We start from the raw sequence: 127,728 nt of genomic DNA, 5'->3' as shown, positions 1-127,728 counted from the left end.
ACATAATATTATTGTAACTATAACTACCTATATATGTAGGAGTTTTTCTGGCAAAAACAGTGCCAAAATGATAGATCGACATGTCTTATGTTATCGATGTTACCTTCTTAGAGAGTACCGTAAAATGGGGTGAGTAGGGTTTTGCGGGGAGAGTTGAGGTATGAATGGGGAGAGAAGGTTTGAAAGTGGGGTGAGATGGGTTTTTAGGGATACTGCTAGAAAAATAATGTATTCCAATTTAAAATGGAGCTATAGACTCATAATAAAAAAAAATCGATCCAACAATGTTCCAGATCACCTTTGTATGAAAACCCATCTCACCCCAATTACGAGGCACTACGGGGTGAGGTGGTTTTTCCTGTTTATCGTCAAAGTTATGAAATGGAACTACCCAAAATAAAATAAAACCTAAAATACAAACGTCCGCAACACTTATTATATACACTATTCAGTTTGCATATGTAAAAATAAAATGTTATCGAGGTTTGAATGTCAGTTTTGCTCCTTCTTACCCCATTTTACGGTACCTACCTACATACGTAACTTCTCGGTAAGTTACAGCCCGTCATAATAATATGTGAGACCCTATAATTGGCTCTGTATCACTATTTGTGTCATTATAACTGTTGGTTCTCCATGTAAAATAAATAAATAAATATTATTTATTAATGAATCTCGACGCTTATCGATAATATATTTTATCTTATCAATGTTTCGTTTCGTCAAGCATTCGTTTTTGTCAAAAAAAGTTCTAGGTTTAATTACAACCGATTCATATTGGTTCACTTGAGTGTTGGACTTGCGTGACGTCACTGTTTCGTTATACAAATAAATAAATTACATAATATAAAATTTGATAACATGCTCACTAAGCCGAGCCATAGAGAAATAAGTTAGCTTAGAGTTCTCACTCCATACATAGATAAAAACCCACTTTTATATAGGGTTTTAACACCTATTATAATAGGTGTTAGAGCGTTTTCACATTGTCCGATCCGATATCGGAGGAAGTAAAATGTCAGATATATGTGCTTTTCTGTATTTATTAAATCATTATTACTAAAAAACTATAAATAACGCAAAAAATGCGGACGTAATGCCAATGGCACTCTCCTGTAGCTGTTTTCGTCATAGGCGCCTTCCGACATCCGATATCGGAAAGGCGCATCCGATAAATTCAGTCACGTCGGAGCCCCCCGTGACTCCCGTCAGCTGTCGGATCGATAATATGTATTTGTTTGTGTGCGTATGTGTAGGCATAAATCATTATGCTTGTTGTAGTGTGCGTAACCGCTAAAGACTGCGCCCGGGCGCGCCCCCACTGCCTAACTTCGCGGATGTAGGATCCTACATCCGATATCAGATCGGACAATGTGAAAACGCTTTTAAGCGAACTTTGCCAAAACTATTTTTTATTACGGTTAAAGCGAGTTTTAATCTAATCAATAATACGTTTGACCAATTTGACCATACCTCTCGATAGAACTTATTATTTATCAAGTAAGGAAATTGATGTATAGAGTGAACACTGAATACTCTAAGCTTACTTATTCCTCTATGGCCGAGCCGAGTGAATCCACGATCACGATGACTGGCGTATTTATCTTAAGATCTTAAGTAACCGTTATTGGCATGAATCAGCAATTCCATGTATTTGTACAAACATGTACCTACGTTGCATAAAGGAATAGTATAAAGTGCAAAGGGCACCTATACAAATACGATTGGCCTTATGAAATAAAATGAAATGAAAAACTTTATTTCAGGCAACTAGTGGCCCCTAGATACCTTAAATGGCATTTTATTATACAATCGTGATATAACAGAGAGCTTTTCAGTCGAGTACCGTGTTTAAGCAACGAAGCTTACTGAGTTGCCTAAGTGAGGTACGAGATTGAAAAGCTTGATTATATCACTATTGTATACAACACTTTTTCTACGAGTCATCTAATATAATACTTTTTTTAACTATAAAACCTAAATAATTAATTAAAATTGGTAAGTATCTCTATAGACGAAAATAGTCGCGCGTTCATGTATTTTCTATGGGAGCGCGGAGGCACATGATTGGTCAAATTCTTTTATAGTTGACTACAGCGTATTGAAATGAATATATCAGTTGGGAGTCCATACACGAAAAGTACGCAATTATAGTTTGGTATACGAAATCTTAATTCAACCATTACAGTCGACGAGTAGAAAACTTATAAGTCCCCGGCAAGCTCGGCCGAATTTCACCTTCCCATACAAATGGAGTTTCATTCTCATTTTAAAACTACGTGTTGGATTGTAATGAAACTTTGCACATACAATGTGACATGAGGTATATCTAGGTCTGTAATTAGGTTATATAGCTCTAGTATATAAAACAAACGAAATAGAGTATTAGTTTATGTAGCTTCAGATAGCATAGTTAAAAAAATACAGCAAATTTAAGTTTTTCATGCAAAACTTGTTTTTGCTCTATTTAGTTTGTTTTATACACTAGAGCTATATAAACTAATTACAGACCTAGATATAGTTTCAGATATCTATTTTATATTAACAACAATAAGTATCCCATTTTTAAAATCACATAACATATTATTGTTTTTATTCATAAATTCATCTAATGAGTAGAACACCTTATCTTTTAAATATTATTTAAGCTTAATATACCTCATGTCATTGTACGTGCAAAGTTTCATTACAATCCAGCACGTAGTTTTAAAATGAGAACGAAACTCCGTTTGTATGGGAAGGTGAAATTCGGCCTAGCTTGCCGGGGACTCTAATATACCTACCTATAAATAAAAAAGAATTAAATAACTAACTTATAAAACTTAAAAAATCTAAAAATAAATAAAACTAATCTTATAATAAATAACTAAAAACTATTCCCCTGCGGCATGGTGTTGTAGATGCTGGCAGCATTTCCTCGCTGTATCGCAATAATTATTCTTTGTGCGAGGAAGCTGCCAGATCACCGGTGGCGTCTGCCTATTATTTTAGGTGTAGACGCGTTCGGACCCCACGGGCCAAGGGTCTCGACGCAAAATGTACGAAATCGTATTCGGGGCTGAGACCCCTATATTTGGTCTTTTTTGTGCTTACCGTCCTTAGATTATACCGCTCTGGGTGTAGGGAGATCGTGAGGAGACATAATAAGACAACCCAGGAGCACCCGCGAGCAAAGTGTGCCGCATCCGCATGTATTATATATCGTAACGTGAGGACGCCAACCCCTATATAATTATAGGACGCAATTTGAAACAACGCCATGCTCTGTGATTTACTTACCGAGAGATTTTATAGCCTATTAGTACACGTGACTACGTATGCTTGTAATTTTATCTTGGTTGTTATGCGACATTTTTTAGTTTTTTTTTTTAGTTATCTATAGGAAGCATCACGTGATCACCGTCCTCTTAGTAGACGCGATATTGCATTGGTGATGAGTCTGCGTACCTACTGGTCGTATCTCATTGAATCGATTCGCTTATTTGATGAAGAAAGTTCCTTCTCTATGTGTCCGGAATTAATCTGCTCGGATACAACTGGCTTATTCAAGCCAATCCAAAAACACTATGTTTGATATCGGGGGCTGCAATAGCGTTCTGGCTGCTCACTCGGTCGGACGCAGCCATGGATGGCGCTACTCCTGGCTATTGTTATTGTTAATAGAATAAGTTAATTGTAAGAAAATTGTTTTGTTGTTTTCTATGGAGCGACGTCTTCACCTCGGTGACAAGCTCTTAAATAAAGAGAAATAAAATCACGTGATCACCGAGGCTTGGAAATGACTTTCTATAGAAAAAGCTCTTAAATAAAGAGAAATAAAATCACGTAATCACCGAGGCTTGGAAGTGACTTTCTATAGAAAAAGCTCTTAAATAAAGAGAAATAAAATCACGTGATCACCGAGGCTTGGAAGTGACTTTCTATAGAAAACGAAGTGTCGGACGCCTCGGCCCGGACCCCGACCGTTCTAACGTGAGTCATCACATTTCATCATTAACCCTGTTTTAAGTTTAACTGCTATAAGAAAAATATTCAAAAAACGTAATAAAAAGAACATTTTCTTGCTTACTTATAAATGTGAAAAATCGACATAGGTAGTATGTACTTGTAGTTTACGACAATTCAACAAGTGAAGAACGTAATATTTAGTAGTCTTCATTTTTAGGGTTCCGTACCGCAAAAGGAAAAAACGGAACCCTTATAGGATCACTCGTGCGTCTGTCTGTCCGTCTGTCACAGCCTATTTTCTCCGAAACTACTGGACCAATTATGTTGAAATTTGGTATACATATGTAAGTTTGTGACCCAAAGACGGACATGTAACGTAAACAAATGAATTATACACACGGGGCCACTTTCGGGGGGTAAATGAGAAAATTAAAAAATAAAGTTTTTCAAACTATATCGTGTTACATATCAAATAAAAGAGCTTATTGTGAGAATCTCAAATATATTTCTTTTATAATTTTATGATAAATAGTTTAGAAGTTATTCAATAAAATAGGCTTAAAATGACCATTCCCCTCCTTTATCTCCGAAACTACTGGGTCTAAAATTTTGAAAAAAATACCCAAACTAGAACTTTACCTATAGATTACAGGAAAACCTATTAGAAATGTGCAGTCAAGCGTAAGTCGGACTTAATTACTTAGTTTTTGATCCGACATTTTCGATCCATTAAAGACATTTCACTCACGTTTCACATAAAAATACATTGTTTAAATTGTGTAATGTACGGAACCCTTGGAACTCGAGTCCGACTCGCACTTGGCCGGTTTTTATAATAATAGTACATTACGATACAAGTGCGAAAAATAGGAATCGACACGAGTTGCGAATTACCTATTTGCACATGTATCGTACAACGTTTTACAGTAAGTACATATGGCCCTTTAAATTTTTGACAGTTGCGTATCTATATTATCGCACTAGTGCTGTAAAGTAGCACCATATGTACTGTAAATAAAGTTTTAGACCCTTTTAAGGTAAGCAATGGACTTGAATGGAGTAATAGCGATACCACGCTAGACCGATTTTTCTTTTCCCCGCCCGTTCAAAAGATTTTAAGACATTTTCTGGCATCAACCCCCATGTTTCTAAAAAACTTGGTTGACCCATAGAAAACTTATAGGTACTTATTCGTGGTACAGCATTAGTACCTAGTTTATTGAACTCTGGGATCTAATTAAGTTTTCGATACAGGTAAGTTAGATTTCGATCTCGATGATATTTCCCAGATTCCGAGTTACCGGTGCATTGACCCAATTTGGCAATTTGGGTCAAAATTCTTTTAGTTGTCTTGTTTTTTGTCCCCAAAAAATGTGACGGAGTGGAGCTTTTTATATGGGGTAAAATTTAGTTTTTAATTTTTTTTTTCAAGAGAATTATAATCTACATCTAGAACATGCTATAGCACTCAACTTTTTTTATTTATTTAATAAAAGACAAAAAAATAAGCGTAAGAGTGCTTAGAAAAAAGACAATGAAAAGAATTTTGACCCAGATATTGCCTGGGTTCTATTTTTAGAGCTATAAACACAAGTTAGGTACAATTTTGCTCGTCCAAACCAAAAATCGAGAGAAAAGTCCTCTTCATTATTCGAGAGCGTGCCATCGGATTTTGCTGGTAAAAGCTTGTGGTTATATAAAACAGGGCATAGTTATATAAACAGTTTATAATAAAATCTATACTATACATTATAGATAATACAATTATGTACTAGGTACTTGTACGAACACAATACAATCATAAAAAATACACAATTTACACAAACATAAACATACATATACCTATATGCAAATAACAGTAATACAAATACATATACTTACACTACGCTCCTTATACGAAGGTGGCACAATGCAGGGTGGTCCATGAGAAGGAGCTTGGAGCTCCGATAAGTGAGAGAAGAACACGAACTTAAGGATTCCTTTTTTTAAAGCAAACCTGTTCGGACACTAATTTTTACAGGGAGACTACTCAAAAGACGAGCTGCCTGAATAGAAAAAGAATTGGACATGTAATCAGTTCTGTGAGATGGTATAGACAAATATTGCCAGAAGAGCGAAGCTGACGGACACGAGAGACACCATAGTAGTGGAAGAAAGATTTTAGATATTCGGGAAACTGAGGATTTACTGGATAAATCACATACATAATACTCACTAACAATGAAGTATTTTCGCTGAAAGCAACCGGTCGAAGGTTAAACTTCCTTTTCATTGTATAATCGAGCCATTCTTATTTAGACCAAAAACAGATTCAACAAGAAGTATTTTCGCTAAAAGCAACTAGGTCAAAGGTTGAACTGCCCTTCCATTGTATAACCGAACCATCCTTTTAGACCAAAAACCGATTACCAGGAAGCTTAGCAACTCATTACAAACCAGTCTTGAGTTTACTTTTAAAACGGATTTCCAACTCAAAAATGAGTCTGGCAGTTTGATAGACGCTTAATTGCAGTCGCGGTAATTAAAGCGTCGTAATGTCTTAAGTATAGATAGAAATTCTGTAGATTCTGTTTTAACATTTTGATAAGGTTTTCATCTTGTTTTGATACGACCTTTAGTCGATGTATTTCGCGAGCACCAATCAGCGTGAGGTGCGAACACGTAACGCTCCTTGGTGCTCGTAAAATGCAATCGGGGGTCGCACGCTCGCTCGCACTTATTGAAATTAAATGATAATGAAAAATATTTCTTTCGGGCAACTAATGGCCCATAGATCAATACTAGAATTAGACCAAGAAAAGTGTGCAACGATTTTGATAGCACACGCAGTGCAGGTGTTATTTTAAACGTTAAACTTCTATGAAATTATGACGTATAAATAACACATGCACTGCGTATGCTATTAAAATCGTTGCAGACCTCTCTTGGTCTAACTGTAACAACATATATAGGTACTTTAAAACTAGATAAAATAACGCGAAAACTATTTAGAACACTAAACACTATCACTAGACTTATATTGACCGGGATATAGACCGTGATTATGATTACCTTTAAACAGTTTAAACCGCCCACCCGCTATCTTCAGTCACCCGTGAAAAAGATGCATGTAACTGCGTCGAAATATCGGGAGCTCATAAATAATACAAAAGGTAATCACGGTCTATATCCCGGTCAATATAGGACTACTAATAATATTTATTTAGGTACCTAATGCTGCGCATGAGATGCCTAATGACACGACACAAGGTTGTAGTAGTAGTAGTAGTAGTAAATCACTTTATTGTACAAAACAAAAATTGATAACATGAAATTCATATAAATTTAGGTACAAAGGCGAGGCGTTGTATCAAAATAAAGAAAAATATTCAGAATTGTCCAAGTAGGCTACAAAATGCTCTTACGAACGTCAAATATAGCTACGCCGGGTCTCATCTAACCCTACACCACTGCTCGAAAATAAGATGAAAACCTTATCAAATCGTAAAATACGCATCTGTTTCAAGGTAGAGAGACCGAGAGAACTTGTTTATTTAATGCAAGTTGATGAAGCTATCCAATAATATTCGCATATTAGGCAAACTAGTTTATCTACATCTACACACATATTATAAACCCTCTATGATGGGTTTAAAAACAACAAATTACGCCCAGCATAAAAACAAGTAGAGTTGGACCAAGACGTCTGCCACGATCTTGATAGCACACGCAGTGCAAGTGTTATTTTAAACGTCAAACATCTATAAAATTATGACGTATAAATAATAATTGCATATGCTATCAAAATCGTTGCAGACTTTTCCTGGTCTAACTTCTAAACTATTCTGTTAGAACAAAATATTTCTTATCTGTGAAAATACTAATACTTAGATTTATTTATCTAAGATTTATTTATTTCAGGATAAAAATTCCAAGCGGCTGAACGGCGTCGGATCGCACAGGAGAGGAACGAATGGCGAAATCTAGTATCGGAGGCCAAGATCCACTTCGGGTCGCTGAGCCAGCGAAGTATACTATAAAAGTAGGATAAAAATTACACTATACATTTGCATCAATGTCAAAATTATGCTTAAATTATGCTTAATAGCGTGCTGGATATCGGATTTAAAAATGACATTCAAAGGCCATGCCAGGATAAGCTAAGTGAATCTGTCCCCAGCGAGTTTTGGCTTGTAATTTGTTTTGATTATGTGGCTTTCTATATTAGTAACAAGTATGCAAAATTTCAGACCCCCAAACTCTATACCTATATATTGTTTTTTGTAAATAAACCGAAATACAGTGATAAATTCTCTTTTCGTATTGACGTCTTTCGTTAAAATGCATTTATCATTGGCCCACCCTGTATGATCTTTCTTCGATACCTATATGTTTTTCTAGCCAGCCGATTTTGACGTGCGTTACGTATGTTGTGCATATAGCAATGACAATATGACATCAATTACTGCTATATATTGCTTTACAAAAAAATAAAAATAAAATACAAAAAAGAATTTTCAAAATCGGTCTAGAAATGACGGAGTTATGGAGTAACAAACATTTAAATAAAAAAAATAAAAAAAAATAAAAAAAATAAAAAATAAAACCAACCGAATTGAGAACCTCCTCCTTTGAAATCTTGAAGTCGGTTAAAAATATTTTTTTTTTAAAGTACTTTCAGGTCAGAGACCGCTCCAAGTTTTTCAATAAAGCTATAGCCTCTTTAATGAGCTACAAATTAATGTATTTGGTCTCCCACGAGCTATCTCGCTTGTCACGTTTTTTGGGGGCGAGTTTGCTAAGAACAGTGATCTTACCCAATCAATGGATTTTTGCTATAATACGAAAACTAATTACTCGATCGAGACAATACATTTTTAAGACATGGCACAAAATGTCTAAAAAAATTTTGACAAAGGGGAAGAACCAAAAATGCCGCATGCTCATCTGAATCTGAGCCTTTGAGGCATAAGCAGAATGGGCTGTATTGTTAATTTTCAACCGTCGCCACAACTCATAAACTATCGAGGCGAATAAAAGCCAAACAAGGAGTTAGGCCATAAAGCCGAAATGGGGCGTTATTCCTGTAATTTATCACACCGGTCTTCGCCGCATCCGACAATAAAAAGAAACAAAACCACACAAAACATACATTATCATCACTCACGGCTTGATTTTGAATCAATGGAGCTTACGCACAATATAGGTACGAGTATGTAGATAATTTAAGAGGCCGGTGTCGATTTTAGTCCCAAAAATGAAAAATTGATAGATTTAGTCCGTGAAATTTTACACCTTTTGTTACCTAATTGAAATAACAAGTACTGGTTTCTATTAGCACGTCTTCTTATCTTACCTTTTATCAGATCAGTTTTTGAAAACAGACTCACTAAATTAGTAATGTTTGCTTTTCTGATGGACGTTTAGGTAAACGCGCGTAAAGCACTGATTTTGTCGCTCTTATTTGTAAATTTCGTAAAGTTTGGACTGCTAAACATGGTAATTTTATATTACACATATCGTGTACTTGACGTTTATTAGACTACATTTTTATTATTATGACTTTGAAGTAGTGTAAATGAAAGTTAGACGAAATCAATTTTCTCCAGAAATTACTTCAAAACAAGTGACAATTTCTCTGAAAATCGACTTAATTTCGACGTAATTTTGATACTTAAACAATCTACAACATTTGCTGAAACTATTCTTATACATCAATTTGTACAATTTACCATCATGATTTTTTGATGAATTTTTAAAAACTGCCCCTTCTCTTCATGCATTACCGGTGACGCACGCTCGCGACCTCATTATTAAAAGGCAAGATAAGAAGACATGCTAATAGAAATCAATACTTGTTATTTAGATATTACGTAACAAAACGGGTATGATTTCAACGACTAAATCTATCAATTTTACATTTTTGCTCCAAAATCGACTACGGCCTCTTAACATTCTTAGAATAAACAATAAATATTTGAAGATCTCTTTCTGCTGCACGCTTCGTTTCTTAAATAGCGTCATCTTAAACCTCATGTCACTTATCGATCATATAGTGGTTTATTACTAGTCGAATAGAGTTCTTCTGCGGAAAAACTGTTATTTTCCAGTCTTTTACAAAACATAAGACCCCTTTTGTACCTTTTTTGGTACGGAACCCTAAAAATAGCCTTTTGTTGGTCGTGTCGTCTCTATGTGATTGCTGTTAGTTATTCCTTTATCGAAAACATTTCCATCTACAGTGCTTGCTCAGCCGTGAACTACTGATCGCATCATAAAAACTCAATGCACTTGCAAAACCTAAATCAAAATCTTGCTGATAATTTATGCTGTGTTACTTCATTCATAACGTAGTGATATTTCGGCGCTTACGAATATATCTTCACGAACTTGTATTAATCTCGTGTCTTCGCGCAGACTGAACTAACGTACCTACCAACATATATATAGGACCTCTTAATGAATGTACCTGGACCTTCAATCAATATGCGACTAAACTTACGAAGATGCCGCGAAAAAAACTTTTTATATACCATCCTAATACTTCTGTGTATGCTACTATGTGGTGTTTTTATAAAGAACAGAATAAAAAAGAGCAAAAATAATATACCGAATTACGAAGTTCTACTAACCAACCCTGTCATTGGAAAAAATGAAAAGGTATTAGTATTACCCACGTTAGTGATGGCGTGCAACGTCCGGTTTTTAAAACGATCTTTGGAAAGTCTTCAGAGTTTCAGACCAAATACAAATGCCTTTCCTATTATAGTAACCTCCAAGTCCTCCGACTGCTATTCCAAAGAAATTCGTGATTTGATTATTAAATCATTCTACCAGGAGGAATTCACCACCACTTTTTTGGAAATACCGAAGCAAGTTTTTGGTCATCACTATAAGTATGCCCTTAACTATGTCTTTAAGACACTAAAGCACAACGCAGTTATCGTCCTTGAAGACAACTTAGATATTTCTCCTGACTTCTTTGAGTATTTTCTCGGAACTTACCCACTTTTGAAAAAAGATTCCAGCATATGGTGTGTGTCGGCATGGAACGACAACGGCAAACGAGGATTAGTGGAGGCAAACCAACATATTTTGTTGCACCGGACGGACTTCTTCCCAGGCAAAGGTTGGATGCTCTTATCTGAAACATGGAATGAGATAGAGTCGAGTTTGCCAGGGGATTTTATAGATGACTTTCTGCGCAATCCAGCTGTTACACGGGGTCGTGTTTGTATTAGGCCGGAAATATCAAGGACTTATAAATTTGGGGTATATGAATCAAACAATGTAAAAGATCTGCCTTATCGTCATTTTGACGACGAGCAAAGATTATTGAACACAGAATTTATACCATTCAGCCGGCAAAATCTTTCTTATTTGTTTAAAGAAAACCAGCATTTATGGTTAAATTTCATATACTCTTGTCCGGAAACGACGGTGGAAGATGTTAAAACCGGAAAAGTAAATAGTAGTTCAAAATTTGTCCGGATACCTTATTCCAACGCTACAATGTTTAAAAGAGCGGCGAAGACGATTGGTCTTATGGACGACTTCAACCATGGTGTGCCTCGTACGGGGCTATATGGAATAGTGCAGTACTTCACCAAAAACCGCCGGGTTTTCTTAGCACCTGTTCGTAAACAATTAAATCCTATAACAGACAATTAAGCAATAAATAAATTATTTTATACTTATCTTTCCAATTCACCTATTTTTGTTTTTTTTTTTCTCTTTATTTTGCTAGCTATGTTCAAGTTCAGTACATATGATACGAATATTTTTCAGATTTTTTTTAACAACAGCAACATACTTTAAGACAACACTTGGTCTAGTTTCTGGTTTACACAAAAAATATTGAAATACATACCATCGCAATTTGCACCCTTCTTTCAAACAAAACCTTATGCGTTTTTCTAACTTATCACTTATGTACAAATAGGTATTATTGGGCCAACATAGGTCAATCTAAAGCCTCCATTCACACTCCTACCTTGCAGTCCGCCTCATTATGCAGGATTGTGAATGTTGTCGCGGACTGCATGGCGTCCTGCAACACCCATAAGCAGGATGCCTCTTGGGTCCTGCAAAGCCTGCAAGCCCCGCCGCCCCGCCCACCGCTTGTAGTCCGGATTGTGTCTGTCTGTCTGTCTGTCCGTCTGTCTGTCTGTCATCTCATGAACCGTGATAGCTAGACAGTTGAAATTTTCACAGATGATGTTTTTCGGTTGCCGAAATAACAACAAATACTAAAAATAAAATGATATAACGTGATTTTTTTGCTGTTTCTTGGGTAATGGTACGAAACCCTTCGTGCGCGAGTCCGACTCACACGGCCGGTTTTTTGTAAATTATAATACTTATTTCTTATGTCGCATTTCATTTTACAAACCCTTATATTAATTTGTTCACTCACCTCAGCAACTTGGAACAGCTGTATCTAAAGAACTATCAGGTCCTAATAGATTGAATTGGTCTCGTTCTGTTGCGAATAGTGTGTACTTTAATAACGTATGTGGAGTTGTGACATAAAATGGGTCCATAGTTGACCACATTGACGAAACTTAAAAAAAAGTAAAAAAAAAATTTTTTGAACAGCTATATCTTACAAACTTCGGTGTATTGCCTTCTCACTTTAACATACTTTGTTGATAATTTAGTCTTCTTTAAAGAATTCTTTAAAGTGTTTATAGTGACATTTGCCGTAAAATAGGTCCTTGTTGGTAAAAAACGGCAAAAACTAAAAAAAATGAAAATTTATGGTTTTTTCAAAAAATTTACAATAACCGGAGGGTTTCCCAGGTGATGGCAGTGATAACCTTTCTTATATCAAAAAACTTGGATTTGCCATAACCACTTCATCACATAGAACATACAAAAAATTCTGAACTACCCGATTGATGCAAGGCAAAATGTACAACCTTTCTATTATTTTGTTTACTCACCTCAGCAACTTGGAACAGCTGTATCTAAAGAACTATCAGGTCTTAATAGACCAAATTGGTCACGTTTTGTTGATAATTTAGTCTTCTTTTAAGTGTTTATAGTGACATTTGCCGTAAAATAAGTGCTTGTTGGTAAAAATTGGCAAAAACTAAAAAAAGACCCTCTTTTCACTTTCTCTTTCTCATCTACTCAAAGGTTAACTGAAAGAGATCCCTCAAAGGGATAAGTTCGCCTTTGTACAACTTATTATTTGTGCCATGTAATTTTTAATATGTATTTTTGTACAATACAGTGTTTACTACTACTACTACTAAAAGTGTAAAAAAAAATATATTGGAAATTTTTCTACTTTTTGAACAACTGTATCTTACAAACTATTCGGTTTATCGCGTTCTCACTTTAACATACTTTGTTAAGAATTTAGTCCTCTTTAAAGAGTTCATAGTGACATTTGCCGTAAAGTAAGTCCTTGTTGGTAAAAATTGGCAGAAACTAAAAAAAAACAGAAAATTTAGAAGTTTTTCAAAAATTTGACAATGATCCGCTGGGTTTCCGAGGTCGAAAACTCGGATTTGCCATAATAACTTCATCACATAGAACATAAAAAAAAACAGAACTGCCCGATTCCATGCAAGGCAAAATGTACCATTTCAATGGATTAGTTGGTCCCATAGTAAAAGTTGCTCAGTATAATCCAAAAACCTCCCTGGCAACGGGAATGCACATATTCTTTAGCCACCCTGTATACATAATCGCTATATTTCACCGACAATATCGCAATTTTCTTGTTTTCCTACCTAAATCTAAAAACAAACCTAAAACCTTTAATAAAAAAAAATGTCATCTAGCCTATAATCTTTAAATGAAATTCCATCCATTTTTTTGACTTTTTGACGTCACAGCACTTACCCCCACCACTTTTGCGCTTGTCATCTCATATATTTGTGTTCGACATCACACTGAAAGCACTGAAATGAAATATATCAATGTCTGCGACGACATGAGCGAAAATCGATTTCTAGAAGACTTCTAGACCAAAAACCGTCCCTCTTGATTTTATTGCATATTTTTAGACACCATATTATTTTTATAGTTTACAAAGGACTGTCTCATTTCAAACATAGAGAGAGAATATCATACTATCTTTGTCTTCCACTAGTACTAGCACCCAAAAGAAAAGGATGAGTATAGTTTTATTTATACTTATTTACTGACAATTTGGTTTTACCAACCTGACAACAAAATATGCCTTTTTCAGGTGAAATTGTAGCATTTTTTTAGCATATTTCAAAAAACTTTAGCATATTATATTTTTGACATATTCTAGAAATTAGTCTACCATTTTTTCAAAATCCGAGTTGGCAACACTGAAACTGTCACAAGTGACAGAAAGACCGAAGAAGTCACAAAAGTTAGAAACTGTTCGAAGTCATAAGTTAATAAACTAACTAAACCAAAAAGCGATTGAAAGTTTTTGAATTAAGTGGTGTTATATTAATAAAGGATAGTTATTTATTTAAATTTCATTATAATAACCCTGGTGTAAACGTTTGTTTTGTGTTAAAAATGGAAGAAAATCATGTCAACTCATTCGCTGTATCTTTTGAAAACACACGGGTGAGTGGTAAACATTACCTGCAAAATAAAGAGAATATTTTATGTAATGAATGGACTGTGTCATAGAATTTATCGTAAAGTAAGTATGTTAATACATAAGTGAATTGAAAGATGGTGCTTTTATATAAATTGTGCCTTGTACTGCAAGTATATATACCATTATGGCAGTGATAACCTTTGTTATATCAATTACTATAATAATGAGTAAATAAAGTGTATATGTACTAACTTAATTCAGATTCTATATGTTGCTGGAAGTTCAGCAAGCCAATAATTTAGTATATAGAAGACTGAGTTTTTTTCTGATACTTCTTAAATTAAAATATTTACAGTAGGTACCTAGCTATTGGGACCGTGCACGATGTCAGCGCCACACAGCGGTTGCAACTATAGGCTTGTATTTTGTCAAAACTATTAAGCGAGAGTAAGTAAATCGTAATAATTTCAGTGAAAACTACTGAACGGATTTTTATGCGGTTTTCACCTATGTAGAGTGATTCTTGAGGAAGCTTATTATTATTATATACGAATGCACAGGCAGCTTAAAATAGCTGATACGTGCATATCAGCCGTAGCTTAAGGCATATAATTTGTTAAGGTTTTGTGTAAATTGGTTGAAATATGATGATATTTGGTAATGAAGTCAGAAAAAAATCACGCTGGCTAAGAGCTTTAATCGAAAACGCTGCCCAACCCGTTTGAGATATAACAAAACAATGTATGGTGAAAAGATTTCTCTTTCATTGCTCTACAAAAAAGTCTGCGATGGTGTATGTCTATCTTTTAAGGATAACTTACTATACCCATTCTCATCTTCTACAAAAAGATTTCATAGTATGTGGTTTTTGCAAAGTCCGTGTAAATGGATACAGTGTTAATAATTATCAAATTAAATACATTAGTTATATTAAGCATTTCATACAAATTACAATGGCCCCTTACACCATAAAATTAAAATGAATATCTCAGGAGTAATCATAAATTAAAGTTCCATTTCGACCCATATAACTGGTATGAAAATGTTAAAGACGCTAATCCGTAGTTGTCAATTTTTACCACCTTATGCGCTGCGATCGTTTTCCTTACCCCTACCATGTACTTTGCACAGTGCCAATATTATAATAGGGGGTGTTGAGAACCTTTGATATTCCTTATTCACTATGTAAAGAGCAGTATAATATATGCAATTTTTAGTGCAACCTGCCTAGATTTCATTCCCATCAAACTTATCTGTCTAAGTTTACACCCTCGCGGTTCTTAGCTATGTTTGATAAAAATAAATCCAGCAGATTGAAGAGTATTAGATCTTTTTGACATTTTAAATTCTTTTTTCATCTCTCCTATTCGGAATGTTCACCTTTCATAGGCTGATAGCAGGGTGGAAAACTGCATTTCCCAACCGAGGGTGGAAAGTATTTTTTTTATATATGTACTTTGAGCAACGGCTTACAGCCATAGTCAGTTAAAAGCTCTCATACATGTATAATCGAAATTAAATGTCAATTAAATAAATAAATAAATAATAAATATTATTAATATTATATTGTATTCATTATTTAAATTTATTGGATTTTGATTTTATTGTTGAAAGTTTTGTTTTTATTTTTAATGTATTTACTAACACATAGCTATAACGATGGTACTAACAATATTGTATGGAATTTTGAATGTTCTGAAATAAAGTTTTTTTTTATAGGACATTATTACACAAATTGACTAAGCCCCACAGTAAGCTCAAGAAGGCTTGTGTTGTGGGTACTCAGACAACTTAAATAATTCATCATACGACAACCAAGTACCTACGATTGTTCACGTTTCTTGTTTATGATATGTATGTATTCATGTTTAAGAATGTGCCGGTTACACAATAGTTCATTTAATATGTATCTTACTTAATTGTAGGTAATGCCACTACTTAGCTAATTGAGTCCTACGTCTCCTCCGATTGCTATCATTAAATCCTAGTCGCGACTGAGAGCTAACTGCTCTACCGACACAGGTGCTTATTAAGTTACAGTATTACGCTTCAATAGGATCACAGAGAGCCTACTGCGAACTCTGAAGTTCGCAAATTGCGGGCATCTTTCTCTGTCGCTCTAATTATGCCTTAATTGGAGTAAAAGAGAAATATGCCCGCAATTTACGAACTTCTGTGTTCGCGGTAGGCCCTTAGAGTAGTAGCAGTGCCGCGTCACAGCACAGTGCACAACGATTGTTAGTGCCTATCCAAATTCGTGACAATAGATGAAATTTTTGCTCAAATATAAATCGCGTGTTTGGAATCATCTTTGTTGAGGCGATTTCTGTAGAAATAGACACTATTTGGAAAGTGAGAAGCGTAACTTTATGTACTTTTTGAGTCGCTAATTTGTAAATTTTCAACTATTACTTACGTGTTAATTATACCTATACATGTAGTAATTTTTTTACAAAGTGGCGCGGCCTAAACATAAACATTGTAAAAACTCCATCTGAAATAATAATAACTTTATGTCGTAAAATTTCATTCGCGCAAAATGTAGAGTAAAAACTCTAGTGTAAACAACAAAATCATGTAGGGCAAAAACTGGTGGCTTTATTAAACGTCGCGCACGTGTCTTGAAGTTTGAAGGAACCATCGCACGAGCTGTTATACGTGTTTAAACGGTTCAAGTGAAACATAAAATTGCAATATGCCACAAGCAACTACTTTAACGAACTTCTTATCTGGACACTTCTATACGATCCTAAACATAGGCATCGTCGTGTGTACGTTCGTAGAATCTTATATGTTCCCGTTCGCTATAATCAAATGGATGATAATTCTCGCCAAATATAGAGGCGTTGGGAGTTTGTTAAAAGGGTGTATTGCGAGTTTGGTTACGTCTTCACGGTCACGATATAATTACACACTGAAACTGATGACTATGTGCAATAGTCAGAGAAGTGAGGCACAAACCGTGACGAAAAACGAATCTTATGTGAGCGTTGTTATGGAAAGCGATAGAGGAGAAGCTTATGATAATATCCAGGTAAATTTGTAGAAACAATCTCTTTATTTCCTCGAATCCCATATTCCTAATCGTGTAATACGTTAAGAGGAAAGGGGACGGCCGCTTCTCCATAGAAACGTAGTCCCCATTTTCCTCTCTGTAAAATTATTGAGTCTATATTTTTTGTTTGGTATTTTTTTAAATATGTTAGGTATCAATATTAAAACGTTTTTTTAATATCAATGCTATGACGTTTCGCTTTCTATTCTTTATAATCTCTTGTTATTTCAGATCACGCTTCAATTATAATGGATACTTATATTTGTACCTATCTCTCCGCCAATACTTCGTCACACTTACATATATATTACGAAAAAGTCTGTTCTCCAACACATTCCAACATTTCCAACCCTTCCAAGAATCCGTTACTCCGTCACACTCCGTGACTTCACTACTTATAGGTACTTTTCTTGAAATTGGATTTGTATAAGCGTGAGGAGACAAGTCTCGCCAAGTTGTCAAGTATGACCTAGAATGCGAATGCTAGTTTTTTCTGTCTCAACCATGAACATTTACGTATGTAACTACTACCAAAAAATGTGTCCGTACAACAACAACAACAATTGCATATGGTTTTGATTACTGAAGTAACAACGTCATTTGATAATAATTATGTCGATTTGACGACCGCTCTGGCCTAGTGGGTAGTGACCCTGCCTATGAAGCCGATGGTCCCGGGTTCGTATCCCGAAATTGTATTGAAATAACCGTCTAGTTTGTGGGTGATGACCAAGTTTAATGTAATAAGTTATAAAACCCATCACAGGAATTCTAGTTTTTTAGAGCCCCGGCAAGCTCGGCCGAATTTCACCTTCCCATACAAACGGAGTCTCGTTCTCATTTTAATACTACGTGTTGTATTGTAATGAAACTTTGCACATATTACAATGACATTAGGTAGGGGAGAGCGGGGACAAACGTAACTCCGGGTGGAAAGCAACTATTGCTCTGTAGGTTTATGTAATAGTCAAAACACCACTCCGCTGCTATTAGGTGATAGCCGGTGGCGCCCCCTTCACTTGCATTCAGTGAATACGGGCGCCACGTGATATTAGGTTGTGTGAGATTTTTTTTTGACCTGCAGTCAAAAATTTTGTTTTGACCTTACATTATTTTTGTAAAAAAGTCCATCCTCTTAGCCGTCCATGCACAGCAATCACAGCATGCAAATCTTACAAACTTGCCTAAATATAAAATATTTGATTAAGTAATAATTTTATTTACAATTATAGACAAAAAAACATAATTACAGAATATAAAATTTAGTTTAAATATAATGTCATATATAAATAATTATCAATTAATGACCAGAAATAATAATTTGATGTAAATTTTTTATTAGATTTACTTTAATGTATGTTGTCTAAAAGAAACGTGCCTACTTTATAATACTGTTTTTTCCGCAACACTTCTGCTACACTTTTTCGAAAGCTGTTAAAAGGTAGCCGTTGAATTTCCGGCGGCAACTTGTTAACCCTTAAATGCATAATGATGTATATATGCATCGTATATTTGATGGTCCGTGGCTCAATATGCAGCTATCCAAAATCACATTTATTACTTTTATACAGCATGACACATCTATTTCAATTTATTAAAAAGTTATACAAAAAATCATGCATTTAAGGGTTAAAAAAAATTATACACATTATACTTATAGCACTGCTTTGAAAAGTCGTAGCGGTTTTTTAGATCACAATACGGCTACCATAAATTTATTTAGCAATCTCTAGGCCTTTCTCGAGGGCCTGTATCGATACGAATCCTGAGTTTTTGACTTTACCTGGATAAAAAAAACACGATCATAAGTCGAAAAATACTTAAAAAATTCGAAACAAATTATGCACAAAAGCTAAAAATATCAAAATTGCTTCTAAAAGTAGGCATAATCATGTTTGAGGGAACGTATCGATTAGTTTTTTGGGTTCCGTACCCAAAGGGTAAAAACGGGACCCTATTACTAAGACTCCACTGTCTGCCACCAGGCTGTATATCATGAACCGTGATACTATCTATCACGGTACAGTTGAAATTTTCACAGATTATGTATTTCTGTCGCCGCTATTATAACAACAAATACTGGAACCCTCGGTGGGCGAGTCCGACTCACACTTGTCCGGTTTATTTATTTTTTAAACGCACAAAGAATTAAAATAAAATAAAAATATATTCGCGCTCCCGGGCACGCACTTCCAATCTATCTCGCTCACGCTTACCTACGCTCAGTGAGGTGAGAGAAGAACACGTGACACAATTGGTTTTCAGAGTTTGTACACTCGATCTTTTACTGTTCATTTTATTATAAATGAATTTGTATTAAATAACGTTTTATTTGATGTCGCAATCCAACTCGAGTACCTTAAAATTAATTAACGACGTGCTTATTTTAAGATTCTTAGAAAATATCATTATTTATTTGTGTTAAGTATCTTGTTCATGCGATATTGAATTACGGCTTGTATTGTCTTATTTGTTTTAAATTAAATCTGTTAAGTTGTTTTAGAACGCAGCCATAGGTAGTTTTTTTTTATATTCCTCCACCACCACGCCACCTCTGGCGCCTTTTTGATTGTCATCTGTCAAATGCTGTTAAATATAGTTAAATAAAAAGTACAAGTTTTCTTTCCTAAAATCACTAATTAAAACCACAAAATCCTTCAAAATCCATCGAGTATGAATAAAACGATTTATTAAACAGGTGCGAGAATTGATGCAGGAAAATTACCAATTTCGGTGGGGTTCAAGTAACGATAGCCTTGTAATTCACATAATTAATTAAATCTACTAGCTCTTTATGTCCGTTTATTGTTATCCGCTCTACTAGTACTGAATGTATTTTAATCGCAATCACATTAAGAGCTCAGAGCGTTAATTTATCCCTTTGGATGAACATAGGCTTTTTATTTATTGATTTTATGCGATAAAAACAAATGCCACGGTCCGAATCTTAAGGGGCCCACCCACTATCAGTCCGCCGGACGATATCGGCCTGTCAGTTGTTCGGAACTGTCAAATTTTTGTCCTAACTGACAGGCTCATATCGTCCGGCGGACTGATAATGGGCCCTTTAAGCAAACGGAGCCACGGGCATAGCAGTATCTGTGTGATTACATTATACGTACTAGCTAATAGACACGTGTTGCTTCGATTCTGATAACTTATTAGTAGTACGTGTTTTGACACAGTCACGTGTCGCGTGAGCAATTTGAAATTGTGAGAACCCCCGACGAAAAGGAGACGATATATACATTTATGGTGCATATTTTATTATGTATCTATATGTATATCGCCGCTTTGCTTAGTTTGGGTTAGCGACTTAAGATATTTATTTACCTATCCTTCCCAAATGTTTGTTTTATTTACCTCTCCTTCTGTAAAAAAACACAGAAAGATAAACACTTAGTTCTTATCAAACCAAATCCATGTTTTCTTGGAATTGTAAACCCAGCCCACACAAACTTCTTAACTAAACTATTCAATATCCGAAACCCTTATCGATCGTAATTGGGAGCTAGCTGATGTGTATCGCTTCTCCCTAATATAATTACAATTAATCCAGTAAATGTTCAATTTCCCGTGTCTGCCGTCGCGCGTCGCTCGTGCTTAAAATGTAATCACTCACCTGGAGGCGTATTCTGATTGTAATAATTACGAATTTGATATTATGGATATATCAAGTGACGTTTCTGGTTCGTTTCATTCAGTTCAGTTTTTTTAATGGCCTCCATCAAATTTATATTATTATGATGATTTCGCCAATATCAAAAGTGTGCACGTAGATCATTACGTTGTTCGGTAGTTAAAAGAGTTAAGGGGCCCACTGATTACCAGTCCGCCGGACGATATCGGCCTGTCAGTTGTTCGGAACTGTCAAATTTTTGTTCTAACTGACAGGCTGATATTGTCCGGCGGACTGATAATCAGTGGACCCCTTTAGCTGGACTTTATTAATAGCCACTATGGATTGCCGGGAGACGCCTCGCGCCTTTGCCAGTTTCAAATTTAACCGGAAACCCGACGTTTTTGGTTGCAGAAGTGTCACTTTTGACACTAACAGATATCCATAACAAATCCAGATCACATTGATAACCTGTTATTACGATCGGAATACGCCTCGTGGCTTGTGGCTATAAATAAAAGAACCTTTTAAATGAAACTTTTTATAATATATATGTTCTCACAGGTGAAAAGTCGTGTGCACACGAGATCAAAGTTTCAACATCTCGTGCTTTTGCAGATTCCCTTGCTATGCTGAAGATTCTCTATAATATTATTGAGTATTTCGCTTGCTCGGGACTCACAATAACCACTAAATGAAATATCAAACTTTGCTCTCTTGCTGTACAAATAACTATTATCAAGCGCCCTCTCCAATATGTCAACTAAAAATAAAAGAAGAAAATGTGAATTGGGACTGGCATTTGCATACTTTCCAGCAGCTAAGTATTATCATTGAAGGGTGAGATGCTCCAGATTGCTCCTTTTTTGTCACTTGCGACATACCTATAAATACAAGTTGAAATTACTGTACACGCCGCTACACATACATGCGAAATTGCGAACGGCATTAACGATTATTACCTACTTTTCACCTCACTGGTAGATGCTCTCTTGATTGTTCAAAAACTGATGAGAAAGTTGTATTTTATGCACATGTAGGGCAAAGTAATCAGATGCAAATTTTGAATTGTTAGCTGATAGAATTGACTTTTAAATGATGATTTTGAATAATAAATATTCAATGACGTTCATTTGGGTTTGATTTTGTTTGATATCTTACAGCTTACAGCTAATATTATGTTCTTCGGGTTGGTGTGGTGAAAAAAATTGTTTGTTTAACCCTCGAGCTTTGAAACCCTTGCAACGCTCAAGATTCCACTTTTCGAACCACTCGCTACGCTGGTGGTTCAATTTGGGGATCTTTCGCTTACTTGGGTATCAATATTAGCACAAGCGGTTAAACAACAACTTTGCCCCCTTGTAAAACAAATAACTATTCAAAATTAGTTTTTACAAAAGTGGCGTACTTATCTGATATTATTTCATAGTATGCATTTTGTATTTCTTAGCCAATTATACGGTTCTCTTGCGAAGGAATTACATTAAGCAAACTTACGAATGGGTTGCTTGGGATTTAAGATATGCGCTCATTTAACATTCTCTAGCTTCTACGAGCTACGAGCATTGTAGTAAACTAACAAGCTAGATTCTGCCAGAGAACTACCAGGGACGAACTACTAACAACTTCCATCTAGTAGAGAAGTGTTCGGATAAACATTCTATATTTGGTAGTGTAACGTACGGTTTGCAGAGGAGACCATCGATTTTAGGCCCGCATATAACTAATCGCGTACACAATAGGCAAATTATAATTATTATGAATAAGAAACGGAAATTGTAAATACAAAAGTACTAATACATGCAAGAGGCCCTTACCTTAAGTTTTTTTACCCAAACAAGTAAAGAAATTACTGTACCTACTACTTAGTAGGTACAGTAATTTCGTAAACGTTTTGTATTTCTTTTAAGTATTTTAAAGTCAGCAGCAGATAAAAGTGTATAATCATAAGCACTGTGTTGTGTTGTCATGTCATTACGATGTTATTTATATTTTAATACCGAGTTGGTTTATTTCTGTGCCTTACTGTGTACTACTCTAAATTGATGATGATGACCAATTGAAAAGAAACAATTGGGTAGGTAAAGTTTTTTGAAGATAGACAAATTATATTTTTATCCGATAGTATTCGTCATAGCGATCACGGAAATGCAGCTCTTTTATTTTTATTTCGTATTATTTATTAAATATATATTTTTAAGTGACCGAGATGACGTTTGTGAAATTTAACAGCAGATCGCACTAATGCCTATGCACGTGATTTAATTGATGAGATAGAAAAAAAAACGATGACAAATGTCAGTGTCAGTGTCACTTAGCCTTAGCTGTCATTGCCGAAAAAATAAAAATAACGGCCCAACCTTTCTGTTACCTTGCGTTTTGCGATTTACTGTTATCATTGAGATTTTTGACGACCTCAGCACGACCCAAGGACTTCTGATTCACCACGACATCTGCGAGTATTTGGACAAAGATTGAATCTACTTTCGACAACTTGGCACTGCTTATTGGACAACGTTTTCTTCCTTACGACGACCCGACCCCTGCGCTGACGCTTGGACTGATAAATTAGTAAATTAAGATCACAGACACCATGGAACCAGAATCTGAAAACGCACGAATGGATCTACAATAATATTACAGGGATGAACTTCAGTGTTTTGTGCCGTCGTGTAAGAAGCGCAGACGAGACTTTACCACGTCGGCTTATTTAAGCATACCAGTCATTACAAGCGATTTGGTGCCAAGCATTGGAGATATATTGCCCAAAACGCAACTTATATGTATGTGAGGACCATATCAATGTAAGTATTGTTTATAATAATCTACATATGTGGTATTTTCTATAAAAAGGGACCTTGTTATCGATGGCGCTTACGCCATTATAAACGATGCTCCGATATAAATACAATGCCGCGCGACGCTGTACGGCGTAAGCGCCGTCGACAATAAGGTCCCTTTTCATAGAAAATGTCCCATATTAAGATTGTAGTCTTTAATGTAGGTCCTTTTTGGCTACAAAGTTGCCGTGTTCTTTCGTTAACATCATTATTCTTCATTTGTCAAATATTACATATTTTTTACACATTGCTACTGTAGGTATTACTGTCTAAAATCATAACCCTCTAGCTGCAGTTTAAGGAATGCTGTTTAAAAACTTAAAATCACTTTAAACAAGTTCTTTAAGGCTTGTGTAATTAATTTACTCACAACCACCTTGGATCATTTTGTGTTAGTGACAGTACTGATCTTAAGGCAAACAAACAAACATTTAAAGTAAACATTTTTAAATGTTATTGAACAAAAGTTTTATCGTTTCAGGAAACTGCTTGCAACTGTTTCTTCGAAAGAGACACCTTCCAAAGCCGAGGTTAATACAAACCAAAGTGATCGCCAGCTTGCGGGTACACATGGAACATGTCATACGGCGGTTGAGGGAATCCACATTCTTGGAACCTCACTCGACTGTAAATCATAAACATGTCAAGTATGTAGATGAAGCCGTTTTGATAGCATGTGCTCTAGTAAACTTGCAAGCAGTATAATAAAAATCAAATAATTTTTGTCTCGTTTTATTATATAAATCCACAAATGAATATCCTTTTATCATAAACAAACACTTATCAAATAAATCATTATTAAGTATTAGGGGACATCCTACACAAAGATCGACCTAGCCCCAAACTAAGAAAAGTTTGTAAGTACAGTTGCCATCAGATATATCAGACCGGCTAAAGTTCTCACAAATATCTGAGCACATCTTTATTGTCAAGGAGTGAGTGTATGTGTTCAGATATTTTTGAGCACATCGGCCGCTCCGATATATCTGATGGCGACTGTACTAAGGGTACTAGGAGACGATATACAACATACCAATATAAATAAGTACATACTCATATACATAGAAAACACCCATGAGTCAGGAACAATATCTCTCTTGATTATTCAAAAACTGATGAGAAAGTTGTATTTTATCCACATGTGGGGCAAAGTAATCAGATGCAAATTTTGAGTTGTTTCCTTAGGTTAGCTGGTGGAATGGACTTTTAAATGATGATTTTGAATGATCATTTGGATTTGGTCTTGTTTGATAGTTAATATTTTCTTCGGGTTGGTGTGGTGAAAATTTTTGTGTTTCACTCGGGGGCAAAATTTGTTTAATCCTCATGCTTTGAAACCCTTGCAACGCTCAAAATTCCACTTTAAACAACAACTTTGCCCCCTTGTAAAACAAATAACGATTGCTCAACACACAAATACCAGGGGCCCATTTCTCGAACGGTAAGGTACATACCTGCATCAAACAAGGGCCATTTTAATACAAATCTAAATATTTTGTAGAAATGAAGAACAAGAATAAAACGTAGGTTATTATAGTACTTAATATTCACTTTATTGACCGTCTGAAAAAGTAATTCACTGTGACCCATTCTCCCCTAATTTGAGATTTAGGTATCACTACACTACAATGATTTGAAGTTTGAAAAAAAAAAATACATTCTGAGATTCAGGCATTTAGGCACTAGGTATTCCGTTATAAGATCTAGGAATTTTGGTAAATGAGTAAAATTAAATAAACATTTATAGCGCCCCGGCTTCGCACGGGTTACACAAAACCTTAATGTGGGCTGTACACACTCGTTCTCGGCCTGTCTCGGGGTGTCTCGATAACCGATTCTGTGTGCCGTTGGGCACTTATTATAAGACTTTATTTACCAGCTGATGCAGGGCAATCCTCACTATCACATGATGCATCATTGACATTATTATTTTTTCGTCTAAGTGAACGGTCACAATATATTTTTTTTTTTTCTTAATTTTGTCTCCGGTACAACTTTAGCCCGAAGAATACATTCTGTGTTGCTTCTTTTTATTTCGACATAGCCTACATTATTTTCCACATATCCGTTCCTTGATGCCCTAAAACAATAAAAAATGAATGAAGTTAAGGTTTAAGGTGTATATGTAGACTAAACATTGCAGGTAAAATATAAATAACAAAATGTTTAATGTATAGGTATGTATTGCATATATGCAGGCCCTCCTGTACTTACGTATCAGTGGATACGTAAGTACAGGAGGGCCTTCGCTCCTCTAATTTCGGCGGCATTGTGCTTATCACTGTTATGATAATAATTTAAAATCATAACTAGGTCGATGTGGGGCAAGTTTGTACAATCTGCTCGCATAAACTCGCTCATCCTTCTTGCAAAACTCAGCCCAGGGTCTGCGCAAGGGTCGGGTCGTCGTGAAGGCAAGAAAACGTCCAATATGCAGTGCCAAGTTGTCGAAAGTAGATTTAATCTTTGTCCAAATACTCGCAGATGTCGTGGGGAATCAGAAGTCCGTGGCTCGTGCTGAGGTCGTCGAAAATCTCAATGATAACCATATGATAACACTAAATCGCATCAGAATATGCTTTAGTTATTATTCTGAGGTTATTTTTCGGCAATGACAGCTAAGTGACACTGACAGTTGACTTGACATCGTTTTTTTTTCTATCTCATCAATTAAATCACGTGCACAGGCATTGCAGTGCCTGATCTGCTATTAAACTTCACAAACGTCATCTCGGTCACTTAAAAAAATATATTTAATAAATAATACGAAATAAAAATGAAAGAGCTGCATTTCCGTGATCGTTATGACGAATACTATCGGATAAAAATATAATTTGCCTATCTTCAAAAAACTTTACCTACCCAATTGAACGCCAATAACCAAGAATCCTTTGGTCGTTAGGTATTTATGTACAGGAACTCTCAGTGCTAGTTCCTATACATAAATACCTACTTAATACATGTTATGACGTAATACGCTGTTATATTAGCTTTCATGTTTTCAAGTCATATTTATTTTGTAGGTAATAAGTAGCCATTTTCCGCGACTTGACGGCTGAGCGAGTTGTTGTTGAAATATATTTGGTTTTTTTTTTTGTCGCCAGTAAATAATAAGAAAACCTATTAAGCTTTACTGAAATCAGATATTCTTATACAAATAAACATTATTACCTTGCCCGAACTCAAATTACTCGTAACGTTTGAGGAAAACTGCGTTTCAAATGTCATTTGGAGCGCAATAAATACTTTAATATGACACTAATAAAGTGACCCGTAGTAAAGATAAGGCTCAAATAAGAACAATATGACGACACATAAAAAGTCCTACTACAGTTACCTTTTACGTCCTATCAAATGCCGTCTGGGTTGAAGTTACGACTACAATTGTTTATGCCAGTATTAAGGTGACTGTCCATTTGTGACTGCCGCTGCACTGCAGTTGCGACGTTACGCGGTCCAGCACTACTGTAGCAGCACGACTGCTGCTGTTGCGGCGTGCAGTCGCGACAGCGTTAGTTGATGGCTTGTCAATGTCAAGTCATATAATGTCAGACGTACAAATAAAATACTTATTTTAGTTTTGTATTTTTTACGAGAAGAAGCGAGTGACGATAATGCTACATGTTACATGAAAAAGAAGACCAGTTTGCCTTTCTACAATAGTACAATAGTCAGAGTCCGACGAAGGCAGCTACGCAATATTAATATAAAATCTGATATTTAATGGTGATCGTTTATTCAGGGAATATTGCCGATTAAATGAAAAGCAATTCAACATTGAATGAGACTTAATAATTGACGAAATACAACCAAATTCCTCAAATGAAATTAATGCAGAAGAAAAATATTATTCTTAACATTAAGGTAAGATCACATTGTGAAATTTTCTTCCCCATCCTCTTGCCTGAATGCGTGACCACCGCACACAGCAAGCCGACGCAAACGGGACTCATGTAGTTCGTGATATATACTACTTAATCCACCTGCATCAAGTATAGGTACCTACTCGGCCGTCAGAAACGTGCGGCTGGATTTAGAAGTCTGTGATAAACGTCCCCTCAAAACCATGCCAGGTAGGCTCTTTATCAGGTCTTTCATTGATTTCTGCAGTGATTCGTGGGTTCCGGAGATGGCGATGCGACACGTAACAATAAATTATCCAATGGTGGGCAGACAGTCGTTCCGTATTAGCAAAGTATTACAGATTTATCTTTCTAAGTATTCATATTAAGCCAATTTTACTTTCTTTAGGTACCTAACAATGAAGTATGATGAATAAAATAATTTGTAAGAGCTATAAGTAATTGCGCAATTTACACTTCATATTGTCCAGTTTCGTATTTCAAACTGAAACACAAATTTAAATCTTATAATTCCTCTCGTGTTGCAGGTGTCCCACTCTTCATGATATGACCGCACCATCCATATAAAACTTGACGGGCGAGACAAGAAATCCTTAAGCTATTTCCCTCACCTTGGCCGATAGAAAGAACTTTTAATAAATTAATTTGAATAATAAATGGTTTCCTCGTGTTGGTGTAATGAAAAATTACGTGTTGCACTGTAACAAAGTTTGTTTAACCCTCATGCCTTGAGATCCCCGCAACTGTCAATATTCTAAATTTTAAAGCATTCGCTTCTCTCGTAGTTCAATTTTGTATCCTTTCGTACGTTTGGGTATCAATACCATGAGATATTAAACAACATCTTTGCCCCTTGTAATAAAAATTAATGATTGCTTCTTTTATTTAGCTCAGGAATGGCTTTGCAATGACAAAATGAGAAAGTGTCACCATAAACGACATTATATAATTATAGTTTGTCAAAGGACTGTCTCATTTCAAACATTAGATGACCAACTATACTATGATATTACGACTAGAGTTGCCAGGAATATTCGCAACTATTCGGTATTCGGCCTATTCGGCCACTTTGCCGAATATTCGGTATTCTATTTGCCTCTCTATCGCTCGTGCCCTGTCGAGCTTATAGGCCTTATGGCTATCTTCGCAAAACTACGAAAAAATATAAGAACAGTTTATATAATGAATTTATCATGAAATGTTAAAAAAATCACATAGGAAAATATAGGGACTGTCTCAATTGAAACAGACAGAGAGAATCATATACTATCTTTGTCTTGGGCTAGTATACTATAGCACCCAAAGGAAATGGATGAGTAGATTTTTGGTTGTTCTTATTTACTGACAGATTTGGTTTGCCCTTCGAGCAACACGGAAGGGAGTCGGCATTCGCACTATTTCCCCTCTGTCGAGGTACAAGATCAATTGTGCATGCATACAACTAGCGCGGTACGTACAACACACACCTCGTGTTGCACACAATAATTGTGTAATGCGCTCTTTATTATAAAGAGATCGAGGTGTGCAAGACTTGTCTTTGACGTGTGTCATTTTCTATGTATTTGTGTCATCATTAGAGATTGGATTTTGTAAGTAGTGAGTGAGACTGTGTGCACGTTTTCCTCCGTAAAAAATGGCAGAACGATTTGTACGGTAAGATATCGCTTGGGCTCCTCCCTTCCGACGTGTCGGAAGCCGGTGTTGCTCGAAGTGTTTGCCAGACTATAGTTAACTTCCGAATTTGACGCTCTCTTTTCGGACCTATCATTATAGTTTCCTGACTGGCTCTGTGACATGGCTCAATCTAGGACTTGACTTACTTTTTGACTTATGGTCCTATATCCCCTAGATGGGGCAGAGGGCATCCACAGTGCTCCGCCATCCCGTTCGGTCTTGAGCTTCGCGCTTCATTTCGCTCCACGTCTTGCCAATGGTCGCCGCCTCTGCGATGATCGTCCGCCGCCAGGATTGCTTAGGGCGACCACGTTTCCGCTTTCCTTGGGGATTCCAGTCTAGGGCTTGCCTCGGGATGTGATCCGGGTCCCTTCGGAGCGTGTGGCCGATCCAGTTCCACTTGCGGCGTTTGATCTGCTGGTCGATCGGAGTCTCACCGCAACGTTCTCTCGGGCCAGTATACACCGAGGATACGGCGAAGACAGCGGTTGATGAAGACTTGGAGCTGACGCGAGATGTTGTTAGTGACCTTCCACGTCTCACATCCGTACAGCAATACGGTTCTCACGTTGGACCGGAATATCTTGAGCTTAACTCTCCTAGTCAGTTTCCGCGATTGCCATACCGGACGGAGCTGTGCGAAGGTTGCTTTCCCCTTGGCGATTCTCGAAGCGATGTCCTCTTCGGTCCCTCCTGTTTCCGACACTACACTACCGAGGTACGTAAACTTGTGGACCTTCTCCACTCCCTCTGTGCCGATGAGCAACGGCAACGAGCTCGTCGCTCCGCACCTCATTTCCTGGGTCTTCCGGATGTTAATCTTTAGTCCCACCTCCAAAGCGTCTCGCCGTAGGTCGTCCAGTTTGGCTTGCATGTCGGCGCGCGTGTGGCTCAATAGGCATAGGTCATCGGCATAGTCCAAATCTTCCAAGACGTTGGACAGTCCCCACTCTATGCCGCGGCGCTTGCTGTTGGTGGTGTTATTCATGATGCCATCGAGGACGACAAGGAATAGGAGAGGTGAAAGGAGACACCCCTGACGAACACCCGCATGGACCGGTATGTCCTCCGAGACGAGGCCGTCGTGAGTCACCCTACAAGAATACTTCCTGTAGATGGCCTTAATCATGTTCGTGATCTTCTCGGGGACTCCAATTTCACGCAGCCGGTCCCAGATACAGCTCCATCGCAGCGTGTCGAAGGCTTTTTCGAAATCGACAAAGGTCAAGTACATTTCCCTCTGCCATTCTGATGCTTGTTCGAGTATTATGCGCAAGGTGTTGATCTGGTCCGTACACGATCGGTTGGGTCGGAATCCAGCCTGCTCTTTGCGAAGAAGAGGTTCGACGGCCCTCGACAACCTGTCCAGGATGATCTTGCAGAGCACCTTAGAAGGAATCGAGAGCAAAGTGATGCCTCTCCAATTGCCACATTCACTGAGGTCTCCCTTTTTGGGCACGGTGATAAGAAGCCCTTTGTTCCAGTCGTCGGGTAACTCCTCGGCTGACCAGATGTTCCGTCAGCGCGTTCGCAGCGGTAGAGACGTCAGCTTTCAGCATTTCCGCTGTGATGAAGTCGACTCCTGGGGCTTTCCCGTTCTTCAGTGATCGGATGGCCTTCACTACTTCCTCTCCTGTAGGGGGAGACACATCAATGTCCAGCCTTTGTGCGGGCGAGCTGGCGGCAGGTGTGTCTGTAATAACGGGGTCGTTCGGGACTCGGAAGATCTCCTCAAAGTGCTCCCGCCAGCGTTGAAGCTGCCCCTCTGATGTCACAATCAACTGGCCTCTCTTGTCCTTCAAGGGCTTCTTCTTCCTCCGGTTCCGGTTCCCGGCCAAGGTCTTCGTTGCCTTGTACATCTCCCTGAGATTTCCGGAGTTGGCAGCGCGTTGGGCGGAATCCGCAACAGTATCAGCCCATACTTGTCGGTCATGACGGGTACTGCGGTAAATTTTTCTGCGTATGTGTCTGTATTGCCGCCTCAGGTCTTCACGCACTACCACGTCGCTGGTTACCAGGAGTTGAAGATAGAGTTGGCGCCTTTCTTCAATGAGATTCCAGGTTTTCTGTGACATCCAGTCCTCACGTGTATATGTTTTGTGTCCAAGAACGACGGAGCTGGTCTCTGTATAGGCCATTTTAATGTGGTTCCACTCCGCGTCGACAGAAGTAAAAGAGTCCGTTTCGAGAACGGAGAAGCGATTACGCAGCTCCAGCCTAAAGGCGTTGCCTACATCTGGGTCCCGCAGCTTGTTGACCTCAAATCGTTTGCCTACCCTGGTGGTCGCGCTGGCAGCTCGTGCTACGGCTACTTTGAGCCGCACTTCGGCTACTACTAGGTGGTGATCGCTGTCAATATCTGCACCACGACGGTTGCGGACATCGAGCAGTGATGAGCGCCATTTGGAGCTGATGGCAAGGTGGTCGATTTGGTTCTTGGTGACTCCATCGGGTGAATTCCATGTGTACTTATGGTGGTCTCCATGAATGAATAAAGTGCCTCCAATGGTGAGGTCGTTGTCCTGGCAGAACTCCAAGAATCTCTCTCCGTTTTCGTTCCGGACTCCCAGCCCGTGTGTGCCCATGTGTCTTTGACAGCCGCCGTTATCAGTGCCAACTTTGGCATTTAGGTCCCCCATGACGATGACTATGTCCTGTTTGCGAATATTCTTTAAAGTCAGGTTAAGTGCACTATAGAAATCGTCTTTGTTTTCTTCTGATGCCAGATTTGTGGGTGCGTAGCACTGCACGATCGTTATCTTGCGGGCTTTGCTGTTAAACCGGGCTGTGATGATTCGCTCTGAGATGGGTTTCCAGTCCAGCAGGCTCTTCTTCGCAGCGTCAGAAAGGAGGAATCCCACGCCGTTTTCACGCACGTCCTCTTCATCTTCCTTTCCGGAGTAGAGGAATGTAAGGCCCCTGGACGTTCTCAGTTCCCCGAATCCATTTCTGCGCACTTCACTAAGGCCGAGTATCTGCAGTTGGTATCTTAGCATTTCTGCTTCTGCTTGGGCTAGTCGACTATCCTCGCTTAGTGTTCGCACGTTCCAACAAGCAATTCGTGTCCGTATTTTCATGCCAAAGGTCGTCGTAGTATGATCGGTCCGGTTTTGCACTATTTCAGTTTCAGTAATCAGTTTGGGTTTCAGGTAAGCGAGTGATTAGCCCACTATACCCTAGCCTACTGGCGGGGCTGCCACCTTAGAGCCTGTGGGCGTGCTCGGTTTTGTTTCGGGTTTCCTCCCTAGTGAGTTTGGTTCTGTTTTGAGGCGCAGAAGATTCGCCTTTCGCCCTGCACCCTCAGCTCAGCTGCACTTCGAGGTGGCGGCCGCGCGGCTGCGCGGTTGCAGCAGTTCCCAGGAGGGACGGCGGGGACGTGGGTGACTCGGACTGGCCAGGGTTTTGCTCAAATTCGGTGTTCCGCCACTAACACAGCAAACAGTTTCTTGGCATTTTGTAGGCAATGCTGTTCTCACATACAGCGATTCCCACCAAGACCATACCCTGGCTTCCCCTCCCAATCTAGGAGGATATTACCAAACGGAGCCGCCACGTCTGTAATTTGCGGTACATAAACGTCTGCCAATTTTTGCGGGGGAGGGGAACGTCAAATGTATACGTAACGTCAAAATAGCCATGTCAGATAAACGTCAGTCCATACATTGTGTATGACCATTGGCCGACTATTTTCGACAGAGGGGAATGCCAATGGCTACTCCGTTTTGTTATATCCTCCTAGGGCTCAATATAGATTAGCAAAAAAGTTTACAGTAGGTACAGTCGCCATCGGATATATCGGAGCGACCGAGGTGCTAAAAATATCTGAACATGCACTCTAGCGCCTTGACAATAAAGGCGTGTTTAGATATGTGTGACCTCCTTGGCCGCCCCGATATATCTGCGATATATGGCGACTGTACCATCGGGATTCTTTGTCCGTGGGTGTAATAAGCTCCTTAGAACGTAGTGGTTATATCCTCTTTGCTTAGAACTACTAATATCTGTGACCAAAGACATTTCAGTGCAGGTGACAGATTTGACGTGCGGTCTGCAGCCGCAGTTGCAATAATACACCAAATACGCAAAAATGGCCATGCTACGTGCGGTCGGTCTTGTCATTCATTTTACTATGGAAATTGACAATAACACCGACGTGTCGGAGCAGTAGTGCAGTTGCGGTCGGGAAAACGTTAAAATCACCATATTACGTGCAGTCGATATCGTCATTCATTTTACTATGGAAATTGACAATAACACCGACGCGTTCAGGCCGCTGCAGTAGTGTCGGTGCAGTCGCGCAGCTGCGGTCAGAAATGGACTGTCACCTTTATATTAACGTCAATTAACATTTTATGCATTTCAGCAAACTAATTTAATAAAGTTTTGAGACTAATAATACTACCTTCAGGTTTAGTCCTTAAAATTCGCAACCCTCCCTGGCCCCTCACTGGTAAACATTATTTATGTTGTGCAATGAAAAAAGCTATGTACACACAATAATACGTGTGATACCTCATTTCATTCGGAATGATGTCTAGAAAAATGTATTCGAAGCGTTTATTCCCAGATTTTTTTTTGTCATATTTCCCCAATGAGGACCGTCTAGCAGAAGCTTAAATTAAATCCTACATGTGAGATCCTGGTAGTGTCACGGAGATTTACGTACGTACCTACCTAATAGAGTAGATTGTAATTTCAGATACGGTCGGGATAAAGTTAGTTTACCGCGTATCCCTTATTTGAATATACGGCTAGAACAATTGTAACCATATCAGTATGATGAAAGTTTGATATAAGGACTTCTTTTGTCCATGAGGTACATGGACGAAAAAAGTCCCTAAGTATATCCAACTTTCATTATCAATTAATGACTTATGATAGGTACATATAATTTTAATTGCTTTTCACTACACAGGATTGGTCTTTATTCTTTAAAACTGATGAGAAAGTTGCAAATTATCCGCAAGTGGCAAAGTAATTTGATGCAAATATTAAGTTGTTTCCTTATGTTGGCTGGTGGGATTGACTTACGACATGATAAATATATAATAGCAATATTTTATTTGTAATAGTTTACACTTAGTATTCTCCTCGCGTTGGTGTGGTGTTTTTTTTAGTTCACTCGGTTCCCACCTGATTTTGAACTTTATTTCTAAGTCATCATCAGCCTACTCTCGTCCACTGCTGGACATAGGCCTCTCCTATTGCATGCCATTGAGCACGATTTGCGGCAACTCTGATCCAGCTCTTGCCAACCGCCTTGCTATTTCTAAGAGATATGGTTCAATTTGGCTTAATTTCGGATGCCCTTATGCCTTATAAAAGGTTAACCCTCGTGCCTTGAAAACCTCGCAATGCTCAAGATTTCACTTTACAATTTTGGAATTTTTCGCTAGCTCGGGTACGTACGTACAACATGAATGCAAATAAAGAACTTGAAACTTGAATATTAACGCAAAGAGTTAAACAAACAACTTTGCCCCCTTGTAAAACTATATTATGTGACTTCAGTGCTTTTTTTTTGTTGCAGTTGACCTATTGTGGGCAGGATTGTCAACGAATACCACCTGCGCTATGGAAAATGTATGGTGACAAAGTCAGATATTTAGACCTTAGGTGAGTTCTGTAAATTTTTTCTGTATTCGATTTCATTCTTTTTTTTTGCAACCCTGTCGGTATAGGTATATAAAAAAGTTGTGGGCTACATATTATTCAAGGTTTGTAAAGATAGGAATTGACCCTAAAACGTTTTACGGCAGTCGTAGCCGCTGTGCACCCATCTTTATAATATCACTCCAATTTACTACAGAGTTTAATGGTCTGTGTAGCCTACCTAGAATATGGTGACTCGTAATAATTAACTCATGAGGCGTAATTCAAGTGCTGAAAATTAGGCAAGGCCAGGCAAGGCCACAGAATAAATAATAGTACTTAATTGGTATACAGAAGGTTCACTCTCTAATAAAACGCGTCTATTACGACAGATAACAGAGGTGGTGGCGCAAGGCGCAGGCGTTCGTTCCGTAGCGGTGCGCGACAACTACTATCCAAAATTGGTGTAGACCGCATGTACTTGTAGCGACGCGACGAAATCGCGGAGTGAGCCACGCATGGCAAGGCTAACAACAATCAAGGCATCATTTTCATGATGACCTGTGTCAACTTCTAGAACATAATGTAGGCTGCCACCATCGACAAAAAATTCATTCAAGTGCTGCCACACTTTTTCGTTTCCTACAAATGGGGCTGGAGCTCCCCTCCTGCCTGTAACTGCGGGCACCCAGATCAGACCATCAACCACATCATTCTAGAATGCTCTGTTACTAGATACACATGCCATGTAGACGATTTAACTGGCACCAACTTCGTCTGGGTAGTGAGAAACCTGCAGGTTACTACTCCTAGGCAAACTACTCCTATTGAAGTCAATTAACAAAGCGCTCTTGTGACCTGATAATTGCATGTATGTTTGCAGCTACAACAATATCGAAACCCTGAAGGGGCTGGAGCAATTCCCACGGCTTGACGAGCTGATACTGGACAACAATAAGATAGGGGACGGGGTCGGGTTCCCCTCGCTGCCTCATTTGCGGACGCTCTCCCTCAATAACAACCGGGTATGTATTTCTAATCACTGCGCGGTCTATAATATAAGTACTATTCAAAACGGGGTATTTACCAAGTCTAGGTTTTTATGCGTTCCCAAAATTTCGGTACGGTTGCCATGTTCACATGGCGATTTTAATGACGTGCTGCGATTTTATTTAAGCAATCTGCGATCCGGAAGGAAAAATTGAAAATTCTCCGCTTCACATGTTTAGCGATCTACAGCAAACCTATATATATATATATATATATACCTACTTACCTACTTGCGGTGAAATGGGAATAATGTGATAGATATATAGTAATGACGACGTAATGACCCTGCTAATAAATAATTTGGGCGTATTTACGAAAGTAATTATTTTTTCGCGAGTTTCCTTGTTGTATTCTTATGGAGACTGCAGGGTTCCTTCAAAAACAGAGCCGAATTTTTTTATGCACCTTATACATCTAACTCCCTTTATTTTTGTCCTCGTACCATTTTAAGCAATTGTCGTAGATTATGGACGCTTGCAACCCCAGAGGTAGCACAATGCGCGTTGTTGACCATTTAAAAACCTGTACACTCCTTGAAGAGCCCCATAGTGTAAGAAAATCCTCAAGAAGATAAAAATATTTAAAATACTTAAGCATGTCGCGTCTAAAGCTTTACTTAAACAACTATATTTAACTCTAGCCCAGTCCGTTATGACTTATTGTATCCCAGTATGGGGCGGAACAAACAAGACCAAATTCATTGATGCTGAAAGGGGTCAAAGATGCCTTCTTAAAGTTATATACTCCAAACCTTACAGATACCCAACCACTGAACTGTACAAGGAATGTGATCTACTTACTATGAGGAAACTTTATATTCTATTTACACTACTAAAGCTACATAAAACAATAAAATTTAAACCCCTCACAGTAACGCGGAGAAGGAAAACAAATGTAATTTCTAAGCCACCTACTCAATCTGTTTATGCCAGAAGACAATTTACAAGCCAGTCTGTTCACCTATATAATCACATAAATAAAATTATTTATATATACCCTTTGCACTTATACAGTTGTAAAAAAGCTATAGTCGAATGGATTAAAAAATTAGACTACGAGGAAACAGAAGCACTTTTACAAAGACAATAAATAAAAAATAAATATGAATAATAAATATATATGTATTTACACCCCACACAACTACAAACATGCACACTGACACACACACACACACACACACACACACACACACACACACACACACAGTTTGAATTAATTTTAGTTTAGTTTGTAAGATATTCATTTTAAGTATATGTTCGGTTACTTTGTATGTAACTTTGGAAGGAAGAGCGGGATCTCCTGCCACAAGTATAATTTTACTTACTTGGAGATTCCAACCATAATTTGCTGTACACAATATTGTAACCAATAAACGCTTTTTCATTTTCATTTTTCATTTTCAAGAAGACCTCGGCAAGGAGTTCCTTCTACAGCCTACGTAGCACTATAGCACAGGTTAATAGCGTAGCACAGTAGCACAATAGCATCAATTAATACATAACAAGTTTAACCTCACCAACTATACCTACTAAAGTTTCTTTATCGCTCGTATGCTTCATCAAACTTTATCCAAATATGAAACATTCTATAAAGTTTCTTTAGCAAATTAACAAGGTTGTTGAGCAAATTGCTTGAATTGAAACAATAAATATTATTAAATAGGCTAATAGTTTCCTGAAGGATCAAGGTTAAATCAAGGCCAGGTGTCCAGTGGCAAATTTCCTATTTCAAATCCGTACGTATTTCGTATCCGTATCAGACGCACTTTCGGCCATTTGGGAGCTGCCAGACAAGTCTAAACCGTAAAATTATTTAATACATATAAATTGCTATCTGTTGCCATGCCACCAGTCTCATCTTTGTATCAGACGACGTAAATTCCACTCTTTTTGGTACTTTTAAAGTGCCCGGCAGACGCACTTCCGGCCATACAGGAACTGGCAGACGAGTGGTTTCTGAAGCTACATATAAATTCCTATCTGTTGCCACCAGTCTCATCTTTGTATGTGTATGTATGTATAAACTCTTTATTGTACAAAGACATAGAACACAAATATGGCACAGAAATAGGCAGTACAAAGGCGAACTTATCCCTTTAAGGGATTTCTTCCAGTTAACCTTTGAGTAGATGAGATGTCTTTGTATCAGATGACGTAAATTTCACTTTTTTTTGTAACCGGATGTGGTACTTTTTTTTGTGCTTTCGGCCAATTCTATTTTTTTTACTATTATTTCCAAACTTAGCATCACATTTATGAACGTGTGCCATGGGGCTAATCCTTGTAATATAATAAAGTGTTAATTAAAAACAGATTAAGGCGTAGGCGTAGGTAAACAATACATAACGTTACCTTGTAACATACTTTCTCCACCTCAAGTCTAATTTGTTAATACCTACTTATAAAGTTCCTAAGCAATTTGTACCTCCTACGTGTCGTAATTGATATATCATAAAAGTTAGGAACCAATTAGGTTCTACAAAGTTTTTCAATTGTGTCTAGTGTCGTTGTATTCATGTATTGTGATTGCGTGTCGCTATATAAAATATAGTTTTTCGATACTGAGTTATTATTTTATTACACTTGGGAGTTGAGAGCTGGGAGACAAGGCAAGCGAGTTACTAAAAAAAATTATATGTATAGATACGTGTAATAACTATAGAGGTTACATTCCGCAACTGTTGCACCGTTACAGCAGCAGAACGCAACGGGCATTATCTGTCAATAAATATTAGCAACAGCAATGCGGCAACCACAGCAACTCAATTTATCTGAGTAGCCGCTGCAGAATCAGCGTTACAGTCATAATCGGAATATACATAACCGTTTAATTTCTGAATAGCCATCGAATATACTTTTAGACTGTAGCTATCAACGTTTTATCTATGTGTAAGCATTCGTTTCAAAGATAAATCTGAGCCGAAATCTGTGTACTTACCCAGAATTTTTTCTTTTCTCAAACTTAGCGTCGGGAATTGGAAATTGGAATTGCCAAAATATCGTCTATTTTTTCGATTGTGTCTGAAGTCAACAATATTAAATTTCACAAAGCTATTGGATCCAATAAAGGTATAAGTAAATATCAACTATGCTTAAAATTATGTAATATTATAGAGGAAAAAACCGGCCAAGTGCGAGTCGGACTCGCGCACGAAGGGTTCCGTACCATTACGGAAAAAAACAGCAAAAAATCACGTTTGTTGTATGGGAGCCCCATTTAAATTTTTATATTATTCTGTTTTTAGTATTTGTTGTTATAGCGGCAACAGAAATACATCATCTGTGAAAATTTCAACTGTCTAGCTATCACGGTTGATGAGATACAGCCTGGTGACAGACAGACAGACAGACCGTTTTTACCCTTTGGGTACGGAACCCTAAAAAACCGTCGTTGAAATGACATGAGTTTTTTCTTTCAAGAGCTTTATTTAATAGTGTTTCTTACTCATGTGAAATTGCATGATTTTAATAATAAAATTTGCTATTATACATATAAATGTATAATAGCAAATACTCACGTCTCACAATCACCCTGTTTTAATGCTTGGCGAAACTAGATAGAATAAAATACAAATATGTTATATTCCAGCTAAAATTTGGCATATTTATTTAAGTCCGGTGACAATGCAATATTATGACACCATCGAGCTGAGATTACGACACGTTGGAAACCGAAGGTGGCCTCACGAACTCTGTGATAAAAGGAGTCATTGAGTGTAGGTTCGTTAGAATAGACTCGATAAGAAAAAGTGACTGGGGTGACTGATTAAGAAAAAGTAAATTCTATTTTGACAAAAAACATATATTAGTTACTAATCGACTAAACAAAGCATCAATCATATCCATGCCCTTTCCAACTCAAATGCTACGCCACATTCTGAATTTGCGCAAGCATGAATTTTACCAAACCTTAGGTACTTTATATGTATATCGTTGTTTAGCATAATATTATATTAGCATCCATTACTTATGGGGTAATTCCACCACTGAGCAGCTTTAAATAAATATAGGTACTAAACGATATTAGGACTTCACCAAAACAAAAGTATCGCGGACAGAAGTCAATCACCTCCTGGAAAATTAATCTACGATTACAAATCACTTCCTACATAATTACCTGACTTAGAAAGACTAATTACAACCGATATGTTGGGCCTGTGGGTTAAGAACGTCGTAATCGGTTTCTCTATTTTTGCCACAGGTTGTCGTACCATAGCTTTAGGTAGAATTAGATACCGACATTTAACTCGTCATTATGAAATCATTAGACGTCCTATTGCTCATACAAATTAATTATTATCTTCCTTTACCTTTGTTACCTATGTATTATTTTGGGTTACACCCTTCGAGCAACGCCGGCTTCCGACATGTCAGCAGGGAGGAGCCCTTCAAGCGATATCTTAACGAACAAATTATTCTGCCATTTTTTGCGAGGGGAAACGTGCACACAGTCTCACTCACTCATGACATACAAAATCCAACCTGTAATGACGACACAAATGTGTGTACATGGAAAATGACACACGTCAAAGCTTCGGCAGAGTGGAAATAGTACCAATGCCGTCTCCCTCCCGGTGTTGCTCGAAGGTTACACCTGCGGGCTTAACACGGTAGCAAGTATGTAAGCGCGAAAGTGACAGGTGATAAGAATGCAACCATGCTGACACCGCTGTATAAAGTTGATCGAAATAATCGGCTATAAGTACCTACCGTAGCGGTCCTTCCAAAAGTAATGGACATTTATCAATGTGACGGATGAGCAAAGTAAAAGTACAAATGTGAAAAAACTTTTCAGACTCATGGACGGCAATATTTTTATATCTCGGAAGCACCCTAATAACGAATGGTTTTTATTGACGTTTCTATTTTATTGGATTTATGAAAATAAATTATACTAGGAAAGCTATTTTAGTTCTTTACATTAAGCTTCAATAAATAAAAACTGGTCATGAGCATGTGTATGCGCAGTGTGTGGTCCCGTAGCTACTGATATTACAAAGAAATTTGTACCTAATACCTACCTATTAGCTATTCTTGATGGAGTCTATTGTATGATACTAACAGTTTCGGTGAGGATTTTTTTGTAGGTCGTTCGATCGAGAGCCGCCGAATTCTGCTCACTCGTGATACACATGGATTAGATTACCTATATAGCCGTTATCATTATCACATGTTGACATGGTAGGGGTAAATTTGATCCTAACAAAAATTTGCACTTAATTTGCCCATGCCGACCGCAAAATGATTTTAAAGCCATTTAGGTGGTGACGTGTGACTATGCTAAAGACGTGTTCATTCTAGATTTAAATTTTCTTATATCGATTGTAGATAAGGCAGAGTTTCATTTTATAGCAAAAGTTGTTTCTTACAATCAGCAATATTCGTTTCCGCAAAAAAACTACGTTTTTTGAGAGACTTGACCGGAATAAATTAATAATACAGGGTGGCTAAAAAATAAGTGCATTCCCGTTGCCGGGGAGGTTTTGGGATTATAATGAGCAAAATATATGGTTATTTTACAGTTTCAGATTTTGCATTTGGATTAAACAACCGGTATATCTTATTATCCGGGTGCTGTTTGTGGAGACCGGTCTGTTTAAGTTTACACGGGCTTCATTTTACCTATGTAACTTTACTTTTGAGTGGCATTAACGTGAGGCACTTCATTCGGTTCTTGTCTGTTTGTCTGATTTAATATCTTGTCTTTTTATTAATTATATAACAATTCAAGTCTTGGAGACCCTTTACATCTCTGGATAATTTGATGATCTTTTTTATTATTATATACATTTTATCTCTGACACCTAGAGACTTTTACATCTCTAAACAATTTTAGTACTTCTGTTATTTGTATAGTTTTTCTTAGTTTTTTTTTCTTGTGTAATTTAACATTTATATTTATGTAATTGTTTTTTGTAATTTTGGATTAATTTTATTGTTTGTAAAAATTGACATGTAAAAGTGCCCCTGTGGCCTATTTGCTGAATAAATGTTTGATGTTTGATCGTTGCTTCTTAAGTTAAGAAGCAACGATAATAAGACTTAACAAGAATACCTATTATGCAATCCCAAATAAGCTGCAAATCCGCTTCCAACTTCCAAAGTTCCTAAACGCTCTGAGTTGACAACCTTCTAAAACTATCCAATATGTATACGTACAATGTAATCCCTCGGGTTACTCGGGTACGGCTTTCGCTTGCAACTGATCAACAACAAGATCTAAATTAACCGCCTTAACTGGTCGCTTCGAAAAATTGCTGGATGTGTCCCTCATAAAGTACGGATGACTGTATACAACTCTTTAGTAAAATGTAATCTAGAATATCTAGTCGAAGTATGGGGTTGTGCTGCCAAAACCAACTTAATAAGTCTACAAAGGTCGCAAAATAAATTAATCAAATCCTTATTCAAGTATGAATATTGAATACCTAATGAATACCAAAAAACTTTACAAAAAAACCAAACTATTCAATATAAAACAACTATACACTTGTATCTTAATTTAAAAAATAGATACAAACATCACATTATAGCACAGAACAGGATACGGCAAAAGAAACATCGTGTCGGAGGGAGCACTGATGTACAATAACTTACCTAGTGAAGTGAAAGATTGCAAATCATTTCAAATGTTTAAAACCAAGCTGTAAAAATATATCAGTGATAATGTATATTAATTAATGTTAACAATTGTAAACCACCACGCATGAAATTGTTTATAGTTTAAGCTGTTATTGTAAGTGAACTTTTGTTCCTTATGAGTAATAAAAATCTTTAGACCCAACTTGTATTTTCCGCTTAACTTACATATTAGATTAATTTGATAGGTACGGACACCTCGGCATTGAAAATTGATAAGCCCCCACGTAGCCAGCTCATAAAGTTTAAACTTAACGACCGTGTCAAGGTTTCACCCTTGAGAGCTCACAATGCCATGATATTGGTTGGCTTCATCGAATAGAAAATAGCTGTTTTGTGAGACATGACGCGATATGGAAGAATTCGTTGGATATACTCACTTTAAGTTTAGCGGTCTGTAGATGATTTTAAAGATGCGCTATCGCTAACACTAAATACGATACTGTGTTATACGTACTGAACAGGCTCTGTAACAATAAAAAGTATTAAAACCCACAGGCTTGTACGTGGCCACAATTGCAGTATTAATTTATGAGGTATTATTTGAAATAACTTAGAAAATCTTCATTGTTTGCTCGCAAGCGAAAAGACGAACCGCAAGTACTAATAACAACTAATAATATTACTTTTCATCCACGGTAAAAACAAAACAGATAAAATGGAGCACTTCAAATTCCTCCCCCTTCAAAGTGCTATATTTTACGGAACTTTGACTGCACTTTAACAAACCAGCTTTTAAACCCAGGTAAATACTAAATAGTGGCTGAAGTATGAATTGCAATGGATTCGGGCAAGGGCTGGCAAACTTTCAAACAACAAAAAAGGAATCAGTATTTTTTCCTGCAATCATTTGCAAACAAGAAGATCCGCACCTCAAAGCACTAAATACGGCTTGCGAGCCGCGGTCTGCCGTGCCCTAGGGCCTTAGGCCAATAACGCACGGAGGGCGCCGTGGTGGTTATGTTATCGATTCGATTCCAGTGCGCCCTCACGAACGCCGGAGTGGGTTTAGTGGGTAGGGCCAAATCCCCCCCCCCTCCCCCCCTGGAGGAAGGAGCGGCGAGTCCCACACACCGTGCGTAAGTGCATTCCCAATCCGTCAAAAAAAAGTCCAATAGCGCAGCGTACTACGTAGGCGAACAACACTACACGGACGGGCTGAATCAATCCTTTGATACCTATAGAAGTGTCTCGTTGCGAACGCGAACGCCGTGGGCCTTCGCTTACGTAAGACGCAGCGTAACCACAACGGTTTTAGGCATTCAGGGATGCTCACTCGTCTCAGTTCGATAAAACTAAATAAAAGTTTATTTATATAAACGAAATTTACGACGTTATTATTTTTATAAACGAAAAAATATATGAAACTAAATAACATTTCTATTTTTATAGCGACACAAACAATGTCCCACTAGTCCCACTACACACTATTCTCCATTTCGCACCTTTGTCGATCTACATAATACAGGGCTAATATTAAAGTGCGTTATTTGAATTCAAAGGAATATTGTCACAGGATGAACAAGTAGGTCAAGTAGGTAGATATTGAATATTGAAGTATACTACATGCAGATGAAACGAGACATCAACATCAAACATTTATTCAGCAAATAGGCCACAGGGGCACTTTTACATGTCAATTTTTACAAGCAATAAAATTAACCAAAAATTACAAAAAAAAAACAATTACAAATATGGAATCAATAAAATATTAGATACTTTGATAGAGATGTATCCAGTCTAAATGTCAAATTACACAAAAAACGAATAAAAATATACAAACAACAGACAAGTACTAAAATTGTTTAGAAATGTAAAAGTCTCTAGGTGTCAGAGATAAAATATATATAATAAAAAAAACGATCATCAAATTATCCTTAGAGGTGTAAAGGGTCTCCAAGACTTGAATTGTTATATAAGTAATAAAAAGACAAGAAATTAAATCAGTCAAACAGACAAGAACCGAATGAAGTGTCTCACGTTAATGCCACTCAAAAGTAAAGTTACATAGGTACCTATAACGTAACATGAAGCCCGTGTAAACTTAAACAGACCGGTCTCCACAAACAGCACCCGTTCACACAGTATGACGCATATCCCAGCTATCGTCTCCCTCAACCTTCATTCGGGAAAGTGGCGACCCGATCAACGACGCCACCGTAAGCAAAGACTTTAAGGCGAGCATGACATGTTTAAGCTGCCGGAAAGTAAATTAATTCAGTGAGATACAACATTTGTGCTCGTATGTTACATTAAAGACGGCACAGCGCCACATAATTCGTAATAAGTATGCCTATAAATAACTAAATTACAAATTTAAATTGACATAGAGATGTAAAGGTCTCTACCCGTCAGAATCAATAAAAATATAGGTATTATTACATATAAAATAAATTTAAAACAAAATAAAATCTTAGAGGTGTATAAGGTCTCTAAGTGTCCAAAACTAAAAGTAACTAAAACAATACAATCAAGCCAGAACATGATGGTCTCTTGAGTCAGTTCTACTGGACACTAGTTGACCGAAGCGTAGCGAAGGTCTACGGTTTGACTCGCGCATTTTGCTTTTGTATGTCCGGATGTTCTCCTCTACAGGTCGCAATTCACAACCGATTCTCGTGAAATCTTGTGACCAAATTCTATAACTAAATAGAATTTTTTTGTCGATCCGGTTTTTGGAAATTTTTCAAAATGGCGGAGACGTGATAGCTCGCGCCTCAACAAATAGTCGTATCGATATCATAACAGTATTTTCTTTTTAAGATATGTTTACAGATTAAATGTCGCAAAATGCAGAAATTTTGTATTGCTGGTTTTGTATCTATTTATTTGCATAATCATGTACATTACATTACATAGATGGTATTTGCAAAGTAAGAGGCACTGATACCCTGGTAGGGCATAGCAAAAAAATATCTTACACACTAACATAAAATTAAATATGGTTTTGGCGGTATTTAGATGTTTAGTTTTTACTCGAGAATGAGTAGCTGAATTTCGTCAGCTTAGGTAAGCACTGTCGTGGCGTGTTTTGCAAACATTCGCTTTTTTCGTTTGCACCGGGTGGTCCCTGGTTCTATCCCCAGTAATTGTATGCTGCTACATAACTTTTTGTATTTTGCTTTTTACACTTAAATTTCGTATTGTTTTTTTTTCTATTTTGAAATTGATTGATCAAGCGCGGGCTAAGCGTATTCGTTTCATTTTTACAAGCTTTTATTTTACTAGCCCTAAAAGTATGTTTTATTTTTGTTATTTTAATTTTCTAAAGTGTTCTGAACGGCGGAGGCATACGGGTGGTTCTCCTTATTCCGAATTTCATACAATAGTATTTATAGTTTTTCTTTTAAAATACGTAGATTTCTTGCACCATAAACTATGAGGTTTATGTAGTATAGATTCGTTTGTCTGAGCGGGTTTATGGAGCCTTTCAATAAAAAATTGAGAAAATATTACTCAACGCCTGTTTGTGTAAGTGTCTTTACACTATCCATGTCAAACAACATGGTGAAGTTGTTTAATAATAACAAAGATGTCACTTTAACACAGGTGACCTAACTAAGTAGTACCTACCTAATTTGCTCGATAGGTGGTGACATCGTGAGGTCGAAACGGGCCGATTTTTAGGGTTCCGTACCCAAAGAGTAAAAACGAGACCCTATTACTAAGACTCCTCTGTCCGTCTGTCTGTCACCAGGCTGTATCTAATGAACCGAAATTTTTACAAATGATGTATTTCTGTTGCCGCTATAACAACAAATACTAAAACGTACGGAACCCTTGGTGGGCGAATCCGACCCGCACTTGTGCGGTTTTTAGAGTTTCTAGCGCTTGATTTCGTGTGGCTTCCTTCAACATATCTCCAATACTAAGCATTTCAATACTTTTAGAAATTCAAAAATCAGCTAGGTATACAGGTTGGTTTGGGTCAGTGAGGGCAGCTACCAGATCCCGTGCTGCTACGCGAAAATGGTCTTAAACCTTCCCTCTATTTCAAATTAATGAAGATTGAGGTTTACAGATTTTGGAAAAAACATAGGTAACCTACAGGATGCGAGAAAAGGGTCATTTTTGACAAACTTTTTTTTGACGTGAAACGAAGATGCACGTCTTTAAAAACCCGTAGAGGGGCTCGGAAAACCGGTATTAACGAAAAAGTGTTATGGCGGGTGGCGGTATATTATGAATGATTTCGATATCAGTGTATCAACGAAAGTAGCCATTACTCGGAACTGCATGTGCTGCTGACATATATGGCGCTGATTCTGCGCTAGAAACGACGCATTCGGAGCTAAAATTACCCGTATTTGCAGTGTTTATTTAATAATTACTCATCAGTCCATTTCGATACAATTGAGTTCATTTGATACATCTTTTTAAAATATTATAAAAATAAAATATGCGGTATTATAAAAAGCTGGAAAAGAGTTAAAATGTGGCATTTTTACAGGAATTTCACGACTGCGTTTGTTTGAGGCCACCGTGTGCGAAAATTAAGGCATAAAAGCCCAAATGCGCTCTTACCTACAGGCTTTACAATATAGGGTCAGGTAAAGCCTGATATTCAGCTTCGCGCGCTTTTTATTCATGGCTCCTGGGGCGCCTTTTATATTGTAAAGATTACATACAGGGCGCCTGTGGCGCCCTCTACACTGTAAGGTCGGGCGAAGCGCGACATTCAAGCGTGCGAAGCACGCTCTTTCACACAGGCTTCACACTGTAGGGTCGAGCGAAGCCCGACATTCAAAAGCGCCTTACGTACAGGGCGCCTGTGGCGCCTTTTTCCCTTACCTACAACCTTTTCACTGTAAGGTAGGGCAAAGCCCAACATTTAAGTCTTACATACAGGGCGCCTGCTTTACGCTTGAGGTCGTCGTCGCGGCCCTATTCGGTCTTCGCAATAACTTCCACGCCACGTTCACATCAACCACTGCGGCTGTATCCCTGATACAGCCTATCGAGGAACACTTTTCCCAAACAGTTTGTATGAAATTGAAAACTTTTATTTTTCACATGCTATTTTTTATGCCAATCGATTCCATTCCTATCCAGTATCAATAGTTCCATAGGGTTCAACTAATGGTAGTACCTACTAAAAAGCCACAATTATTTTTAAAGCGAAATTTACAAACCTAGAATATATTATGCTGAAGCGATCAACATCAAAATCAGTGATTTGTTAAGATTTAGTTAGTATGGAAACTGTTTTCTCCCGAAATGGAAATTGTATGAAAAAAGTACCTATTGTCTGTAGCTATTCTACCCTCTTAAACGTAACAGGACTGATTGGCGAGATAGAAAAATGTGATTAAAATTACACGTTTTCTCCGTAGTAAATGTAAAATTTAGTTACCTACTCAAAAACGTGACTCGCACGCCGACAGCATTAAGCTATCAATAGAAGCGTTTTTGTAGTTATCGGTAGAAGAATTTGCGACACTCAATTGATAATAAGAATAATATACGTTTAACTTGAAAAAAAAACGTAAAAATTATTTTTAAAAAATTGGCAGTGTCAGGGTTTGAACCATGTATAGGTAGGTATCTCAGCTAAATTATCTGAATTTTTTTTTTTCAAAACATGAGGATACGGATGCCACGAGCACATGACAATTAATGTTTGCAAAATATTAGTGCCTTGTCAAAGTCTCAAACAAGAAATTTAATTTAATTTCTATTCTTTTTTAACAATAAACATTTACTCCGCTGCGCCCTCTAGGTTACTTTACATTACGAATCTACTGATCTTTTGGTGGTTAGTCGGCAGGACAGCCCTAGACACTTCCATCTTATCTTAAGCTATGCTCGCGAGGTCTACAGCTCACAGAGCCACTGGTATGGTTATTTCACACAAAAAAAAAGGGTAAAAACAAATATTGCTTAAATTTTTATCATACTATCAAGATCAAGCTACTGTCTTAAAGGGATCTTTATCGTCTATAACATCTTTTACAGTATAGTACGCCTTACTTGACAAACAGCGCTTAACATGTGACTTAAATTTGTTATGTGGCAAATTTACTATGTCAGCGGGCACTTTGTTATAAAAACGTGTACAGTTCCCGACGAAAGACGTACTAACCTTACGGGGGCGGTGGGCGGGCACAGCAAGTTTATGTTTGTTTCTAGCAGGGGTCGGAAACCGGTATTTGCTCCATACAAAAATACCGGTATTATTACGTTCTTTTTCGTTCTTTTGTTTATAATTTTATTTTTAATGGGACGTTTTAATAATGCAAAATTGTTTCCTAAATACATGATTCAGTCCTACGTAATGAGCATAAAAAAATTCAAAATATTGGGCTATTTCGGGGTTTTTAAAAAATACCGGTTCCGAGCCCTGGTTTCTAGTGTTATAGTTATGGATATCACTGTTAAGCTTGAATTCGTGGATGTTTTTCCGAACATACGTAAATATTCTCAAGTATGTATTCAGATGCAACGGTAAGAATGTTAACCTCTTTGAATTTCTCTCTTAGGGATACTCGAGCGCCCAGTCCATAGATGGAACGTACAGCTCGTTTTTGCAGCACAAATATTGTCTGAATGTCTGCCGCTTTTCCCCACAACAGAATTCCATACATGACAAGCGGCTTAAGTTTGTCTATTAGTTTCCGCTTGTTCGTGAATGGAACTATAATACAATTGTCTTATCTGCATTGATAGACAATTCATTCTCTCCGCACCATGTATTTATGGTGTTGAGAGCCCTCTGCATAAGGTCTGATAAAGTACTTTGACAGTTGCCCCTCACCGTCACAACCAGCCTTGTATATTTTAGAGACCTGCAAAGTTCAGAAACATATAACTTGCGCCATCGAACCAGAATTTTTGTGAATGCCCCTGCCACGCTACAAATGTTCAATAAAGGTCCGCATGCAATGTCTATAAAAAAAGTAATGAAATTCCCCAACATATTTCAAACGAAAAAACTCACAATTTTTGTAAAAAAACTAAAGGCCTACTTATTACAGTTATGCCCATATTCCTTGCAGGATTTCTTCCAAGACCAACCTTAGCCTCGATTGTGTATAGATATGTGATGAGTGCAACATTATACTTATATAATAATGAAAAATGTTAAGATTGTATTCCTTTTGTAGTTATAAGCCAATATTCAATTATTCACCACTACCTACTGGGTAAGAATAATTATAATGTAAACTGCTACACCTTAGTAGGGTCCATGTTTGTACTTAATTAGACTTTTAACATCTTTGTAAAATACCATGGTTGCATTGAATAAATGATATGATATGAAGGTAGTCTCTGTAGATCTGCCCCTACGGGAAGCGTGTTGGCTGTCGTGTATGGGTTTACTCAGAAGACAGCTCTCCCTGATATACTTATCAATTACCTTTTCCAAGGTTTTAAGGAGGAACGAGGAGAGGCTAATGGGTGTGAAGGACTTGGCTAAAGCGTAATCCTTCCTCCTAATACTATACCTTGACCTTATTCCACTGCTCTGGTAGGTGTCCCCAGGCATAAAATAGCTCTGAAGGCCCCTGGTCTAATCCAAATAGAATAGAAATATTGTTTTCTTTTTTCTTGCAAATTGAAAAACAAGTTAATCATTCTATTCCTTGCATTTGATCCTCAACTAAGCCTATGCTTGATTTCGGGTCTAGGGTTTGGTCTTAACTAAGGTAAAATATAGTGGCTATGTAGGTAATATCTTTTAACGCCGATAGCTGCGATACAATCAGGCCAAAGTTGTTACGTTCGGCACTAACCTGTTTCAGGCTGAATACTTCAGTGAGCTGCCGTTAGGGGATAAAACTCATACAAAAGCTTTTACGACTTATTATCCTAGTAAATGTTACTACCAAAGTTGTCTGAAATGTGAAACGCTTTATTTCGTTTAACGGCGGTTGTGTCCGAATTATGTGAAACTGTTTAATTACAAGGTTGATGAACACTATCCTACAGAGCACTAAAAAGTTAGACATCATTACACTATTAACATTTGCATTTTGCAAATAGCAAACAAGAATCCAATGCACCACCGTGCGCTATGTCATTTATATTCCACAAAAATTGTCAAAACATGATAATACCTCTAGACGTTTACATTCAATAAGAGTTTTGAATGATTCACGGTTAGTTTCACTAGACTTATATTGACCGGGATATAGACCGTGATAAATAAATAATACAAAAGGTAATCACGGTCTATATCCCGGTCAATATAAGTACATTTAATAAGTAAGGAAAAATATGCGTGCTGATCTTACAAAACCAAACATGTAAAAACATCGTTTTGTTTACTTCATTCATAATTCATACATACTCATAGTGTTGTGTTCCTGCCGGTGAGTAAGGTTGCCAGAGCTCAACGAGGGTGCGGAGTGTTAGGGTCGGCAACGCGCATGTAACGCCTCGGGGACGGGGACTGCTTAACATTAGGCGGGCCGTATGCTTGTTTGCCCCCGACGTAGTATAAAATACATACTTATATATATAAAATCATCAAAAGATATCAAACATTCAGTGAGGCGTGATTTCCTTGTATAAAAAATATTATTATTACATCATTTTTGTATATGACTGTTTGTTGCCTAAATAAATAAAAAAATAAAAAAACATTTCTACCCAAGAAACAGAAAATTTTCCTTATCTCATCATGTTATACTCGTATCTTAGGATCACATGAGCTACTCTTATACCTACGAACACAACGTATTCTAAGACCTAACCAGTATGGCAATAAATCATTCTTATTCTTAAACCACTAAGAAATTTATATCATAATCAATTCTTTTCAGATTACGGACCTGGAGGGATTCGTGAATAAAATCAGTGAATGTTTCCCGTCCTTATCGTATCTAAGCCTCCTTAGCAACAAGGCCTGTCCCAACCAACTTTCGGACCTCGATAAAGATGAATCCGATTATCAAAGATACAGGTAGGCCTTTTTTATTAAACTTTCATACCATGGAAACGCATACAGTTTGAACTATTTTTTACGGCGACAGTTAATTTTGTGAACCACTGTTTCGATGCTGCCAGAGACCAGGTGATTATTGCACAATGCACATGCGATTTGCACTAAATAATTTTTTTTACAATTTAGCCCATTTATTCCTTATTATACAGTATCACTTCAAAGCAGACCGAGTCATACATATTTTTGTAAAAATGTGTAGCGGATGTCAGTGACGATTTACGTAGAAATTTAATAATGGCCAAAGTCAAAGATTTAAAAATGTTAAGAAAAAAACACTTAACTTGGCGTTTTAAAAGTATGAATATAATGTTTTCGTCCCTAAATTATATGAATTTTACAATTTATCCATTTTTGTTTTATTTTTGTTAAAATGAAAGATTATTTTTGTAACATTGATTTGACAACTTAGAATTTCTATTACTAGTTTAATTTAGTACTTATAAGGTATAAGTCACATGGTTTTCATACTCTATTTAAGGAAACTGTAGGTTTTTAAGTCTGATTACCCTATATTGTAAAATAATAAAAATAAACATAAATGAAAATGATATGTAACTTACCCTAGTTGCTAAATCCCACGTTATAATTCACTCGCCCGTCACTATCCCAAACTAACATATTGCCGGGTTTCAGAAAATTCAGAATTGTTCCCAAGTTTCCTAACACGTCGATACCAATCTAAACACAGTAGGTGGCACGTGTCCAGTACGTGGCAGGTTTATCTCTGCAGAGGTGCGATTAAAGGGTTCTACCCTCGTCTATTACGTGAATAAATATCTTCTGCTGTCACTTTTGTACATTGGCCTTTAGATTCAACTAACACGATACGTTGCCCGGCAAACGGAAATATGGTCGCCCTAAATCTATTTGGCGTTGTTCTATGGAGCAAGAGCTGGGTGTATTGGGGATGGGGTGGGAGGAGGTTACCCAAGCTGCCCAAGACCGAAGTCAATGGAAAAATTTGATTCGAGCTCTACACCCCAGAAGGGGGGTATCAGGAAAAAAAGAGAGAGAGAACACGATACGTATTAAGAGGATTGGGGGGTGACCGGTTCTCCATACAAACGTTGTTCCCATTTTTCTCTCTGGATATTGACATTTGGAAATTTATTTGTTTTACAAGGGCGCAAAGTTGTTGATTAACTGCTCGTGATACCCGAGTAAGTGAAAGATTCTAAAATTGAAACACGAGCGTACCGAGTGGTTCGAACGAAAAGTCGAATTTTGAGCATTGCGAGGGTTTCAAGGGACGAGGGTTAAACAAACTTTGCCACCGAGTGAAACACAAAAAATTTCACCACACCGGCGCGAGAAAAATACTAACTGTAAAATATCAAACAAAATCAACCCAAATCATATCCAAATCGCTATTAAATATTTATCGTTCTAAATCATAATTTAAAAATCCATTCTAAGCCAACATAAGGAAACAACTGAAAATTTGCATCAGAATACTTGGCCCCACATGTGGATAAAATCCAACTTTCATCCGTTTTGGAACAATCAAAAGAGCCTTTAGCCGGCTGGTAAGCCGGTGTGGTGAAAATATTTCTACAAAATTAGATGTTTATTATTTATTAACTATAGCTTTGCACCTTCATTTGTTTTTTTTTTTTAGATGTTTTGGTTATTATAAGAATTAGGAGCTAAAAACAAATTACAAACAACATTTTTAAAAGCTAAATTTTATTATTTAATTGTTAATTGTTACTAATTCAGTGTAGCTCAATCACGTGTTAGTAACTATATATTACATTAGAAAACATATTCGTTACCGTTTGTTCTCGCTCAGTAAAATAAACGTTTGAGCTTGTTTTCTATTGTAACATAAGGTGGTCATGCGTGATGAAGAAATAGTGTACCGTGAAACCACCCAACTATAATCCAAAATCTCCCAACTATTGCCCAGAACTCACTCGAAAATCTTCGTTTAGATGTAACTATTATTTGAAAGCCGTACTACTAAAACTAAATATTTTCGTAAATTCAAGAAAACCCTTAGGCACTTTGAACCATAGTTGGGTGGTTTAACGGTACTTACTATCTATTCAAGTAGTTTTTAAGACTACGAGGCGATAGTCTGTTTAAACATTTATGGAAACTGTGCAGTGGGCCTGCAGTCAGCGTGCACTTTCTTGGCACTTCGCATAAAACTTACAGTGAGGATGAAGTCTAAAGTAATAAATAAGCATCTCAAAGAAATAGAACGTATACGTGATGAAAAGAGATTGAGAGCATATTTAAAATAGCACTTAATTTGCGATCATTTAGTCAGGTGATAGTAAAGTATTTCATTTTTGTCGTATTAGCGATGATGATTAAATTTCGGATTAGCTTGCCTTGATCCGCTCTCCGTCCCACTCTTCGCTCATCCTTATCACTCCTCTTCCGAATGATGGGTCTACCCACGTGAAGTTCGGTCTGTGTCATCCCTTCCCTCTCCCAGTGGGTGGATTTCAAAATTAATGTAGACATTATAATGCCATCAATAAAATCGACACACTCGCGAAAAGGTAATTGTGGTTATAGGGGATAGCAATGGGGTGAGATGGGATTAGCTTGCCTTGATCCGCTCTTCGTCCCACTCTCCGCTCATCCTTATCACTCCTCTTCCGAATGATGGGTCTACCCACGTGAAGTTCGGTCTGTGTCATCCCTTCCCTCTCCCAGTGGGTGTATTTCAAAATTAATGCATACATTATAATGCCATCAATAAAATCGACACACTCGCGAAAAGGTAATTGTGGTTATAGGGGATAGCAATGGGGTGAGATGGGATTAGCTTGCCTTGATCCGCTCTTCGTCCCACTCTCCGCTCATCCTTATCGCTCCTTTTCCGCATGATGGGTCGCCGCCACCCTGGTTCCGGTCCTGGCCTCATATCTTATACCTCTCACCCTCTCACTTCTGGTTGAAACTTGCGGCCATTCCAGTTTTTTTTATGTTATAATTTGGCTACTCAGTGTTGCCACAAGAAAAAGAAATATCTAAAAGTATAATAAAATAACTCTGACATAATTACCTACTCTGAGAAGCCTGAACTAGAAAATCAAAGTAGTAACTGAACTTAGCTTAGTTAGACTACTGTGACTTACTCTGCGACTGTTTTTCATGTTTTTATTTCTATGTACAATAAAGTATATACATACATACATACATACATGCTACGCTAAACTTAATTAGGTTCTTACATAAACTTAATGCAAAATTTACGCTGAATTCTATCCGATAGCTTAATGATCGGAGCATTAATAGCATTATTCACGAAGGACGGAAGCATTCACCTGTAACTGACACTGGAACGTTTATTACCCGCATAAGGCATTCTAGATAGGTAGGTTCGCTAATAAACACGATACTTTATATAGGTACGATATTAGGTCACATACACACAATCCCTTATGAGTTTTTGTTATTGTCTTAGTCTAAATCTTCATCCAGAGCTAAAGGGTGCACTGCTAACATACGATAGAAAAAAGTTTGGTAACTCCTGGCGTATAGCTGATATTTTCCGCTTCATAATTAAATCTTTTAACACTTTACTCCAATCACATCACGAGCTATAATTAATATGTAGTACATTAATCAGTGAGGCAAGTTTGAAACAGAGAAATAGCTTTAGACATAGACATAGGTTAAGTAAGTACCTATGTCTTAAAATTTCATATACATATTGTAAAATTTCTGTTATGACATTAAACTCACATCTTAATACCCATACTAATATTGTAAATGCGAAAGTCTGTCTGTCTGTCTGTGTGTTGCTTCTGCACGATTAAACCGCTGAACAGATTTAGTTGAAATTTGGCATAGAGATACTTTGAGTCCCGGAGAATGACATAGAATAGTTTTAATCCCGAAAATCATCCCTTAAGAGGGTCGAAAGCGGGGTGGAATTGAAACAATTAATGAAGTGCCTGATAATTTGTGTACATAACTTACATAAGCAATTAAGCCTATGCTCAAATTGCATGTTGGCTATTACACTTTATATCCAGGCGCTATTCTTACTCTAGCCGCGGTTACTAAGTCCACGCAGACGAAGTCGCGGGCAAAACCTAGTATTTCCAATAATCACGTATCTACTCCACCACCAACAGATATATAATTAGCTTAGTAAGACTACCAGTTAGTTGTATTTATAATTGTACAAGTATAACCATGATGATGACCCGCCTGAGTTTACGGTAGGCTACTCGTATAAGTACACATGCAAGTAAGCAAGATGTGCTTTAAATTCCCTCAATCTCATCTCCCACAGATACTTTGTAATATACAAGCTGAGCAACCTACGCTTCCTGGATTCTCGGCGCGTACGCTCAAGCGAGCGCGCGCAGGCGGAGACGCGGGGCTCGTTCATGCGCGTGCGGCGCCCGCTGCCCGAGCCCGAGGACACCAGGCCCCGGGCCGCGGGCAGGGTGCGACCCCTGCCGGTGGACTTTAGCGCGTTGGGCAAACACAGAGGTAGGTACCTAAAAGATTACATTAAGTATATTCTACCTGCTCACAACGCTTCTACAATAATGATAACGCACGACGTTGTAATTCCCGGTTCTCGCCATACAAACTCAGTACCGGGAGCAAACCCTAGTAAAAATATATATACGAGCAAATATGATGAAAAATGATATGACGCCGCTGAACGTGGTTGGTGTTACCATTCATATAAAATATATTTTATATCAACCAATTTTTCATATGAGCGTATCTACACTTAAGTATGCAAGTCTAATTTTAATTTATACGTGTACAACACTTTGTAAACGCACTTAACATAGTTACGCCCTCAAAGTATAAACTAGTTCGTTAAAGAATGTACCTAAACAACAACAACGGCAAATGTCATAATGCCATATATACAAAATGACCAAAATGTTGTACATTATTGGCTAAATTACCGAATCACGTGGTTTTTATAGTTCATTATTTTAGTTAGGCGCCGAGTTTAGGCCGCAGTTCGCTGAGCAAGTGAGCACTGAGCGGTCAGCCGTGCGTACCCGAGATCGCGGATATCATTTTTATTTTTGTTAAACAATAAAAAAGTAATCGATGGGTTCGATCTAAAATAAAATTGCGCATTTCAGAGGCAATTTTCATATTTTTAGCTTTTGTGCAAAAATTGTAAAAAAAATAATAGTGCGTTTTAGACCTACCAAAGATAGATATAACTCCGTAATAGATGTATACAGTCTAAGGAAAAAACGTGCCTCGAAAATCAAGAAAATTTGATTCTCGTTCAGAGGGCGCTACTAGCTTTGGCTTACTGTCGTATAGATGGCGTTGACGGTTTCGTTTGTTATTTAACAATTTTAACGCATATCAGAGAAAGAACATGGGTCAAAATCATAAAAATAATTAATGCAAATATAAAAATCATTTATCCATGTTTAAATACATTTTATCGTATTTATATAAATATTTATTTTTAGTTTTAAAGTGTGTCGACAGATGGCAGTGAATTTACTGGGGTTACAAAATTTACTATGACAGTACCGCTCTAGTATAAGTTACTCTATGGACCTACATATGTTCGTTATTTTTTCCCTCGAGCGAAAGTTGTTTAATCAGGATTCGAATCGATGAAGTTACTAGAGAAAGACGCATACGACTGCTATTCATATTTTTTGGCAACCGTTTTATGATCTAATAAAGCGCTACGATTTTTCAAAATGCTGGCTGAACCCACGGCACCTTAAGATCCATAGAGACTGGTAGGTTTCAAACTAATGAGATAGTGACGCGTTAGTCTTCTTTTCCAGGAGCCTACGGCAAATGCAACTACAAGTACACCGGCAAGCACTCAGAGGGCAACAGATTTATAGTGAACAGCGACCTGTGACGTCATCACAACCGTATCACTAAATAGAGATACATATCAAGTGAAATTGAATTCACTTGGATCAAATTTTTAGGATGCTAGTTTATAGGGCGACTGAATGAAGTAAGTAGGTAAGTTGTTCACGACTTTCACAAGTGCTTTCACATTGTCCGATCCGATATCGGATGTAGGATCCTACATCCGCGTAGTTAGGTCGTGGGGGCGCGCCCGGGCGCCATCTTTAGCGGTCACTACAACAAGCATAATGCCTACACATACGCACACAAACAAATATTATCGGTCCGACAGCCGACTCCGACATGGCTGAATTTATCGGAAGCGCCTTTCCGATATCGGATGTCGGAAGGCCGCCTTTTTTTAAGTTATCTGTCGTTTTTAAGTAATAATTATTTATTAAATGAATAAATAAATACACAAAAAATACATTTCTCACATATTACTTTCATCCAACATCCGATATCGGATCGGGCACTGTGTGAAGCGTTTTATTCCTGAGTTAAAGTAGGTATAGTGAGGTTATTGAGTAGGTACTTTATTTTATAAATTATAATACCATGTTGTTTGTAGACTATATTGAATTAACTATTGTAATTTTAGGGGGAGCCGTAGTTGGCGTAGTTCTAACCTAACCTACTGCACTGGCAAGGCAACCGAGGCAACGCCTGACTGCCTGGCTGGTACGATTTTGTGAAAGGTCGCAGTTTTAACTGGATCTATCCCCACTTTTCTGGCAACAGTTCTTTTTCGTGGGGGGTCGTAATTCTAACCTTACTTCGAGTTCTGACTTTACACATACCCCCATGTTACACACATCGGCTTTTTTATTGCGTGCTCGCTTTCAGCTCGCGCGCACAGTATGGCCTCGTGTGTAATGACCAACATAGCACACTTGTATTACAATACTAATACCTAATATGCAGCTGTTATGAATTTTATAATTCTATTACCTACAAGTAGTTTTATTCCTAAAACTCAGCCAACTTATACTATAAAGTCACCGCAATGCCTCTTTACCAACCACCTGCGATAAGTGGTAGACTTGTTCGTAAGTGTTTGTTACGAATTTACATATGTAAATAATCAATAAAAAATTCTATCGAAATATTGTTGTTATTTTAGATTAAATTATACCTGTAAGGGCCACTTGCACCATCCCACTAACCCGGGGTTAACCGGTTAAACCGTTAACCCAGTGTCAAATAGTACTGGTAACCATGGTAACTCCAGGTTTAACCGGTTAACCCCGGGTTAGTGAAGTGACCCTAAGGAAATTAATACACTGTATAGTTATTCAAATATTTATTTTATTCATTATAATGAATATTCTGAACCGTTAAACCTTAGGAATGCATTAAGTGGGTACAGCGTAGGTACGTAAAAATAAATTAAGTACTAAAAAATTACTTCAAAAAATTTCGCTATATTATACAATGTTAAATACGGTTTATCATATAAACCATTTTACAATTCAGTTTTTACTTCACTCATGTATGTACATTATAAAATACCTAATATGCTTGTAAAGTATAATTATGTACATCAAAAACTAAATGCAGGTATTGGCTTGACAATCTAATTATGTTGTCTATATTTGATTTCTCCCTTTGTTATTTGCGAGGCCTTAATATTTAAAGTTAAACTGTTGTCAAAATCATAAAAGGGACTAAATAAATTAAATCTGGCTGGCCACGACTTTTAATTTTATATATTGTAAAAACGTAAAATATTGCATTTATATTGTAATCACAGATCCTAAGGCCTTCAAACGTAATCATATTATGCGATAATTTACTGTGTAGAATGCACCTGTTTTAACGTTCTGTGAACACGCTGGAAACATGCACATAATATGCAGGTTGTTTTTGTCTAGCCATACTTATACACATACGTTGCTCATACCGAACAACTTTTACTTCCGCGTCAACCCCGAATTTGCAAAAAAAAGCTGTATTGAAAAAAAAACATCGACATATGATTAGCAGAGATGTGTGAAGCAGCTATTTTGGGGTTGGCAGCATTGTAAAAGATGTTCAGTATGGGCATACTCGCCTCTCAGACCTAATTATAGAGGTTCAGACAGGTACTGTATTCGTTTTAATTAAAATAAGTGTCGATAGCTACAGCTTACGTGTAAAAGCACTGAAGGTTTTATAGCGTTAGAAAAAGCTATATGTTTCTCATTGTTTCAGACCATTTGAAAATAACATAAAATATAACCAATAGGAATAGGATCACAAAAAAAGATATCCGATCTAATGACGTTAAAAACCAACATTTTTAGATTAGACCATAAATGCAAAGCCCTAATTCAGTGGAATTAATTTTCTTTGACGATTCAAGCTTTTAATATTGTCTTCAGTTACCGCGATAGTTACTCATGAAATAAAACTATGAAAACGGATTATATCGCGTGTATTGAATTTATAATACATCCCGACGTTTCGAACCCTTTACAGCGTTCGTGGTCAACGGGTGTAACCGTAGACAATATTATGAAATATTATGTTATTTTAGATTAAATTATACCTCTATAAGGGCCACTTGCACCATCCCACTAACCCGGGGTTAACCGGTTCATGATTCAAGCTTTTATTAATATTATGTGTGACCTTTATTTTGTGCATAATTAAAGCAATTTAAATAAATTTAGAATGTATACGGTAAGTTAGGCAACGTCTATCACATCGTAACCTAATGCTACCACTATAATACTACTGCTTCGCTCGTCATCACTCAACGTTACAGCATCGCATTCTATACATATATACTAAAATAATTTATTATGATCAAATTATTTATATATTTATAAAACACATTGGATGGTACAACACAACCAGACAAGCAGTCACAACATAATTACAATAGTTTACTATAAGCATGTATTGGGTATTATCTCACCAATTTGCTTAATAAGACTTTTCAAGCTAGTAATTAGCCAGCTCCATTTATTAGCAATTGGGGTATATCGCCCATAATCATTTATAAAAACTTAGGGTATGAATTCTAAACGACTCAGTATAGGGAAGTGTTGACTTGATTACCCAAACGCAGGCATCATCTCCAATTTTATTTACCTTCATTTCGTTCAATAGCAATCCGTTACAGTTTTAAAGTTGCCCATACTGATTCATTTGAATTCTTCATCCTGTATATAATGGCATATTAGTATTCATAGTCAACCTTTCAATCAAATGCCACAATTATCTATACTATAATGAATAATAATTTTCTTACAATAATATTATGTCAAATAAATGATTTAGATATGTTTACAAAAGGTACATAATACGATACAAAAAGTTAACATTTAAATCATTTCTGTACATATAGAAAAATATATTAACTATATGGCTCTTCATACATAATGTAATTTATTACACCACATACTAGTTCAAATGAAACTTTGGTTCAATATTTGCTATTGTTTTACCGCATATAACATAATTTCAATGTTTTACTGGAATGTGCGAATCACATAACGAGGGTTGCAAACATCACAAAATTACGTAAATATACATCTCTCGCCCCGCGGGACTGTGCGTGATCCAAAAAATGGCACTAATTTTGTAATGATACATAACGCGTTATACTTAATCTACGACATTTATTACTTATTATTTATTATTTATATTTGTTTAGGCAGTAATTGTTGATCAAATCGTACAAATGTTATCAGTTTCAAAAAGACAAAATGGGTACTTATGTATAACATAAAATCTGTTCCTGCATGATATGATATTTTTTTATTAACTGCTTATTTTAAAGCAGCACTTTTTACATGCTAAGGATTATTTTCATTTAATAAAAAATATACCAAAAGACACATGAACAGACTTTCTTGTGAACACACAAGGTACGATTTGTTATATATAAAAGAAATGTCGGTGTTTCCAATTTGGACTTACATTCAGCCATGGCACACCTAAGTACATTCACAAAAAATCACTTTCGCTATAATAATAAATGTAAATATGCATCACATTATAAAATTTCATTATGTAAGAGTTACAATGCATACATCCAATCGCGTCACTAAAATCGAGTAAAGCTTTCCATTACATTATTAGAAATATCATAAGAAATAACCATGAAGAGTAGAGGCGACGTTAAATAAACGCCACTATAGTCTACTCAATATTACTTGGCGTGTTTCCGTTTTTTTATAAACAACAGTCAACTCATAAAAAACTCCCACAGAAGAAAAATATAAACAAGAGCAATATAATATATGTAAATCAATTCCAAATTGTTTGTACTTAGTGTAGGTTTTTACTGAACCTTAATTCGTATTCATATGGTTCAATTTCGATACACAAAGTAATCAATTAATACGTGGAGAAGAAAACCGTTCAAAAAGTTACATATTTTAGTCTCCGCAATCTCCGCATATATCAATTGACGTTTATTAAGTTATTATTAAATTTGTTTGGAGAGGAAACACGCCAAAGAGTACAAATAGACTAACTACTTAGACCATTACTAGGATCGAATGGTTTCACTAACTACAGAAGATGTATGCTGTTGCTGAACAATCTCTAGAACGCTTATTATTTACGCACAGTTTCATACAACGTACGGAGTCTGAGCGGGACATACTTAAAACTCGTGTTAACAATTGAACGTTGCTAAAATTGTTAAGTCCCCGCAAGCTCGGCCGAATTTCACCTTCCCATACAAACGGAGTTTCGTTCTCATTTTAAAACTACGTGTTGGATTGTAATGAAACTTTGCACATACAATGACATGACGTATATCTAGGTCTGTAATTAGTTTATATAAATCTAGTATATAAAACAAATGAAATAGAACAAAACAAGTTTTGTATGAAAATCTTAAATTTGCTGTATTTTTTTATTATTGTATCTGAACCTACATAAACTAATTACAGACCTAGATATACCTTATCCTATTGTATGTACAAAGTTTCAGAGCAATCTAGCTAGAATTTTTAAAATGAGAGCGTAACTGCGTTTGTATGGAGAACCGAACTTGTCGAGGACTAAGTTTTTTATCACATTCAGATTCGGCGCGTTATATGTGCCCTCCACGTTCCAGGTGCATCCTATTCTGTCTTTTCATACTATACTTCACTCGTCCAATGATAATCCCTATGACAGTTCATTTTTATATGGAACAGCTATGACTTAAAATGTTTTTAGCCATTTTTTGGAAACATAGCACATTAATTTATTTAGAAATGTAACATTGAAGTAATAAAAACACGATAGAGCATATTTCTTATATTATTTTTTAAATTATAGCCTATCCAAAAGCGACTTAGAGGAACTGTCATAGGGATCAACATTCGACACGTCACGTATAATTGATCAAATTAGTACTGAAAAACATAGGATGCGCCATTGAACTGACATAATTTTACATGTTTATATGTGAATCGTACTAAAAAAAAGTCTGATTAGAGCACTCACTCGCCCGGGCAGTTGGCATCGATGGCTGTAGTATGGCCCCTCTACACTATCGGCGATGACAGACGAGGACTGGCGGGCACGATAGTGTAGAGAGCATACTCGGCAGTCCCCGCCAGTCATTATCTATCATCGCCAATGATCGCCTGCGACCCGTGAGTTGTCGGTTTTTTGGGCACGCATCAAAGAGAATCGCCGGGTGTTTGCGCTGTATAGGCGATCGTGTGGTTGATTGCACGATGATCTTGCCGATGATAGACGATGATACTATCAACGATCATCGCCGATAGTGTAGAGGAGGCAGTAAAGGCTACACCTGCGTGACGCAGTGCGCGAGCTTGTGCAGCTCGCCCTGCAGGGCGACGCGCTTCTCCGTCTCGGCGGCGAGCTTGCTCGTCAGCTCTTCGATGGCTGCGTTGAACTTTGCGTTTTGTACTTCTAGTAGCTTCTCCAGATTTGATATCTGTGGTGACAGAAAATATACATTAAATATGAAATGTGTGGCCTAAGACATGTGCATATTCAGTAAATATACTAAGAAAACAAGAAAAATAATATACGAGTTTTTGGATTAATGAATTGAATTTAATGACAGCTCAAGCTCACTGTCGGATTATGCTACATCAACAGACATAATGGCAAAATTTTGACGGGTATTTGAGGAAAAAATGCATTCAACGTAAAAATAAGTATACCCTATTATTAAGTTGCGCTACAAGCGCCTCGACCGAGTCGCTCCGCTCCCTCTGCCGCCTCTCCAGCGTGGCCGTCTTCTCACTTTTCTCCATCATCTCCTCCGTCTTCTCCAGCCGCTCGACGGTGCTTTTCTCGAACACGCCCGATTTGGAGCTGCTCATGTCGTTCTTCTCCGATGTGAGGGTGGTTTTCTCTGTTGGGTGTTGATCGCTCAGTTATTATCAAGTAAAATAAACACATTCACAACCTTAAGCTTATTACTATTGGTAGCTATCAAAGATAGATATCTCCGTAATAGATGGATACAGTCTAAGAAAAAAACGTGCCTCAAAAATCACGAAAATTTGATTCTCGATCAGAGGGCGCCACTAGTTTTGGCCTACTCTCGTATAGAGGGCGTTGACGGTTTCGTTTGTTATTTATAATTTTAACGCATATCAGTGAAAAAACATGGGTCAAAATCATATAAAAATAATTAATGCAAATAAAAAAATCATTTATCCATATTTAAATACATTTTAACGTGTTTTTATAAATCATCATTTTTAGTTTTAAAGTATGTAGATAGATGGCAGTGACTTTACAGCGGTTACAAAATTTACTATGACAGTACTATCTTCTTATATCCTATGGATGGTATAGAAAGGATGCCAATCTCTTATGGCAGAATTGTTGCAAAAGTGACCGCTTTCAGCTTTAAATAATAGTTCCTAATCTCTCCGGTGGCGCTAGTTAGGCTCTGGGACATGAGTATAACATGAACCATATAAGGCAACAAATAACCCGACCAAATTACGTAGGTTGTGTTGTTTTTGGTAGTATTTCGGTGTATGGTGGCGCCGCCTAATTACTGTTTTTTGTTGGACACTTTTCATACATAGAGATTTGGCTCCTTTATATAGTCTCCATGTTATATCCTCTTTGGTAGCTATATTTGACCGCCAACATTTTTACCGTCGAAATACGTCCCGATCTGGTGAACGCGCCACTAACGCTCCACTCGTAGGTCGCTTGCGCACTGCGCATAATGCGCGAACTTTTTGCAAACGGGGGCGTTCGCCAGATTCGGACGGACCTGATCGTACATCGAATATTTTATGTACGTTCTATGGTTTTTTGCCAAACCGAACTACTAAAAATACTCTTACTTCAAATCGGTAGGTAAAATAACCATCGAAAACTATGCGTCAGCCAACCGCCGTCAATCGGGGAAAATATTATTAGATTGACGGCGGTAGGCTGACGCAGTTTTCGATGGCTATTTTTCGTACAGATTTGAAGTAAGATTATTGTCGGCCGCCCCATTGCAGGCGCAGAAAAAGAATAAGTCGTATGTATACGTACGAATATCTATTTTAGCGTTCTTGCTGTCGTCGTGGCTGCTACGGACACTGGCGGCGGGCGGGGTGTGCGGGGCGGGCGGGGTGTGCGGGGCGTGCGGGGCGGGCGGGGCGGGCTTCTTGATGTCGTCCAGCATGGCCAGCAACGTGCGCCCTGCAGGGTACACAGGAGGGCAGTCAGACTCCGGGGCTATAACGGTCTCCTAGCCTAGTCGGTAGTGAAGCTGAAGGTCCCGGGTTCGAATCCCGGTCAGGGCATTTATTTGTGTGTTCCTGAGTTATGGATGTTTTCTATGTATGTATGGTTTTTCTTAGTTTGTGTAAGATTGTCCCCAGATATTTATTTATTTATAACCGCGAAAATCGAAGTTCCCAAATTGGACATCTTTCCCTTTCACTCTAATTACGGCTTCATTGAAGTAAAAGAGGAATTACATGTCAATATTTTCTAAAACAGCAGATTTTTTTCCGCGATTTCGCGGTTAGCCCCATAGTAAAACTTGTTCAGTATGACCTAGATATCAACCCCCCCAGACTCCCCAAAGTATGGTCAGAGACAAAATCACCCTGTATTTAAGTACTAACGCCAAATGCCAACAAACTGTTAACAATAAAATCCGAATATAAAGTTCATCGTGTGCTTAGGCACGGATAAGTGCGTAAAAATGAAAATCTCAGTTTACCATTTGATTACTCATTTTTGCAAAACCACATAAAAGACTTACATTTACTTAATGGTGCGGTGGCGAATTAGGCGAATCTACCACTAAATAAATAAAACAAAATCTTGCACGTTTGAATATTGTGACGTTCATTAAATCAGATTCGCTAGCTCCACTTACTGAACTTTTTTGAATAATAATTGTTTATTAACACATGTCAGTGCCAGTGACTCGCCAGGGGAGTTCTCTGTTCGTAGACACTTTTCGCTACATACGGTTTTTCCCGTGTTATCGGCTACGCTCGTAGCGCGTAGCTCGGGCTGGCACTGAATCATTAAATAGTTGAAGGTTATTTATACCCGCAGCAGTAGGAGAATGGACCGGCCTGGCGGCGGGCTCGGGATCCTTCGACGCTGCCGGCTTGTTGTCCGCCGAGTGACGCACTTTCGTCTGGAAAATTCATTTCAAAATTACTTTTTAACCTCACTCGCTCGGAAAACCACAGTTTATAGCGCGAAATCTGCGTGCAAAAGTCTATTTTATCCGCTATTTTTTGAATTTTGAACACGATGAATATCTGTGCTTTTCTCTTGTTTATTTTGTTTGGATTTGAGTGTGCTATGTCTTAAATTTGATATGTTAAATAGGGCAAAATTAAATGGTTTTTTTTTGCATCTCGCATTTTCCTAGCTGTAGTGGAAAGTTGTGTGTTCCGCACGGCTGCAAAATTATTTGGCGTCTCGTGTGTCGACAGCCTCGCTAGGCTCAGGAATCTCGCTCAGCTTTCAATTTCAACACTCACGCCAAATAACCACTTTGCAGCCTTGCATAACAAATACTTATTACCTTATTCTAATGATACGACCATAGTGGTCCTGTTAGATTCTATAGGATTTACATACTATTTAAAATAAAATCACGAACCTCTTCAAAACTTTCGAGAACGGACATTCTGCTGCTAATAGATGACGTGCTCTTTGACATTTCCATCGAGTGTGACGATCTCTTTTCTTCTAGACCGACCTCCAAAATTCTGGAACACAAAGAGAGTAAATGATAGAGAGAAGAGAAGTAACATGAACGGTAATAGCTGTACTTAAAACTTTTGGACAGAAAATTGAGTGTACTTGCGCACTGCACGAAACACTTGTTCGTAAATAGAATAAATATAAAGCAATTATTTATTACTCCAATATAACAATGAGCAATTGAGCATCGTCGAGCAGAGGTCAAATTTAGTATTTTGTAGACAGGGCATCTCGTACCCGAGTCATACAGCGTTTGGTAAGAGGAGAAAAGGAGGACGGTAACTATACCATCGGCTAACCGTATTCGATCACTGTATATCGCTGCCCCGCTTCAGGCGGTTAATGTAAATTTTAGCAGAGCAAGCACACTCGATTCAGTACCCTTCTGCCATTCTATGGTCGCAGATGATCCGGCCTTTAACTTGATAATGTAGCAAATATTTAACCATTGACGTACGAATGGTACGTACCTCGTCAGTAAGTAAGTAAGTAAATATTCTTTATTGCACCAAAATTATACATTTTACATACATGTAAAACTACAAAGAAATATTTAAAGAAAAAATAGAACCAGGTAACAACAGGCGGTCTTATCGCTAAAAAGCGATCTCTTCCAGATAACCTCAGTCAGTCGTCGTCAGTGGTTGTGACGTTCCGTTAGTTCCCAATGAACACGTCAGCGACGAGGACTTGGACGGGGCGCACTTGGCGCGCGGCGTCGTCCACAACAGGTTCATTCCAGCGAGCGGCGCCGACCCCCGCGAGCGCCGCCCGGGTGCGATCTAAATTCAATGAACCAGTTTGGACGTCCAGTCCGCGGCCTTAAGGGTTAACTTGACTATGTAGTGGATTTACCTGTCGGTACTGCCGGTGCCCTTGGCGGGCTTGCCGTCGAAGCTGGTCTTCTTGGCCTGGTTGAGCTTGAGCTCCTCCATCCACGGCGCGCGGTGCTTCTCCCACTCGCGCGCCCGCGGCTTGATCTCCTCCGGCTTCTCGCCAGCGGCCGGCTTGTCGCCTGGAACTTAATGTCATATTTTTTTTATTTTTCTGATCAAATTTGACGGACCGGTTAGTCTCATAGAGAACCAAAATGTTTTACATCTGTTCAAATTCAATAAAATTTGAACATAATATATGTAATTATGATTACCGGCGGCTTGAAACAAACTAACCGTTTGACCGTCAAAGACGTCATATGACGCGCGCGGCTACGGCCCAATATCAACCTTTGTGCATCCCGACAAGGTTTCCGATGACGCGCCGCACACGATAGGCGTGGAGTTCAAAGGGTTGTACAATAATACTTGGTATGGATTTTCTAGGAAGAACTGAGATGATTGTTAACGGACACACCCGTTGTGGGATCACAAAACTAAGAAATCAATTGCCTACTGCTACTAATTATTATTGATTGATTGATCGATTGATAAATCAATTACAGTTACCTTCGTGTCCATTACTTAATCCAATTTGTTGTGGAGTATCATCCCGCAACGCTTGACTAGGGGGCCGGCGTCGCGGCGCTTTTACTCTGAAATTCAATTGTTATTTATTAATATTAATTTTACTGTTATCTTAACTTAAAAACACATTTGAGGTTATTATATTAAGCGATCTGTCTGGTACTGGTCTCGTGAGTCTAAGTGTACATTAAAATGTACATATTCATTGCAATCTAATTTGAACCTTACATGAAACAAATAAAGTAGCATTTCTTGTGTTTCACTGCGTTGTAAAATAAACGAAATTCGTTCCAATTTACTTATAGAACAAGGTTCAAATTAAAAATTGAATAACTTTTTATGTGGGTCTTACGAGGATAGGAAAGAAACAGCGCAAAGTAATAAGTAACGAGAAAAAGGTTATCCCCGCTATAGACGGAGTTATTTCTAAACTATTTTAAGCGGCGCCTTATGTGAGATACTGGGCTCGAGAGAATGCGTAGTAGAACACCCCTTTTAAAAATGAGACTCATCAACTCATGCCACAGTAAATGTAAATGTAAATAGCCTTTATTATTGAAGTTTTGGGTGCATAGCATATATTAATTTGGTTTCACGTTCACGACTTTAACTTCAACTCGTCCTTTGACGTAGGCCTCCTCGATAGCTTTCCACTTGTTTCTTTCTTTTGCTGTTTGCATCCATTTACCTCCATCTATTTTTCTTATATCATTCGACCATCTAAACTTTTGTGGACCACTCTTTCTTTGGTTATATCTAGGACACCACTCTACAAGGTCCTTTGTCCACTTATCCAGTGTTTCTCTCATCATGTGGCCTGTCCAGCGCCACTTTTGTTTTTTTATTAATTTAATTATCGTTTTTTGGATGGACAATTTGACTCTGTCTCTAAGTTTTATATTGAGTATACTTGTTTCCATATGGTTTTGACACACATTCAGTTTTTGGTGCTGCTTTTTTGTTAGTCCCCAAGTTTGGCAACCATAAGTTATTACTGGTATTATGCAACTATTGAAAATTTTAAATTTCTGCCTTGTTGGTATTTCTTTTGCCTTAAAAACTTCTTTCAAAGACCAAAACTTTCTCCATGCATTTGTAGTTCTTCTCTCAAGTTCCTTATCTGTCTGATCTTCCGGTGATATTATCTGCCCAATGTATACATATTCATTAACATAGTCTATTTCACTTCCATTCACTATAATTTGCTTCTTCGTACTGTTCGTCATTAACTTTGTTTTTGACATGTTCATGGAAAGGCCTACCAGTTTGCTTCGTGTCTAACATAGTTTTCAGCTCTGAAGGGTTATCTGTTACCAGTATGAGGACATCTGCGAACCGTAGGTGATTGAGTCTTCTCCCGTTAATGTTGAGCCCAAAGTTTTCCCAATTCATACGTCTAAACACACTTTCAAGGACGGCAGTAAATATTTCACAACACACGTTATTGGGAGCCGAACCAGTTAGTGTGTTTTTTCACTGGTATAACATATTCACAAAAAGTCCGGCAATTAATGAAACGGGCTAGTTCACGGATTCGTCTAGTTGGCACAATGTTTAAAGGTGTAATTGCAACAGATAAGAGAGAGAGATAACGATAGACAATCCGAATGAATATTCGTGGCTCTCTGATTACTAGAATCGAATCATCTTTTATTTATATTTCCTGTGACTGTGTTCTTGAAAGTTTGCCGACCCCTGAGGAGGGCATAGTCGGTTTCACAAGCAATCGCAACACCGCGACGCAACGCCCGCGACCGCTTGTCATTTAAACATGGAATGTATCTACTACTACAGAAGGTTCAGATTGCTTTGACTCCAGTAAGACACAGACGTACTGACCGGCCGGCGCGCGGGTCGTTGAGGATGGAGTGTCGCTCGACGTGGTCGAAGGTGTTGTTGTTGTTGTTGTTGTTGTTGGTAGTGTTGGCGGCAGGCTTGCTGGCGCCGCCGCCGTCGGGCCGGTCCCACTCGCCGCCGCTGCTGCTGCCCGAGGATACCGTCGTCGACGACTTCTCTTTATCTCTTTAACAATATTAACGAATAAAGATACAAAAACAGATAAGCGTTGTGTACGTGGCGCTTCTTTATTAATACTTATATAGCTACGACGTCGACATTTGGCACAATAACATGGTAAATGCAAAGGTATATTCTAAACACTACCCAAAAAAATGTTAACTTTCCGGGAATGCCCCTAAAGCTCGAATATATAATATGTTCGGCATCAATAATTGCCTTAATGTAAAGTTATAAGTTTTTTTTTTTCTTTATCTATCCTTTTCTCTTTCGAGTATCTGCTTCTGGTGACACTTATACTAGTTATACTATCTACATTAGAACATCATCTTACTAATTTCCTATAGTAAAATTAAGATAAAAAAAATACATTTGTAAATGGCAGGCTACAAAAAATTCATGAAATCAACTTACTTGTCCGTGGAAAGCATCTTGTTTTTCAATCCGCTGAAGAGCCCGGTAACGCCGGACGTCGGCGTTGGACTTTTCTTCAATGGCACTGGCGGTTTCTTTCCCTAGAAAGGTTAAGATTACAAGTTTATAGGTAAATGTTACAAAAACGCTGCGCGGCGTTCCTATTTAAAAAATCTGTTTGATATGTTATTACACGCTGCGTATATCGTTCACACCAATATAAATTAAAGTCAAATTAAAGTCAAAATAAGATGTCAAATGAGATTTGTAAATTAAAATTGGCCTCCTTGACTGGTTACGACTATTCGACGTACGAATTCGACGTATTACCGAATTACATACTTTAATATCCGAAGTTTGTAGTAACAACTTGCACTTAAAATTAAACTCAGCCAAACGAATAAAATACACTTAAAAACATTACCGTCACTTTTTTATCACTCAGATACCTACTAAATTTGAATTCTTATTAACGTGGTATATAAATGCGAGTTAACACAAAACCGTAAACATTTGAGGAGATATGAAACTAGAACATGTTTATTGAAAACCAAAGTTCAGGGGTCATCGGAGATTACAGTAGCGTAAATAGTGAACTAATTAAAGTTATTAATAAACATATAATAATTAAAAATCGCTAACACAAATAATACATATTCATAAAACTCATATTAAGTTTAACTTAAACTGTTAACATGTCTATGAATAACAGTATTAGTACTATTAGTAGTTTTGATTAGATTTTTTGCGGAATTCCTCTACTGCCTAAGTAAATAGAAAGCGTGACATGTTTCCGCTGATGACTATTTGGTCCTACACACTGTATCGGGTGTTTCTGGTAATCGGACTTTTTATTGATCGGGTTTTTTTTTCACCATACTTACTTGTGAATCTGGCGTCCCGTCCGTGATCGTCTCGCTATGTATGTGCTTTTCGGACTCGCTTTTATTTGTGTGCGTTACTGTACTTGTAGTGTTGTTCTCCTTGCTTATTGTGTTTTCTTTGTGCGTGCTGAAAAAACAATTGAAGTCATGAGAAAAACTGAGGAATAACATTATTCAGCAGGAATAGCTGGTTACTCCAGTAACCATGAAAGTAAGTCGTTATCTTACTTTAACTTAGTATGCAGAAGGTGGCAAGTATCTCAGTAGCCGACTGTAATATTACACAATATTTTTAGTGGTCCTCTTCGCTAATTTAGGTTTATGGCGCGATCAACGGATGCGTACTGATATTGCAATAGATGTTATTTAGTGCGAAGGACACCCAAACAGGGGTTTCCTGTGGATAACAAACTAAATAAACGGCGTAATATTGACCACGAGGTTGAAATTTAATTTCTTACAAACTTTCAAAATTTAAATATTCATTGTACACAAAGTCGAATTACAGTGGTACTTAAAAGGCGCTAGGCAAATCGTCAAACGACCGGGTTTGAATTTGAATGATAGGGCGGGTGGTACTGCCAAATCATGAAACGGCGGCGATTTATGACATGCCTAGATATTTCATTACCTGACGGATATTACGATCAGCCTCTAACTTATAGGTACAGGAAGTAAATATAATTGTTACCTTATTTTAGAGGTGGTCAGTTCTTTGACAGAGGCGCTTTTTTCGGAGTACTTGTTTATTACGGGGTATATCGAAGTCTTGCTGGGCGGCCGGTCCGGTTTCTTTTCTTCCATAGTGTCATGTGTAACTGAAAACAAAAGCTGACGTCAGACATTCAATTTCTAATGACAGCTGCACTTTTTATATAGTCATGAGCATCCCCAAAAGCAGAATTAAATTGCGATATTTCACAACAGGATTTTATTACCAAATATCCAACAGGGGCAACAGGGTTATTTCACAGCAGCCTTTCGGCTCCATCCAATCAGCTCACAATCACATATCTAGTGCTTTAGTTGACGTTTAAATATTTGTTTACACTCACAGGCAGATACGGGGATAGATGCAACAAAGTTTAATCTTTAAAAATGCTTCTTTCTTCTTTATATCTTAAGAATACAGAAGACGGTTGTTACAAAGGAACGATATCAATACCATATCGTATTATTAGAGGATGCAATAAAATATAGTTTTGCCCTTTCCTGGCAATAGTGTAGGCGCAATCTCAAGTTCATCTAAAGTAACATAACAAACTGCATTATCCTTTCACATTCCTTGACACCGCACAAATAAACTGAAAACTTTTAACACTTACTATCTGTTGTGTCCACTCCCATTTTGAACTAAATAAAATTGCAATTTAATGGAAAAACACTGTAGCGAAGCGATTACATCAACGCGAGTGAGCCAACTGCATTAAAAATGACACAGGCACGACGTGATGAGGTAAGTTACGCAAAATCACGACTACGCTAACCTTCATGAGAAATGTCAATAGCAGAATATCGAATATTAAACCACCGTGGGCGGACTGTTTACTAACAAGTACACGAGATTCGTTCCCAAGACTAAGTGTCTCTCATACCAATTTAAATAAGGCCTATAGTCGCATGTTTTATGGCTGCATGGTTCGCGTTTAGTTTATGTTCTCAGTTAGCGCGAGCTCGCTCTGCGTATTATACTAAATGAGTGTCTTTTTGTTTCCTCGGTTAGCATGAAAAAGTACTGAGCCTCAAACAACGGGCCTTTGTTTTGTTAATATCTACAACCATTTATAAAAAGGAAGTTAACTTATCAGTGGCGTAAGAAAGATGCCAAGAATGATTGACCTGGCGTGTGAAATTTAGTTCGCTTTCGAAATTTGTTCTAGTTGCGTGACTTGTCCATGCTCTTATTAGGTATTAATTAAAGGTTAAAGTTAAACTATGGCATAATAGCTGATTTACAGGTAATTTCCCTGAGTCCGGTTCAGCAAGTCTCCACTGCCGCCGAGGGTAATGGAGATTTTTGGACCGAGCATGGCGCAGAACGAGGTTTAGGTATTAAGCTATAACGTGTATAGTCGTATACAGAGATGGGCAAAATGTAATCGACTAACGATTAACGATTAAGATTACAAGAATTAGTTGCGACTGACGATTGAAAACGACGATTGGTCAATCTTAGTTGTATAGAGTGCAACTAATATAGTTGCAACTAAATTAGTTGCCGATGGATTTCGGACAACTAAATTTTGTAATCGACTAATTAGTTAGACTATTTTCTCGCGACTAATGTTAGAAGCAAATTGAATAGAATACCTCGGTATGGCTATGTTGACAGACTGATTAGGACATCTTAACGGATGTTTAAAAATAAAATAGTCATGTATTACTTACGATATTTTGACCGTTTCTAAGGAGTGAGATCTGTTCTCACTATTATTTTGCTACTAAAGTAGTGCATCTGTCTGAAATTGGATTAAATTTCTCTTATCTAAGGGTAAATAAGAACTGGGTACTTTGTGCATTAGTAAAATAACACTTAAAAAAACACAATTATATAAATCAAACTTTGTATATTAAATATAAAAGCAACCATGATATTTATTTAGTTAAACTATATGAGGTTAGTCTTGCAATCGTAAAAATAATAATTAAAAGCAAAAATTATCAACAAATCAACGTTGTTTATACAATAACATGTTCATATGTGATAAGATAAAACATTAAAAAACACAGTTATAATAAATCAAACTTTGTATATGAAACAAGCGGCTGATCGACCAATTCGCTACCGGTCCAATATATTGGCAATAGCGGTAATAAATAAAATATGTATGTTGATTGATATATTTGAATGTAGAATGACGCAAGGAAAATGTACCATAGTTAACGCTGAGAGTTCTTTACAAAGAGGTTTAAATATTTTTAATGACCACACGTTGAAAACAAAATAGACCGCGTAGATAATAAACAACATGCAGATGTGTCATTCAATAGAACGTGTTATTTTTAGAAGATGCGTCGGCATTTGCACCAAAATGCAACAAACAACTTCCAGGCCAGGTAAGTAGGATTATCCCATTGTTTTGTCACCGCGTGACACTAAAAAGAGTTTTACTATCAGAGACAGCAAAATATTGATAGTTTCTATATCTAAGATTTACTCAGTATCGTATAATTCAAAGTATTAATAATGCACCAACCTACTTTATTGTTTGCGATTTGTAAACAATGCAGTTTTTCGCTATTTGTCGTTATTACCAATATATCGTTATAATAATATTATGGTATTATTTGCATTGTCATTCAAGCATTTCAAATTAAACGTGTATACATAATTTCAGCTCAATCGGATGAAGATATCTGCTTCAAAATAAGTCGCAAAATTCTACCCAAACTAACATAGTTACAACATACGAGTACCTCCGTATGTTACATACATACGTACTTGTAGTTACATATTGCAAGATAAAAAATGCAAAAACGGGCGACTACGTAGTTTTAATATAGATTTAATCGTGAAATTTAGTCGATTGAAACTAAAACTAATTTAGTTGTTAGTCGAACATTCTCACAACTAATTTAATCGCAACTAAATTAATCGCGATTAAAAAATGACGATTGATATTTTTAATCGATTGATTAGTTAACTAAAAGATTAATCGATTAATGCCCATCTCTGGTCGTATACATATATTGTTTGTATAGCATTTGTTACTTCAACATAAATGTATTTTTCATAGGTGAAATAATTTAGCACACACTTCAATTATAAATGGCAGGAATCTTATCTAAGAGAAATTACCCTATCATTGCAAGATATTAGCAATTGTAAAGATATTTTGTAGATAGTGCGCTATTAAAAATAAATGATATCAAAACAAAATACAGTACATTTTTTTTACTCAAAATGCAAGTGACTTAATTTTGTAAAAAAATGCAATGTGCAGTTTTAAACTTTTTTCTGACGTTTCGGAATATAAAGAGTTGCTAACGCCTAGCTACTACATATACCTATTAATAATATAACGTACCATATAAATAACGCTACGCAGGTCTATACAAATAAATATTCGTCAAATAATTGTTTATTATTTATTATAAACACTACACACGCGATAAACTGAAAAACGACTTTCGCGAGTGAAGAGTTGTCATTTAGTGTGGTAATCTATTATCGACATCGTTATCGTTTACAGAAAATTACACGCACCGCGTAACTGATTAGGTATTCAATACGATCACTTCAGTGTAAAATATAACTTGGCTGGTTAATTTTTAACTTTAAACTAGTAAACGTGCTCTGACCTCACAATTTCAAAGTTTCATAACAAGCAGGTGCCTAGTTTATTTTGAGAACTCCTAGAGTTAATGGTGGACTACTCTTGTAAAGCCTTACAACTCTTACAAGCTTTTTCCCTAACTTGAGCAACTTTTCGCTAATGGCCGGTTTAATGGTTCATGTTCATACTTATTTTAAAATTAACCTTTTATATCAACAAGTGTCTTCGCGATAATAAGACACTAAACAAGTAATTCATCATCTTCCTCGCGTTCCCGGCATTTTGCCACGGCTCATGGGAGCCTCGGGTCCGCTTGACAACTAATCCTAAGAATTGGCGTAGGCACTAGTTTTTACGAAAGCGATTGCCATCTGACCTTCCAACCCAAAGGGGGAAACTAGGGCTTGTTAGGATTAGTCCGGTTTCCTCACGATGTTTTCCTTCACCGAAAAGCGACTGGTATAAATATCAAATGATATTCCGTACATAAGTTCCGAAAAACTCATTAGTACGAGCCGGGGGTTTGAACCCGCGACCTCCGGATTGAAAGTCGCACGCTCTTACCGCTAGGCCACCAGCGCTTCTACTAAACAAGTAATTGATAATCTGATATTAGCAAGAAACACTATTAAGATAAAAAAAAGCTTACACTGGCTATTCATTAGGGCTAACAGGAAAACTTAAGTACGGCTAATATTAAAGTTTATAATTCGTAAAGTGTAAAATCGCGAAATAAAGTCGTTACGTTACATTACGTTACATAGGTTACTTGTTAACTTTTAAATACTGTTTGATATTTATACTAGGTAAATAGTGACAGCGGACGACATTGTAGACGAGAGCGATTTTACTTAGTTGTAGATTTCCTTACATTTACAAAACATTTCTATCTGTCAACCGGTGATAGCATACGGTTATTCCGTCATACCATATGTCGTTGGTACCTACCCCCGATACAGGAGTACCTAGGGCGATTAGGGCGGTTACCAAGATTAATACAATTGCTTAGTAAAATGTTTAATATTAATTTTCAACTCAGCGTCAGAGGCGTCGTAGAGTCGCCGGACTTAAAACTGTTACCACCATAAGATTCAATTGGTTGTAATGTAAGGGCCATTCTACTTTTCGTTGAACAAAAGACACAATTCCACAGCACTACTTAAAATGCTTTTTACTTTAATTTGCTGCAACATGATTAATAAAAACCGGCCAAGTGCGATTCGGACTCGCGCACCGAGGGTTCCGTACTTTTTAGTATTTGTTGTTATAGCGGCAACAGAAATACATCATCTGTGAAAATTTCAACTGTCTAGCTATCACGGTTCATGAGATATAGCCTGGTGACAGACAGACGGACAGACGGACAACGGAGTCTTAGTAATAGGGTCCCGTTTTTACCCTTTGGGTACGGAACCCTAAAAAGGCTTAACTTTGCTTAGACTTAATATAACTTAGTTAAATAACCGTATTAATAAATTGAGCAATTCAGATTGAATTGAGATGTTGTCCTTGATGTCCCACCGTAGAATTAAATCCCGTTACTTTCATCGATTTCTTTTTCCGTGGCAAAATTGTTCTCGCCGGATTGCAAAATACACATATTAGTGATGATTATTTTCACATCCAATAACTTACTTCAAACAATCATTTGCTCAATACCAAACATTTTACAGTCTCAGGGGGAAACGCAACGCTAATATTAATTTTGACTCCCGGTGGGAAGCGTAATATTATTATTTTGTTATTCTAAAGTCCTTTTGTGTTTTTTGTTAGTAATGCAAAGGAGTGTAACAAAAATACATATGTAGGTTACATTATTTTCATTTAATTTAAACCAAAAATTTTCTTAAATAACTGTTCTAATTTTGATATTTAAAATTATTAGGTTCAATCGGACGCCGGCGGAGTGGTAGGAAACGTGGAATTTAAAAGCTCGTAAAAATCATAGTATCAAGCAATTGAATGTTTCAGCAACGAGTTTTCAACTTTTCACCCATTTAACCCTTGTCCAAGTAAGGCATTGGCCAAGCTTAAAATGTCAAATAAATTAAACGCCAGAGATAACAAACAACGAAACTCATTTGAATTAATGAATGTCGAAGTTGAAACGATGCCGAATTCGACATAAACAATGATGTTTTGTGCTCAGATAAGGACCGGCATGTTTGAATATTTTCCGGAAATAGAATAAATGAAACTGCTATACGCTAAACTTACTGACACGAGATTATAACACTTAATTAAAACTGACTAAATTGACTTGGCTTAAAAATGTTATGAATGAAATATCTCTCTGTTGCGAATAAAATTATATATACGTACTCGTATGTGTACGTATTAATTATCGTAGGTTACATTTTAGTTCCATTTACTCTGATTTTAGTTAAATCGGACAAATTACGAAAATACTTATAATTCGCAACAAACCACGTGACGTTGAGTTGAGACTGTAGAGAGTTAAGCAGCAATGTCGAGGTCACGCTCGAATCAGGGTAGACTCATGAATAACCAACAAGTGTGGGAACGGCAGTAATGGTGCCCATTCAATTGTTATTTACAGTTCGCAACCCGCCAACCTACATGTGGACAAGATAAGACTTGTTAGATTTTTTATATTCTTAACAATTGAACGAAAAAAAAATTAGGTTTCCATACAAAATTTAGCGAAACGTGTCACTTGCGGAATCATTTCAGTCCCTATCTATCTGCCACATTAGTTTTAAGGGTTCCGTACCTCAAAAGGAAAAAACGGCACCCTTATAGGATCACTCGTGCGTCTGTCTGTCCCTCCGTCCCACACGATATAGTTTTGAAAACTATATCGTGTATCGTATCGTTTTATAGGAAATATACAGTCAAGCGTGAGTCAGACTTAGAACAAAAATGCGGTTAGGCTGTTTTAGGGACACAGCCGCAATGGTTTACGTGAAACGTGGTGTTGTTATTGTATGATGTACGGAACCCTTAAGGCCCTTAAGGGTCCCCGGCAGCGGCAAGCTCGGTTCTCCATACAAACTAGTTTGCTCTGAAACTTTGTACTTGCAATAGGGTAAGGTATATCTATGTCTGTAATTAATTAGTTTATGTAGCTTCAGATACCATAGTTTAAAAAAAAACACAGCTAATTTAAGTTTTTAAGTTATGTTTGTGTGTGCAAACAACGTAAAACGCTGGATAAATGACCTAGGGCCGAAATAAGTATAAAAGATAAAAATACAGATAAAATATCGCTCCGCCGCATCGACAAACTGTGGTGCCGATACAACGACGTCAACTTACGTAAAAGATAGCGAACAAGCGCAGTTTCGATTATTCTCATAATATGGATAAACAACTTAATAAAGCCAGTGTACCTACACACAAAATGTCTTGAGACTTAAAATTAGTAGTGTTTATATCATACTGGATAGCCCGATGCTAGATGTTTGTCGTTAGACGTCTTCAGGTTAAAATAATGAAGGCCACCAGCCGCGGTCGGGCGCCTCCTTGGACACTATCGTTACGATATCCCCCTTGGGCAGCGTGCGTGTGCCAGCCTCTTTTTGCTACACGAGTATAAAGCTGTCACTCACCAGGGGGCAGCAGTTGCACGAAATTATCAGGGAAGAGACCGACGCGGCCGTGCAGCTCGCCGCGCCACCAGCCGCGGTCGGGCGCCTCCTTGGACACTATCGTCACAATTTCCCCCTCGGCCAGCGTCAGTTCGTCCTCGTTCACCGCGGTGTACGGGAAAAGGACGCGACATAGCTCCTTAACTGTTGAAGAGAGATAGGTACTTTTGAGTTGAACTTAATCAAATACCAAAGTATTCAAAATATTTAGATCAGTACGGTTTCACTCACTATTATTTTTACCCGTTTTTTCACCGTACTGATCTAAATATTTGTCTCACGATAGTTCAATTTCGATTACCAAAGTATGCATAAAATGTAACCCTTCTTTGCATGATTTTTTCTTTTTGCCCGAAATGAATATGTGTCACGTAATTGTTTGCTGATTCTGGGAAAAATAGTAAAAATATAACATCGATTTTACTTCGAAATCACTGTTAAAAGTTGCATAGGCTCAATCATATTTATGTAAATATATAATTTTCAGTAAGAGATATATGAAAAATCAGACTATTATTTGAAAGGTACACTATTTGTGATATATAACTATGATAAAGTTTTTAAATATAAAACAATTACAAACCCCGAAAAAAACGCCGAAAATCACATACTAAAAATCATCAACTTCTGGGTTTTTCCAAGTTTTCCGACATTTCGTTTTGAAACAAATGTAATTTTTAACCGACTTCAAGATTTCAAAGGAGGAGGTTCTCAATTCGGTTGTTTTTTTTTTTTTTTTTTAATGTTTGTTACTCCATAACTCCGTCATTTTTGGACCGATTTTGAAAATTCTTTTTTTGATTGTAAGTATATACATACAGATTGGTCCCGTTTTGGTCAAAATGCAGTTCTGATGATGGGATCCATGAGGAATCGAGGGAACTCCGCAAATGTTAAAGGCATACATATAGTGATTTTAGTATTTTCATCAACAAATCAAGCACTTACATTTAAAAAAGTGACATTTGATGAAGTGGAACTGCTGATGATGATCAGAACGGAACTGTTCAATGACGCATAGTTCACGTTTGGCGATTTGTCCTCTTCGTTTTGTTTGTTAAGCAAGTTAGGTTTTCAAGAAACATTTTTGTCAAGCTCGAGTTCTGATGATGGGATCCATGAGGAATCGAGGGAACTCCTCAAATATGAAAGGCATACATATAGTGATTTTTGTATTTTTATAAACAAATCCAGCACTTCCATTTTAAAAAGTGACATTTGATGAAGTGGAACTGCTGATGATGATCAGAACGGAACTCTTCAATGACGCATAGTTCACGTTTGGCGATTTGTCCTCTTCGTTATGTTTGTTAAGCAAGTTAGGTTTTCAAGAAACATTTTTGTCAAGCTCGAGTTCTGATGATGGGATCCATGAGGAATCGAGGGAACTCCTCCTCAAATGTGAAAGGCATACACATAGCGATTTTTGTATTTTTATCAACAAATCCAGCATTTCCATTTTAAAAAGTGACATTTGATGAAGTGGAACTGCTGATGATGATCAAAATGGAACTCTTTAATGACGCATAGTTTACGTTTGGCGATTTGTCCACTTCTTTATGTTTGTTAAGCAACTTAAGTTTTTAAGACATATTTTTGTCAAGCTCGAGTTCTGATGATGAGACCCACGAGGAACCTAGGGAACTCCTCAAATGTGAAAGGCATACATATAGTGATTTTTGTATTTTCATCAACAAATCCAGCATTTACATTTTAAAAAGTGACATTTGATGAAGTGGAACTGCTGATGATGATCAGAATGGAACTATTCAATGACACATAGTTCACGTTTGGCGATTTGTTCTCTTCCTTATGGACCCAAACCCAAACTTGGACCCGGACTCGGACCCGGACCCGGGTCTGAACATGGACCCCAACTCGGACCCGGACCCGGACCGAACTCTGACCCAAACCTGGACCCGGACACGGACCAGGACTCGGATCCGGACCCAGACCCGGACCCGGAAATGCTACTAGAAAAGTGGGTTAGGTGGGTGGGTGGATTTTGAACTGCGATTCTCACAGAACAGAACTGCTATCAGAAAAGTAGGTTAGGTTAGGTTAGAGCTGTGACCCTTACAGAAACGAAATGCTACCAGAAACGTAGGTTAGGTTAGAACTGCGACCCTTACAAAAACGAAATGCTACTAGAAAAGTGGGTCAGTTTACCTCCTTTTCTACATAATTAGGCAAAAGATGCTGTCTTTTTCATTTCATTGTCTGGAATCTAAGAATGCTTTCAGCGGCATCCCCCATTGAAGTCGGTTTTTTTTTCTTAAAAATTATGAATAAGAATTTTTATAAATTTGAATACCTACTGCATAAATTTAAGTGAAAAATCGGAAAATGGATTAGTGTTGAAAGTGGATAGTCTTAAAAATAAATATCAATCACCTCCAAAAGTACCTTTAATTCATAGGACAATGTTATGATGGAAATTTCCATCACCATGCAAAAAACAGTTAATGGATAACCATTAAAAAAGTACAGTACTCGAGCCGCTCGCTCGAGTCGAGCGTCATTCATACACCTTAATTTGGCATAAACACCTGTTTAGTGCGTATTTATCCCAACTTTCGTGAGTTACCTGCTCGAATCTAAATATTTGTTCTGTTACATCATGAGAGTTTTTAGCACAATCAAGTCCTTACATTTACTTGCAGTATTCAAAAGTAGGTGTGTAAAGTAGCGCTCTCGTTATCAGTAATAATGTTGTAAAATTTAATTTTCATGTAACATACACGGCTAATAGTTATTTTTAAGCTTACTGTACACTATAATACTGGTAGGGGTACAATGGCTTAAGAAGGAAATGATGATTTAAAGCGAGGAATCCCCTTCTGCAAGAGCGTTCAACTCATGACGTCTATTATACGTGCCAATTTAATAATATTTTCTACTCCCGTACTTTTATTTGTCATTTAAAGGGTCGTGCACACATCTTTAAAACCCTACCTTATAGTTGTCAAGACAAGTCTTTAGTCTATTCCCCAAAAACGCATTTGTGCATACACGCAGTATCTTCTTGGCACTTTTCGATATTTCGTATAATGACCATTTAAAAAATATTGTATGAAATACATTGTTGCCAACCTTATTTTAATGTTTTTTTTTTATTTCATTTTTAGGGTTCCGTACCCAAAGGGTAAAAACGGGACCCTATTCCAAAGACTCCGCAGTCTGTCCGTCTGTCACCAGGCTGTATCTCACGAACTGTGATAGCTAGACAGTTAAATTAAAGGTATAACAACAAATACTAAAAACAGAATAAAATAAATATTTAAGTGGGGCGGCTCCCATACAAGAAAGGAGATTTTTTTGCCGTTTTTTTGCGTAATGGTACGGAACCCTTCGTGCGCGAGCCCGACTCGCACTTGGCCGGTTTTTTTAAATCTTCTAACAGAAGTGTCTCAGATTATACTAAGCATTTAAAATAGAACCGTATACCGTACCGGTTAGTGGTATTTACCGTACGTAGAAGACCACTAGATTTACAATTTAATTTCAAAGTAAGTGCTTGGTCGTAGAAAAAGTATTGTATGCAACGTCAAAAAATACTCGTGGCGTCTTTATTAACAATTTTCGGCTTCGCCTCAAATTGTTACTCACGCCACTCGCCTTTTTTGACCTCTCTTAAACAACGGTTGCATAAAATACTATAAAGCTACCAGGTTTGGGCGGGAGCGCAGGCGCGGGCTCGAAGGTGGTGGTCTCGTACGGGGGCGGCTGTGAGTCCAGCATCACGACGAAGTTGGACGGGAACACGCCCACACGGCCTTGTCGGCGCCCTTGCCACCAGCCTTCTTCCACCTGACATAAACAATACATATGTTAAATTAAATATGCCTAACGAGGGTGGAAACATACATTTTTAAAGGCGGGAACTTAGATTGCATGATATATCATTAGTTTGTCTGTTGAGTCACTACCTGCTTAAAGCATAGCGGTGAGCCACACAGATATCTATGGAGAAATAAGTAGCCCAGTCTAACTCACTCGAAACAAAAAATCGCAAATCGGTCAAAATGTACTATTGTCAAGCTAAGTCATAGACAGATGACGCGGATATACGATTCATTTGTGACGTCACTAAAATAACATCGTATGCAAACACCGGTTTGAATAACCTTATGCATTCAATTTGTTGAGATATAGACTTCCTAATGCTATTCTACTGATATGTGATTGATATCTAATGATATCTTAAGACCAACCTTCTCTTCAAGACTCATCATTCAAGTTATAGTAAGAATAAGTAGTACTGTAGTATTTTCTCTTGGAACCTGCAAGAATTCAAGATGGTTGGTGGTGATATATTCTAACAAAAAGGTCCCTCACAGACGACGTAAAGACGGCTTTATGGTATCTTTATTTGCCGGGACTGTAATTATATCCTCCACAAGAGTAAACCAAAGAATGGGTTTATTTATAGCTGTTATCGACGACTCGAACCTACTAAATATTTCAAGGTTTATACCTACGAAATTAGTCGACAGTTCTGTATACTATACTACTAAATATAATCATTTTTAACCTAATCGTAGTTTTTTCCGCTCATCGATTTTTTTAAATTTTAGGGCAATGCCATTAAGTTCATTTTTATAATTGATACTATGATGCATGTCTTGGTTTTTTTCCTTTTGACAATGACTAATATACCTATTCCAAGCGATGATGATTATCGATTTATGATACAATAATATAAATAGGTATATTTATAGTTTTATTTCATTGTTAACTGTTTGCCTGTTAGCAGAATTCAAATGAACTATCTTGTAAAATCTAAAACTAATTATTAATTACGACTGCAGTGCTTGTGATTTGACAGTTGTTCGTTTGATAATCGTATGGATGTTTCTTCTTTTGAAATAGATATATTTACGTGATGTTTTCACGTATCTTAAGATTCATAAGCATAACTATCATAGTTTAACAGGGATTATCTTTTTAAAATTGTATAATCGTATAAAAACCTGAGTTATTTTAATAATATGTGTAACTTTATTTAATTGGCTTATTACTGTGTACATAATACAAATCACACAGCCAAACCTTCAATCACACCGTAGACAACCGTAATAATTTAGCGAAATTAACCGGTTTACAAATATATTGGGTGCAGTTGAAAAAATTCAGTAATGCAATATTTTTGCACGCGAGTATGTACATAGCTACATAGCTTACCTCCCCTAGGACATCTCGCACGTCGGGGTTCGCTGGCTGGTAGCTGAACACCGCCCGACAACGACCCGATATGCCGGTGCTGCTTCTGGACGGACACCGTTACAATATCTAGCTTACCTCCCCGAGCACATCTAGCACGTCGCCGACGCAGAGCGGCAGCTCGTCGGGGTTCGCTGGCTGGTAGCTGAACACCGCCCGACAACGACCCGACACGCCGGTGCTGCTTCTGGAAGGACACCGTTACAATATGTAGCTTACCTCCCCGAGCACATCTAGCACGTCGCCGACGCAGAGCGGCAGCTCGTCGGGGTTCGCTGGCTGGTAGCTGAACACCGCCCGACAACGACCCGACACGCCAGTGCTGCTTCTGGACAAAACATTGTTATTAGTTATTAAGCTAGGAAAGGACCATATTTCGGAACTTTTTAGGGTTCCGTACCCAAAGGGTAAAAACGGGATCCTATTACTAAGACTCAGCTGTCCGTCTGTCTGTCACCAGGCTGTATCTCACGAACCGTGATAGCTAGTTAGCTAGTAACAGTTGAAATTTTCATAGATGATGTATTTCTGTTGCCGCTATAACAACAAATACTAAAAAGTAAGGAACCCTCGGTGCGCGAGTCCGACTCGCATTTGGCCGGTTTTATTTTTACTATATTATTTTTTAATAATCGAGAATGTATGCGTCTTTATGATTTCTAGACGTGAGCTTGATATATATTGTTTTGAACATGGATGCGAAACGCTAGCTCGTTGTAAATGTATACATGCAAAAATTCCGACCGTGCGAGATATTTAAGAAGCTAAAACATTTAGATATTAATGTAAGGTTCATATCTCGGACCATTAAAGTGATTTAAAAAAAACAGATCTTCAAGAATCAGGCCCAAACCTGGTAGAAAACCATCTGTTTGTGTCAAAAATATGATTAAAAGCGTTCGTGAGCGTATTCGGCGAAATCCAGCCCAAAGTGCAAGTAAACTCCGACGATCCAATGAGTCCTATGTTACGACATGATCTTGGATTGAAGGCCTACAAAAGACAAAAAAAAAACATGGATGAACAGATGGCCAGAAAAAAGCTCATCTTCCTCGCGTTGTCCCGGCATTTTGCCACGGCTCCATGGGAGCCTGGGGTCCGCTTGGCAACTAATCCCAAGAATTGGCGTAGGCACTAGTTTTTACGAAAGCGACTGCCATCTGACCGTCCAACCCAGAGGGGAAACTAAGCCTTGTCGGGATTAGTCCGGTTTCCTCACGATGTTTTCCTTCACCGAAAAGCGACTGGTAAATATCAAATGATATTTCGTACATAAGTTCCGAAAAACTCATTGGTACGAGCCGGGGTTTGAACCCGCGACCTCCGGATTGCAAGTCGCACGCTCTTACCGCTAGGCCACCAGCGCTCTTGGCCAGAAAAAAGCTAAAGTGAAAAAATGCAGGGACTTGCTAGCTTTTAGACAGATTTTATACCGTGGCAAGAATTGCCTGCATCTTCACCAGACTTGAATCCGTTGGACTTTTCTATGTAGGGATACATGCTCAGCGATTGGGAGCACACAATTCATTCAAGCATCGGTTGATCAAAATATGGGACGATATACCAGATGAGATAGTGCGTGCCGCGTGCAACTCATTCTATGGTAGAATGCGTAAAGTTATACAGGTTAAAGGAGAGCGATTTGAGCTAATAAATTAATTTTGTATATGCTTAAAAAAATACAAGTTTAATATTGAAATTTGAAGTTTTGTTTTAATTTTATGGCTATTTTAAACTAGGACACTTAATCTGCCCATCCCAGGGCTCGGAACCGGTATTTTTTTTAAACCCCGAAATAGCCCAATATTTTGAATTTTTTTATGCTCATTACGTGGGACTGAATCATGTACCTATTTAGGAAACAATTTTGCATTATTAAAACGTCCCATTAAAAATGAAATTATAAACAAAAGAACGAAAAAGAATGTAATAATACCGGTATTTTTGTATGGAGCAAATACCGGTTTCCGACCCCTGGCCCATCCATGTAAGCTAAATATCACACACGATGGTTAGGAGGGGTAAGATTCCCTTATTTTACCTTGTATGCTCTGTCAAGAGATAGCATATAGGTTTATCGTCGCCACGTTTTTAATTTACTAAAACTTACAAAGTCGGCTCTGATCCATTAATATTTTTAGCTGCTGATTTTTTCCGTGAAACGCGATACGAGCGACGAGAGAGCGACCAACCGAAAGTGTACGAAAATATATTTTTTGTGATAGCACGATTTTATTTATTGTTATATGTATGTATTTCTTCCGCTGTTTATGAGAGTTAACACAGTACTGGTATCCCCATGGCTTAAAATAATATTGTAGGAAAAATTGTCCTGACTCATAATTGAATGAATTAATAACTACCATCACAAATATTGATACATATAATCATTATTACATACATAACATTCAGATATTGAAATAACCTATGCTGGCTCACCGGTACTTACGATAAGGTTAGCTCTGGGTTAGCCTAATATACCTACAAAAGTATTTTGTGAATTGTCGATTTAACAATAATTAGCGTCAAAATAACTTCTTATAACAAACAACAACAATGAGTGATAAACAAATACAAGTCGCCCCAGTTGACTAAGAATCACGAAACAATTTAGGGAATGAATTCCATGTATACATAGATACAATAATAACTACAGGTAGGACCGGAGTACCGAGTAGGTACTGTACTGGTCTACTCTAGACAATTAGACATACTTTTAATAAAGAGTAAGAAGGACTAGTTGCACTTCTGTGGTGAACGGGGAAAACATTACCGTTATAACACAATGCATAAATATAAATAAAAAATAAACAACTAACACAAAAGTAAACATTTGGACATTAGCCTAGCACTATAGTAGTCACGCCTTTTGATGTAGGTACACTTCGTAAATTAAACAAAACAGACGACAAGGCAGTCTCCGAGTATATACTTATACCTACTCACGTATGTAAATAATGTATAAGGTAGCTTGTGGTAACAGTGACCTAGATTGTAAAAACCGTCGAAGAAGAAACGTGCTTCGTGATCTATTCGATAGTGTACACTTAGGTACATAGCATATACACTTTGTAGGTAGATACATCACACCGTTTAACCTCGTAAGGGCAACCATATAAAATTACCCTATTTACTAAGTTTTAACTTTAGTTACTAAGTTTAACGTTTATTATTATTATTAAAGCCTTTATTATACGAACTGTTGACATTTTTTTGTAACAATTATTAATATTTATTGTATGTTTCTTCCATATGCATATTCGTAAGGTCTTTTTGACCTAGGCCTCTTCCGAATCGCCTTTTTCTATTATATTTAAGTATTTGTCCAACATTTTTTTCCATTTTTGTCTGTCTGTTGCCATTTCTTTCCAGTTTTTTCCTATTGTTTCTATTAGGTCTTTTTCCCATCTTGTTTTTGGTTTGCCTTTTTTTCTCTTACCAATCTTTGGATTCCAATTTGTTGCTGTTTTTGTCCATCTGTTATTTTTCATCCTCGCTATGTGCCCTGCCCAATTGTATTTTTGTTTCAGTATTTTTGTTTCAGTATAACGTTTTGAAGTTTGAAGTTTAACGTTTAGTTACTAAGTTTAACTTTCATGGCGCATTCGTTTTACACTGTAATGTCATGTAAATGTGTTTTCAATAAATAAATAGTAAACTGGGGTTAATTTCGCTTGTTTGAGAAATCAATAAAACAAAAGAAATGCTTAACTTTACTAATTAATTATAACTTTATTAATTATTAAGTTTATGAAAGGTTATAATTAGATTGAAACGAAGTGTACACTACATTGTAATACACATTTGGCCTTACGAGGTTAAAAATGCTCCTTTTTATTACACACTTTTATTTAGCTTCACTGCGTACCTACCTTTGTATATATAGTGCTTCAAATCTTGTAACTAAAATTTGAACCACTTCCCGGCATCTGATTCAAATGATTCAGATTGAAATTTGGAGTACTGTCGTAATTCCGGTGACAATGCAATAATATGCTAACATGGAGGTGTTCTGATGATGCAGCCGGTAGGTAGCCAAAGGAACTCCTCGATGGAAAAACACAAACACATCAAGTTTAGGCTCATTATAAAGGTCTCAAGAAGTACTCGATAGACATGCAAACGAGAAGAAGTACAGTGAGCAATAAAAGTGTGTGTCACAAAAAAATTTTTTGACAGTTACTCGTTTAAACTAATCTAAGGACTATCACAACAGCCTAAAGAGGTCCACTGCTGATCATGGGCCTCTCACAGAGCTTGTTACAATACTCGGTCATCCCTTGCCGCCCTCGTCAAAACGTTCATCCGGAACGTAGGCATATCCACACCACTTAACCACGATAAATCACTGTCAAACTCACGATTTTTTTTAATAATATTGGGTGCCTTCCAGCGATTGCTGCTAAAAACGCAACTCAAACTTACTTATTCCCAATAATTTCAATAATCCAGCATCAACTAACTTAAAAAAACCAATGTATTTCGAGCAAGAGCCACAGCCCACAGCTCAAACAGCTAGTCGCAAACCACGTCTTATCAGCGCCTTATCCAAACTGATAAGATACAGGTTCATTATAAATACAGCTAATGAAAAAATTATCAGGCTAAAATATCAAAATGCCTAGGGAATGATAGAGGGGATAGAGCACTGCAGAATGTCATCTCGCTTGTTTTGAAAGCAGTGTAGCTAAGTAATTATTGGTACCTTGCAGAAGATAACAGCCATAATAAAATAATAAAAACTTCGATTCCTGTCGTCGTTTTTTGTCGATTTTAATCTCACTAGTCTCGGGAGACAATAGAAACGTAGGTACAATTGCTCTTGCAGCTTTCTTACGGAATAAAAACAAATACACTCATTGAATTTATTACTCTGTGCAGTGTTGTGATGATTCTGGTGGTAAAGGGACCTGGTTCGCCTAGTTTGAGGTCTTGTCTATATCATAAAATAAAGTTGTTCAATTACTACCTAAAAGATTTAAGTTAACGATTTAATTTTTACTGCCATATTAGTAGAGGACCTAAACAATTAAATAAAGAATTCCATACCTTGTATATAGTACGTTAATAAACGATGAACACTCACTTACAATTAAGAGTCAAAACAAGAAAACATAAACATCGGAAATTCGACAAACCACCACAACCAATATTTACTAACACGGCACTACACGTGATGTCCACTAGCGAGTACCTTATACTATGATCTAATCCTACACATATTGTTATACCTACGTACAAACCAACTAAATATAGGAGCCAGTTGAATGACCATTTGTAGACCTTATTGCAACGAAATAAGGTCCAGGTCAGTTAATAGTGGTGTAAGAAGCAATTTGCATACTAAATCATATAGTCGCAAGACTCTCAAGTCGAATGACATCATTTACTCTAATACTTATACTGCTAGTAACAAATGAAGGCAGTACTTAACGAAACGACGTCACTTCCCATGTTTTTAATATTACAATGCTGGCATCATGTCATCCTAAACTATGACACGAAGTCACGAAAAATCCTAATAGAGGTGTCACTTGTGCGTTGTCAAGCTTTTATGTTGTTTTGGATGTTTAGTCATCAATACAATGCATCCTCTAGTATAGGGCCCTCCAAACTACTTCACGCTATCCTGCCAATTTAGCCTACAAAAGGAGACAAAGTCCGTTCCATACAATCCAGCCAGTGAAAAAGGCCCAACTCGATACAAACCGGCCTGCATGCGAAAACGTAGCGGAGGCCTGGTTGTGGCCCTCGGGTGTAAAAACTGTAAAAGTTTGGAGATCCCTGCTCTAGTACTCTGGAAGCCTTACTCGTCACCAAGACCACCATCATATTTTTATATCATATCGATGATTTGCTAACATACATACAGATAATGTAGGGATAGTATTGTTAGCATGTGGTCTTCAGTTTGACGGAGGTACTATTACCACTACTACTACTACCCCAGTTAGGCTGCTCCAAATACGTACACCACACACACGTACACACACGTACGTATACATATAATATATACCGTACCGTATAATATATCAAATGGCGTTATAACAAATGTATGTATGTATGTATGTATGTATGTATGTATTATATATATATATATATATATATATATTTATATTAAACATTACACACCCACGTCCGGCGAGATGACCTTCCGCTGTGCCCTCTAACTTGTGTTGCGGTTATGATTTTAATATGAGCAAACGTTTTACGTCCTTATCTTAAAATTAGAGTGAACTTTCACCTAATCGATTTCCATGGAAATTAGCGCTAAATTATAATATTCATAATGGCCAAACAGAACCAGTTATGTTGATATAGCTGTTGCCCGCAGCTTCGTACGCTTGGATTTGTATGTTGGTGGTCATGTAATGCCCTTTTACCAAGTTTCAACGTCTATCCCCTTTTTAACTAGGGTTGATAAAATCACGATTTTTATAAAAACAACATAATAATCCGATTAATTTGATTTAAATCGGATTTATTTGATTAAAATCAGATTTTTTTCATTTTTTCATTTTCTTGTCTATTTTATTAATTAAATAGCCAGTTCAGTTATATAATAAAACGAAAACACGTATTTTCATTAAATTTATTAAACTCGACAATTTTAAAAAATTTAAAACGACATCTTTTTGTTGTATTCACTCTTTCACTAGTCAATTACGAATGACCGGGCGAAAAGCGAAATGCGTCTCGTGTTTTAGTTTCGGGGAATCCTGGAACTGTTTCGGTACCATGCGTCTCGTATTATAGTTTCATGGTTTCCCCGACACTGTTACGCTATGACTCGGTTGCACATGTGTGCGTGCCGTAGTGGTCCGGGGAATTCCCTAAACAATTTTGGGCCGATTTGGTTGTAGTAAAAATTTAATGATTTAAATCAATGATTTTTTTGAAAAAACCCTTGATTAAAATCACGATTTAAATCACTGATTTAAATCAAGTTATCTAAATCATATGATTTAAATCAAGTGATCTAAATCATATCCACGTTGTTTTGAACCCCCTTAGGGGTTGAATTATCAAGAGCGTTGAAATAACTTTTTTTGTATCTTATATTATGCCTTTCTAAGAAGTTTTAAAGAATTTGTAATGGATTCAAACTTTCAACCCCTTTCTAACCCTTTTAGGGGAGGAATTTCCAAAAATGCTGAAATTAGTTTTCTTGTTTTTTAATAAAATACTTTTTACAAAGTTTTAAATTCCTAGCTTAAAATAAAACTTGAACCCCATACAAACTTTCATCCCCTTTTTAACCCCCTTAGGGGTTGAATTTCTTCAACTTTCTATCGTTTGTAGTTTCGGCTCTGCGTTGCTGAATCAGTCAGTCAGGACACGTGCAAACGTGCATTTAGATATACAGGTTGGCTAAAAGATAGATCACAAAAGTTACTTATGTGTGTCAGTGAACTAGAAATATAAGACTCGCATGGCAATTGTATCCAAACCAGTTCCTGGAGAACTTTAGTGCGTATAGAACGGTGTGGGGACCGACAGACATTATATCTTAATATAAAACCAGTTTCGTCATTTAGACACTGATAGAAATCGCACAGCCTAAACCGTTGAAGGTAGGACCTTGAAACTTGAAACATATTTTCTTCAAAATGTTGCAGAGCTCCACGAAAGGATTTTTTTCAACAACAGCCCGGGTTAACGACTTCTACGCGGAAACAGGCTAGTATATGTATAATAAGCTAACATAAATAAATATAACGACATGACATGACATAAGTAAACAACAAAAACATACACGATACAATGCACGGCGCCATAATCGCGCACTGACTATACGATCATATCACAGGCCACAATGGATGGAACCATGTCAAGTAACGAATAAGAAATATAGTTGGTCAAACCAAATTGTCAGTAAATAAGAACAAAAACAACTATACTCATCGTTTTCTTTTGGGTGCTAGTACTAGTGTAAGACAAATATAGTATGATTCTCTATGCCTATGTTTGAAATGAGACAGTCCGTTGTTCATACGTGCTTATTTCGTAACTTAAACAGTTTGAAAACCAAGCAGTTAACAAACTTTGTGTTTACCAATACTCGTCTTTAGGCATTTTTCATCGATTTAGTTTTTTTTTCGATTCTAAATTGATTCAATTTTGAATCTATTCAGACAAAGAAGGAAATATTTATAAACAGAAACGCCATAGGGATGCCTTTCCTTCTTTTTAGTTTTTATCAGAATAAAATTCATGGGCCTCCAAACCACGGCTCGCGAGCTACAAGTCTCTCGAGTAGAGTTGTGCCGTTCCCGGGAACGTTCCCAATTTCCCACTCGAGAAATTTCCCCATACAAAATGGAGAACGTTCCCGGGAATTCCCGGGAACGGCACTACTCTCGAGGTACAGAATCAAGAAAAAAAGTAGCTGCGCCTAAAGCAGGTTCAAAATAACTTTGATCATCTCACCCATTTAACTACTATTACTACTTCTGTTGCTGACGGTTCTTCTAATGCGCTTAGGTTATTAATTTAGATATATATCTGTGGTATAGAACGGTGTAACCCGCCGATGTCTCGGCTAACAGTAGCTAGAATATGACCTTTAAGGAACCTGTTCATTTATGGGGGCATAAAGCATATTTACCGTAATGTTCAACGCTATGATTATGAAATCTCCAGAGTAAATAGCGTATGCAGATCGCTATTGTAAAATAAAATCAAGGTTCATTACTTCATTACACAATGAGGCAGTGAATCTATTGAATATATTCACCTACCTAAGGTTCAAGCGAATAATTTGCACATGGCCTCTAAGCTCATACAAAATCTCTAAAATGGCAATGAATGCGTTAAAATTTAGACCTCTTTTCGGTCAAGAAAACATTGTTGACCCTCTTCACCGTAAATACAAATCCCTATGTTGAGCGCAGAGCGCAGGTCTACTTTCAGGCTTTAGCTTTTTCAAGTCACACACATTTTTGGATTTCTTCGCTGATGTGTACATCAGGATCCTTAAAATGTTTAAATTTACCGTAAAGCATCTGGTAAGTATAAAATTACGTTGACTCTACTTGATGTTCATAAAATATAGTCACTTCACTTTGTAATGAAATTGCCATAATAGAAATCAGAAATCATCGCATTTATTCGTGATAAACTATAACATACAAAAGTATAAAAACAACAAAGAAATATAAATATAAAAATAAATAGTTTAACGTATGCGTCTGGACAAAGTTTTGAACATGTAAAAAGTAAACAAAAAATTAAACTGAAATTATATCCAACTGCCAATTTAAAGTCTGTATATCTGTCAATTAATCCGGTAAGTTTCATGGGCATTGGATTCTTTCTCTTGAAATTATGGTAAATCTAGAAGAACACCATCGCGAAACTGTGTGTAATTTCTCCAGTACTATTTCCCTATGGCCGAAAGCGAAGATAGTGAAACATTTTGTGGAAGCGAGTTAGAGGTGACGATTTGTTTATAATATTTTTACATCATATTAAATATATTAATAACGGGTCACTCACGTATTTTAAATCGAAAACGCTCGACATGTTTCACTCCGTACCGAGGAGCTTCATCAGGAGCTTGCGTCGACGGTGACGGACCGGCGCAGACTGCGGGCCGCAGCCCTCCGCGCCCGATGACTCGGCGCGGGCGCCGGTGGCGGCAGGGGGGGCGAGAAACTACCCTCGTTTACGGCATTATTGTCAACCCATCATTTGACAATAATGCCGTAAACGAGGGTAGTTTCTCGCAAGCTCCTGATGAAGCTCCTCGGTACGGAGTGAAACATGTCGAGCGTTTTCAATTTAAAATACGTGACTGACCCGTTATTAATATATTTAATATGCCTGTGTCTCACGGAAGTTTTGTTATATTTTAACATCCTTTTTCTTTAAAAAATACTACGGGTATAAAGTCTGGTTTAGGTAAACCTTCCAGCATTAGCCAGTTTCCTGAGAGAGATCGATTAAAGAAAATAAAGGCCCGCCGAGTCACAAAATCTTACAGAGGTCATGAGATTATTCAAATGTGGCAGTAAAACTTATTAAAAATATCATGATGGTGGGCATCGGCACACATCTAAGAAAAGTTAAGGTCACCGTATCTGAAAATAACAATAAATAACTTTGAAAATGTGGGAACGTCATACCGACCAAAATGTGTAAAAAACATTTTTTTTTTGCGTAATGGGATTTATGGGGGACTAATCATATGTCACTTAAAATGGAAATTTATGGCAAGGTAACTATTGTTTTGAGAACACCAATGGTCCAACGGACGAGAATGTGAAATATGTCGAACATACGAAGTTTTCTAATAAAGTTTTCATAAGGAAGATAAAATTTTAACTTACAAAAATGCCAACATGCGTGTTTTCAACACCGATGGCTTTAAAGTATCACAACTTCCGTTAAAAATCTCGCATTGGAGTAAACTTTATCTTGCATTTAACGTTGTTTGATCATGTCATTTTTATTTAATACGACATTGAATTTTGTCCAGATTTCACTCCGCATACGTTACCACGAAATGGTCCCGCCTCAGCATAATGCTAACCCAAAAGTCAGCGCTGATCTTCCGGCGAGACCAATAAAGTTTTCTGCTCTAATGTGTATGATAATCGAAATAATTCAGCGCCTGTAGTAGCGTGGAAAGGTCACGACAGCGCTCGTGATTCGTAGCTCCTACGATTGCTCGAGAGTCGAGAACGAGCGTTACATATTTAACTTTATATACTGAAAACATATCTTACGAGCACTTTCAAATAGTTATCCTGAATATTTTTTTGCCAACTGATGATTATTTTTATAAAAAATACCTACACTCTAGTCAGGAAATCTGCTAACAAGTTCATTCATCAATAGGTGAACTTGTAAAACATACTTCTCTTTATGCAGCAACAACAAACTACTAACTACCTAGTCGGCTCATAAGTTCTGTCACTGGCCTTTAAAATTTAAATTTGGAACTCCTAAAACAAAAACCGTTCTGCATTTGAATTTCGAATCTTTATTAAATATTTGAGTAGTATAATTTTGCAATTTTCTGTTTTCTTCAACATGGAGTGGACGCTTAAAGATAGCCGTACCGCAATAATTGCACTATATCGTTGTGGTCACTCGCCGACTAAAATATTTAAGCTACTTGAAAATTTAAAATTCTCTCTAAGATTTGTGTATCGTACCATAGAAAGATACAGTGAGGTCTCTAGTTTAAATGACAAGAAAAGAAGCGGTCGTCCGCGTACAGCTAGGACTCCAGCGGTTGTACAAGCAATTAGGGCACGCATTGCCAGAAATCCCGCTAGGAAACAAAAAGTTATGGCCCTCCAGATGGGTTTGAGCAAAAACACGGTGAAAAGAGTGCTTAATCAAGACCTGAGACTTCGTGCTTATAAACGAAAAACTGGCCATCTTCTCAATGGTCGGCTTAAAGCTTTAAGGCTTAAAAGATCTAAAGCTTTATTGAAGAAGTACGCTAAAAATAAGCACCGTTGTATACTGTTTTCGGACGAGAAAATTTTTGACATAGAAGAAAACTGTAATAAACAAAATGATAGAGTGTACGCTCGCAATAGTAAAGAAGCGTCTAATAGCATTCCCCGTATTCAAAGAGGTCATCACCCTTCATCTGTGATGGTTTGGCTGGGAGTTTCTTATGCGGGCGTCACTAGTATGCATTTTTGTGAGAAAGGAGTAAAAACCAGGGACCGGCCCGCTATCCCTTATCGGGGTTTTATAAGGGTATTGCATAAGGCTTAACTCACCATACCCTTTGCCAGACGAAACCCTTTGTTTTGGTTTTAAAAACCCTTATATAAAGCTACCACATTTGAGTAATCGGTAGCCCAAATACCCTTACAAAACCCTTATCATCCGCTCACCAACACCTTGCATATTGCTTATAAGGGTTAGCCTTATAAAGGGCTTCCCTTTTAGCATATAAGCGTGTTAATTTAAGTCGTCTACCTTGTTCATAAAGCACACATTACTTCGAATCCGAGCGATCGTCAGCGGCGACGGCGGCGTTCTTTGACTTGACACGTATTTTCTTTTCATACACTACCGTAGATATATACTAATCCTGTTTCTTTCACGCAAAGGGAAACCTTTATAAAAAGCGCTTAAATATAAGGGTAACCCTTATTAAGAGCTAGCCTTATTTTTGGTTAGCTCGTCGGTAAGGGTTAGTCAAAGGTAAGGGTATGAATGGGCTTGCAGTTCAATAGGGAAAGTCTTTCAATGTGTTAGCCGTGTTTAAGTGTCGCCCATTGAAAGGGTTTTATCGCGGAAAGGGTTGTCCGGTCCCTGGTAAAAACTAGTGCCAAAGTGTACCAAGACACGGTGTTGACTAATATTGTGAAACCACTATCCCATACGATGTTTCTAAACCAGCATTGGGTTTTCCAGCAGGACTCTGCTCCAGCCCATAAGGCAAAGTCTACACAAGCCTGGCTCGCCTCCAATAAAATCGACTTTATACGGCATGAAGATTGGCCCTCCTCTAGCCCAGATCTTAATCCTTTAGACTATAAAATATGGCAGTATTTAGAGGAAAAGGTGTGCTCAAAACCTCATGCAAATCTAGACTCGCTGAAAAAATCTCTTGCTACGGCAGTGGCCAATATCGACATGAAAGTGGTGCGTGAATCCATTGACGACTGGCCACGAAGACTTCAAGCCTGTGTAGATAATTATGGCGGTCATTTTGAATAAATGTTATACATTTAGATTCTCTAGTTTATAAGCTTTCAAACGCTGTACAAATTATACGGAATAAACTTAAACTTTTGATTTTATTTGATACTATGTATATGACAGAACTTATGAGCCGACTAGGTACAAATAACGTACAGTACCTACAGAGGAATCTCTGCTATGATTCACACTCGCCGGGTTTTGTAATCTCTACAAATTAATCTTGATTTTGTTGACACCCGCTAAGTAATTGTTTGAAGCAGAATGTAGCGGTTCGTCCGCCTACATTACTACTGTACAGCCGTCTGCCACGCTTAAGAGCTCTGGAGTAACCACAATTGAAAAAATAATTTCCATTGTTAACTTTATTTTGTCAGAACAAGGTATAGAATTGATTGTTTTTTAACATGTAGTTACAGCGTTTTAATGTTAAAGTTTATTATCACCGAGTAATTGAACAATGAACGGATTTAAGCAGCCGTAAAACTTTAGAACTAGCAGCTACGCTGCGTATTCGCTATGTTTATATTTTGACCCCTTGGGAAATTATGGAGTGGTTCGCCAGCCCACGTAATGGTTTTAGAAATTCAAGACGAATGCGGACGATAAATATTCAATTCCTTGACAGCATATACGAGTATGAGTAAGAAAGCTTTGGCTTCCTTTATTTTCTCATAGAAATGTTTGCTCGTGCTTAATGTTGGCAAGGTTGACCTCATTTAGTCGACTTCGGCGTCTTGTTTTTACAAAACTGTCTCGGTATGATTGTGTTTTAACCTTTTGGACGCCAATGACCGATATATCGGCACCGCAGGTCCAACGCCAAAGACGGATTAATCAGTCACAGACCACAGAGCAACATAGACCTACGTGCATAAAGTTCAATTTCAGTTTTGACGCTTCGGTGACGTGGCGTCCGAGTGACAGCTTTTGTGTTTGACACGGCGTCGAAAAGGTTAACCTTTCATATGTTTGTGGTGGTTACGAATCGTGGGTTTAAATCTCGGTTGTGCTGTATAGTGCAGAAAAAATCGTTCTCGGAAAAAATGCAAAAAGATGACTAAAAATTCGATCAGGATCCTCATCATATAGGCAAGAGTTTAATTAACATGATTCTTGCTAGATACAACGTGGTCTACACTTCTCATGCAAAACGTGAACACTGTAGACACATGAGTTGCAAGTTGCAAATACATATGATATGGTACAAGTAAGACGCAAAAGGCAATATGTTCGGCTAAAAAACTGCCAGAGCTCCGAGGACGTGTTTTTGCTCTGCTTGTGCAGACCACTAATGGACAAAACGAAAGAAGTAGGCATCTGTTTTGAGGTTGAGAATCAAAATTTTACTGCCCAATGAATTTGAATTTTATCGAAGTACGCACTGGCCAATGAAGTGAACACTAAATTGCTGTCACAATAGGTAATTTCCTGGTTAATATGAGAGCCCATAACAACATCAATCCACAAATATAATAGAATAGATCTGATAATAATAATAATATATTCCACTTAAATGTTAATATATCTCTTTGTAGCTGCGTATGTCGGTTATTTTAACATTTCTCCTTTACGTCGCTCTGGCCGGCTAACCGCGTAAATCGAAATTTGCAGATAGTTAATCTATGTTTTTAGTACCTATTTGTTATAGCGGCAACAGAATCATCTGTGAAAATTTCAACTGTGATAGACCGACGGACTGACAGACGGACAGCGGAGCCTTAGTAATAGGGTCCCGTTTTTACCCGTTTTTTGGATACGGAACCCTAAAAAAAGAGCACTTTGCCGGCCTAGGCCTGTAATTTTATAAAATTTCATTAAAGACCTCTACTCCGCAGCCTATTTTAAGGAACATACTCGTAATATCAATATTTCATTGCATGTTTGAGAAAACATTTTTTCGAATTGTGTCCCCTTGTCTTTCTTGCTATTACCCGTCTTTCTTTGTTTCTTCTGAATAAAAGCTCACCTGGCGCTGGTCTGGTCCGTGCTGACGGACACGAAGTTGTCCGGGAACATGCCTCTGCGGCCGCGCAGCTCGCCGCGCCACCAGCCGCCCGGCAGCCGTTCCACTTCGCGCAGCACCTCGCCGGGCCGGATGGTCAGCTCGTCCGGCTCGGACGCGTCGTATGCGTAGTTCGCTACGCAGGTCACTGCTAAAACAAAACTACTTTAGCTACTGCTCAATAGATATTACACTGTCAATCGTTAATGCGTTAAGAGTTGTGCATATTGATCGATTTACCGTTTAGCTGAAGTTGGTAAGAAGTTATTAATAATTAATACTAATGAAGACCATGAAATGATGACATTAAAAACCGACTAGTGACCTGGATTCTTTTTTGTTACAGATTGTTACTTATTTGTTATTTTATTACATTAAAACACAATACAGAAATACAATGTCAAAAATTATACAAATATTAATAAATACCTAAAATCACACAAATACAAAACAAAACACAAAGCAGTAAGCAACAGTCAGTCAAAAATCCCACCCCGCGTCATCCCCGGCGCAAAGGTGCCCAAAACGCTCGCCGCATTACCACGCTGAACCGCAATGAATAACCTCTGCACCAAGAATGAGCCGGATTTGTTATTTATAACCAGATTAGTTGTAAATACTATGACGCACTGTTATCCTTGAAATATTTTATGAAAAATTTAACACTTTTATCACCGTAAGTTGGTTATTTTAGTGTGTGTATGGCGCATGATAGGCCAATACCCCCTGATAAAGTCGTGGAGATATTTTTGAATTTTTATAATTTAGTAATTTAGTTTAAGGCCCCATTGGTTCAGGTTTTTCTCTCACTCTCATTGTTGTGCATGCCCAGGATCGCGGATATCATGTTTTTGAATTGTTATTTTTAGTAAGGTTAAGAAAAAATAAAGTTTAATGAAAAATAAAATTGCGCATTTTTAGAAGATTTTATTTTTTAGCTTTTATGCAAAAAAATGTTACAATTATTAAGGTGCGTTTTAGACCTATGTTCGTTATTTTTTTCTATCAAGCCAAAGTCAAGAAAACAGGTTCCGAATTGATGAAGTTACTAGAAAAACACCTCAAAATTGCTATTCATATTACAACCATTCATATTATTCATATTATTGCAACCATATATTATGATTTAAAAAAATGTTTGCTAAATGATTTTCAAAACACGCTGAACCTATATACACCTTACGAAAGTAAGTTTAAAACTTAATGTGTTTATTTGGCTGATGTTATTATTGTTTACAACATTCTGGCTTTAATTAATAAATTGTCATACACTTGTCATATCAACTATCTACATCAAGATAACATAATAATTTGGGCAGAATATTAGGCATCTAATTCTGATGTATTTTTATTATTATAATTTGTAAATATCATTGAATTAATAAGTTTTGGTATACCGTTTGTTCCTCACTGTTTAACACCACCACTGTTATCCACATTAGAATTAATTGTGTTTTATGTGAGTTCATTCTTGAGTTATTCAATATTACCTAACTATTTATTTTATTTTATTTATTATTACTTTCATTTTCACAATCATATAACTTTTTCATATAAACATTGTCTCTATTTTCCTTCCTAGATTACATTAAGGAAATGCATTTATACTCACCACAACTATGATCTGTTTGGACTATTTAATTTTATTTTTTTATAAGTACTAGATAACAAATACTAGCCCCAATGCAGTGGAGTTTGTCTAAGCGATCTTGTTCATATTTCATTTATTTTAATTATTTTTACATGTGTAGATCAAACAAATGAGTAATGGAACTTGGGACCCATAATAGAAATTAGACTTAATTTGATCTTATAATATTATTGCATGAGACATTAATTGTTGAAAAATTGATGTTTAAGAAAAGTTGTCCAAATCATTTCATAATCTCCTACTACACTTTTATACATACCGGGTGTGTCCTGTAACACGAGCAAGTCTTCAATGTATGCCCTTAACATTGTGATTGACGTTGCTTGTCACGCCTTAAACATAACAAAATTCGCAATACATTGGTCAATATAAGGAGTACAGACTACAGTTTAATTGCTCATATTACAGGCCACACCCAGTATATTATATCAAACAACATTATCCATACCCTATAAAAACAACAAGCAATCCAAAACATTTATTTCAATGATATTTACAAAATCTGTATTATAAAAATACATTGGAATCAAATGCCTTACATTGTTTCCATACTTTTGGCCTAGGGTGTATACATCAGAGGTCATAAAAGTGTACCAATATATTTTTACAATAAAAACATACAACTCACACTTTTTAGAAGCAGCAAATCTAGTAAAAAAGGTCTACAAATGGCCTCCATGTGTTGTATCTATGTCCCAGGTCATGCCTCATAAATGACCAAACTTTATATCAATTCAACCAATGGACCGCGAGCCAGGCGCAAATTTCGTCAGTCATCGCCTCCCGGGCGAAAATTCGTATAGCGGTTAACGGCTATGTATGATGAACCCTCGTGAACGTCAGCTGCCGCTCCGTTGGTGGGTTGAGGAATGGCAGCCACCGAAGCGCGTAAGACGGTCTTTCCACAGTGATACAATCGGCTGACGATTTTGTTTACTCACAATAGCATCTGAACTATCATCTGACAAAGTATCAAGCGGGAGGCGATGACTAAATTTTTTTTATAGACTTAATTTGCTGCCATTCCTCAACCCACCAGCAGAGCGGCAGCTGACGTTCACGAGGGTTCATCATACATAGCCGTTAACCACTATACGAGTTTTCGCCCGGGAGGCGATTGGTCATGGAAATCTGTTCCTGGCCCGCGGTCTACAAGGGCCTGACACTCTTTGATAGAGAAAGTTGTCTTATTGCGATTCCTATAAGAGGAAAGAGAAAATAGTGCCATGCTTTGTCCTTATCACCGACCGGGTGGCATCATAGGTAGGAGGCGATGGCGAAATACTGAATTTATAAGAGTGAAAGAGAAAAAATCCTATGCTGCCCAAATTTTATATGAATATTCTTTCTCTTACCCGCGGTCGCTTGGTGGAGCGTCTATAACTACTTGTATATACTATGTCTATAAATTGAACCTATATTATGTCCTACTGTTGGGCACACAGATTTAATATACCTAGTCGGCTCATAAGTTCTGTCATATACATAGTATCAAATAAAATCAAAAGTTTAAGTTTATTCCGTATAATTTGTACAGCGTTTGAAAGCTTATAAACTAGAGAATCTAAATGTATAACATTTATTCAAAATGCCATAATTATCTACACAGGCTTGAAGTCTTCGTGGCCAGTCGTCAATGGATTCACGCACCACTTTCATGTCGATATTGGCCACTGCCGTAGCAAGAGATTTTTTCAGCGAGTCTAGATTTGCATGAGGTTTTGAGCACACCTTTTCCTCTAAATACTGCCATATTTTATAGTCTAAAGGATTAAGATCTGGGCTAGAGGAGGGCCAATCTTCATGCCGTATAAAGTCGATTTTATTGGAGGCGAGCCAGGCTTGTGTAGACTTTGCCTTATGGGCTGGAGCAGAGTCCTGCTGGAAAACCCAATGCTGGTTTAGAAACATCGTATGGGATAGTGGTTTCACAATATTAGTCAACACCGTGTCTTGGTACACTTTGGCACTAGTTTTTACTCCTTTCTCACAAAAATGCATACTAGTGACGCCCGCATAAGAAACTCCCAGCCAAACCATCACAGATGAAGGGTGATGACCTCTTTGAATACGGGGAATGCTATTAGACGCTTCTTTACTATTGCGAGCGTACACTCTATCATTTTGTTTATTACAGTTTTCTTCTATGTCAAAAATTTTCTCGTCCGAAAACAGTATACAACGGTGCTTATTTTTAGCGTACTTCTTCAATAAAGCTTTAGATCTTTTAAGCCTTAAAGCTTTAAGCCGACCATTGAGAAGATGGCCAGTTTTTCGTTTATAAGCACGAAGTCTCAGGTCTTGATTAAGCACTCTTTTCACCGTGTTTTTGCTCAAACCCATCTGGAGGGCCATAACTTTTTGTTTCCTAGCGGGATTTCTGGCAATGCGTGCCCTAATTGCTTGTACAACCGCTGGAGTCCTAGTTGTACGCGGACGACCGCTTCTTTTCTTGTCATTTAAACTAGAGACCTCACTGTATCTTTCTATGGTACGATACACAAATCTTAGAGAGAATTTTAAATTTTCAAGTAGCTTAAAAATTTTAGTCGGCGAGTGACCACAACGATATAGTGCAATTATTGCGGTACGGCTATCTTTAAGCGTCCACTCCATGTTGAAGAAAACAGAAAATTGCAAAATTATACTACTCAAATATTTAATAAAGATTCGAAATTCAAATGCAGAACGGTTTTTGTTTTAGGAGTTCCAAATTTAAATTTTAAAGGCCAGTGACAGAACTTATGAGCCGACTAGGTAGTTAGTAGTTTGTTGTTGCTGCATAAAGAGAAGTATGTTTTACAAGTTCACCTATTGATGAATGAACTTGTTAGCAGATTTCCTGACTAGAGTGTAGGTATTTTTTATAAAAATAATCATCAGTTGGCAAAAAAATATTCAGGATAACTATTTGAAAGTGCTCGTAAGATATGTTTTCAGTATATAAAGTTAAATATGTAACGCTCGTTCTCGACTCTCGAGCAATCGTAGGAGCTACGAATAACATAATTTTAAAATTACTTATTTGTGATAGGAAATATGTTCTTGCCTTTGGGTCGCAATTTTTGGGCTGTTGCAGTTAATTATCATGCAACGAAGCATTTTTTAATTTTTCAAGGACGTCCGGCTGCAACAACTGACGCGCGTGGACTGTAATGAGCGACGGTCAACCTCGACGCTTGGTCGGGGTTCGGACACGCGAAGTAGATGCATTTGCGTCTTCTATGGTATATTTATTTCTGTGGTTTGGCACAAGCCTTTCTTATGAAAAGAGGGATTGGACTTATTTAAATACCTAAAACACATTGATGCTCAACTATGCTTTTAAAATAAATAAATAAGACAATGTATGAAAACAAAGATTAAGATTATTACCTTACCTAATTATTTTAATCAATAACTCAGTGACGCAGACCAAAAAGATATGAATTTTTCAAACAGGGCATATTTAATATATGTGGTAAAAGTCATTTCCAAAAAATAGGTATATAATAACATCAATACTTTATTAACATAATTACAATTTTACAAACAAAACTTACATTATAACGTCATAATAAATTAAAAACAGGAAATCGATAATCCATGCATAGATCGTGATTGGCAATGCAGGCTTCGTCAAGTGGACACAAAAGCAAATCAGCAACAGGCTTCGTCATCTACTTACAAATGATGTAATCTGCAACAGGCTTTGTCAATCTTAACCACTAAATTAAACTAGGCTATGGTGCCACCCCATACCGTAGACGGCCCAAACGTCCCCATGACACAGGCAGCGTTGCGCCGTTGAATTGCCAAGGAGATATATAATTAAAAATAAAAATAAATGTAAAATAAAAATAAATAAAAAATTTAAAAGAAAAACCAAATAAAAAGCAAAAATAAGTAAAAGCTGTAATAATTTAATTTCAATTCTTTTTAAAAAAAAGGGAACCACCTTCAAAAAACCAACCCACTGAAAAGCACAAAATAATTTTAATATACCCCACCCCCTATCCTTGTCCAGTCCCTATCCCGTCGTAAAGCAAATTTCTGCCAAAAAGTAATTAATACCTAATAATAAGCAAATTAATAACCATCCGGGTAATGGCTTAGTTTTCGAAGGCGGAGCCAATCCAACAGAAAGACATGTTTAGTTCTTGCACTACTAACTTCTCGTATTTCTTTTTCTATTTGGCAGCAAAGAAAGTTTTTGTTGGTCATCTCATCAAGACGTGTCGGAAGACCAAAACAGCGTGTGCCTATGTTGCACGAAACCTAAGTTGCACTAGGTACAGCGCGGGTTTAGCATCAGCTCCATCTTGGGTACTGCTCTCCTAATTGCTCATCAAGACGTGTCGGAAGACCAAAACAGCGTGTGCCTATGTTGCACGAAACCTGCGATCCACTTTTACAATAAATAAATAAAACAATGTATGAAAACAAAGATTAAGATTATTACCTTACCTAATTATTTTAATCAATAACTCAGTGACGCAGACCAAAGATATGAATTTTTCAAATAGGGCATATATAATATATGTGGTTAGTCATTTCCAAAAAATAGGTATATAATAACATCAATACTTTATTAACATATTACAATTTTACAAACGAAACTTATGTATTTTACGGCAAATTGACATTTGATATATCTTTACGAGCTACCTACATTTACCAAAATACTACAGTTCTATCTTGGATACTGCTCTCCCAAGTGCTCATGTATTTTACGGCAAATTGACATTTGATATATCTTTACGAGCTACCTACATTTACCAAAATACTACAGTTCTATCTTGGATACTGCTCTCCCAAGTGCTCATCAAGACGTGTCGGAAGACCAAAACAGCGTGTGCCTATGTTGCACGAAACCTGAGTTCCACTAGGTACAGCCAGGGTTCAGCATCAGCTCCATCTTGGGTACTGCTCTCCTAAGTGCTCATCAAGACGTGTCGGAAGACCAAAACAGCGTGTGCCTATGTTGCACGTAACCTAAGTTCCACTAGGTACAGCCAGGGTTCAGCATCAGCTCCATCTTGGGTACTGCTCTCCTAATTGCTCATCAAGACGTGTCGGAAGACCAAAACAGCGTGTGCCTATGTTGCACGAAACCTAAGTTCCACTAGGTACAGCCAGGGTTTAGCATCAACTCCATCTTGGGTACTGCTCTCCTAAGTGCTCATCAAGACGTGTCGGAAGACCAAACCAGCGTGTGCCTATGTTGCACGAAACCTGAGTTCCACTAGGTACAGCCAGGGTTCAGCATCAGCTCCATCTTGGGTACTGCTCTCCTAAGTGCTCATCAAGACGTGTCGGAAGACCAAAACAGCGTGTGCCTATGTTGCACGAAACCTAAGTTCCACTAGGTACAGCCAGGGTTCAGCATCAGCTCCATCTTGGGTACTGCTCTCCTAATTGCTCATCAAGACGTGTCGGAAGACCAAAACAGCGTGTGCCTATGTTGCACGAAACCTAAGTTCCACTAGGTACAGCCAGGGCTTAGCATCAGCTCCATCTTGGGTACTGCTCTCCTAATTGCTCATCAAGACGTGTCGGAAGACCAAAACAGCGTGTGCCTATGTTGCACGAAACCTAAGTTCCACTAGGTACAGCCAGGGTTTAGCATCAGCTCCATCTTGGGTACTGCTCTCCTAAGTGCTCATCAAGACGTGTCGGAAGACCAAAACAGCGTGTGCCTATGTTGCGCGAAACCTAAGTTCCACTAGGTACAGCCAGGGTTCAGCATCAGCTCCATCTTGGGTACTGCTCTCCTAATTGCTCATCAAGACGTGTCGGAAGACCAAAACAGCGTGTGCCTATGTTGCACCAAACCTGCGTTCCACTAGGACCAGCCAGGGTTCATCATCAGCTCAGCTCTATGTATACTAAAACCTTCTCCAGAATGTAACAAACACTTTTCTGAAAACCGCATCAAAATCGGTTCAGCCTAACGCGAGATAATCGCGAACAAACATACATACATACATACATACATACATACATACATACATTAGGGTGTCCCGACGTTGTATGAAAAAAAAACTTGTCGTATACTAATGCAAGAGGTGTCAAAAGTTGCGTAAATTTACAAACATTACGAAAAATTTAAAAAATTTGAATTACGTGTTATCTTGAGGGCTCTACTAGCCTTTGAATATTTATTATTTTTTCGATTTCGCAGAAATATACCGTACGTCTAAAATAATACAAAAGAATGGTCAAAGGGTATTGAATTGTCAAAAGTACCAGAAATAAACTAAAATAAACAAAATGGCTATTATAATCAATGACAAATTTAGACTAATTTTTGTGTCCAGAATGTGGCATTTCTGCACGAGACAGCAACTTGTTTCTGATTAAGCCATCTCTAGAAGTAGCGTCTGTTACACTTTGTGAGACCTCTGTTACCACTTTAATACATCTTTCTACAGATTTTGTGTGACAAGAAAAGTCAACTGCTTAAGTAAACTTATCTTTCGTCATGATCTTAAGATCCTCGTTAGAGACATGTCGAAGAACTGGTGGTGCTGAAACATTACACTCGCCATACAATAATATCGGTGTAAACAGTAACAGAAAAGTTTATTTTAGGTCTAAATATCCTGCGTTTAGTGCCATTTTCAGCTTCTCTGGCATTTATTATTCTTTGCAATGCAAGGTCCCGAATGTGATATCTTTCTAGTGAGTAGTAAGTTCTCTGCATGGGCATAAAATAATTTCTCTCGATAAAAGAATGAATCCACAACAAATCTCAGGTTTTCGGGAAAAAAATCGAGAAAAAATAACTATTTGGAAAATATGTTTGGATCCATCTATAAAAGACGGATTTTTCTTTATTAGGAACTAAATAGGTGCGTATACTTTAACCGAGAAGTTGACAAGCAATTTCAATTCTTCGGATGGATTAAGAGTAGTAAGAGATTCAAATGAAGTGCATTTACAAGCAGCAACATCAAAAAGCTTCACAGATGATTAAACATAACTTTAAAACTGCTTTTAAAACTATCATTTTGATTAATTTTGGGATATCTTTTCAAATTTTGGTATTTTACGAAATAGTGTTTCAGTAATTAAATAACTCGTTCCTTCGTGATAGTTGGAACCGAAGCTTTGATCCAAATATTATGGATCTCTTCAGAAACAATCGCATATACATCTGAATTTGATTAATCTTTTCCATTACAGTTCGATTTCAGGTTATTTTTAACAAACAAAATAAATCGAAGGACGGCCTTTATGGTTGGTAGCTGTCGCGCATCAAGTTCTTTGAACGATGTGCCACTACGTTTTGAACTTATACTTATAAATCGAAACTAATGAACACAACTGTACTTTTATAACATAAATAATAACTTCGAGAGAAAGAAAACACTCGCGAGTCAAGTCATAAACGTACTAGACAAAAGTTGAAATTTGAGGGTAGTTTTAAGTTAAAACGTGACAAATGCTAATGCAATGGTAACATTTCATTTCACGCAAATCATAATATCAAGTATGTTATACAACTAAATAAAACAAAAGGTTATTTGTTTTGAAAAATTAGCTAAAGATTAAACATTTCATATAGAATAAAAAATGCAATTTTTTCAAAACTTTGAACGGCTGTAGAACCCTAATGCCGTACTTGTATACCATTTTTAAGTATATTTTTGTAATTGACATTTAATTACGCAACTTTTGAGAGGTCTTGCGTTAGTGAAATCTAAAAAAAAAATATTCGGGACACCCTAACATACATACGGGTCAAACTGAGAACCACCTTTTTTTTTAAGGCGGTTAAAAAGTAGAAATTAGACGCCTTAACAACTTATGACAGATTTGGAACCAAACATTATTTTTTATATTATAGGACATTCGTGGGACATTCTTACACAGATTGACTAAGTCCCACGGTAAGCCCAAGGAGCACACAAACATACATACATACATACGGGTCAAACTGAGAACCACCTTTTTTTTGAAGGCGGTTAAAAAGTAGAAATTGGACGCCTCAACAACTTATGACAGATTTGGAACCAAACATTATTTTTTATATTATAGGACATTCGTGGGACATTTTTACACAGATTGACTAAGTCCCACGGTAAGCCCAAGGAGCAAGCCTCCTATGTTATGGGTACTCGGACAACGATATATATAATATATAAATACTTAAGTACATAGAAAACACACTCCATGACTCAGGAACAAATATCTGTGCTCATCACACAAATAAATGCCCTTACCGGGATTCGAACCCAGGACCATCGGCTTCACGGGCAGGGTCACTAACCACTAGGCCAGACCGTTCGTCGAAAACATATAAAATGATTAGTACTGTATACTTTGTTTTGTATACTGTCTGCGATAATCCTCAACATTATGTGACTCACTGCTCCTTTACGAGTCCTTATTTACATTCTTATCACACAAACAATACAAAGTTGACTCAACATTTGTTCGCAAGAAAATTTATACCTGAGAAATACAGTACAGCACAATTTTTTCGATTCAATAGTTATGGAATGTTGCTGCGAAACTCGAGAAGCTTTCAAATGCTATATTAAGGTGCGTCCGCGTTATGTTTATTAGAATTCCGCATGCATATGAGCATATGACATCACATAGGTAGCCAGCAGTATGAGTCATTCAACAGCCTCAAGAACACATCAATACATACTTAATTACGCCAATACTGAGATTAAATAAAAACTAAACCTTAAAACACGTAGCACTGTAAAGCGATAAGATAAATCCAGCGAAGCAGATTTTGCAAATTGTCACATAAGACCGCTGACCGTTTAAGATTTATGGAATTTCCGGCTAATAACTATTATAAAACATTAATGCATGTGCATTAAAAATAAGTTAGGGCAAACTACGTCAGCTGAATTGATGTCGCGTACGGTACAGTTATTTTATACATACACAAACAAGACGATAAGTTAAGACATTACATACCCTTCTGATTTGCATTGGTCTCCATATTTGTTATGAATAAATATCACATGTTCACAACACAAACACCAATAACACTGACTGTACCCGAATTAGTATTTACGCCACGACCTAGTGAACACAACACGACTTAAATTAAAATAAGGGCAAGCGCGAGAACGAGAAGTAACTCGACATGTTTTTTTTTTTTTGAATACGCATGAATACGTCAATCTGGTTGCTACCACAGATAACACTGAAGCACAGCACAGAAGTAAAGGCTTGATAATACTTTAACAGACAGGCGTACCGGACCGTCCCCTGGTCTGGTCCAGGCCTGTTAGGTGGTCCGCGTCTCCGCGTTATAAGTGAAAGATAAGCCCGCTCCAGACTACGCGGCGCGAAGCCGCGAACGCGAATGTGGAATCGATTTCGCTGATTAGCGAACTAGACTCCACACTCGTGTTCGCGCCGCGATTCGCGCACGAGTGTGGAGGGCCCTTAAGAGAGATATTTTGACCGGACCAAGGTCACGGTCCGGTACACCCGTCTGTTACTGTTTAAATTTGATATATAGTTGGTCAAACCAAATTGTCAGTAATTATTTACTTATGAACAAAAAAAACTAATGATTTGTTTTTATCAAAAAAAAACTATACTCATCCTTTTCTTTTAGGTTCTCTGTCTATGTTTGAAATTTACAAACTATAGTTTGTCAAAGGACTGTCTCATTTCAAACATAGACAGAGAGAATCACACTATCTTTGTCTTACACTAGTACTAGTACCCAAAAGAAAAGGATGAGTATAGTTTTTTTGTTCTTATTTACTGACAATTTGGTTTGACCAACTATAAAAAAACTAATTCAAGAATATTATTTTCATGGAGTTAACCTCGCTCCAGACTACGCGGCGCGAAGCCGCGAATGCGAGTGTGGAGTCGATTTCGCTGATTAGCGAACTAGTTCACACTCGTGTTCGCGCCTTTGCGCCGCGATTCGCGCACGAGTGTGGAGGGCCCTATAGATTATTTTTACGTTGGATATTAAATTTTATACCGATTTTCATATTTTGTACACATTTCTCGAATTAGATCCTTATGTTGGTAGAAACATATTTGTTGCGTTTTTGATAAAGGCCTTTAATCCTGTTTACTCTATCGTCTCTATCTATGGTAGACGAATACGAACCGAGTTAACTCGGTGGATATTTATTTTCGATTAAAATATACTGAAATTAAACAACCAGTTCACAAAATGAACAGGACCTTGCTCTCACGAGCGTTGCTGCTGAATAGCATAAGAAATACCGCTAAAAACTCGAAGCAATCTACCAGAAATTCTGGACATGGGTAAGTGTTGTTATGTCACTGATGGCGAATCGGCGATGTCAAAGAAAATGTGATAGCGAAGACGAATATCCTTATTTATAATCACAACTTATTACACTATTCATATTAAACTTAACGCTTACCATATATTTATATGTATAGAAACAGCCTCACTTAATAACTTATTAGATAGGCTATAAAATTGGTGGAATAACCAGGATCAAATTATAAAAATTATCATGTTCCCATAACTGCTTATGTATTGTCGGATTACCTACGTGTTATCCCTTTTTGGGGCTTATATTTTCCCTTTAGTTTATAGTGACAAAGTATTTAGAAGTAAAAAAAATATCCCCTCTCGCATGTCTCTCCTGAATGCTTTATTTTGATTGTATTTTTTTTTTGTTTGCATATATTTTCCTGCATGCACTTTTTTGTAGTTCAATTAATTTATAGTTCATATTTGATATCTCTCGTTCAATCAACGGCCATCATACTCAGTATTGTTAAGATTTCTCAGTAAATTGTATTTACCCGGTTCCCGAGATACAGGCTGCGCCTAGTTTGGGGCCGATGGATATTAGCTTAATTGTAAAATCTAATTTATTTATTTTTGTTCAACCTGTGATGTCAACTTGTAAAATATTTGGTAAATAAACGATTTGTATTTGTATTTTGTATAAGTAAATTATAAAATGTCATTTGTAAATTTTTAGGTCTTGGTCATACCGTGTGCCTCCACCGCTACCATCCAAGGGTGTGGAGATGAAAGCCAACATTATTGGTGGACTCTGCTGGTGGTGGATCCTCCACCATATCTTTACTGAACCTGAACATATTTATGTAAGAGTATAATATGTTAAGAAAGAATCTCAAACTGTACACAAGCACAATGCCTTGTTTCCAGTAACTGGTTTGGTTGTATGTGTATTGAGCATTATTCTAAGGTCTGCAAACAGCTGGTGGCTCTTTGGACCTGCAATTGTCTTCAAGACACCAAAACAATCACACTTAGGGGACTTAGACTCGTCAAATCAAATTGACATTCCTAACACTTATAATTTCTATCGTGGCTGGCTCTCGTCTTCAAAAGCTTGCTGACCCCTGGATAAATCTGGCCCTATCTGTATTTCTATAAAACTTCCTTTCCCAGTGACATTTTCTATAGAGGGTGCAGTGTATGTTAATGAGATGACATTACTATTATGCCTTAGTTAACACTTTTACTGTCCGTGCATTACATGTAATGCACCATCCAATTAACCGTTATGTCTATGTGACGTCAGAAATGGATAGTTCTGTAAGTGTATGTATCACATATAACGCATGGATGTATCAACCCATCTCATTGTTGAAAGCAACGGACAGTAAAAGTAAATGCATTGACTGACATAATAATTATAAATTAATAGTATCCTGAAAACAGCACAAAATACTTATTCCTGGTATGCTTATTGCAGGGAGAATGGCCTTATATTGACCCGAGCACCTGGACAGATTCGGAACTGGGCATCCCTCCTGATTCAGCTGGACCCTTGAAGCATTAATAGAAAATAATATTACCTAATTCATTAGCTTTTGGCAAGACATACATTATGAGATACTTCCATCTCAACGTCAAGGTAGCAGAATTACAATTGTAAAATTAGCTAATGATTTGTACAGATTTATTTTAATTAAATGTAGCATGATTCATTAATGTTATAAATAAAATAAAAAAACAAAATATAATACATTTTCTTCCTTAATCTAGTTTTATTAGCACTTGGTAAGTATCAAGTTTACTTAGTAATGAAGTAGATCAGAGGACTGGTTTACAAAAGCTTGTAAGCACAGAATACAATAATAAATTAATAAGGTACCCCTTATTAACATGTTCTGTACTTGTAGTCTGCAGACAGCCTTTTTCTGTGGTACATTGAGTAGAATAAACTATACTTGCCTTTTACATATAAGGCATAAGGGTGTCAGAAATAATTCAAAATTGAACCCTGTCACTTTGAAACAAAGTTCAAAATCATGTGGGAATATATTCCCTCTGCCTTATATAGGCTTAAGTCAGTCTCCCCCCAATGATGGGCCCTTTCAACTTTATTGTCACACAACATCCATGACTTTCCTACAAAAACAGGTCAAATGCTAGACTAATCATTTGGGTAGGTTATCTTAGGTCTGTTCTTGTTCTGTCAGCAGTACAAAATATAATACCAGCCTCTTACTTATGGCAAAATTACTACAAGTATTAAGAACTTGAATCAATATGGTGCAAAATTACTATGGAATAAAAAAAATATTAGTAGATAGATTTTCAGGTACAATATTTTATTCTTATTCCACTAATCTAAACATCTACTACTAAATGTAACATGACTATTTTGGGCGACTCTTACAACAAGGCGTGCCTGTACCCTTTTCTATGATTGCATTATCATCATATGGTATATTGTCTAATTTTAATGTGTCTCGAGTTATTCTTGCCTCTGCAACAGAAGATAGTTATTTACAAACTAGAATATTACAATTATAAACATAATGATATTGTGTAAATAGCTTACCAAAGACTCCAGGTTTAATCTCTTTTGCTTGTATTACTTGTGTCCTTAATTCTCTTTCTACATCTTCTCCAAAGGCAATCATCTTAAATTAAAAAAAGGTTCTAATTAGTGTTTAAATGAAAAACACTAGAATGGTACTTCGTATAACTATTGCTATAATCAGTATCAATATATAAAATTCACTGTTACACTCTATGCAAGTATGCATAGATATATCGAACTGAAACTTATGTGGCCAAATTTTGGGCAGTTTACCCTTTTATTAACTAAAGTCCATTTAAGCTTAGTAATAATAATAAATTAAGTGGAAACATTTTCTGTCTTGAGTGGAACTTGAACCCACGACCGTTCATAGATATTTCAATAGTGCAGTAAAATGAATAGTTCACCATTAACCACATCTGATTTTGTGTAGTGATATTGTATTACCCTGATAATTCACCTTGTTTTCTTATCAGGTTGTATTTGAATCTCTTTCCTCAATATGTCAAATGAATGTGGCACAGACACAACATAACAAATCATTTAGTGATTTTTCGCTTGAGATGAATTATAGTAGCAAATAGGCTTGTTGTTTGCTCAGTAGTTTAAAAATAATAATAAATATGGGTAACTTGTTGTTATTTTTGATTATTATTTTACTTACGGCCTTTATTGCTTCTTCATTGTCAACTCCTTTGTTTTTCTTAAATTCTTCATTTATTTTTAACCTCCCAGCTGTTAATGCCATTTGATCTCCATTAAACAGTTTGAGCCTAGTTCTATGGAGTTTTTTAAAACATTGCAGAACCTGAAATTTTTACAAATTACGTATTAAAACTTAAGTTATATTAAAATATAGTCACAAAGTGAATGTGTATGTGTGAAGCACCAATCTTGTATAGTAGTGAGATTCAAAATAGTCCACGGCGCACATGCAAGTTTGAGATTTCATCGGCACCCTAACCTAGCTAGGCTAAACAGATGGGCAAAACATGGTGAGAAGGATTGCCTCACGGCGCCCATCTTTATCTTTACTATCTACGGCGTACCAGGGCGCCGCGGCGCACTGTTTGGGAACCGTGTAGTGTAGTAGAAAATAGTTTATAAATTTCTAATCAATTCCTAGCCGGCCAGGCCTGCCTGCCTTTTTTAAACTGAAATAAAGGCTTAGTTTGTATCAAACAAATGAGAGTAGTATATTATGCAGTAAAAATTAGTCTTTCAATTATTTAATAGTAAATAAATCGAACTTACATTTCTTCTTAGATTACTCATTATGTAACAATTGCGAATTGTTTAAACCACGAATTTACTATCAGGCAAACATAAAAATTTCGTTTCGTATGCGATGAGACTATTTTATTTTTATCATTATCATATATTTTTTATATATTTTAGTTGGCTGAGCTGAAGACATCATCCTGACACATACCAGATCTATCATGGAGACTATATAAAGGAGCCAAATCTCTATGTATGAAAAGTGTCCATCAAAAAACAATAATTAGGCGGCGCCACCATATACCAAAAACAACCTACGTAATTTGGTCGGGTTATTTGTTGCCTTATATGGTTCATGTTATACTCATAACCCAGAGCCTAACTAGCGCCACCGGAGAGATTAGGAACTATTATTTAAAGCTTGATTGCAAAAACTACAGAGGCATTAGCTTACTCAGCGTCGTCGGCAAATTGTATGCAAAGATATTGATTGAAAGAGTAGTGAAAGAAACCGATGAGAAAGTATGGGATGCACAAGCGGGATTCCGAAAGGGTATGGGATGTACGGATCAAGTCTTTTCCTTGCGATGCATAGCCGAAAAGTATTTGGCCAAAGGTCAGAAGGTCTATTGCGCTTTCGTGGATTTGGAAAAGGCTTATGACAGAGTGGTAAGGAATGAACTTTGGTCGGTACTGTCGGTGCATGGATTGAGCGGCCGTCTCATTCAGGCACTGAAATCGCTCTATGAGGATTCCAGTGCTTGTGTGAGGGTAAACGGGTCGTACACTGAGTGGTTTAGCATCGAAAAGGGTGTTAGGCAGGGGTGTGTAGCGTCACCGTGGCTGTTTAATCTGTTCATGGACAGTAGTTTGCATGATTTGAGAAATGATGAATGTGGGCTGAGAATGAGTGGGTTACCCGTCAAATGTCTTATTTACGCTGATGACCTGGTATTGCTAGCGTCATCGGGTGAAGAGTTGCAGGAGATGGTAACTAGAATGCATGGATCTTTTGAAAGGAAAGGAATGAAAATAAATGTAAGTAAGACGAAAGTTATGGTATTTGAAAAGGAGGAATATATGACAAACTGTGAAATTTTGATTGGTCAAGAAAGAGTAGAACAAGTGAAAGAGTTTGTGTATCTGGGAACATTATTTACTAGGAACGGTAAGCATGATAAAGATATTGAAAGGAGAGTGAGTGCTGGAAATCGCGTGAATGGGGCACTTAACGCTTTTATGAGCAGCCAGAAGGTGTCGCAAAAGGCACGGTTGGCTGTGCATAGAGGGGTGCTGGTGCCTACACTTATGTATGGTAGCGAAAGTTGGGTATGGCAGAAGAGGCATCAGAGCCAAGTGAATGCAGTGGAAATGAGAGCGTTGAGAAGTGTGTGTGGTGTGAGATTACAAGATAGAATTAGGAACAGTGTGATAAGGGAAAAGTGTGGCCTGAGCGAAGATGTAGTGACAAAAATTGAGAAAGGTATGTTGAGATGGTTTGGACACGTGGAAAGAATGAGTGAAAGAAGGCTAACAAAGAGAGTGTATAAGGGAGAGGTAGAAACGGGAGTTGGAAGGGGCAGACCTCGGCGGACTTTCTCTGATCAGATCGGGGAAATCCTGAAGAAAGGCCAGGTCAAGAGCACCCTAAACCGGCGAGCGTGTATGAGGAATGTTATGAAAGTGAAGGAAGCGAAAGAGGTATGTTAGGATCGTAGCAAGTGGAAATCCGTGGTCTCTGCCTACCCCTCCGGGAAATAGGCGTGATTATATGTATGTATGTATGTATGTATTTAAAGCTTAAAGCGGTCACTTTTGCAACAATTCTGCCATAAGAGATTGGCATCCTTACCAGGGGCGGATCCAGGGGGGGGGTTTAGGGGGTTCAAACCCCCCCCGAAACTTTTTACATTGTATATCCGACATATTCGGAATGTCCAATTTATATACATTTCTAAAATAAAATTGAAGCTGTATCCTGTTAAAAAACCGCAAAGGATTCAAATATAAATCTGTTCTTGGAAATCAGTGATTCCGAATTGCTGGCGGGCGTTTCTTGGTGATCAAAGTGTCATCTGCCAGCGAGTCTCGCCAAGTTCACCCGGTGTGCATACAAAAATTCTAGTGAGACATGCGCATTTGACTTTTGGAACGCACCCTTATCGCTGCGTTTTTAGCTGATGGCAACACTGTCAGTCTGTCAGACGACATAACGCAGATTTACGTAAAGAAACTGTCATAACAAGTCGAACAGTGTGTTTACCCTTTTTAATGTTATTGAAAATTCAAGCATGAATTCCAAAAAGATTTCGGATTTTTTCAAACCGACGAGAACTAATACAATCGATACAAGAACTGTCGATTTATCTGTGGAAAGTCCACCAGTGAAAAAACAAAAACTCGAAGCTTCAAAATCAGAAGCAGCTCCAATAAATTATGTAAGAACCACCCGAAAATAACCTAAAAAATAAGATCGAGTGAATTCCTATTATTCGTCGATCGACTTTCATCCCGTTCGTGGACCATTTCCTGAGTCAGCTGCGATCGAGATTTCTCGATCATCGTGAATTACTGTCGAATGTTCAGAATATTCTGCCAACGAAGTGCACGGAACTTGATGCAGAAGGAACACGGATGACTGTGGAAACTTTTGAAAAACAATGGCCGAATGACATTGTGGGTGAATTCGCAGCTGACTTTGCGATGTGGAAGAGGTAAAAATATAACAAGAAAATTTTCAATACTTTAATGTGTCTGTCGTTAATATTGATTATTGATAACTCAACTATATACGCCCTGTTGTTTCAGACATTCTTCGAAGATGTCGAAAGAAGAACGGCCGAAAACATTCATTGATGCTCTTAACAACTGCGACAAGGAGTTTTACCCTTCAATACATCGGTATCTGAAAATTTGTGCTACGCTTCCCGTTTCAGTAGCTTCTAGCGAACGCTCTTTTTCATCTTTGCGCAGATTAAAAACGTATCTGCGAAATAAAACCGGTGAAGAGAGATTGAACGGGTTGGCGTTGTTGAACGTGCATCGAGATATAGAAGTAACATGCGAAGAAGTGATCGACATTATCTCAAAGAGGCCTAGGAGAATGGATATATTGTTATAAGTCTTAACACTGTTGATGTGATTGAAAGATGACATAATATTAGGCTGAGAGATGCTAATAACTCAGCATAATGAACATACAAAAAGTCGATATAATATTGTCCGTAAATTTTTTGAAAACCCCCCGAAATATTTTTCTGGATCCGCCCCTGATCCTTACAGATCTATGTTCTGATTCTGACAGAAATTCGACATGTCAATCAAAAGAAACGTCAATGACAATCGCTAACGTAACACGGCTGTATTTTCCTATTCCCAAATGGCTGTGGGCCAAAAGGGGTCTCTCCACACTCATCACACCAATCACGACGCCACACTCGCGTTCGCGGCTTCGCGTCGCGTAGTCTGGAGCCATAGATCTAGTATATTTCTATTGATGCAGCCTACCGCGTGAGCCCGTAAGGGATAGACATAGATGACGTCATAAACGTGGGGATACCATATTGGTAAAAATTACCCCAATATTTGATATCACGTTGGGGCGATTACCCTGGAAAGTTAGCTTGTTTGACGGTATTAAATTTTTTTGAATAAAATGTCAATGGGCCGTTCTTTTTAGGCGTATGAACAATGCACTTGAAATTTAATCTTACTGAAGACGAGGCAGTATGGCCTATGGTCTTAGCCTGTCCAGGAGGACGAATAAAAAAAAAAAATGACATTGACAGCTGTTGCCTTGAGTTGATGTGTCTGTCATATGGCGGTATATCGAATAAAATGATAGTAAATTATTACAGCGAACGAAAATTATTGTAAATAGATTATAAATATATATTCGAATACGTGAATATTTATTAGTTATGTGTATTCAAGAATAACCTAAAAAATGGCTTCTAAAATTTATCTTCTTCAATGTGTTGCGTTTGTGGTAAGTAAGTACTTACTAGAAACTTGTAATCGTCTATTACAATAGTATTTTTTTTTGTTTTCGTGTATTATTCCTTCAAAGTCCTGATATTAAAATCTGTACACGATACCAAAGGTTCAATCATCAAATGAATTTCTCTCTTGATAGGTTCTAATTGGAAAACTGTTTTAAACTTTAAAACAGTTAATTTGTTGATTTTATTGGGATAGAACAATAAAAGAATTAATAATCTGTTGCTTGTCATCAACACCAAGAATTGTAGTGTCATGTGACTCATGTGGCATGTCTTTCTATTGATAACCAGGATTTTCATTTGACTTCCCTCACTTATTACCTTTTTTATTTTAATATAAAATGTGTGCACATAAAAATATAAATATACTATCCACTCTTCCCACCTCTGTACTAAAATAACTGATTTATTGGGCAAATTGGGGCAATCAGATTGTCTTTTTATTAATTATTTTTAAAAATAAATAAAAAGTTTTGTGGGAGGTTTAGCTGCTGCTACTAAACTATTTTGATTTGCATCATGTGATTCAAATGAGTTGGAACTTGGAACAGTCACCAACTTCATTTCAGTCAGTCAACTTTTCGTTTGATATTAGCAATGTGTGAATCATTATACTACCTGTAATATACTTAATAGGTACATATATATTTAACAAATTTCAATTTCAGGATCTCCTAGCAGTGAGCTTGATAGTTCCATTGATTGCCAGCCATGTGAGGACCCTGGGTGGTGATCATGTATATGTGGGGCTCATGGGCTCAATATATTCTGGGTTTCAGCTGGCTTCAGGACCAGTTCTTGTAACTATAATACTTTACTCCTAATATTTGTTGTGTAGTAATAGTATGCTCAATAGCAATGAAAATGGGTTAATTTGTCTGGAAATTTCCCAATAAAGTAACCCCTTTTCATTGCTCTCAACTTGTGAGTGCATTAAGCAGAGATAAAAACACAATAAAAGCTCATATATCTATGAAACAGAAAGGTTATGTAATCCCTAGATCCCTATTAATATTATAAATGCGAAAGTAACTGGCCGTTACCTCTTCAGACTTAAACCGCTGAACCAATTTGAGTCCTGGGAAAGGACATAAAATGGTGAACATAGAAAAGTAGTTGTCATTCTAAATAATAGAATCAAAGGGATAACCAACCTTTTCTTTGCTGTTTCTAGGAGAAAACTTCCTATATTATCACTTTGTTTCAGGGCAATTTTAGTGATCTCAAAGGGCGTAAAGTTGTACTGATTGCTACATTATTAATATGTGGTCTGGCCTATGCTGCTTTGGGTATTACTAGTTCACTAGTTGTTATACTAATTATACGAGCAATTTTAGGTAAGTTAGTGTTGTTGTTCTCATTAGGTATTCTTTTGCTAACACATTACTACTATACTAAGCTTAGACAATAAATATATTTAAGTGAATAAATGTAAAAAAAATAAATTATGTTACAGGCCTATTTAAGCAGACACAAATATTGACAAAAGCTTTAGTGCCAGACTATGAGCGGAGTGAAAAGAAACAATCCGACATTTATGGCAAAATGGCGGCCATATCTGGAGTTGGTATGACTATAGGTCCAGTTATTGGAGGGCATATAGCAGAAGATCATCCAGAAGAAGCCTTTAAACTGGTTGCAACAGTTGTTGGGATCTGCTTTATTGCCAATGCAGGTAAACAAACAAGTGTTTTTTCCTATGATAATTGATACCATATTCAAGAAGCATGATACCTTAGCAGATGTACCACTAGAATGATCCTATAATTGTTGCTGCAGGGCCATCAATGATTGATGCTTTCTTTTAAAATTATATTCACATTTTGGAACACCACAGTCACTTATAACAGTTAAAACATGAAAGAAAAGGAAGAATAAGAATGGTGAATGATCACCATCATCTTAGTATATCTGCTATAGGCTATCTGTACTAATGAACCAATTATCTCTATTGATTGAGATATGACATTAAATTTGTTAACACTTTTGTAACCGGGCAAAATTTTGAACAATACCCCGGAAACCGGTCGTCTATAGCTGCGTATAAAGCAACCCGCTGGGCGGGTTGTCCGGCATCTGAACAAAGGTCACAATTGTAATTTCATACTATACTTATCTTCAATATTTATTTTAATTTTTAATAGGTACAATGTACATAATTTTAATTATTAAGCAACTATGTTGGACACAATAATTATTGTTAAGAATAAATAAAGTGCCTACCACAGGCGGGTTCTCGGTAGTCAAAGTGTTAATTGTGAGTATTACATTGTAATTCTTTCAGGTTTGGTGTATTTAGGACTAAAATCAATAGCAGAATTGCAACAGGCAAAGAAACCAGTTAAAGAAAAAATTATATCAAAAGGAATTGTACATAAAATAGTTAGTAGTTGCAAAGAATCAGTTTTAGAGTTATATAGAATAGAGTGGTCCAAATATGGGACCATATTTTTTTTCAAAGGGTTGCTTGGGTTTGCTATGTCATTATACTATTCAAATTATGTTTTGTATTTAAAAATCACTTATGAATTAACTCCTAAGTATATTGGGTATATTATATCATTCCAGGGCATAATAGGATCAATTTGTAGTTATTACATGGGATACGTAAACAGCTTTTATACAAAAGACAAAGATTACAGTGTTAGAAACTTCCATGTATTTTTGGTTCTATCTTTGTCAATATTAGGATTGATTAATTCTTTTAATATTTATATGTATGCTTTATTTTTGATACCTCTTGCAATAGGTAATGCTGTTGGTAGGTTAGTAACTTTGGAAATGATATTAAAGAGAAGCCATAATAAACATAGAGCTGCATTAATCGGAGCTTCAAACAGTGTGCGGTCTCTATCTGGTGTAGTCGCCCCAATGGTAGCAGGCTTAATAGGACAGTACTACAGTGTACAGCATGTTGTTTATGTAACATTTTTTGTGGTGTCTTTAGGTTCTTTTGCAAGTTATAGACACAAAAACAAAAGAATAAAACAAGACTGAAGTTTTAATAAATCATTTGTTACGTTTAAATATGTGTTTAATTTCCCTTTCGGCGGTTATGCACAATACAGGCTAATATTTATATTAAGCCTAAACCGTATGCAAAGTTCACTCCTTCTCAAATGCTTGCATTTGTTTCTTCCGCATGTCCGCGATTAGCTGCTGTATGTCCTCCCGATCTGTTTTGCTTTCTGGTGGGAAGATTTGTCGCTTGGTATTTGTCACCCATTCTTCGAAATAAGTTGGTTGGTTGAAAAAGTGGAACAACATCACTGGAAAAGACATATACATCGCCATCCTTCCGACTTCGAGTTTCCAATTGCCCATGATAGTGTTTGATATTGCGATCACAAGAAATCGATAGGTATAATGTAATAATTTGTTCAATATTTTCCTGTTCTGAAAATTTGAAGTAAATATTGTTCTTTTTCTTGGTTATGCTAATGTCAATGTCAAAACACCAACCGAATCAGAACGGAGCGATGTTTATAAAGGCTGGCGTCCACTAGGCTCGCCGAGGCGAACCGTTAATCGCAATAATTCGCCTTATATACATTTACTATGATTATTGATGCAGAGCCGCGGCGCGTCGAATCGAATTTACCATTCAAAGTAAATGTATAGAATCGGAAGGCGAATTATTGCGATTCGCCTCGGCGAGTCTAGTGGACGCCAGCCTTAACATGTATTTACTGCGGTTAAACATATGTTCCAAATAGCTTAAAAAAAAGAAATAAGACGTTTTTTACTTGTTTAACTCCACGGAGTTTCATTACGCATGAAGCCCGCTCCACGTGCGCGAAGCCGCGAACGCGAGTGTAGAGTCTAGTTCGCTAATCAGCGAAATTGAGTGCACACTCGCGTTCTCGGCTTCGCACACGTGTGTGGAGCGCGCTTGAGATTACGCACGTCAAGGGCCCTCCACACTCGTGCGCGAATCGCGCCGCGAACGCGAGTGTGGAGCCTAGTTCGCTGAATAGGGTATTTGACAACTATGGATGGTATATTAAAAATATATAACGAATTGCTGTCATCCTGAAAGATAATAAACTAATAAAGTATATTTGTATAATGTAAATTATGTTTATTTTTTGGAAAATAAACGAAAGAAAATTTAATATTTTTTGAAATTTCATCAGGGACGTGAACGCTCTGTGATTGGTCAACGCTCGGATGACGTCACACGCGGGTAAACATTCTTGATTGCCTTGAGTGTTTTAACTGTTTTATTTGTATTTAGTTAATTTTAGTTATTGTTCCACAGTTTTCTGATATATTCCGATTTATCCGTATATTCACAATATTCATAAGAATCTCAAAATGGAGCCGAAATATGTGAAAGCTGATAGGGGCAACCTAGACATAGAACATAGACGCATTAATGGTTGCACTTTTCTTTAAAGATAATCCGGATTACTATGCTGCGGAACTTAGAAATATAAAAACAGCTGTGTGAGTATACGTAGAAATTCGTAAGATTTCGATGATACGAATACGACGACGATATATATATAGTATACGATGACGAGAATAGTATCTCCATACTGCACTTTAGTTTGAAAGAAAAAGTATATTACTAACTACCTACTAATGCTGAAAGAGCTATGTTATGAGGTTATGTAGTATAATACATTAAATACCTAGATCTTGTTTCGTTAAATAACAAAATCCGCTGCTTTAATTACCATATTTATTTACAGTTAAATATTACTTACATCGAAGACAAGTGGTCTTCACACATAAAAACATTTATATGCGCTAAAATGCTCTTTGGGTCTCTTCGCGCTAGTTTTAAACACATTTTTCTTTTTTTGGGATTCGTTGGAATGGAAACAAACGATTTGTCTGGATTTTTTATAGTCGTACTTGCACATTGCGGCACTATACACTATACACCATTTATATACCATTTTACAGTGAAATAATGAATTCAATGCACATAAACCATAAGATTAACTAAGGTCATTGACTGAGTTTACTTGCGCGTGACGTCACACGTGTCACGTGATTAGCCCCTTTGCAAAAACAGCGTTTAAGGCGCGTTCAAAATAAATAAACTTTAACATTGTTTTTTATATTTAATACAGGAAATTACACGGAAATATCAATGTAGTGTAATGAGGGCTATCGTATTTTTGCTCACCAGTTGGCGCCTCTGTTGATGGTGGTCCAAAAGACTATAGATAAGCTGTCAGTCATTGAAGTGACAAGTGACATTTGACATTTCGAACAATGGAAAAGACCACCATCTACACTAGCGCCCCTAGCGGCGAATTCATACGCGTTAGCCCTCATTATTAAGTCATAAACAATAAATTAAAACCATTTTCAAAAATTAGTCAAATACCCTATAGCGAAGCGATATCTCTTTCTCGCTCTTACTTATGGATGCGTCCAGTGCGTCGCACAATTACCTTGGTGCGGTGCGATGGTGTGGTACGGCCATAAGGGACGTAGCTATGCGGTGGAATGAGATAGCAATGTCACTTGCTCCCTCTAACGCATAACTGCGTCCCTTGGACTGGCCTACACTGGGCCATGGTGTACAGGAGAGGAGCCATAAAGGCTTCCACAGACCTTGCAACAAATGACATGCGATTTTAGATAATAGGAGTAACTATATAGGAGCAACGAATTCAAACTGAGAATTTTTCACGCAGTCTGATTAAATATAATCATAGAGTAACTTATACTAGAGCGGTACTGTCATAGTAAATTTTGTAACCCCAGTAAATTCACTGCCATCTGTCGACACACTTTAAAACTAAAAATGAAGATTTAAAAAAATACGATAAAATGTATTTAAATATGGATAAATTATTTTTTTATTTGCATTAATTATTTTTATATGATTTTGACCCATGTTCTTTCACTGGTATGCGTTAAAATTATAAATAACAAACGAAACAGTCAACGCCCTCTACACGAGTGTAGGCCAAAACTAGTGGCGCCATCTGATCGAGAGTCAAATTTTCGTGATTTTCGAGGCACGTTTTTTCCTTAGACTGTATCCATCTATTACGGAGTTATATCTATCTTTGATATAATAGATAATTTGATTGTATCGTGTGGACACCAAAAAGAAATTGGCTCGCCGATCCCACTTCATTCGATTGTCCTGCGGCGGTGGCAGGATGGATGTAATAAGCCCTAAGGATTGTAACCGATAAAATCAGGTGGCGTTTGGCGGCATTTTTTAAATTTCGGACGTTCAACTGTCACCATAAATATAAAATTGGTGACTAAATTGTGTACGTTTGATTGTCCCGTCTAGACTAACCTTATCAGTCGCGCTCGATGGGCCTACCGCGAACCACGTTCGACGTGTTGCCTCCCTGTCACACTTACGTACGAATTTACAAGTGCGACAGAGAGGCAACACGTCGAACGTGGTTCGCGGTAGGCCCTCAGGTAAGTATCTGTTAAAGCCATAACAGACTACCGCACCGCGACCTTGATGCGGTCAAAATATCTCTTTCTCTTTCTCACTTATAGCTGCGTCCTTAACGCACGTACGGCGAACACATTGTCGATACGTGCGCCGCACCGCACCAAGGTGCGGTACACACTTGTGCGGTAGTTCGCTAATCAGCGAAATCGACTCCACACTCGCGGTCGCGGCTTCGCGCCGCGTAGTCTGGAGCGGCTAAACATTGAACATTTTTGGCAATTCGAGACAGTTACACCAAGATATAGTTGGTCAAACCAAATTGTCAGTAAATAAGAACAAAAAACTACTCATTCTTTTCTTTTGGGTGCTAGAGTACTAGTGTAAGACAAAGATAGTAAATATATCTCTGTCTATGTTTGAAAATGAGACAGTCCTTTGACAAACTGCAACGATTTTGATAGCACACGCCACAGACCTAAAATTTATGCTTACGCATAAAGACAGCTGAAGTGTGGGAAAGGGAAGCCATCACGTATATGAACATCCCATGAGTGCGAAAGAGTCAGACTACAAATGAGAAAACGTAACCATTTTTGAGTGACAGGCGGCCCAACTCGACCGGGAGCGCATTGCCGTATTTTTTAATCTTCAAAATAAAAAGAAATCAGGAAGAAAACGTGTAATTAAGTAATGTAGTAAAGATGGTGTTGTGTAGTGTACCGGATTGTGGTATCACAGTGCGAAATAACCCAGGCAAACATTCATTTCACAGTTAATTATGATTTAAAATAATAACGATTACCTTAATAATACCTTTAATAACACCTTTTAAAACCCTTATAATACCTTTTTTGAAGTGCACATGTTTAGCGGTAAATTTAAACTTCACTTTCCAACACAGTAGGTACTTACTTACATTTTAGCCACTTTTCTACGACTTTACCGCCAACACAAGGAAACACAAGACAGCGTATACTTGCACACAGCGTATACACACCCAATCCAACTTGTCAGTAGAAAAAGGCGCGAAATCAGGGGTGCGAAACTCCTAGCTTCGGGCAAACTCGGCTCTGTTCGGCTCAGCATTGCTCCGAGCAATTATTAGGGTTGGCACAACTTGACGTTCCTTTGCGTGCACGGTCGTGCACACAGTGGTCACAGATAAGATAATAATCTGAATTTTGCCAACCCTAAATACCCGAAAGGGATAGTGCCATATATTAAAAAGGGACATCATGATTCGACCCTGAACCGCTGTCAAACTTCGGTTTTGTAGGAAGTTTCCTTTCTGTACGGTAGTACTATTATTTATTGTGGCGAAATTAATATTTTCTGTGGTAAGTCAACTCTTTGCGCCTACTGTTAGCATGTGTTTGTGTTAACGACGTTGTACCACACACACTCATACGACGAGAAACCTGCTTTAAAGCTGTAACGGTGCGGTGCGGTAGTATGTTACAGCTATTATCAACGCTTGCTTAAGTAGCACCATATGTAGGTACTGTAGAATATACTAAGGATATACATAATTTGACCACTTTGATGTTGACTGTACACACGGTTATTAGTTTTGTTATTTACTTTGCGTCCGCTGTAAAAGAAAATTGAATATAGGCGCTAATAGGATCTAATAATAGTAATAGTTGAGACATTTTATTTTAATAAAAAAGAAACATTGAAAGAGTAGTCGATAAAGCAGTCAAACACCGATAAATTATTAATATGTTGTAACTTGACATCACTAGTTTTGATCTCACATAGACAATTGCATTTCATTTTTGGTCACACTTTTAAAGCCTGACATATGGAGACTATATAAAGGAGCCAAATCTCTATGTATGAAAAGTGTCCATCAAAAAACAGTAATTAGGCGGCGCCACCATACACCGAAATACTACCAAAAACAATCTACGTAATTTGGTCGGATCATTTGTTGCCTTATATGGTTCATGTTATACTCGTGTCCCAGAGCCTAACCAGCGCCACCGGAGAGATTAGGAACTATTATTTAAAGCTGAAAGCGGTCACTTTTGCAACAATTCTGCCATAAGAGATTGGCATCCTTTCTATACCATCCATAGCCTGACAGTTGTTCTTTGTCATCCTAGTTCTGTGACTTGCACTTATGGATGCAACGGATTGCTAGTGCCGCAAGTCGACCACGTAAAATATTTAGGCCTTACATTCGACTCTGGCCTAACAAGGGGACCACATATCGATTCTCTGTGTGACCGCCTTGCTGCCGCTTGCTTCGCGCTCTCAAGGTTGCGCCAAAGTCTGCACCCCGACAACGTCAAAAAGGCTTACTTTGGCTATTTTCACTCCCTATTAACCTATGGTATAGACCTATGGGGTGACGCCGCGGAGCGCGAGAGAGTCTTCAAACTACAGAAGCGCGC

The 127,728-nt window shown here is 37.4% G+C and overlaps 6 protein-coding genes across 8 annotated transcripts; 3 read left to right on the top strand and 3 right to left on the bottom strand.

The window, feature by feature from the left end:
* Window positions 1-14,287: 14,287 nt before the first annotated feature.
* LOC134743615 (leucine-rich melanocyte differentiation-associated protein-like) lies at window positions 14,288-58,640 on the top strand. Of its 2 annotated transcripts, none has more exons than XM_063677181.1 (6): window positions 14,288-14,490; window positions 35,049-35,134; window positions 35,994-36,135; window positions 51,564-51,703; window positions 56,007-56,209; window positions 57,505-58,632. In XM_063677181.1, exons 1-6 carry the CDS (start codon window positions 14,440-14,442, stop codon window positions 57,582-57,584), a joined length of 702 nt encoding a protein of 233 aa, XP_063533251.1. In that variant the 5' UTR covers window positions 14,288-14,439; the 3' UTR covers window positions 57,585-58,632. The 2 variants fall into 2 exon arrangements, with proteins under 2 accessions (XP_063533251.1, XP_063533250.1); XM_063677180.1 differs by lacking the exon at window positions 14,288-14,490 and adding an exon at window positions 17,037-17,501 and having other exon boundaries at window positions 57,505-58,640.
* Window positions 58,641-58,868: 228 nt separating this feature from the next.
* Window positions 58,869-110,053, bottom strand: LOC134743604 (SH3 domain-containing kinase-binding protein 1). 2 transcript variants are annotated; one of them, XM_063677163.1, is made up of 16 exons: window positions 109,878-110,053; window positions 99,269-99,452; window positions 84,703-84,811; window positions 83,070-83,211; window positions 79,363-79,545; window positions 72,205-72,331; window positions 71,514-71,640; window positions 70,630-70,730; window positions 70,039-70,221; window positions 68,182-68,267; window positions 67,592-67,757; window positions 66,633-66,741; window positions 66,068-66,158; window positions 65,051-65,200; window positions 63,706-63,899; window positions 58,869-63,473 (listed from the first exon to the last, which is right to left on the bottom strand). In XM_063677163.1, the coding sequence occupies exons 1-16, from the start codon at window positions 109,900-109,902 to the stop codon at window positions 63,321-63,323; spliced, it is 2,130 nt and encodes a 709-aa protein (XP_063533233.1). In that variant the 5' UTR covers window positions 109,903-110,053; the 3' UTR covers window positions 58,869-63,320. The 2 variants fall into 2 exon arrangements, with proteins under 2 accessions (XP_063533233.1, XP_063533234.1); XM_063677164.1 differs by having other exon boundaries at window positions 84,703-84,805.
* Window positions 110,054-111,020: 967 nt separating this feature from the next.
* Window positions 111,021-112,913, top strand: LOC134743600 (NADH dehydrogenase [ubiquinone] 1 beta subcomplex subunit 2, mitochondrial-like). Its single transcript, XM_063677159.1, has 3 exons — window positions 111,021-111,203; window positions 111,899-112,025; window positions 112,643-112,913. Exons 1-3 carry the CDS (start codon window positions 111,109-111,111, stop codon window positions 112,727-112,729), a joined length of 309 nt encoding a protein of 102 aa, XP_063533229.1. The 5' UTR covers window positions 111,021-111,108; the 3' UTR covers window positions 112,730-112,913.
* Window positions 112,914-113,483: 570 nt separating this feature from the next.
* Window positions 113,484-115,125, bottom strand: LOC134743599 (complex III assembly factor LYRM7). Its single transcript, XM_063677158.1, has 4 exons — window positions 114,974-115,125; window positions 114,384-114,527; window positions 113,738-113,819; window positions 113,484-113,662 (listed from the first exon to the last, which is right to left on the bottom strand). The coding sequence occupies exons 1-4, from the start codon at window positions 114,992-114,994 to the stop codon at window positions 113,553-113,555; spliced, it is 357 nt and encodes a 118-aa protein (XP_063533228.1). The 5' UTR covers window positions 114,995-115,125; the 3' UTR covers window positions 113,484-113,552.
* Window positions 115,126-118,761: 3,636 nt separating this feature from the next.
* Window positions 118,762-121,968, top strand: LOC134743597 (major facilitator superfamily domain-containing protein 9-like). The gene is made up of 5 exons (XM_063677156.1): window positions 118,762-118,928; window positions 119,610-119,741; window positions 120,149-120,278; window positions 120,398-120,616; window positions 121,226-121,968. Exons 1-5 carry the CDS (start codon window positions 118,887-118,889, stop codon window positions 121,936-121,938), a joined length of 1,236 nt encoding a protein of 411 aa, XP_063533226.1. The 5' UTR covers window positions 118,762-118,886; the 3' UTR covers window positions 121,939-121,968.
* LOC134743598 (protein PET100 homolog, mitochondrial) lies at window positions 121,936-122,350 on the bottom strand. The gene has a single exon (XM_063677157.1). The coding sequence runs from the start codon at window positions 122,263-122,265 to the stop codon at window positions 122,047-122,049; it is 219 nt and encodes a 72-aa protein (XP_063533227.1). The 5' UTR covers window positions 122,266-122,350; the 3' UTR covers window positions 121,936-122,046.
* Between the last annotated feature and the right edge of the window lie 5,378 nt (window positions 122,351-127,728).

Source organism: Cydia strobilella, chromosome 8, assembly GCF_947568885.1.
Source record: "Cydia strobilella chromosome 8, ilCydStro3.1, whole genome shotgun sequence".
Taxonomy (NCBI): Eukaryota; Metazoa; Arthropoda; class Insecta; order Lepidoptera; family Tortricidae; genus Cydia; species Cydia strobilella.
This window is presented reverse-complemented; position numbering and strand designations above follow the sequence as displayed.

Excerpts from the sequence above, each read along its gene's own strand:
- LOC134743615 (XM_063677180.1), top strand. The coding sequence starts at position 17,163 with ATGCCACAAGCAACTACTTTAACGAACTTCTTATCTGGACACTTCTAT. Across the intron at positions 17,502-35,048 it reads AAGCTTATGATAATATCCAG|TTGACCTATTGTGGGCAGGA; the intron begins GTAAATTTGTAG and ends TTTTTGTTGCAG. Across the intron at positions 36,136-51,563 it reads TCTCCCTCAATAACAACCGG|ATTACGGACCTGGAGGGATT; the intron begins GTATGTATTTCT and ends AATTCTTTTCAG.
- LOC134743604 (XM_063677163.1), bottom strand. The coding sequence starts at position 109,902 with ATGGAGACCAATGCAAATCAGAAGG. Across the intron at positions 71,641-72,204 it reads CTGACCACCTCTAAAATAAG|CACGCACAAAGAAAACACAA; the intron begins GTAACAATTATA and ends TTGTTTTTTCAG. Across the intron at positions 63,900-65,050 it reads GAACGCTAAAATAGATATTC|AGAAAACCACCCTCACATCG; the intron begins GTACGTATACAT and ends AACACCCAACAG.
- LOC134743600 (XM_063677159.1), top strand. The coding sequence starts at position 111,109 with ATGAACAGGACCTTGCTCTCACGAGCGTTGCTGCTGAATAGCATAAGA. Across the intron at positions 111,204-111,898 it reads ACCAGAAATTCTGGACATGG|GTCTTGGTCATACCGTGTGC; the intron begins GTAAGTGTTGTT and ends GTAAATTTTTAG. Across the intron at positions 112,026-112,642 it reads CTGAACCTGAACATATTTAT|GGAGAATGGCCTTATATTGA; the intron begins GTAAGAGTATAA and ends TGCTTATTGCAG.
- LOC134743599 (XM_063677158.1), bottom strand. The coding sequence starts at position 114,994 with ATGAGTAATCTAAGAAGAAAT. Across the intron at positions 113,820-114,383 it reads ATGAAGAAGCAATAAAGGCC|ATGATTGCCTTTGGAGAAGA; the intron begins GTAAGTAAAATA and ends TTTTAATTTAAG. Across the intron at positions 113,663-113,737 it reads GATTAAACCTGGAGTCTTTG|AGGCAAGAATAACTCGAGAC; the intron begins GTAAGCTATTTA and ends CTTCTGTTGCAG.
- LOC134743597 (XM_063677156.1), top strand. The coding sequence starts at position 118,887 with ATGGCTTCTAAAATTTATCTTCTTCAATGTGTTGCGTTTGTG. Across the intron at positions 118,929-119,609 it reads TTCAATGTGTTGCGTTTGTG|GATCTCCTAGCAGTGAGCTT; the intron begins GTAAGTAAGTAC and ends TTTCAATTTCAG. Across the intron at positions 120,279-120,397 it reads AATTATACGAGCAATTTTAG|GCCTATTTAAGCAGACACAA; the intron begins GTAAGTTAGTGT and ends ATTATGTTACAG.
- LOC134743598 (XM_063677157.1), bottom strand. The coding sequence starts at position 122,265 with ATGGGCAATTGGAAACTCGAAGTCGGAAGGATGGCGATGTATATGTCT.